At 40.3% G+C, this 144,179-nt stretch overlaps 6 protein-coding genes across 10 annotated transcripts; 4 read left to right on the top strand and 2 right to left on the bottom strand.

Moving 5' to 3' along the window:
* Positions 1–37,450: 37,450 nt before the first annotated feature.
* Positions 37,451–59,186, bottom strand: hscb (HscB mitochondrial iron-sulfur cluster cochaperone). 4 transcript variants are annotated; one of them, XM_061817118.1, is made up of 7 exons: positions 59,085–59,186; positions 45,157–45,383; positions 43,269–43,365; positions 38,860–38,949; positions 38,623–38,767; positions 37,860–37,907; positions 37,451–37,687 (listed from the first exon to the last, which is right to left on the bottom strand). In XM_061817118.1, exons 1-7 carry the CDS (start codon positions 59,109–59,111, stop codon positions 37,593–37,595), a joined length of 729 nt encoding a protein of 242 aa, XP_061673102.1. In that variant the 5' UTR covers positions 59,112–59,186; the 3' UTR covers positions 37,451–37,592. The 4 variants fall into 4 exon arrangements, with proteins under 4 accessions (XP_061673102.1, XP_061673103.1, XP_061673100.1 ...); XM_061817119.1 differs by lacking the exon at positions 59,085–59,186 and adding an exon at positions 46,206–46,349; XM_061817116.1 differs by lacking the exon at positions 59,085–59,186 and having other exon boundaries at positions 45,157–45,575.
* On the top strand, positions 46,274–55,440 carry lrrc8ab (leucine rich repeat containing 8 VRAC subunit Ab). The gene is made up of 3 exons (XM_061817115.1): positions 46,274–46,398; positions 50,675–52,793; positions 53,370–55,440. Exons 2-3 carry the CDS (start codon positions 50,682–50,684, stop codon positions 53,643–53,645), a joined length of 2,388 nt encoding a protein of 795 aa, XP_061673099.1. The 5' UTR covers positions 46,274–46,398; positions 50,675–50,681; the 3' UTR covers positions 53,646–55,440.
* ppil3 (peptidylprolyl isomerase (cyclophilin)-like 3) lies at positions 58,028–59,996 on the top strand. Of its 2 annotated transcripts, XM_061817121.1 has the most exons (6): positions 58,028–58,182; positions 58,335–58,409; positions 58,942–59,035; positions 59,137–59,204; positions 59,555–59,673; positions 59,755–59,996. In XM_061817121.1, exons 1-6 carry the CDS (start codon positions 58,090–58,092, stop codon positions 59,879–59,881), a joined length of 576 nt encoding a protein of 191 aa, XP_061673105.1. In that variant the 5' UTR covers positions 58,028–58,089; the 3' UTR covers positions 59,882–59,996. The 2 variants fall into 2 exon arrangements, with proteins under 2 accessions (XP_061673105.1, XP_061673106.1); XM_061817122.1 differs by lacking the exon at positions 58,335–58,409 and having other exon boundaries at positions 58,075–58,182.
* A 790-nt stretch (positions 59,997–60,786) lies between these two features.
* Positions 60,787–63,753, top strand: LOC133498848 (3-oxoacyl-[acyl-carrier-protein] reductase FabG-like). The gene is made up of 8 exons (XM_061816044.1): positions 60,787–60,897; positions 61,706–61,879; positions 61,953–62,131; positions 62,213–62,306; positions 63,162–63,231; positions 63,309–63,345; positions 63,412–63,475; positions 63,580–63,753. The coding sequence occupies exons 1-8, from the start codon at positions 60,871–60,873 to the stop codon at positions 63,751–63,753; spliced, it is 819 nt and encodes a 272-aa protein (XP_061672028.1). The 5' UTR covers positions 60,787–60,870.
* A 5,227-nt stretch (positions 63,754–68,980) lies between these two features.
* Positions 68,981–74,046, top strand: zgc:101858 (uncharacterized protein LOC449555 homolog). Its single transcript, XM_061817448.1, has 8 exons — positions 68,981–69,116; positions 69,821–69,994; positions 70,053–70,231; positions 70,303–70,396; positions 70,735–70,804; positions 70,897–70,933; positions 71,029–71,092; positions 73,844–74,046. Exons 1-8 carry the CDS (start codon positions 69,093–69,095, stop codon positions 74,000–74,002), a joined length of 801 nt encoding a protein of 266 aa, XP_061673432.1. The 5' UTR covers positions 68,981–69,092; the 3' UTR covers positions 74,003–74,046.
* Positions 74,047–74,056: 10 nt separating this feature from the next.
* Positions 74,057–142,162, bottom strand: LOC133499421 (collagen alpha-1(XXVII) chain B-like). The gene is made up of 61 exons (XM_061817447.1): positions 141,838–142,162; positions 140,142–140,221; positions 135,463–136,724; positions 130,658–130,711; positions 125,241–125,294; positions 123,304–123,357; positions 122,350–122,403; positions 116,798–116,842; positions 114,000–114,053; positions 110,892–110,936; positions 108,810–108,863; positions 107,880–107,924; positions 106,464–106,517; positions 104,841–104,885; positions 104,687–104,740; positions 104,550–104,594; positions 103,028–103,081; positions 102,911–102,964; positions 102,640–102,693; positions 102,478–102,531; positions 102,347–102,400; positions 102,219–102,263; positions 101,343–101,396; positions 101,155–101,199; positions 100,981–101,034; positions 100,045–100,098; positions 99,825–99,878; positions 99,054–99,107; positions 97,129–97,182; positions 96,696–96,740; positions 96,385–96,429; positions 96,254–96,307; positions 95,490–95,543; positions 95,363–95,416; positions 92,845–92,898; positions 92,713–92,766; positions 91,062–91,169; positions 90,933–90,986; positions 90,649–90,756; positions 90,501–90,554; positions 89,073–89,126; positions 88,219–88,275; positions 86,948–87,001; positions 86,777–86,830; positions 86,644–86,697; positions 86,509–86,562; positions 83,556–83,663; positions 83,380–83,487; positions 83,134–83,241; positions 82,985–83,038; positions 82,074–82,136; positions 81,713–81,766; positions 81,601–81,636; positions 81,211–81,228; positions 81,063–81,098; positions 80,945–80,971; positions 80,795–80,854; positions 77,387–77,558; positions 77,202–77,311; positions 76,814–77,032; positions 74,057–75,646 (listed from the first exon to the last, which is right to left on the bottom strand). The coding sequence occupies exons 1-61, from the start codon at positions 141,951–141,953 to the stop codon at positions 75,500–75,502; spliced, it is 5,130 nt and encodes a 1,709-aa protein (XP_061673431.1). The 5' UTR covers positions 141,954–142,162; the 3' UTR covers positions 74,057–75,499.
* Between the last annotated feature and the right edge of the window lie 2,017 nt (positions 142,163–144,179).

Genomic DNA, 144,179 nt, shown 5'->3' with positions numbered 1-144,179 from the left:
AGCCATCTGGTATTTGCATTTCAGTTGCGGGGGGGGGGGGGGGGGGGATCATTTGTTCCGCATTGCGATGGGCAGCATGATATTTCAAAAGGTTACGCTGCATCGTGTTCACGTGATTGTTTTCTACGGTTTTGTATGTTTAAAAAGGCCTTCATGGTTGCCGGCGATAAGAAATGCACTGACAAACAACTGGGCAGCGTGCCATTTGGAATTCATACAGCCAGACAACGTAGGAGATAAAGGCGGGGCCCTGATTACCCGCCGGGCGACGCTTCGTAAATCAGGCGACGGCGTGGATGAATTGAGCTGGGCGGGAAGAGTCTGGTCTGAAGGACACGTGCGGCGTGTCTATTTACAAGCACATACTTTGACGGCATGACTCTTCCTCTGCCGTATGTTTTCTGAAAATGTGACACGCAGATGAGATGCAGGGACACGTGCAGGGTGTCATTTCATCTGCATTGAAAACTTTTGTCTCGGTCCTATCACTCCGTGGGACAGATATCCTCGAAGTTTCTTCATCTACTTTTAATGGACAGCTGTCGCTTGATTGGAATCGCAGTATTAGTTAAGTTGTATTTCACTTTCAGTATATTGGCACTGAATTTAATTTCTTAACTGAATTTACATTTGACGTTTATGTGCAATATTTTTCCATCATTATTCATTATTATTATTATTGTATTATTGAATTATTATTGATTAAGTAATAATTAATTATTGGTCATTTGATTGATAGTTGTATTAGCAATTGGATTATTATTGTTATTTTCCCATACAGTGTAATGTTGAAGCTATTTTGTTGCAAATTTTAGTTTAAATAGCCATCCATTTTCTTTGCCGCTTATCCTGAGGAGGGTCACAGGGAATGCTGGAGTCTATCCCAGCTGTCAACGGGCAGGAGGCGGGGTACACCCTAAACTGGTCGCCAGCCAATCGCAGGTCACATAGAGACAAACAGCCGCACTCACAATCACACCAATTTAGAATGTCAAATTAATGTTGCATGTTTTTGGGATGTGGGAGGAAGCCGTAGTACCCGGAGAAAACCCACGCAGACACGGGGAGAACATGCTAACTCCACACAGGCGGGGCCAGGATCGAACCTGGGTCCTCAGCACGCTTTACCAGCTGATCCACCGTGCCACCCCCTAAATATATCATAAAAATTACATTTTATGTTGAGCTATAAACTATAAAACAATACATTGTAATGATATATGAAATGGAATAAATGAATGAAATGGAAGTTCTGCTGTACCTTTTAAGAATAACACCGAGTTTCAAAGAACATTCAAACCTGCTATGCTGCTGTATTTTCTTCTTGGTTGTAATGGTGGTACTTAAACAGCAGAAGCATTTTTAGGTGATACCTGCTTTACAACCTCTGCATGCATTCATTTCTAAATGACCATATCAGTAGGGCTAAACATGAAAACATGAAAATATAATGTGTGTTTACAAAGGCCATTGGGGCAAAATGGAATGACAAAAAGTCAAGGACTTGCTCATTTTTGCATCCAGCAAGTCTGAGTCTGGTGAGCAAACACAAAGCCTCTCTGAAAATAAATTTCCAGTAAGAATGACAGCCACTTCATCCAAATAGAAATATAACGGGGGCCCTGTTGGAGGCTTCAGGCGCAAGAAGCTCATCATCACACAGCAATGCACACAAATACAATATGAGGACTCATCATCTCGCTTAGGGTGTAAGAAGAAAAAGAAAGGGAAAAAAAGGCCCTTGGAAATATGCCGGCCTTTTTTTGCTAATGTGCTGGTCCCAGTGTTGTTCCAGCCAAATGGTCTGTAATGAACCCCATCGTGGCTTCTTTTAGTTTGTTTACATTGCAGATAACCAGCAGGGTGTGTTTGAAAAGTACTACTTTGTGCTGAAAGACAAACCTCTCATATTTTGGTTTGTTTTTTAAGCTGCATGAGAGACATTAGAACTGGCTTTCAGTGCGATGCAGCGCACTCTTACACCACATATTGTTAAATCAATGATTCTCCAACAGAAATGTCGTATTTTTTCTATTGTCTGTTAGCGGCCAAGAGGAGTTGCATGTCTCTGTGGGTACTTGTGCATCTCCTGGATTCCAAAAACATGTTGGGTTTACTGAAGACTCTAAATAAGGTGTGGATGTGAGTTTGCCTAAATGTGTCCTGCGATTGTCATTGGGCAAGAGGCGGGCGGACACATAGAGACAGACAATCAGTCACATTCACAATAACACCTAGGGGCAATTTAGAGTCTCCAATTAATGTTGCATGTTTTTGAAATGGGGGAGGAACTGGAGGAAACCCACGCGGACCCAGGGAGATCATGCAAACTCCACACAGGCAGGGGCAGGATTTGATCCCCGGACCTCCAAACTTACATATTTCTTCTAATAACTGATCCCGAGTGAAGTCACTGATATGCGATTTATTTTTCACAGATGTCCTCTTTGTGTCTTTCAACCACCACAAGCAAACAGACATGATTTGAACGGTATTATGAGATCTCACTACAGTTGCAAATAGCTATTTATCCATTTTGCTGTTACATTTTTCCATAGATAATTGTAATATGTGTCTTTTTTTGTCCTCATAGATTATTACTGGACCATGATTGTTTTGTTAAATGACTTTAAATGTACATAAACCAGGTGTATCATAGGAAAGTTAATTTGTTCCAGTAATTCAATTCAATACATACAAAATATGATTTCACTTTTTGAATGGAACACCTAAAAATCACATACAATATGCTTCTATGTATTAATATTCCCTCGTATACAGTAACAATGAGAGGATGCCCATAAATTATAGATGTCGATGACCATGTATTCCTAGTTTCTTGTGAGTCAAATATTTTTAAAAGGCACTTATGGCCTTAGTTTCATATGCACCTTTTCTTTTTTGGTGTGCAAAATTATAATTATTCATATTTGAAGAGTAATAAATATTAAGTCACTTTTTATTCTTTTAACCAAAGTTATTAATGTCCCACTGAGATTCATAAATAGTACACTATGGGGACATTACCTGTTTCCATTGTATTAAAAATACAAAGTATATTCAATTAGTATTTATATTTTCCCACAATAAACAAAACAAGTTGTGTCCCAGAACAACACAGGGTGTAAATGATCAATAGCATTACCTTTCACTGGTACATTTTATATTATTTGTTAAAAACGTGATTTTATTTTTCAAGCATCTTATCCTCACAAGGGAGTAGGAGTCTTCACATGTTTCCAAAAGACCCGGTTCGGACCACAGGAGTGCTGGAGCCTACCCCAGCTAACATTGGGCGAAAGGCAAATTCCACCCTGAACTGGTCGTCAGTCACGTATCAGTGCCATCACAGAGCGGGAATCGATCCCACGCTACCTGCACCAAAATCAGGTGTGTACACCACCACACCATCACCAACTGTGGTTAAGTACACTAAAATACAAAATAAATAAATCTAAATACATGGCAGGATGTAAATTGACAAAGAGAAAATGACCTTACATTGGATAAAGTGATAGTGTAGCTTTGTAGTAAAACACAGCATAGAGGAGACAAGAGCACAATCCACATGTGACACGTGTTTGCACGGCGGTCAACAGGGAATCACATTAATAGGATTTTTGAAGGTTACCCGAGTGAGCGTCAGGCCGGAAAGCGCACGGGATGATATATACCCTGAGCCGTGTGTCAGGTACACAGTATAATGCTCCACTGAACTCTCGGGATGCTACTCCACACCCAAGCATGTGGTCTTGATTTAGATGAATGAGCACCCCCTTCAACCTTCCCACACCCTTTTTTTTAATATTCATGAGGATGGAAATTGTGCGCAAAAAAGTCACTTTTGATTTCCGTCACCCGGAGAGGTACAGACTTGCATTTTTGTATAAAAAGCTTGTTGAGGGCATCTTCCACTTAGAATGCTAAAGCTACAGGTATAGCTAGCACTGAACTGTTAATTTCCAATGACAAATATCAACTTCTACACTCTCATTTTAGTTCAAACCACACCTAATATGCAATTGGGCTGTTGACCTGCCGTCTGGATTTTGGCCTGTTTTATTGCCACTCCCCCTCCATTCTCCAAAACCCTTCTCGGAGTGGGTGCTATTTGTGTGGCCTCTGATTGTGAGGTGGAATGTATGATGATGGTCACAGGCACAATAGGGCCATTTTGGCCATCTTATTGGTATTTGAGTGCCTGCCATTTAGGAGGTGGAGACTCGAGAGGAGAAACAACGCTTGAAACTGGAAGACTTCCTGAAATTAGTGAATATGCAACAATCTATTTAGATGCTCTCAGATCAATGCTTATTGCTTGACAGAAACTTTAGCAACGTTTCAAAGCTGTTTTGTCGTACTGCACTTCCCAGGGAATTGAACAACTATTTATATTTTGTCCCCATTGAGGATTGGTTTACCTCCAGCGCCATGACAAGAATATGTCATGGCATGTATGACGTTCTAGCTTCACACCGTCAGCAGAATGAAAGAAAGTTGTTGACTCGTCTCAAACTTCACAGTACTTCACATTCTAGGCTTCCCACTTTGGTTTGCAAATACAGCACAGATGTCCTTAACAAGCATGGTTGCTTGGCCCAGATGTTGGATTTACTTGGCTGGCACTACAGATGCTGCAAAACATATCTTTGATCCTGTGTAGTTGGACAAGTGTACAAAAAAAAAAGAAACAAAAGAGCACGGAATTAAAAAAAAAAAAATTGAATATAAACATAGTTACATATTTCACCCTAATGTAGCTACCGCTCCAATTAGTATCAGTTAAAACGGAGCATTATTTTCAAAAGGCTTTTTTTTTTTTTTTTTAATATAGTAGCTCATATCAATGTATTGTCCATTTGTCAATTTGTGTTTTACATGTTACTCTGGGCTCTCCCTCATTCTCCCCAAAATTCATGTTAGGTTAACTGAAAACTCTAAAAGCCCTTATGAATATGAATATGGGTCCTATACAGTGTGTGCCCTGCGATTGGCTCGTGCAACCTCTTCTCACTCAAAGTCAGCTGGGATAGGCTCCACCCATAAGCCTAATGAGAATCAGCATTATAGAAAATAGATGGATGAATGCTTCCCGGAGTTGTCACTCCAGATCCTAATCTAAATCATAAATATATACATGGGATCATTAAAGTTCTCCAGGTTTGTCATATTAAAAGCTTTACATGCAAGGTGGATCACAGCAATCACTGCAAGCACCGCAGCCAATGATCAATCAAATTATTCATTTGTCCACATAAACATTAAAACCAATCAAGTTGGAGATTTAATGTCATTCACTGACAACAACATTATGTTCTTGGTGCCATTAAAACATCGTACAAGTCCAAGAGATGAAAAACTGAGAACATAAAACTAGCTTGAAGTGTGGAAAAAAACTCTTTCAGCATTTAATTTGCATTAATCAGGTTTCTTTTATTTCTAACATCATTTAACACCAAGACAGCACTGTATGCTGTTTAATTGCACTTTTTTCCCCTTGTTTTAATGTTTTATGTCTTTGTACTAAGATGCTTTCAATCATCTAAAGCACATTGAGTTACCTTGTGTATGAAATGCACTCTACAATTAAATTAGCTTTGCTTTGCAATCCTCCTCTTTATTGTTGTTAATTTTGCAGATAAACATCTGAATGATCCCCAAGACTTTTGGGAGAATATTCTATGGAATGAATATTGTACTTTTTGGAAGGTGTGTGTCATCTTTCATCATCATTAAAGTAATTCAGGATTTCAGAAACAGAGCAGTCAAACATGGTGATGGTAGCGTGATGAGCTGGGCGTGCTTTTCTTCTTTATGGCCTGGATGTCTTGGTAGGATAGATGGAACCATGAATTCTCCTCAGACAATCCCAATGGCGAATGTTCCGCTATCATTTTGTGACCCCAAGCTGAAGCATAATTGGGTTTTGGAGCAGGGCAATGATCCCGAACACACCACCAAGTCACCTTATCGAGTATGGCATTGCTTAGTCAGTCTAGACTTGCATCTGATAAAAATGCATAAAAAGGCTCTTTGACCTCAAAAAAAAAAAAAAAAAACCTCCAGTCGTGGTGAATTAAAACAATTCTGCAAGGAAGAGTGGGCCAAAAATATCTCCAAAGAGATGTGAATGACTCATCGCTGGTTATAGAAAATGCTTGATTTCAGACTCGTGTCTCAAACCATTATTAAACGTAGGGGGCAATTAAAGTTTTCACAAAAGGCCAGGGAGCTTTGAATAGTTTGTTTTTTCCCCTCATCATTATCAGCTATTTACATTTGTTTGATTATCTCAAACATTTAGGTGGGGGAAATGAGAATTTCAGCAGGGGGTAAATGCTTTTCCTGCAGTATGTTCCACGATATAGTTATTTATTGAGATGCACCTGTATAGACAAATAACCACCTACACTAATATTCAAATCTACAGATAGTAATTTTGTGTCTACAGGTATCATGACCGGTATGCATTTGCAAAGTGGGAGATTCAGACCGTGGACCACTCCACCTTAAGGCAGATGTGTTAACACTTACTCCACTGCAATGCCCTTTTCTTGTTTTTACACAACCAAATTAAATGTCAAACTGAAGAGCTGTGGCATTTCTTTAAATAAAAAATGGTGGCGGCTCAAAATAAAGAAGTGAAGTGTTTTGGGGTTTTTTTGTCCACTGATTGCACACAACCACCCGACCTGTAGGCATTACATAAATAAATAACGGAAATTAGATGGAAACCTGGGAGGGATTTCAAGAATTGGACGTGATTACATTTGAGCTTTTCTTATTTCCAAGTACCTTGAGGTGCTGTTACCGGTGAGATGCTGCACAGAATGACCCTTAGCCGAATCGGCACCACATGGTGAGAAGCACGCATTGATCCAGCTGCACATCGGAGATATTGACTCAAAATGCCCCGAAATGATCATTTATGAAAATGCTCATTAATCTTTCAACACAGCAGGTGTAATCATCTGTGGAGGGAAAAAAATATATATCATACATTTCTCCCTTATTTTGGTCACTGCTGGGGTTCACAGAAACTCCCAGTGATGTGTGGAACCCCACAGAGGACACACAGGAGCAAATGACATTTTCCGTCAGAATTTTCTGTCCGCATACCTTTCATCAATATTAATATTATTGACACCCACTAAAAAAGGTTCCGCGATTAGCTGGCAACCAGTTCAGGGTGTACCCTGCCTCCTGCCTGGTGAAAGCTGGGATAGGCTCCAGCACTCCCGCAACCCTTGTGAGGATAAGTGGCAAAGAAAATAGATGGATGGATAAACATTTTTTTAAAGATTATAACTGCCTACAGATAGCACAAGATAGCGGAGATGTCTTCCATTAAGTGCCTCAACACATGTAAATGTAGTTCCAAGATGCCACAAGATGGCACCAAATATTATATTAAATTGGGGTTTACCACAAAACAGCAAATAGATTGATTTATTGGGGAATAATGGAGGATTGGCTCCTAAAAATTAAAATCTGTGAATGTGTGAACACCAGACAGACAAGAAATATTTTATTGTTATAATATAAACTATTACATTGGTCAAACCGAGACATAATTTAACTTGCAAAAATCAGTATGATGAAAATGAATGCATAGTACTCAGAGAAAAAGACCTAATCGCAATGGAATAATGTATAAAAACTCAAGAACCAAATTGTAATTTGTGAAAGCAAAATTTTAAGATAAAACATAATCCCTTAAATCTAATCTCCTAATCCTGAGAGAATACAATTGAAAGTCATGGATGACTTGCCTGATTTTTATTCAGCCACGTCACTGGTTAAATTTCCACTCAGTGATGATGTGAATCTGATTGGTCATCTGTCTCTTTATGATCTCTGTGATTGGTTGGTGGCCTGTCCAGTGAGTTCAAGACCCAAAATCAGTCGGGATAGGCTATAACTCACCTTGTGACCCTGACGAGGACAAACTGATGACAAGAAAATTCATAACTATAAAAATAAAGTTGAAATACTACTAGACTGAAGTCGTAAAAGGAATTGGGATAATGAGTTACTAAATTTACAGGAATGGAGCCAGAATGTTACTGTAAAGTTGTCATATAATGATAAAATTGTGTTTTTAAAAAAAAAAACTCTAAATTTAATGAGAAAAGTCAAATCTGTCCTTCTAGCAATGTGAGACTTAAAAAAAAATATTTAGACATTTAATACTCCATTTCAGAGGAAGGAAGTTGCGACACTTTCAGGTTTTTACTCCTCGCAGCAATTCTAAAGCGATAACATCCAAGCTACTACTTGAGATTTTCTAGCGTGATTGTTAAAGCGCAAAGTAAACGCTCCTGCCCAGAGAACCTCGCCGGCAGCTTATAGCGTCACATCTTGAGTCTAATCTTCACGGTGTGCTGTGGCTCTTTAGAGAGGATGACTCAGCGAGGCCACCTTTTGCTCAACTCTCAGCTTAAGTTGTCTCCTGTTTTTCTTGCGCCTGCTGTCATTCCACAAACTCAAAAGCGTTAGTCAGAGCCGCCTCTGAGAGAACGTTTTGGGAAAACGTCACTTTGCATCATGGGATATTGGTGCTGCCATCATTTTTGAATCTCCACCCCCATTTTTTTTTTTTTTTTTGGTCCAGGACTGCTTGCCTGGTGGTTACCACGTCTGCCGCAAAGGTTCGAATCTTGGCTCAGGACCTCCAGTCTGGAGTCTGCCTACTCTCCACATGCTCTCGTGGGTTTTTCTCCAGGTTATGCATGCATTGCATAGTCACTCAGCTCCAGTGAAAGTTGCTTCTCTCCAAATTGGAAGACATGACTGTGTTTCAACATGTTTGCAAGTAAATGAGTAGTTAAATCTCTCCTGCTTTGATTCTCTTCCTCATCTTCTATGTAAAGTATTTCTCTCTTCAAAAATCATCCTCCATCTGCTCCCTTCTTCCTCTCCAATCCGTCTCTCAGTCTCCATCCTACCTGGTGCTTATCTACAGCCTCCACATAGCGACAGCAAGACAGAACGCCATCCCACTGGATGCTGGCTAATCTCTCTTTTTTTTTCCTCCTCTCCTTCACAGCTTTGTATTATTTGGGTATTTACATGCTTGCAAGTGGGGGAGCTGTGACGAAGGACGGAGATTTTGGGCGATTAGCCAGGCTTATTTTTCTCAGTGGAGAACACCGCCAGGCTTGTTCGCGTTTTTTTGTTATTTGATGCGAGACAAAATGTGCATGCTGCGTTTGGATTTCAATGACCAATTAATTTTTTAGCTTAAGTATTTGCCGTGATTGCAGGCAACAAGGCTTCAAATTAATCACTGTTCTTCTTTGTTTCTATTTTCTGATGAATGCACAGTAATGATTTAATGAGAGACTGCAATGGATTGGAAACTCAGTACAGTACGATGTTGTACATTGTGTACTGCTACTTGCCATTCCAAGGTGTAATTGAATTTGAATCACTTGGACAAAGTCATGTGACTAAAGACAGATCTTTGACTGCCCACCAGTCAATTAACAGGACATGTCCAGTGGATATAAAAAGTCTACACACCCCTGTTCAAGCTTTTTGTGATATAACGTGAGACCAAGATACCAGGCCTTGACCTTTGCCTCGTGTACAAGTGAAAAAGTGTTATCCATAGAAGCATTTTATATTTCCTTGCCTTTAAAAAGCTTTGACCTGCAGTCGCGTCATTTAAAACAATAGCAGTCAGCATGTTTCATTAGCAGCCATCATGTCTGACATAAGATGTGGTATGCTTTGGATAGTGAAGTTCTCTCTTCACATCAGCCTTCCACAAATTGACCTTTGCTCCTTCGCGCTGAAGCAGTTGATTTCTGACAAAGCTTACTCAGGCTCCCTTTTTGCAGTGATGTTGCACCTTCTGTTGTACTGTAAACATTCTGCGTTACATTCACAAGTGTGAGTGTATGTTTTGGCCGTGATTTGCGCACCTTCTCCAAATTATTCTTGACTTCTCTTGATGAGATTTTGCTCTCACAGAGAAAAAAAAAAAAGAGGAAACTGTGTTCACCCATTTTCTTCCATTGAAAGAGTTTTTGAAGGCAAATGAATTCAGTTTTTCCTCAGTGTCAAGCCAATAGAGCATGCTTTTCAATTACTGAAGACAAAAGAAAAGGAAAAGCCACAAACAACCATGCCTGCGGGCTTCAGAATTCAGCCAGTCATGGATGGCGAGGGATTTTAATCCAACGATCAGAATGTTCTCAGTAATGGCGATACTGTAGTTTTTAATCAAGCTTTGAGCCCCTAAAGCAGTGTTTCTCTGCATACAGTGGATACCATTCTTGAATTATCAATGTCATATGGTTGTGGAATCCCTCAAAGTAGAGCAAAAAGTAAAACATTGTACCATCGTGTTGGTGAATAAAGAAAACTCTTACAAATTCCTTTTTTTTTTTTTTTTCATTATTATTGTCTGAGAACTTCTCGACTGAAATGTTTAAAAACCTGCCCGACACAGCAGGATTCTCTCAAACTACTCCTTGAATTTCAAATATTACAAATGCTAATTTATAACTCAACATTCCCAGACGAAGCCCTTCTGGGCTCTGAATTTTAGTGATAAAGAACACGTTCTGACTCCCCCTTGACTGACAGATTTAAGAATTATCAGAATTTCTCTTTCAAAAAAAAAAAAAAAAAAACAGCAGCTTAAAATTGGAATAGGCACATTATTATTTAAGATTTTCTTCTCCATTGGTCAATTACTCTTGCGTTAGACTTGAAGAGTGTGGGATGAAAAATAAGAATAAATCCCCCAAAAAAGACTAAAGGCGAGGACAAAGCCTCTTAGTGCTGAACAATGGCAGCGAAGGTGGAAAAACATTAAGCATGAAGGTGGGGGGGGGGCGATGACTTACTTAGGTACAGCGCTAGTTATGATGATTTTTCTCAAATGTTTCCAGGAAGCAGAGGTGACATAGGAAAACCTGGCAAAAACAGGAAGTTACAGTTACCTGCTAGTGTTACTTAGATTTAATATGGAAGTAATGAGGTCGCTTCTTGACTTCTTCTTTGACCGGAATGTAAGTAATTAATGATAGCAAGTTCATTGACAGGACATACTACATTTGCATCAACTGCAGTTTTTTTAACTAGCAGAAAAGCATTTTTTTTTAATTAGTAGACCCTTTTTTCTTTGATCTTTAGTTATTCCTGATACGTCACAAAAAATTCCAACCTAAAAATGTAAGATAAAATAGAAAACATGATTGTCTTTGAGAGCATAAAGACACATCTGCTACTAACAAATAATCCATCCATCCATTTTCTTAACCGCTTATCCTCACAAGGGTTGCCTAGCTGTCGATGGTCAGGAGACGGGGTACACCCTGAACTGGTTGCCAGCAAATCGCAGGGTACATCGAGACAAACAGCCGCACTCACAATCACACCGAGGGGCAATTTAGAGTGTCCAATTAATGTTGCATGTTTTTGGGATGTGGGAGGAAACTAGAGTGCCCCGAGGAAAGCCACACAGGCATGGAAAGAACCCGGGACTTCAGAACTGTGAGGCCAACGCTTTACCAGCTGAACCACCGTGCCACCCTTACGGCACCATGGTTATTGGTTAGCATATTTACCTCTCGAATCTGAGGTGCAAATTCCAACCACACCTGTGTGTAGTTTGCATGTTCTCCGGGCACTTCAGATCCCAAACGTGCACGGTAGGTTGATTAAAAAAATTCTAAATTGCCCGTAGATCTGAATGTGACAGTGGATGGTTATTGTTTTGATGTTCCCTACGATTGGCTGGCGAGCAATTCAGGGTGTACACCGCCTTTCGCTTGAAGATGGCTGGGATAGGGTCAAGCACAGCTGGGACTCTAGTGAGGGTAAGTGGAACAGAAGATGAATTATTTGTTATGAGTAGTCGTGAATTATTATAGTATTTCTTCTATTCTTCTATTATATTTGGAATACAATGCTCCATTATTCAATCAATATCCAAAAAAACTTAAATGTATTTATTTTTTTAAATATTCTGAAAATTAACCAATTTGCATGTTATTTTCCTCTTTTTTAATGCCCTAAAATATCAAAAGAAAGCAATCATGCCCTGTCTAATAGAAAGGTAGTACTGGTGTCAAGTAGGTATTGTTGAAGTGACACAGCTTGACTGAAAGATGAAGATCTTTGTACTGTATGTCAGGGAGGAGGTAAGTTTAGCCGGGGTTGTGAGTGGAAATTAGAGTCTTCACTGCAGGTGCATGTACGTGCTGTATTTCTTCACAATTAAATAACCTGTGCGCAGTGGGGGTGTTAGCTGATGAGAATCCTCAGTGGGGAAAACAAAACTGACAGAGCTATGAGGTTGCCGGCAGCAGCTGCTATCTTCACAAATGGATGTTAGGAACGTTACCTTCCGAATTGCAGAGATATGATAAAACATCCATCCAGCCATTCTCTGTACCGCTTATGCTCACTAGCATCAAAGGACTTTGTGCAAGCGGTGGAGTACACCTTGAACTGGCCACCAGCCAATCCCAGGGAAACAATAAGACGGCCATACATCCATTTTCCAAGCCACTTATCCTCACAAGGGTCGCGGGAGTGCTGGAGCCTATCCCAGCTGACTTCGGGGGAAAGGCACACTACACCCTGAACTGCTCACCAGTCAGTCACACAGAGCACATATTGACACAATCAGTGAGCGGGATTCGCCATACTCACTCAAAGTCACCTATTGTCACGATCCTCTGGTGCGGGGCTGAACCCAAATGCAGGACTTCAAGACGAGAGCATGATGTTAGGCGTGATTTATTCCAGGAACAGGGTCATACACGGTGTAAGGAGTCCGTGAAGGCAGAGGGACGAAACGCTAGGCAGAGGCAGGATCCGAAAACGTGAAGCGAGGTCTGATGACTAAGAGACAAACTAGGAAACATGAACAAGGACTTGACTATGACTATGAAACTAAGACAGGAATAAACTGTGGTGGCACAGAAACACTGTGACAAGGATAACTCAACACTACACTACACTACACTACACTACACTATTTCCAGTGGGGGAGATTCCTACTGTCAGTGAATACAACTCATGGCAACGAACTGGCAAATGCCAGTGACAAAAACTCCAACTTAAATGCCTGTCTGATTACATTCCCAATGTAAAACAGCTGTGAGCAGTGACAGGTGTCACCGCCCGGAGCTGTTGCGTGGCCATGCCTCTCTTGGCAGGGGCCAAGTCTTGCTCATGACACCTATTTGCTCCAGATCACTCATGACCCTAATCAGGATAAAGGAAATAGAAAATGACGGATAGATTAATGTATTTGCAACAGTACAGTGGAAAAGATTACAGGACAAATAAAGTGAATTGTGGTACAATTCCGCATTCAATCCAAGTCTTTAGGAAAAAAATATTCCTCTAAAATCTCACAAACCTCTAAATTCCAAGCATATGTCATTTGATCCTTCTGTGGCTATTAATGGCTTTTTCTTCTAAAAGGAGCAGCCTCAAGAAAGCATTTTAGAAGATGATTATACACCAGACATTACATGAGAAAGTGGACTCCAGTGTCATACATGTCCTCACTTATTAATGTTTAACACAAATAATTTTTGTTCACACCCGTATCATTGTCAATTACATTACAATGTCGTCATTTGGTCATTAAAAGTTAAGAACCATTTTTTTTTCACATATTTAATCATTTTTTAACCTTTCAAATGATCATGTTTATTTTCATGATGACCGACTGACCCTGTCCGAGATAAACATTTCTAAAATTGTGCATACAACCATCCATCCATCCATTTTCTTTGCCGCTTATCCTCATGAGGGTCCCAGCTGTCAACAGGCAGGAGGCAGGGTACACCCTGAACTGCTTGCCAGCCAATTGCAGGGCACATTGAAACAAACAACCATTCATACTCACAATCACACCGAGGGGCAATTTAGAGTGTCCAATTAATGTTGCATGTTTTTGACATGTGGGAGGAAAATGGAGTGCCCAAAGAAAACCTACACAGGAACTGGGAGAACTTGCAAACTCCACACAGGAGGGACCGGGATCAAACGCGGACCTCAGAACTGTGAGGCCAATGCTTTCCAGCTGACCCACCGTGCCACCCGCATACAACCAGCTGATCAATAAAAGTATTTGGTATAGACGACTTGTGAAAAAAAGGTGTCCATTTGTAATAACTGGGAATATAGAGTATATTATATATAGGATATATTCCAAGGAATGGGAGGAAACAGATGAAACATTTGAGATTTGTGTCAGTCGGAGGTGAAATACGCATAATAGCATCTGCGCAGCCTGACTATCACTGCGGAGACATAAGGTGGATACAAGCAAAGCCGCCACACACAACCAATACATTCGTCTGTGTTTTGGCATCGCGACATAATTACAACACCCACACAGTGACATGAGTCCACCCAAACATTGTGAGTCGCAGCACAATAAATAATAAACAAAACAGCAAAAAAATGGAAGAAGATGTTTAAAAAAAAAAAGCGCAACCATATTTGCACTGGAAATGATGAATAATTGAATCTGTGAGGCATCTCTCTCCGTCTCACACACACACACACACACACACACACAAGGGAAAAACTCCACCGGGTCTCCAGTGCCACCTAGGGATGGTCTGCAGAAACATGTACAACATCAGAATCAGAATCAGTTTTAATGGCCAAGTGAGTAGAAACACACGGAATTTTTCTGCCCTGGTATGACATTAAGAATAAAGAACAAGGAACGACATCGCAACAAGAACAAGAGACATTTCTGTTTATTCTTCTGTTTACATGCTAACATTTGTCAGTGTGGTAGCGTTTGCCTTTTCCAACTGTCCATTTTTCATATCACCTATCCCGTTCAGGGTCTATGCAAACCTGAATTCTGACCCAGCTGACGACAGGGAAAAAGCCGACTACACCGCGGATCGATGAACAGTTTATTGCATACTGTAGTGAGACAGACAAACTGCCCCACTCGCATGTATTTTGGGTTTAATTCTTCCTCCTTCATCGTATTGTTTTTGACATTTTTCTGGTGCTCAACTTGAGATAAGCTCGAACGTGCAGACATATTCCCATTTTCTCTTTTTGTCATTCTAGTAACAATGTCCCAAACTTTTATTCATATCGTTTATGCCATCCATTAGACTGCCTGCATAATAACAAAGCAAAACAAGTTGAGTGCTTAACCCTCTTTGCATTAGAGATGTTAAACAGTTTTGCTTTTTTTTTTTTTTGTCTGCAATTTATAGGACAACAAATGCCTCTGCTTATGTCCCTGTGGTGCATTTATTGTCTCACTTTAATTGTTGGGGAAGAAAAACATTGAACATAAAACTGTTCTTATTATACCCGATGTGCTCTCACACTTTATTTTAATGTCAAGTTTTATGGTGTTGGAAGTTCACTTGTCAAATATTTGCCTTGACTTTTTCATTCAATTGTATGAACAGCTGTAGTCTTTGAAGTTATTTTGAACTTATTGGCGTGTTATTCAGTGGACGCTTTTTTCACATTTGTATTATATGTAGGCAACTTATAACTTAGTGGTTTGTTTTGTCACGAGAAAAAAAATAATACATTTTTCCCGCAGGAGAGTAATACTATAAACTGTTCCAGGATTCAACTGAGGTAACTTATAACCTGTAATTGTGTGAGAGACAATATTTTAATTAACATTTCAAGAGTGTTTACCCATCATACAAGTATGAAAACAAGACAACCCATTTTGTGTATTGAAAAGGAATGTGCACTGTGAATATAATAAATGACAAAATTATGGTGCCATTTTTAACTCTCAGTTACTGACAGTAAATAAAGTTAACCAATGTAGGATATGAGGATTTTTTTCACTCACATTTTTAAAATTGGTTAATTGGGTCACCGAGCTGAATGGCACTGAAATGCATCACTCCAAAAAAAAAGTAAAAGCTGCACAGCTAGCAAATGAGTCTCCCACAGCTACCTACATACCACATTGAAAAAAAACAAACATGACCCTCTATTGGGTTTTGGGACTACACATTAAATATGTTGAACTGTATTATTTTTTAATCAAACCAAAAAAAAACATGGCGGGATTGTCAAGGAAGAAGCAGATGGCCACAATGAAGATGAAAAAGGGTGAGAAAGAGAGAGGTGCTGCCTGTGATCTCACCACTCACTAGCTGAATCCATGAATTTCTGCGACAGAGACTCTCCACACTTTGCTTTGTGCAGATAGCAGATAGCCATCCATTTTCTGTACCACTTATCCTCACTAGGACCCAATCTCACCTAACTGTGGGCTGGAGATGGGTAGACCCAGAACTATATACAATATACTATATATTTGGATGTGATTGGCGTAAGAGAAGTATCTTCATACATTTTTGCCGTTGACTGCAGCTTTGTGCTCTTGTATGTGTCAATTGGAGCTGACTCTTATGCCAACGGCGGCTTCCGCAAACCTACATCTTTTATTTCCCGTCGGGCACTGGCACTGGAACACGGCACACAGAGGCCAGCTGTTGTTCTTTCCGCCATTCTAATCGTTAATGTTGTTATTCCCACTGGCTGCTCTTCACTTGCCATTGGCAGAGCGCGGTGCCCTCACCGTGGCGACATTCCAGAACCGTTCCATCCCGTTGTTTGCCATTTGGAGACGGGGTCTGCGCACCAGGGTCAGGGTCGTCTTACCCCTACTGGGGATTGAATGTAATGGCCAAAAGAAGAAAAAGATGCTTTGCTTTTGATGTTCTTATCTAACTCTTCATTCATTATTTTTGCTGCAACGAAGATTAAAAACGGATAAAGGAGAGGCCGTCTTGAAAGGCGAAATATATGGAAGGGAAACTTTTAATTGGCTGAAGGGGGGAACAGATGTGTTTTGTAGTTCCATTACCAAATTTTGATTTTCCAGAGCACTGCAATTGAGAATATTTACAGTAAACACCGAGGGTAGCACAATGTACAAGTATGCCCTCCATTCCTTGTGTAATATAATTAATGCAGCCCCAGTGTTTGTACAACATGTAAATCATATTTCTGTAAATGAGGCGCGTGTGTTGCTGCCGAGTGTTTGAATGAGTCCGAGCCAAAGTGTCCCGATGCAGCATTTATTCTTAATATGTGTTATTCAATCACTGGAACCTAAACTGGCGAGTGGGCAGGACAATGTCGCGTTGCGGCAATAGGTTCGTCTCATCTCTCAGATCATTATTCAAATTAGATTGATTTGCCCCCCACCCCCTCATACTCAGTTGGACTGTCAAACAGATGCGACGCCTCCGCTACCTGTATCTCACACATTCATACCCAGACACACGCTTCAGAATTACACCGTAATTCTCCCCAAGTTCCTGACAATAAGCTCATGAATACCGAAGAAATGTTGTACTTTTCCCTTGCGAGCTCCATTCTCTTGACTTGTCAAGAAAGCAATGAAATGTGGAGGAGAAGGAACGCCTTTTGGCTTATTTCCATGGGAGCTTCGCAGAGTAACGGATTGAAATATGACACCCCCAAATTAATTACTGCATCAGGACCGTCTTGCGCCACTGTATAACTATCAATTTCGTTTGCTCTGGAACCACTCCTGTCTCTATCATTGCCTACACACAATTTTTTTCTGTAAGACTGCGGGACCCAAGTCCAATTAAATGCCTATATCTGACTTTCAGGTGGCGCTTATCTCCCATCACTTTGCTGACAAACCACAGGTCCACACAGACAAAACAAAGGCTCAAGTTTTTGGATACTCCTGGAACCCAACCGATCAGAAAGATTGGATTGACCCCTGATGCAGTGATTGTGGTCACCTTAGGTGACAGAGGCTTTGGGCAAAAGGCAGACTACACCATGAACTGGTCGCCTGTCAGTCGCAGGGCAGACCTTTCAAAGCATTTCAGCGTAAAAGATCAGTAGTTCTCCAAGAGCCTTAAAAAGAGTATCCTTAAAAGGTGGAGGCATTTTGTAAACAACACATTATTCCTCACAAGGTCGAAGTGTTTCTCTGAGCTCGTAACAGGCTGAAAGCCTAACAGCAATGTCCAAACAAGCGAAGCAGAATTGAATCTCTGTCAGAGGGTTTATCCATGTAAAGAGAACCATCAACAGCCTTGAAGCAGCTCGTGGTGTCTCATTTATTATAAATAAATATCTTGTTTATTTATTTCTTTAGTCACACAGGAGGCAAACTTTCCAGTTGAGAACGAGATTAAACTAAAGGAACGATCTTGCTGAGTGATATGTGTTCGACATCCACTGGGTGAGTGGACGGAAGACCACCTCGCAGGCCTCGCAGGAGCGTCGACTTTCAACCCATTCGCTCTTCAACTCGCAGGGGCACGAAACATCAATTTCCTAATGGCCCCCTCGTGTGAATCACCACCACACACGCTAAAGACATTTCGACAGCGCTGGCAGGGCTGCCCCATCGCTAACACAATAACACCACTTCCAACTTGAGAAAACACCGCACGGTAAGTGCCGATGTTCTTGCTGTTGTTTTGGCAGTGGATGTGGCAAAATTAGCTCACGCACACAACACACAAATGTGCCCAGAAAATGGTTTCTTCATTAAGTTCATCCATCCATCCATCCATCCATCCATCCATTTTCTCAGACGCTTATCCTCACGAGGGTTGCGGGAGTGCCGGTGCCTACATCAGCTGTCAACGGGCAAGAACTGGGGTAGACACTGAAATGGTTGTCAGCCAATTCCAGGGCACATGGACACAGACAACAGTCACAATTTAGAGTATCCAATTAATGTTGCATGTTTTTTGGGGATGTGAAACCCATGCAGGCACAGGGGAGAAATGCAAGCTCCAATCCTCAGAACTGTGAGGCCAACGCTCTACAGCTGAGCCACCGTGCTGCCGTTTTGGTTATTTGCCAGTTAAAAATTGAAGTGGAGGCAGATATGTGTCGACTCCCAGCTATTATTTTTCTTTTGATCTTCATGCTCTGTTTTTGAGGAGGGTTTTTTTTAAATTAACACTTTCTTGCCTTTATTCAAGTAAATATCTGAATTTATAGTTTTTATTTTTACTTGAGTCATATTGTCCAAAGAGTACTCTCACTTGAAAACAATATTTGGCTTCTCTACCAACCTCTGCTATTAATACATCTTTCGTTCTATAAAAGGACTTAATTTATGCAAGTGTGTCAGAGTTCCTTAATATGTCACATTCATAAAGAGTTAACTTATTCGATGATAATTTATTGCAAACTAATTTGGACACCAAAAAGTGATGGCCGGTGATGCATTTATTCATTCGGGTCGGTCAGTTACCACATCCGACTCACATTTCTGTGGACCTGAGTTAAAATCTGACCTCACCTGTGTAGTGTTTGCATGTTCTTGCCCGCGCATGCATGGGTTTTCTCTACGGTACGTTAGTGGCCTCCCCCATCTCAAAAACATGCATGGCAGGTAAAAGTGAAGAGTCTAAATCACCCAGAGGTGCAAAGGTGAATGCAAATGGTTGCTTATTTCTATGTGCCCTGCAATTGGCTGGCAACCAGTTCAGGGTGCAGCCCGCCTCTCACCTGAGATTAACTAGGATAGGCTCCAGCACACCTGTGAGCCCAGTGAGGATAAGCAGTACAGAAAATGAATGAATGATTCATTCATCCATTCAGCCATCCATTGTTTATACCACTTATCGTGTTTCAAGGTTATGAGGAGCTGTAACTTATCCTTCGAGTTTACAAAAACACATCATAGGAATGAACGGCTGAATTGATTTTGGACTTTCAATTGATTTATTTCACCTGGTCTTTTTATAAATTGCAATGATTTTACATTTTCAATCCGCATTCCAAGAATTGTTTGAATTTATCCTATTTTTTCTATTTTGTTAAACATAAACATACACAAAAGTGTACATAATGTACTTATATTTCCTTTACTACACACTAAAATGATCAGAGGACACTGATTTAATTAACTCAGTCATGTTGTAGTACCATGTAATTGTCTGTAAGAGAAACATGATACATTTGGGAGAGTTACTATAATACTATAACTATTTTGGAAAACAACTTGGAAATATACAAACATCTTGTGCTTCATGTGCAAGCCCAGCTGGAAGAAGATATTGACAAAATTCTGCTTTCACTCACGCTCATGAGTCAGTCAGTGCTTGAGAACCTTAAAATGTATTCCTGCCAGTGAACTGTGCAATAAACCATTTTTGTTTCGTCTTAAAAACAACCACATGGGTCTTGTAAAGAGGAGAGCGGCCATAAGTCAGACTAATGTTTGGGTACCTGTGCAGCAATTGTACTCGATTACGGAAGTAATTAGAGAATAGATTAAATGCAATTATGCGGTTTAAGTGGACATATATAATCAGGTAATAAGAGCAAGAGATCAGACTCATTTGAAATTTCACGTTAGTGTGCTTTCCAACTAGTACAAGTCACAAGACATCAAACAAATCGAAATATTCAGTCATCTATATTTTAATAAAGAGTTGATGTACAGCTCCCTCATTTTTTTTCAGTCCCACAACAACTGAAAAAGTAAGTGGACTTAAATATTTGAGTGCGTCAACTGGAACAAATTTATTTGTCTTTTGTTTGCACTTCAAAACAGGGCCAGTTAAAAACCTTGTTGAATATTTACACTCCGTTTAGTTATATCTTCAATTTGCATGTTCTTAAAAAATGCTAAATGCTCACTAATGGAGGGGGGGTGTAACTGAGGGGGGGGGCTAATTTACCACATTAATTCACACAAAGGGATTTGCAAGGAATGAGTTATTAAGGTCATTATTATGTAAAAGTTGTCCAATAAATTAAAAAATGGATCATAATCTTCCTCAGAATGGTTGATGGACGAGTACAACATGGGGGGAAAAAACATTAATAGATTGTTCTGTTCAATAAGGAACGAGATAGATGTGAAAATAGGGAAAAATGTTTATCTCACCTTCCAATTTTGATATTGATATTCAGACGAGGAACATTATGAGTAATCACTGGTACAGCAATTGACATGAGGAATGACCAAATGACTGCACAAACTAGGGACTGAAAACCTGGCAAGAGAAGGACTATGCAGGAGTGAAAGACTATTATGGGGGGGGGGGGGGGGTTAAACAGGTGGAAATGTTTTCTGTGTGTCTTTATGCTGACTCAGATTTTTCAGTTTTATTGCATCCTGTGCAGGTTTTTATTTCATTTTTTTTAAACCTTGTTTTGAGGAAAATATTTTCTATTTAAACTAAGTTGAGACCGAGTGTTCAGCCCATTTTGATGAGCTGACATCAGGCAGCCATTCCAGCGTTGCAGCTGTAAATACGTTTTTTTACACCTGGACAAACTCACTCGCTATGCACAAACCTTAAAAATATGTGTGGGCAGTCAGCGGAAAATACACTTTGGCAGTTCAAGGCAGTCCTTAATGAAGTGGGCAGCATCTTTAAGTCTCCCAGCCAGCAGGACACAGAAACGGCGAGTGGGTTTGAGGTGAGAAACATGATATCCCTCTCAGACTAATATCATCTAGGCTGTTACATTCATCCATCCATCCATTTTCTTTGCTGTTTATCCTCACGAGGGTCACGTGGAGTGCTGGAGCCTATTCCAGCTGTCAACGAGCAGGGGGCAGGGTACACACTGAACTGGTTCCTAGCCAATCGCAGGGCACATGGAGACAAACAGCCACACTCACCATCATACCTAGGGTCAATTTAGAGTGTCCAATTAATGTTGCATGTTTTTGGGATGTGGGAGGAAACCGGAGCCCGGAGAAAACCCATGCTGGCATGGGGAGAACATGCAAACTCCACACAGGCGAAGCTCGGATTAAACCCGGGTCCTCGGAACTGTGAGCCTAACGCTTTACAAGATGAGACCACCGTGCTGCCTTACAATCATCCATCTCATAATTCTAATATTCTGCTAGAAACTACATAATTTGATCCGGACAAATCTAGCCTCTTGAAATCCTTTCCACATTCTCAAAAAGTATTTGAGTGTTTTGATAGAGATGGGCGGGGCCAGCGGGGGGCATTTCGTGAGGTAAAGCAAGTAGAACACTTAGAGCTTTGACGGTAAGAGTAATGGTTGTAATGCCACGACTAATCCAATTACATCTATTCTGTTACAGAAATTGCTATATTTCCCTTTAGGTATTACAGGAATAGGGGGGGTCACGGTAAAATCCAGCGGGGCTTACCTTGGTTACAGTCAGAAACCCATCAATTAAATGGAAGTGACAAATAATATAAACTTGCAAGCCACACAAATTCAAGACTTGCTGAAAAATCCTCCTTCTCTTCGATCACCTGGGAAGTCGTCGTTGTGCATCGAAAACACGAATCACACAAGGCAAACTTCATTGATGGCGTGATGTTATTGATGGCTCATGCAGAACGATAGTGGTCTAAAAAGGCTGGAAATGAGCAATGGAGAAAAGACATTTACTCACATAGGGAAGACGGTGAAACAAGATAAGGAAAGTGAAGGGAGGGAACGCAGATAAGCCGACGAGACCATCTGCGAGAAAAATCATATTTCCCATGAGCATCTCTGTCAAAAACACTGTAGGATTCATCAGAAAAAGACTGAAAAACAGCCAGATGCTTGAATCTGAGAAGAAGAAAAAAATAAAACAACAGCTCAATTTCCAAACCAAAGATTCTCTTGCTTCTTATTTTATTTGCACAGAACAGTTATTGATCTGAACAATTTGGCTAAAATGTGAACATTCTGGAGCAGTTAATTGTGTAGTGCTTCACATAGTTGCCTTTCAGTTGTCCGTGGCTGGCTCGTATTAAGTAGAATGCCGGTCCCTTGTTCAAATCCGGTTCCAAACGATTCTCGTTTCTGATTCCATTGGGAGTCTGGCTCAAAAATGTTTGGATGGTTTAAATAAAGGGTGTCCAAATTGAAACATCTATTTTTTTTAGCAGCCAGCATCATAGACTAAAATAAACTAACCAAACTGATATTTTTTTCATTGAAGCCGGAAGTTTAATCCCTGTTCCAATCAATACTTGTTTCTTGATACCCATATCTAGTAATGAGTGAAGTACTACAATGACAAACCATCACCTGGGAAAACATTTTGGGAAAGCTCTGATTTTTGTGTTTTACATAAAAAAAATCTGCCTTCTTTCTCTGACGACCCCACACCAACAACGAGGCGCTCTGCAACAGCCGTGCCAACCCAAAATCCTGGTCAACATGATGGCTATCAAAAAAATTTTCATGGCCACAGGAGCAACTTCTCCATCGGGAAGATAAATTTCACGATGTAGGCATAGATAATGTGGCGAGCCATCTTACTGCATGCCGCAGTTGCACTGAAACCCCTGAAATTGGTCTCACTCTTGCCAGGGCCGAGGCAAGTCACCAGGCCCAATGTTAGCCAAAACAAAAATGAAATTGGGAATGGTGGGAAATGGTTAAGAAGTAAATCTCCAGAACTGAGCACGACATGTTTTTTTTCTTCACATTTTCATCAATTATCTCCAAACATGTATCAAGAATTTAGAAACAAATGTCAGAATTCCCTTTACAGGGTCTTTAAAGGTCTATTCCAGAGGAACTATATTTTATTTATATATCACACAAATGAAGGTAATTTTTTATTAAAAAAAAAAAAAAACATTTAAAAAATTCTCAACACATTAGCGCCAGAGTGCACATTTCTTTTGTAATCCGAATGCCTCCGATGGCTGTTTCAAACCGAGGCTCTGTAGAAGCTGCTGCTGTCCTGTGACGTCACATCCAGACAACCCCAGTAAAGAAAATGGCTCCCTATATAGACAATCATACACGCTGTGAGTGGGATCTCGACGAGATAGACAGCAGTGATGAAGACGTTTTTATGGAATGCTCTGTGGAAGAGATAGGAACTGAAGAGAAGGAATTTTCTTATTTTTCCCATGTTTGAAAAACATCCCATGCAGGTGTAATTCAACCATTTATGTTTGAATCTAAGTTGATGAATGCAACACAAGGACAGGATTCAGCGAGACCTGACGAAGTTGACGTGGAACTTTGCACCCAAAACACAGATTGGTAGGTGCCTCAAGAAATCTACCTATACCTTGTTGACAAAAGAATTTAATTCAAGCACGTTCAAACGCGCACAACAGTGAGTCTTTTGTTGTTGTTGTTTTTGTACCAGCGACTGAGTCAACATAAAAACAAAAATCAAAACCTTCGGTAATGTTCTGCGTTTAAAGAACACATCTATAGTACGCTCTGAGTTGGACAGTACAGTTCACTTGCATTTAACCAGTGATTATCGATATTTAAAATAAATGATCAGTAGTCGTAGCTAATAGCCATATACATAGAAATATGTTATTTGTATTTGTATCTGTATTGGAAGGAGGTAAGGGGCTAGTTATAAATGTAACGTCGTCCATTTCTTAATTGTTGTTGAATAACGCACCTAACACTGGAGAGCACACACTGCCGTAGTCGAATTTCAGGAAGACCCAAGAGTCAACAGTACACTAACTTTATACAGTGTCCAAATTTCATCACCTCCTAAACATCACGTGGATCCGGATATTAGCTGACATATATATCTGTATTGGTATTGTACTTACATTTAAAACAAGGTAGATACTTGTCAATAGTAAACAAATGAACATGTACATACTTACTTGCTACTGAAGCCAAGTGAACGCTGTGCTGGGTTTTCAAAGCAGTCCTCCGTGAAATGCTTGGAACATATTACAGTCCACTTTGATTTGTAAGTCCAATACGCATGCTTTGTCTTCACAAACCTGGTCAATAACCTGCCCATCTGTTCATTTTTCAGCCATTCATGTAAGCTGACTCCGTCGGCGTTTGACGCAAAACAACCATGTACAACACACTTCCTCACCATCTTTGCTAGCTTTTTCACTTCTTGGCTAAAGGTTGTCGTGACGTGATGTCACATTCCGTAGAGTACCGGAACTTGCCGAATCTAAGTGACATTTCGAACAAAATCTTGAGACTGACTTTGAGGCAAATTGATTTGTGTTGTGTTGAGAATTTTTTAAATATTTTTTGATTACATTTTAAGATACATTTGTATTACAGACAAATAAAACACATTTGCTCTGGATTAGACCTTTAAAGTCAGTGAATATTCACCCATCTAACAGTCATCAATCTGCCTGTTCAAAAAGTAGACATTACAAAACAGGCAGGGGCTGGGAAACACTCGTGTCAAATACAGAATATCAATTGAATAAGGTAACGGAGGTCATTTTTCATCTTGACGTTTCCGTGTATTGAAATGATAACACCGCCACGCCCATAAAAGGATTCCAATGTTTCGTGTCAGTCTAATAGATGGAACCGTGTGGAAAATAACAATCGTTAATGACTACTTGGTTCTTTGAGAGTGTGCAGAGCTGTCAAGTGAAAAGGAGACAAAGTAGTTTTATTTTCCTTCAAATATTACGGGTCTGTTAAAAAAAAGGTTTCTGGATATTTGCTGAGAAGAAATATGGTCGCTTGATCCCATAGATGTTATCGCTTGAATGTTCTGACTGTAGCAGACATGAGAAAAGGACCGCATCATCCTCAAACGACTAGACTTCTCCAAAAAATGTAAAAATAAAAACATTGAGGCTTTTATAACGAGTTTCAGTGCCACTGTCCAAACAATGATTCATTTACTGGATATCATTACATTTTGGAGAGCGCCATTCATCTGCAACGACTTTTGTCACGCATCCCTAATAATTGTGAAGTTTGAAGGCCACGGAATTACGGCATAGGAGCACCACCAATCTGTCAGTGTGTCGGAACCATGCCGCTCTCCTGGCAGACATGCAAGCAGTGAATTCATGAGAGCCAAATTGCAGACATGGGCTCAAAGACAAATGTCTCCTGCCTGATGCCAAACAGCGGAGTGATTAATTTCCAGCGGACGGAGCATCATCATCGTGGCATGCATTGCTGCGATTTGCTTATTCCCGAGAATTTGGATGAGCGAAACATTTCATTTCCAGAATGAGGCGCCGAGGGGGCTGGCTGACAGGATCTCGGTGAGGGCAGCCCGAGGGTCAGCGGCACCGCACTTTCTCGAGGGCCCCAATTTGATCTGCTGACAGGATTGAATTACGTGGTCACCATCCTGCCGACAGCAATAAGGAGAACGAGGTAGAGAATGGGCCAAGGTTTAGTTGATTCCAACCCAAGTTTCATAAAAGGCGCAGAGCCAATACCCGCCGCGGGCAATAAGGCATTTATGTTTTCATAAGCAAGTAAAGCAGGTTTGTATCCCTTCCTTGGATAAAGGATTTACATGTATATTGCTTTTGAATGTTGTACACACTTCCGTAATGGCAGTGGTGAAAAAAATACATGTAATAATATCATTTGGTCCATTTTCTATAGCACTTTCCCTCTACTTAACAGAGTTGTTTGTGAACTGGTTCCGATTCCAACGGACCTTTCCGACATGTCAATCACTCGTACAATAATAGCCAATCAGATAGCTGCAATGTCTTAACCCCCGGCTTGACACGCCCCTGCCGCCATGTTGTCCCACAAACAACACTCTTGTCAGTCGCATGCGTTTTGAAAAGTTCATGTTACGAAGTAAACGGTCCCCAGATGCTCTTGGGGAACGTGCAATTCTGATGAATGATATTCGGCTCGGTTACAAGGGGCCCAGTTGATTCATTTTCTTAAGCTTAAAATAACAGTTGAGGAAGTGTCTACGATGGCTTAAGGCTTGCGGAAGAGTGCATGTACACCTAAATGTGAACAAAATCAACAAACACCAGGCTGTATGTTCGAAGGTAAGTGAGGGAGAAGTAACTTCTCTGAGTTTGATTTCATTATTATCAGTGCTTTATACATTTCATAACTTTGACTTTGTTAGTGTATCACTGACCTGCTGAATAAAGTGTGTAATGTTTTATGCCGAAGAGTCGGGTTAGTGATACGTAAATGCGCTATGTCAAGCAAGAGAAATGTCTATTTGCCTATTTGTATCACATCGGACTTTTAAAACAGAAAACTGGGTTCCATTACGAGCCAAGTCAAATGAATACACCCACTCACTTATAAAGACTACAATGATATTACTCGTGATCTGCTTCGCCACTTGTACTTGGTGAATTTGTAACCTTGTAACCTTTTGACCTGAGAAAGCTATAAAAAGAGGCACAACGGTGAGGCTGACTCGGAACGTGGTTCGGAGATGTAGCTGGTCAGCCAAACCCATCCTCCTCATGAGTCAATTGAAGAGCTCTTCTGTCCCTGTTATTTGCATATTAGTCCAGCGGTTAGGTGATGAACCTGACAGACGTGGACAACAGCCAAGCTAAGTAAAGCTCCTCACACCTCAAAAGTCAACAACAAAAACAAGTCAACTCTCGAGAAATTAAGGCTGCAGAGCAATTAAGCAATTTTAACAACGTGAATTGTGTTATAAACTGTTTACTCCCTGTTCTTGAACCATCCAAAAGAGCTCCATGATCCACTTTGGGGCCCGACTCACCAGTCGATATTTACTGCTTTAGAGCAATTTTAGTCAATGCAAAAAGGAGAAGACTTCAATTGTACTGTAGAAGGTAGCATTGCTCATTAATTACATGTTTGAAACAGCATAAACATTTAATAAAAAAGGTTGAATGAAATTGATTCAGCGGTTATCTTTTTACCAATGTAGATATACTTCGTAATCTTGTCATCTTAAAGTGCCAAGGTTGACTCCTGATATGACTCCCGTGGAGCCAAGCCAGATCAATCAAATCCATTATCTGGCTTCTGTGTTTATCTCGCTTTGAAAGTTGCAACAGAAGCCAGGCCCACGTTGTCATAGAAACAGCTGCGGCAGAAGCGGAAAAAAATAAAATAAAATAAAAAACGGAAAGGGTTGGATTGTTGCTGAACTTGGGTGTGATGCACGGAGTAATGAGAGGGGTCGCGATGTGAGATGTGTGTGGTGCAAACGAGCCGACCGTTTGCTGATTTTGTTGGGTGAGCCAGACTCATTAGTGTGACTTGCAGGCTGCTGCAGGAAAAACACAAGGAAAAAAAAATCACAGGTAAGCAAAGTGGAGGTAATATACAGGCAGTCTTTTTTTTTTTTTTGCATTGGAGTATGGTAATAAAACTCAACCAAGAGATGTTGCTTTTTGTGTTGCTTGTTAGAGGCACTGCAGTCCAACCTCCTGATGTGGCTCTCCAGCAGGATCACATTAATATTCACACCAGGGTTTATTGAACATTGACAAGGTGGCTCACAGGATTGAGCGTAAAAGCTAGAATCCCGACCACCTCTCGATGCAGGATCATGCACAGGTCGTTGTACGTGAAGTTGTATTTTGACCATCTGTAAATGATTTCATCAGAAGAAATCTTTACAGTGATCTCAGAAATTCACCAAGACTAAACACTGAACAACTTGTGAGTTTAATTTGTTCTGGAACCATGTACATATCTCAAAACATATCGAAAAATGTATTTCTCCTTTTAATTAATTATCAATTAATTGGTTCCATTCCCCCCACAAAACACCTTTTTAAAAACATGACAAGCTCTGTGTTTCTCATTGGTGGTTGCATCAAGACTTTTAATAATAAACTGTAAAAAATAATTGCACACAACAGTATGGTTTTGTGTACAATGACATTTGTATCACCCGTTCACTTACAGTTCTTTTTAATCCTGTAAAACCAACCTCCTGTGTATTCCTCCACATCCATTAAGACGAATGCTTCACATCTTCTGCAGGCGTGCAGTATCTTCATAACGTCTAAAAAATTGATCACTTGTCCATCGATTAAAATTCTTTTAAACACCCTTGGCTCGTGCCTATTTATTTATTATTTTAATTGTCAGCCCGTGTGGTGGATATAAAATGTTTATACACCTATGTTCACATGCCATGTCTTTGTGATATTAAAAATTGAGACCAAGATAATCAGTCCAGAAATTTTTTACCACTGTGATCTATAACCTGTGGAACTCAGTTGAAAAAAAAATCAAAATTCAAATATGAATTGAAAAAATCACATTGAAACTCAGCAGAATCCAATATTATCCAGTTATTATTATTATTATTATTATTACAGTAGCATCAGTTTACTCAACTGCAGAAGGGGAAGGCATTTTTTAAGGAGAAGCCTTACAAACACATGTTAAAAATAATATTAAATAATGTTACACTGGTGTCTTATAAGAGTGACCCAACTTACAAGTTTTCCCAGGTGTTGTTTGGATGAATTCTTTGCTTATGATATGCGAGCACAAATTTGAGATGCACATGCTGTACGGTGGCAGTCAACTCAACAGACTTCACAACAGGCAGCTGTTTGGCAGATAGCCCACAATTGTTCAAAAGCGAGGCTTCAAATTGTTTATTGACTCTCTTGGTTGACGTTTAGTGCCACAATGAACAGAAAACAAAGATAACATATGGATTCGAAAGACCTACACCACTTTGCTTTGGCTTTATAGTAATGAGCATTGCAAAATGTGTTGGGCTGTGAAAAACCTCAAACAATGGAGCTACACATGGAGACAGATAATATAACAACCCTCACAGGCATCTATTCTTTATCCTCTGTGAAGAGAAATTATTACCACCTATTACTGCACCTTACTAAGGATTTTTGACTGGCTCCATATATGTCCGTAGGGTTGTATTAAACTCCCCTAGTGGCCATGGCATGCATGGTTAAAGGAACAGCAAAATATCCAGTGAAATATGGCAAAAACTAATTTATTCACCAAATTAGGCAGCACGGTGGGTCAGCTGGTAAAGAGTTGGCCTCACAGTTCTGAGGACCTGGGTTTGATACCGGCCCCACCTGTGTAGAGTTTTGCATGTACTCTTTGTGCCTGCGTGGGTTTTCTCTGGGTACTCCAGTTTCCTCCACATCCCAAACACATGCAACATTAATTGGACACTCTAAATTGCCCCTAGGTGTGATTGTGACTGCGGCTGTTTGTCTCTATATGCCGTGCGATTGGCTGGCAACCAGTTCAGGCTGTACCCTGCCTTCTGCCTGTTGACAGCTGGGATAGGCTCCAGCACTTGTGAGGATAAGCGGCTAAGAAAATGGATGGATAAATTAGATTAGAAAAAAGCAATTTGAGAAGAGTTTTGAGTCACATGGGTGGTCACTAAAAAGATAAAACACTCAAGCCACCACTGAGACGATTACAGAACATTAGGTATTTTAAGTGATTTTTTTAGGGGGGGGCAGCAAAAATATATATCTGTTGTGTGACCTATATGTACACTTACAGTATAACTTGAATAAATTGAAACATTTGAAAAGAGCTTTTAGGGTGACGCATTTTTGTTCTTGACACAAGTCTTGGTAGAATAAAAGATAAATATGCAACACATATTCTACAAGTGTTTACATATTCAAATCATCTCTTCCACTCCATTCCTAAAAAAAATCCCAATGTCCAACCAGTGGTGAGCTATTTTGAAAGCCTTGAGTCACAATGTTGGTGAACTCTACATTTAAGTGTGTCGTAATGTGATGCATTTAAGATTTTTCTTTTCAGTCCGCATCCATCACACCTGTAGTGATGTGATGCACCACACCTATTAATTATACAGTAGCCCTCATTGTCCCCTCTGCCCCGTTTATTCTTTCCATTACTTTTAAAGCACTCACCGGCCTCACTTGCAGCAAATGACTTCCGTGACTCTCTAACCCTCCCATGTGCCGCCAGTCTTCACCGAGGTAATCAGATAAAGTTTTTCTGTGGGTTTTTGTCTCTCAGCATGTGGTTCGTCTTAAAAGCTACAAACGATGGAACTGTTTGTTTTAGAGATCTCTTTTTAATTCTTGCTCTTCTGTCATTGGGGCAACTGTTACAGTGGCAAATGCAAGTGGGGGTGCAATTGCCCCAGATCAGTATCTTGAAAGCAAGTTTTAAGACAGTGGAATTTAAATCCTGAATTCATTTCAGATGGCTTTTTTTCAATGTGCTAATTGGGCTCAATAAACAATGATAAATACTTTCCTATCCCTTAACAAAAAATCTGTCATGCACAGTTTTAACTGTCACCTTCGGAATTACATCAATTTGACTATTTTATATTCAGAGGTGTTTTAAATACACTATTGAGGTGTTTGAGAGGACATCATAATGCACACTAAGAAATATACATTTAGATTAATACCACTCTGGGAGTGTCATGCTCTTGAATCGCATTTTGATCACTCAAGTGGTAGTAATGTGGCTGGTTGGTGTAATACAAAATGAGTTTACAAAATAGTGAAACTAAATTGCTTTACTGCCAGCACTTACCACTTCAAAATCAAATAGAACAAATAATAGCGCTAATTTTACAATATTAAAAAAGGGTTAGCATCACTTTGCATGATTTTATACGTGTTAAAAGTGCACTCCTAGGGTTAAGTAATATGTCTTTCTGTCCAGATAATGTTCTTCCATCTAGTTATGTCACGGTACCAAAATTCTGACTTTGACACAGCAGCTATCCAGCCATTTTCTGAGCCACTTATCCTCACAAGGGTCACAGCAGTGCTGCAGCACATTCCAGCAATCTTCGGCCAGGAGGCAGGCTACACCCTGAACTGGTTGCCAGCTAATCGTTGGGCACAGAGTGAGAGACAACAGTCACACCTAGGGGCAATTTAGAGTATCCAATTAATGGTGCATGTTTTTGGGATGTGGGAGGAAATCGGAGTCCCCAGAGAAAACCCACGTAGGCACAAAGAGTACATGCAAACGCCACACAGGCAGACCCAGGATGTGAACCCCAGTCCTCAGAACTAACCAGTCATCCCACCGTTCAGAAAAAAAAAGTTTGCGTCTGTCCTTTCCTGTTTGGCATTATTAAATTACACTGAAGTCTCAAACAATTTTAATACTTTAACAAATATTAACCATTTTAGATGTTTTGTTTGTTCAAAACCTTTGTTTTGATTCACTATGGCATTTCACACATACAGTATGCACTTTTAATAAGCGCATCCAATGAGAAGTTTCAATAAAAACGAGACTGTTCCATTTTAACCTTTTCTTCATATCAACTTGCACGCAGTTTCTATTTCTCTCCCCTGCTACGCTTCTTTTCGTCTCTGTTTGGGCTCCACCCAATCAGTGATTACAGCCTGATATGCAGATTTGAGTTAAGAGTGTGGCTGAACTCATGTGGTCGGTACAGTTTAACACTACCACAAAGTCTTTCATCTGTTGCGGCACTCCATATGTCATAACCTTCTTCATATTAATCTGTTTTGGCTATCATGTGGGTACATATGGGACTGCGATCCACCAGTTAAGGTCCTCCGTATGTCGCCATGATCGAGCAAGCCAGAGCGAACTGTTTAGCTCCATAGCTCGCCAGCTAGTTAGCTAAAGAGCTAGGAAATTTAATAGTTAACGTTCCTTGAGGTGTCCCAAGTGAGTGCACTTACGGAGCCAAAGCCTTTCCACTATGAACAGTGAAAAATGTAGCGAGTCTGGAATAAAATTCATTGTATTTTATGTAAGGATGGTACAGGTCCATTGGCTCTGATTGGCTAACACCAACAGATTTGTACCTTTTAACGCATAGTGATTGACTGAATTACTTCCGCCACACACTGCCGCTGCAGGTGGGTAACCAAAGCTGTTCCACTGTGGAATCAGTTTCACCATGTTTTATGCGTCCCCGATCATTTTTGTGCGTCTCAGACACAGGACATACATCAAGCAAGATCCCTGCAATATTCTTCCCAAACTTTACAGTGTGCAAAAAAAAAAAAAAAAAAAAAATTAAACTAACATCCAAATACACTGTATTATCTACAACAAAAAGCACTGTGTGTTTCAAAGTGCTATTTCTCCGGTACTAAATATGACCTAAATACTCAACAAAGCAAAAAAAAATAAAAAAATTAAATAAGAGAACCCGAGGCTTCATCAAAGTGCATGTGCTCAGAGTAATAAATATGATAACTGGCAGAGGGTGGATTAGTCACCCACGCAGCCACTCACTTCCTCGCCTCGCTTTGCATACAGTACACGAAGCCTTGAAGTCTGTCAATTGAACACTTTAAGTTTAGCCACTCTGATGAGACTTGACCACATACTTGTGTCCAAAAGGCTGCATATTTGGGATTCAAAAATGTTATATCAAGTGTGTTTTTGCATTCAAATAAAGTCAGCCAAGCTAAATGTCATTCCCTCCCTCAGATGCCTTGATTCAGCCTTGCGCGAACTTTACATGAAAAATTATGCAATACACTGCGTAAGGTTAAAGACCAGATTCTTGACTACCTGGTCATGTCACGTTCAATTTAACACCTGATTCCAAGCAGAATTAAAAAAAATAAAAAAGAATCTGCAATTAGAAAAATGGCCTGTTCAGTAAAAAAAAAAATAATGAAACTAGCAATATACAGTATTACTCACTTCAAGGAATATCTTCTGTAATTGACCGGGAAAATTTGCCTTGGAAAGATTTCTTAAAACAACTGCTGTTGGCCTCAACCCACCCCACCAAACTCTTAAAACTAAGGTACAATATTTACAACACCTATAAGTAGAGAATGATAGTATTTCTTATTTTGAAATAAATTTACAACCGATATTAAAATTTCAATAATGTTATAATTCACTATTGATTTTTAGAGGAAAACATTTTTATGTGCAGAGAAACAATAAGAACATTTTGCCTTGATTTGAGAGATTGAAGATGATTTAAGGCTATTTTGGAATTTAACTTTAAATTTTATTTCTGAAAATAACAAGACAAGTGGCACGGTGTCGCAGCTGTAGTGTGTTGGCCTCACAGTCCTGAGGACCCGGGTTCAAATCCCGGCACCGGAGTGGAGTTTACATGTTCTCCCCGTGCCTGTGTTGGTTTCCTCCCACATCGCAAAAACATGCAACATTAATTGGAGATCCTAAATTGTCCCTAGGTGTGATTGTGTTTTTTTTTTCATGCGAGTGCTTCCACTTTTGAGTGATATTTCTTGCACCAAAAGTTGCTTGAATTGTACTTTTTCTAAATGTTTTTGTGTATTTGAATGCTTTTAATCACGTAAAGCACATCGAGTTACCTTGTGTATGAAATGCGCTATACAAATAAATTTGCTTTGCTATGAGAAATCCCCCAAAGTGTTCCTTCTCCGTTAGGAATTAATGCACTCAGCCTTATCGCTCATAAAGTGGATGCTGTGTGTGAGGAGACACGTTTGCAAAGCCTTTAGCTTTTTGGTATTTGACAGCGCATGAAGCACATCCAATATCAAACTATATCAAAAGGACCAAAAGGAGTTAAAACATTCATCTCGGTGGAGCTCCAGCTTTCAGCTGAGGCTGCGGCTCTGTGGAGGGGCAAAGACCCCCCGGCCTTCTTAGGGATGAGAGGAACAGAAAAACATGGGATAAAAACTGGGAAGGAAAAGCCATAATGGCGGCTAGTGGAACATCACAGCACAAACGCAGGTAGTGTGTGCGGGGCAGGGTGGCTCTTAATGACCTTGATAGCATGTCACTCGGTGCAGTGTATCTACTGATGAAGGTCCTGATAGAATTCTAAGGGTTCCGCATAAAGTTGAATAATTGTTGCTGCAGTCTGCGAGTGGTTCACTTGCAAGCTTATTGTTATGTATTTTGTGAACATTACGGCCAGGCGGTTTGAGAAAAGAACACATTAGTCTCAATATGTTAAGTCCATATTGCTCACACTATTACTATGGCATGCACCATTAGTAAAAGTACTAGAGGCCAATCTAAGCACTTCAAAGAATGTGAACATTGCTGTAACGCAATTATCAAATGCATTGCTCCATTTAACGCAAATAAGTTCATTTCCTCACTCCGCTATGCATGTCCGGATTCAGTATTCACTTTTAAGTTATTGCTCTTTTTATTCAGACAATGGAGAAATGCTTCAATTGAAGATGATACCATTGTGGCCCGGGCTCTAAAAAAGAGAAACAATCCCACCAACGAGCATCTTTTAGAGACAAATAGCCAGCAGCTACTGGAGAAATTGATGCACCAAATACAAAATGGCTTTTAAGTGTTTGCAACTCTGAAAAATGATTACATTTATGTTGTAGGAGCAGCGGTTTCATCAGAGCTTCAGAATGGCACTGACCTGCTAGTTTACTGTCTAAAGATGATTAACCAAACCTCAAATAGGGAAAACTGAACTACCAATCACCATCACATCTGCGTCTGCAAAGTTGAGAAAAGTAACAGTGTTTATTATATTTGACTTTAATGTAAACACACTCGAAACATAAAGCATTAAGTTGCAAAACTGGACATTTGTGGTGATAGAAGGTAAGAATGCAACCATTCGGATGGTTCATTGGAGACACACATCAATGATGCGGGATCGTCTTTAGTGGACGTTGCCTTCAAATGGCGACACTGAGAAACAATTGTCTCATTTCTCCTCTCACCTCGCTCCTCTGTCAACCCCCTCATCTCCTTGATCGAATTTCTGGTGGGAGGAGCTGGCATATCAACGGAGGAGCGATATAGGCAGTCAAGGACATCTAGTCACATTTCCCACTTACACGCAATGGATGCCAATTGTTTTCATTTGGTTTCAAAGTGCCTTCTATTTTTCAAACTTTTTAAATCTCCTTCCCAGATGAATTTGTGACACAACGCATCTGGAGAGTCTGACTAGAATCAACGTAATTAATTTGACCAAAGGTGTGCTTGGTGCTGCATCCCTGTCACTTGTTTGTGAATTGTGAAGCACATTGATGTGCAGTGCATTTCTTGAGTTTGGTGTTTTTAATCACAAAAAAAAAAAAAAACATATCGTATTTGTCCGTGACGTGCTTTACTGAAAAACAAAAAACTTCAATTCTGGAGATACACAATTTCAATGATTTTCATTTTTTCCCATCCACTCATTTCACAGGTATCTTCATTTCAAAAAGCAGACTTTAAACCTCAAACTTCTCACCAGTCCAAAAGATTTCCACCGACAGTAACTGAGTTTTATAAATAATAATCAAATTAATTTTTAAAATATTTAGAGAAAGAATATTCTAGCTCTCCCAGAACTTTGAATCTAAATAAATAGACCAAAAAAAGAAGTAAACAGTGATACTGAGCCTTAAAGTTGTATGCTAATCATAAATATCCATATGACATTTGTGCCAAGCTCCTCATCCAAGTCAATTTCTTATCCTGTCTATGGAGTTACTTCTCCATTTATACACTATGTCTTTCAAAATCAATTTCAAAAGAGTTCTGGGACATGGCAGCTGCCTTAGTGTTGGTCAAACACATTTTCTCATTAATTGAAAGATGCCGGGGTTGACTTATGATTCCCACATAAATAGTAATGGCTCCTGGTGAATGAGTCTCCCTATTAAATTCTTGTCTGTGATGAGGGGGTCTCGCGAGTGAAGGAAGCTCAACACAATGTCGTTGTTGTTGCAGACTAAATCATCCAGTTAGGATGCGCACGGGACTGCATGGAAACATGAATGAAACCAAAACTGCGTGTAAAATGCTATGCTGCTCATGCTGGTGTGTCACAAACAGCATCTGAAATCACAGTTTGAGTTCCTTTATCAGATTTGGTGGAACCCCTTAGATCAGCCACTTTGAGGCAATCTGCAGCCCAATTTGCAAAGTAATTGCGGGTTTTGAACATTCGGCTGCAAAGCCTTATTCATTGTCATTATGATGCACATTTTATAAGGTGCAAATCACACAGATCACAGAACTTTGGCTCATCTGGTAATCGTCATTCAGCGCCTCTTCCCGATTATCATACTATTAATGCCACATACGAGGCCGCCATGAATTATTCAAGAGCTTGTCTGCCGCAATAACGGACTTCCTACTGGCCTCACATCAAGTCTGTACAACATGTACTGTCGTATGCCAGCGTTATGGCTGCCCAGGTGTTATGTCTCCACCTAAAGGAACCCTGAAGAACTGAATAAACTATAATGCTGTGGATAACCATCTGAAGACTCCAAGTAGCCGTACAGTAAGATATAATTATAAATGCCTTTCATACTTGATGAGAGATTAGATAGAAGTGAATTCTGAAATACATTGGGCATATGTATGGAATGTACAGTATCCAAATGTATCTATTGGAATTTCCTCAAGGAGCGCTGTAGAAGTCTAAATGGAATTTAAGTTCATTGGTGTTTGGATAAAAGGTGATTTACATTTATTCAGATTTTTTAAAAATAATTTAAAACCTTGATATTTACACAAAGTAATAAGATAACAGTAAAATGTATTGCACTTTAAATGTGTGTGTGTGTGTGTGTGTGTGTGTGTGTATTATCTAAAAGTTGCAAAATTTCTTAGAGTTTGTAATATTGGAGTGTATATGTTGTGGCTTTCTGATATTTACCTGTTCAATTCAATCCATTTTTTTAATTTGGGAATATACCGCAATAAAACCAAGAGGAGCTTCTTGTGTTTTTTTTTTGACGAAATTGTGGATTACCACGGAAGGATTAAGAACATCAACACTATAAACTAAATAAAGAAATGTAGTGATGATAATTTAAAAAGAAGTTCAGTGTAAGGTTCATCAGTATTTATAGATATACATGCACACATATGTCTAGCACTACATGTACAGCAATGCCTTGTCATCATGATGCTTCAATACAAAACTTTTTAAAAGTGTCACAATAATAAGAAAGTGTCGATGACAAGCAAAATTACATGAATCCAGAAAGTTTCTCCTTGACTTTCTCTTCAATGTTTGAGAAGTATTTCATTTGGGCAAGCAGTGCCTTGGCAGCTTGGAGCTCTCCTGCCAGGAAAATAAGTAAAAAAATAAATAAAGGCAAGAAGACAGAGCACAAACGGAGGTTCAACTGATGACTCATTCAGCAACGTAGAGCCTCAGCATAGATTACAAAACTAGCGCGCAATGAGTAGGAGGAATGTCGGAGACGTTTCAAAGGGACTTCTTGATGTCTCACCTGCATGCAGGGCGCTGTCTATCTGCGCTGTCAAGCCTTTCAGTTTCCCTGCAAGCGAGGAGGATGCGACAAGTTCAATGACTGCACACGTTCACAAAAGGACCAGTTCTTTCATTGGGAACCCAATATTGCATCAGTGGATGTCTCTGAATGAAGGTACCACAAAGTGAATTTTGACAAAAAAAAAAAGTTTATCGCTTCATAGGGAAATGCAATTTGTTGGGAATATTGTATCTGCAACCTTGTGCTCTAAATATCAGATCAGCATATTACCTAATTGTTCAAAGGTTATATAAAAAGGCAATGTTGACCAACATTTGAGTGTTAATGTAAATAAATAAATAAATATATATATATATATATATATATATATATAAATAATTTTTTTTGGGGGGGGGGATTCCAAAGTTTGCACCAATGTTGTGCATTATGTCACGAAAGACAGCTGCCTTGTAAGACCTCAGCAAATATTGCAACTTTACACTTTCAGAGGATGAACTCCACAAGTGCGTTTTGGTTTACTTGTACAAATATTTATTCACAGTATTTATTTTATGGGTGACACCAAGGTTTTATGAGAATGACTCAATCACCCACAAAGACAATGAACTGATGTCTTAAAAGGGCCAAACCACTGAAGAAGTTAACAAGGAAATGTACACAAGAATTACAGTCTTGACTTATTGTAGTGAAGTGTAGATATGTAATGCAGTATGTTTATGTGAGACACTCAAACTGAGCAGACATGAAGTCATTTGTGTACCTTTTGTGTCTTGGCTGATCCGATCTGCTTCTTCTGGAGTCTCTGCCTGTTCAAGGGCTTCATTGATCTCCATCAGCTCCATCAGAAACTCAGCATCCACCCCGGAATGTGTACCTTCATCAATACGCATTCCCTTCAGCTCCAGCTGCAACGCGAGATGACGAGGGTGCACCGTTACGAATGACATGGCGACGCGTCGCATCTTTCAGACAGAAAGTAGACTGAGTTTGAACTCACCATATAAAGGCCACGACTCAAAGGTTTCAGCAGAGTCTGGTAGGCTTTGTTGACAAGTGCTGACTGATGCGCTGAATACTCCTGTTCTTCCTGAAAAGAACATCTCCTTGAAGATTTTCCTCTTATTTTAGTTCATAACTATTTACATATACTGCATTAAAGCAACTTTGTAGATTAACTCCACAAGTGTCTTTTTCATGTCACCACACAAGGGTGCAAGTGATGGCAAAGTCTGATGATAAGCGGAGAACGAGAAGGGAGGGGCTCAGTGTCAAGCCGCTGCTCCTCCACATTGAGAGGAGCCAGATGAGGTGGATGGATGGATGGATGGATGGATGGATGGATGGATGGATGGATGGATGGATGGATGGATGGATGGATGGATGGATGGATGGATGGATGGAAATTATGGCAGGCAATATGGTGCTGGTGGTACAGCAAACTCATTTGAAAGGCATTTATAATATATAACATTATATATATAGTATATAATATATAAGCGGCGGCACGGTGGAGCAGCTGGTAAAGCGTTGGCCTCACAATTCTGAGGACCCGGGTAGAATCCCGGCCCAGCCTGCGTGGAGTTTTTCATGATCCCCCCGTGCCTGTGTGGGTTTTCTCCGGGCACTACGTTTTCCTCCCACATCCCAAAAACATGCAACATTAGTTGGACAATCAAAATTGCCCCTAAGTGTGTTTGTGAGTGCGACTGTTTGTCTCTATGTGCCCTGCGATTGGCTGGCAACCAGTTCAGGGTGTAGCCTGCCTCCTGCCTGTTGACAGCTGGGATACGCTCCAGCACTCCCCGTGACCCTCATGAGGATAAACGGCAAAGAAAATGGATGGATGAATGGATGGATAATATATAAGCTATTTGTAAAAAAAAATAATACATGCACATTATGTTCATTAATAACTAAAATGCCCGTAGATGAAAAATTTAATATGAATATGTGTATGCATGTCTAAATGGACCCTGCGATTGGCTGGCGACCAGTCCAGAATGTGCCCTGCTTCTCACCCAGTCAGCTGGGACAGGTTCTAGTTCATTCGTGACACTGACGAGGACAAATGCTGCAGAAAGCGGATGGACAGATTTTGGACTTTCAGTAAGTGGCTCCAGTCATTCGCTCACTTTTTATTATGCCTGACAATCTTTTCTAATGCACTGATAAGGCTATGCACAAGTGCTTCTAAAAATAAGATAGAATGGAAAATATGTTGTTGACAGGCGCAAGTGTATTTTCAAGGTATATCCACTCTGTCAGGTCTTTTGGAAATATTGTAGTCTCACCAATTGTGTTGAGTTGTGTTTATAATATTGTGCAGCGGAGTAGGTGGGCGCCTTGTACAAGTAATGGGTTTTCTATATGTGATGCAGACCCCCAAGGCTAGACAATATCTAATTAAAAAATTGGCCAGAGGGGCGTAAGAATAAAACAGCCTAAACACAGGCTTTGTGTCAGGAAACCATTGCTGCTTCTCGTCTTTTGCAGATTGTGACTTCGGGGTGTGTTGCACTTTTATATCAGAGCGTACACAATATCAATGATGTGCAAAGCAACACACTCCTCACACACTCCTTGCTTACAATGCCTCATCTCCAACAGTCCAGCAATTTTCTTTTAATGATCCACAAGGGCACATTTAGTTGTCTGTTTTCCATCTATCCATCCTTTTTTTTTTTTTAAATCCAGTTTATCCTCACTACAGTCACGAGTGAGCTGGAGGCTGGAGCCCTCCCAGCTGACTGTGAGCCATTTTATACAACAAAAAAAAAGAGAAAATAAATAAATAAGCCTAAAAACACATTTTAACATATTATGGTGATTGCTCAGTACTTTGGAGAAGACATTTTTTCTGTGATATTTTTACAGTAGATATTTGAGACTTTTTTTCTGGGACAACTCCAGTATGTATTATAAGCAGTGTTGGGCATCGTTTGAATTTGAGTGACCAGATTCCAAATCCTTCATTTCGATTCCGGTTCCAAATGATTCTCGATTCAGATTATATTCGGGGGCTGGCTCAAAAAAGCCTCCATGATTTAAATCAGGGATCACCAACGGCCGGGCCATGAATTGGTACCAGTCTGTGGCACATTTCCCACCGGGCCACACAGAAATAATATACAATTTATTCATGACCGCATTCTAGCCAAATTAACTTTGACATACCAATATGTCTGTCTACTCTATAGATGTAATAACAAAACTGAATAGTATGTTGTCATAGAAATCCATTGGGGCTAGCAGTACATCTTTTTTATTTTTTATATATATATGTGTGTGTGTGTGTGTGTGTGTGTGTGTGTGTGTGTGTGTGTGTGTGTTGTGTGTGTGTGTGTGTGTGTGTGTGTGTGTGTCTGACGTAGGCACATCAGATTTGTTCCCACAAATACTAGCGAAGATGACTGAAAAACCGACATCTTTGGGCAGCTTTTCTGAGGAGCCTATAAGCTTGAAGAAAACGTAAGGTTCTTTTGATAGACAATAGCAAAAATCTTAAGTAAAATATGGGTTTCTCGCAACAGGTGACTCTCAGGCGCCAAGTCCGCTCTGCATAATATCTGGCCAAAAGCTAGCAAACGAGGAAAGGAAGCCTTCAAAGCTGCTTCGGCACATAAAGCCGAAGCACCATGGAATAAAAAATGAGCCTAAATAAATAAAAAACGAAGGACAGAGAAAACTACTGAGGGCCACCACATCAACAAATGTGAATGCACTGAGAGCATCATACCTCGTGGCCAACTGTATTGCTAAGCCAACAGACCTTTCACGATTGGAGAACTTGTTATGCCTGCGACCAAGGATATTTCCCATGAAATTTTAGGAAAGGCCACTGTTAAAAATGTTGCACAGATGTCTCTTTCTGCTGGCACTGTTACAAGGCGACTGACATTGAGGAGCAATTCCTGGAGAGAATTAAAAGGTGGGGGCCCGATGGAGCAGCTGGAAAGCACTGGCCTCACAGTTCTAAGGTCCAGGGTTCAATCTCGGCCCCGACTATGTGGAGTTTGCATGTTCTCCCCGTGCATGTGTGGGTTTTCTCCGAGCACTCCAGTTTCCTCCCACATCCCAAAAACATCCACCATTAATTGGACACTCTAAATTGCCTGTAGGTGTGATGGTGAGTGCGACTGTTGTCTGTCTCCGTGTCCGCTGCAATTAGCTGGCAACCAGTTCAGGGTGCACCTTGCCTTCTGCCTGATGTGAGGATAAGCGGCTAAGAAAATGGATGGATGGAGTTAAAATGTTACAATGGTACACAATTTAGGTGGATGAGAGTACTGATATTGGTTACAGTACTTACTTTTGTGCGATATACTTATCAGGAGGACATGCATGAGGACATGTTATGTTGTTGCCAATAAACACAACAGCTGTGAATGATGATATAGCGACAAAACTGAAGTGTTCATTTTGTGTCGGTGTGTGCACGGACAGAGCTGCATCTATGACAGGACGGCCGTCTTGTTTAACCCCTCGGATTGAGGAGGTTGCACCCGAATGTGACTCCACACATAATGTCATCACTGAAAAATGCTGCCTATTCCAAAAATATCAGTTGAAATGAATGATGTTGTTAAAATTATCCGCTCAACTCCCGTGTGCTCGCGCAGCTTTGTGAGGAGATGGATGCTGCGCACAAAGGCCTTCTTTAGCACACAAAAGTTAAGATGGCTATCCAGAGGGAGATCACTGGCCAGAGTGTTTGAGTTATGAGAGCCGCTGCAGAGATTTCTCTCAGAAAAGAACTCACCACTGGCGGCTCATTTCAGCCTCCTTTGCGCAGTATAATCTTAATCCAAGTGTAGGACTGAGGTGACCGCTTATTTATTTTAATATAGCTAACACTTTTATCTGCTGTTGCCAATGAATGAAAACACAGATCTGTGCCCCACTCTTCTTCGTTAGGTTCATTGTCAATTAAAATTAAAATACTTTCAAGAATACATTCTAAATGTTAAATTTATGTTATCACAGTTTTTGTCACCTGTTGATTAGATTTAAGGGAACTTAATGGCATGGGCCATAGTTCATAGAATTAAACAAAATAATTTCATGGTGCATTTTTGTTGAATACTAAACACGCAGTGCTCAACACACTGCATATGATTGCACACGAACAGTTTTGCCAGAAAACCTCTAAATTTGTTTCTGAAGTAACATTTTCCATGGAATATGGGGAAAAATAATCTAATTTGAAAGAGTATACCTCATAATAATTTCGAAATTTGCTTTTGTGTTCACTGAGAAATGGATGAGGTTACTTTTCATTTGGGCATAGTCATCAATGCTGAGCACTATAAAATTAATAATAATAAAAAAAAAAAAATACAGATGAAGTGGCAGATCACTCACACACCACGCTCCTGGACTCTGTTCCACTTACAAAACCCAGCCTACCGCAGATTTCTGGCTGAAGTTGTCTGGATGTAGGGAGCGTTGGAGCTCCAAATATCTTTTCTGCAGTTTGTGCATGTCCAGCACAAATGTGTCTTCACTGTAAGGGGGAAAAATGTAATACATATTATTGCGTATTTATTTGCTTATGAGAATGTTTTTATTTTCTTAATTTTAAATCAGCCCTGTTCAGCTATTTGGTCCTCCGATATAGTGGATCTTTTTATCCTGGTAAGAGTTTTGCTCACTTGAAAAGTGGGTGGCTTCAAAGAAAAAAGGTGCTCGTTCCTGAGTCATTGAACACATATAGATTTACCGTAATTTCCGGCCTATAAGCCGCGACTTTAATCACACGCTTTCAACCCTGCGACTTATGCGGTGATGCAGCAAATTTGTGCATTTTTTCTAACGGCCGCAAGGGGGCAGTCGAACGGAAATAGTAAGAGTGAGGCTGGTGGAATATGTGTGCCAAGGAAGTGACTTTTAACGGTATGTTTTTTTTTAACCAGCCCAGTTAGCACTGCGCTAGCGTTAGCGCTATGCCAGCGTGTTGCTGCTGTGTTACTGCCGTGCCTCGGTGATTTTTACCACTATGTTTTTTTAACCGGCCCTGTTAGTACTGTGCTACCGTGTTGTTACTGTGTAGGTGCTGCGGCTGTTTTTTTTTTTTTAATTTTTTATTTTTTACTAGCCCTGTTCATGCTACTGTATTGTTGCTATGTTAAGCTAAGCTAAGGTATTAAAACTTTGAAAAAGCTTTTTGTGTACCGTCTTTGTAAATATCTCATGTTTCAATGTGGGCACATGTGGCTTTTACACAGGTGCTGCTTAAGTATGTACCAAATGGTACTTCCTTTACAAATATGCTCTATAAGCTGGAAATTACGGTAAATGCCATGAAATAAAAGCTGTAATTCTGAACTTCTGTGTCATATACATCATTTTATCTGAAACCCAAATAGGTATACAAAAAAACAAAGGAATTGACCTTGCTCTTCTAATGCTTTTGGAGGGGACTGCACTATTGTTATTTTATTCACATGCATATGTAGGTATTCACTTTTTATTCAGTGAAATCACTCATCCATCTTCTCTTACGCTTCACTAGGGTCATGGGCGCGCTGGAGCCTATCCCAGCTACCCTTGGGCAAAAAGCGGGGTACAGCCTTAACTGGTCACCACCCAATCGCAGGGCACATAGAAAAAAAACAAAGATTCACACTCACATAACACTTACAGGCATTTTAGAGACTCCCATTAATGCTTTTTGTGGGGAATCGGAGTGCCTGGAGGAAACCCATTCAGGCACAAGGAGAACATGTAAGGATGGCACTTGAACCCTGGATCTCAGAACTGTGAGGCAGGTGCGCTAACCAGTCCCCGTGCGGCATCAGTGAAGTCAGTTTTTTGTTTTTAATTCTTGCAAATTATCTGGTAGACCCACAGATTATTGCTTGTGGACTACCTGGTATCCTCGGACTTACTTTGTGTAACACTATTCTAAGGAGTTTGATTTAATAGTCAATGAATTATTTTGCGGGGCCCTGAAATAATAGCTGGTGGACTGCCAACTCTACACTGAGGAACATTGTTCTCATGAATTTAGTGTAGTGTTCCAAGACTGAATTTTGTGTAGGAAGTGTGGGATCAATTCCCGCTCAGTGGCGGTGTTGATATGTGCCCTTCGACTGACTGGCGACCAGCTCAGGGTGTAGTCCGCCTTTCGCCTGAAGTTAGCTGGGATAGGCTCCAGTGCTGCCGCAACCCTTGTGAGTGGCTTGGAAAATGGAATGGAATGCAATTTGAGTAAATCCGTTATCTTTGGTTGGACCTCGAGCCTGTAACTAAAGATGGCTGATTATGTTTGAGATGAAAATGGTCAGATGCTCACCAATCCATTATGTTGAAGAAGGATGCACCCTCATCAGGAGGCTGTAGTACTTTACAAGACGAGCAGAAGAATGTAGGGCTTTTGTTAAAAGGTTCTTTGCACTTCCAGCAATTCATTAGGACATTGTCTGTGCTGTAACTTCGGACTGATGAGTCGTTACTGAAGCAGCAACTCCAGTGTCTCCCCAATCCTGTGGTTCTGAGGGCCATCTTGCTGCTCCATGCGTCCTTTGACAAGCCCAAAACACAAAAAGCACAGTGTGCTGGACATGTAACAACTTTAAAAGTGACAGGTCGACTCGTCGCGAGCCGGCGTGTGTGCGGCAGTGTCCGGAATAAGCCCACCGTTCGCAAAAAAATCAGTGACGCCATTTGGGAATTTTAAAAACACGCTTTTTGAAGTTGTTTTGCAACCCAAAACAAATACTTATGCATCTCCAGGAAGTGGCGTCTTTTTCTACGTTTAGTAAAAAAAAAAAAGAAAAAGAAAACCACACTGCCGCCAACTGGTTGGCGGTGACGGCCGTTAGCTGAAGCGTCCCGATTGTGCTCGGAGAACAGCGGCTTTTGCTATTAGCTTTAGCCGCCTAGCCACGAAAAAGCAAATATACACTTCTTCCAGTGGCGCCGGATTTAAACACACGCATTCAAACACAGTAAGTCAACGCTTCAAGCTGTTTTCACACATATTGTCTTAGCTCGCTGACATATTCTCCGGGGCGTTTTTCCACAATTAAGTTGAACCCGTGATAACACAAAGAGCCGGATGGTAAACATGTAGCTTGTTAGCTCGCTGGCTAATAGCATCCAAGGCTAGTCTGTAAAGATGTTCGTGCTAAGTATATTAGATACTGTTCACGTGACGTGTACTCAGTAAAACAATTACACTGATTTTTTTTCCCCCCATACAAACGGGTTATTATATTTTTTCCAAGCCCATCTTTGCTAATATTACTGCAGTAGAATGACTGAATCCAACTTCTTATTTAGAGGTAAATCACAGTCTTTCACTAACACTATGCGAATATGACTTTTTGTACATATAGTTACCATATGTCCACAAATGTCAAATGAAGCAAACAGTCTAACTAATCATTTTCTTTTCTAAATAAATTCAGCTTTTCACATAAGCTCATGGCAATCAGAGGGGCGATGGTCCATGAACGCTCATGGACACACAGAAAGCGGCTCGTCCATCACCAACAGCAACAGGCACTGGAGCCAAGATAACACAGTGAAACCGGTAAGTTACATGATTGCAACACGGGCCATGTGATGTGGTTTAGGGGGGGGGGGGGGCCAAGGAGCTCTGAAGTTGAGCCAGTATAAATCTGCTTTTTGGCCCCTGGAGCAGACTTGGTGTCCCCGACTTTATCGTTTCCGAACAAAGTAGACGCCCGTGATGACTGCCAGCGCCTGCCTCTTATTGTCTAAGTGTAGGTGTGTTGGAGAGGTGAGGGAAAAGGTGACACTATAGTGTCCCGGAGAGGCAACTGGTCGGAGACAGCACTTTCTATAAGGTAAACAGGATCTCTCCTCCTGAAGGTCGAGGGAGGTGCTTCTCAAGGCCCCCACAGACAATACTCTGGGTATTATTAACGGAAATGGCTAAGAATAGAGAGCTAGAGAGCGAGGTGGCTCCTCTGGCCGTCGCGTTGTTTGGGTTAAACATGCCAAAACGGAACATCATCTTTAGAGGAGTCCCTTCTCGAGCTTACATGCTGGGTGTGCCGCACACACGCCAAGCAAGGGGCTGATTGGAGACGCTGATGGACAACATCAGTAAAAGAGCTGACCAGGAATGCTGTTCACTGCGCACGGGTGGACTTATTGCCCTTTACAGATGTGTAAGTAGAAGACATTTTCGGCTGGCAATGCTCGTGAATAACTGCATGTTAATATTTATTGCTGTGATTCTCAGTGTGGTAGAACTACCACTAGTGCTATATGAAAGAATAACTTAGATTAATAAGGATAAAATTGACAATTAAAACGTGGAATACAATCAAACATAGTGGAACGTGACTTGTAGCTATGCAGAGATTACGTCTTGTTCACTAATTTTTAATATAGTACAGAATTTTTACAGTACTTTTCTGGCATAAAATATCTTTTACTTTTCAACTTCAATTCAGCACAGTTTAGTTGTTTAACGTTTAAGTACATTATTGGTACAAAGCTGTCACAATATTGGTAATTTTTGTAACTTATATAATACATTGTGATTAATTGCACTGGTCAACGACTTTGTGTTTTTTTTTCAGCTATTTTGGGATGTGTTTTATGTACTGAATCCGAATATCACATGGGTTCTGCTCAATAAGGCCAACATTCTGAACTACGTTCGTTTTTTTTACATATACTGGTATTTCATTGATATGTTTTGCATTTTTACTATTGATTACATACTACCATTGACAGTTGTTGAATTCAAATATCCAGGTTAATATAGAGGCCTTGCAATGAATGTGTTAAATATACATTTCTGCAATAAAAAAAAACCCTGCTTTCTTTTTGAGGAACTCTTTAGCCTTCGTAGGCAGTTATTTTAGTTATATTGTAACAGATTTCCACAGTCATTTGTTAATAAAACACTCCTGACTTTCATCATGCATGACAATGGTGCAGTAGTCTCATTGTACATGCACACGTGTAAAGGTCAACCACTGTAAAGTCAAGAAAACATTACAGCTTCCCTTTGGTTGCCCCCCCCCCCCCCAAACGCATGTCTAGTGTAAAAAGATGACTCCTCGGGTGATGTCATCCACAATGACCATTTCTGTGTATCATTTGAGGCCTACTTTTCCCTGAAAACTTTGGTTGGATTCAAATTGCCTAACATTTAGTGTGTCTTTTTCTTAACCTGTGCATCCACCTGTGGTCAGTAATACAACAGAATATCAGCTTTAAGTTTAACTACTAATTAGATCCAGATTTCACACTAAGTTGTGAGTACAGGAAGATGGGATCATTATACAGTTGAAATCAGAAGTTTACATACACTGTGCAAAAACACACATTTCACGTTTTGTGTCGCTGTTTGACGTCAAATCAGACTAAACCTCTCCTGCTTCAGTTTAGACAGGGTCACCAAAATGATTTAATTTAATTCAATGCCACAATAATGAGAGAGAAGATTTCATAGAGAATTTTAAATTATTTTTCATGGGCGCAAAAGTTTACATACATGCAAAGCATAATTGTTTGAACAGAGGGCACCTTCAAGCATCTGGAAATTGCACCCAAGGATGAGCCAGACTTGTGGAGCTCCATGATGATGACGATTCCTTCTCTTATTTTCTGGCTGATATCTTTTAATTTTCTCATGATTTCAAACAAGGAACCAATTTTTGAGGTATCGCCTTAAATACATCCCCAGGTGTATTGTCAATTAACTCGGATGTTGTCAGTTTACCTATCAGGAACTTCCAATGCCATAATCTCATCATATGGGGTTCCCCATGGTCATTAAAGAAATAGTACTTTTTGTGTATGTAAACCTTTGACTTTAAAGAAAATAATATAAAATTATCCAATCAATTATCTCTCTTGTTTTTGTGGGATTTAATAAAATGAAATCATTTTGGTGATCCTACCTGGCCTGAAACAGGAGAGGTTTAGTCTGGCTTGACTTCAGACGGTGAAACAAAAAATGAGATGTGTAAAATGTGTATGTAAAGTTCTGGCTTCAACTGTACATACAGTTTTTGTGACTTTTTTTTTGGTGTGTGTGTGTGTGTGGGGGGGGGGGGCTTGTAAGATCGAAAATTTACATTCGCTACATAAAGTTTGAAAAACTGTTCTATGACACAATACCCACAGGCATAATTACATTTTCTTAAATTAGATTTTCTAAAATTTCTCATCATTTAAGGTCTCACATAATCCTTCAATTAGCCGTTTCAATTCTTAAAAATTGTCAGATTTCATAGATGACGCTGCCGAGTTTTCAGCAGAAATTTTGAACAAGAATATGATGCAAACTCATTTGCATTTCTAAATCTGGAAAAAAGTAGCCGGGTAGTTAGTTATTAACTTGGGCATGAATGAAAGACCGGTTTAAGTTTTAGCAAACATAAAAGCTCATTCTTATGCTGGCTAAAGTCCATTTTTAATTACATCTTGTCAAGTGTGAAGCTGTGGTATGTAACTTTCGCACCTCTATTACTCTGATGACAATAAGACTATAATACAGTACACTAATTGACTATCTTTCACGCACACCCAAAAATGTTCATAATTGCCTCTAAAGGTAATTTTCATCATAGATATTCCACTGACTATAATCTCAAAACACAATCATTTAAAAGTTCTCTTAATTTACCTTCAAAAATACATTTTTCGCAATGGATTAGGTTTTTGATACAGCGCAAACATACGCGCATACGGAGAAGACTAACTTTCATCAAACTAGGCTAAACTTAGTTCCTCCCAGACATACAAAAATGTTATAATAATCAACATGTATCACTTCAACATCCTTACTTGACTTCAATTGTAGTACTACATTCCGGTCAGCTAAGAATTTGGCATCATATTGTAGCATCCTTGAATAGATGAAATTTTGAATAGTAAACCACATGTAGGCAAGGCTTCGTTTTATTTCACGACAGCCAAACATTTTCATGTTTGCCTCTCAAGATACAATTTGAGTTGGACCAGCTGACTAGCAAAATATTGTTTTCTTGAATTTAGATTTTTTTGGGGGGAATCCTCCATCACTGTTAAATATTTCACACTTATGCATGTGTTGTATCAAAAATGTCTTTAAAATTACAAATGCTGTGGTGTTATATTGAGACAATTATTTAATTGATTGTTTTTCCTCCATAGTCAGTCAAGGAAAAGTATGTAATAGTTTTTATGTTGTGATTTTTGTGATTTTGTGTTATTGCAATGTGCCAACACCTCAACTGTAGGAAGAGGATAATTTTTTGTTGTTCCATGCAAATTTAAGTGATGGAAAGAATATGAGAAGATGCAGAAAATTCCGCTTCATATTTAATTGACTTGATTTATTTGCCTCGAAAGCCCGCATCCAATATGGCATCCCATTTCAGAGATTAATTGGACCTGTTAAAAGCATCACATTGATTACTTTAGTGTATGAGGGAACAACCCATAAAAATCCAGAAGCTCATTTTCATACAGCCTTCAAATCGAGCAATGGTTTAAATTGATATAATTTCGTGAAACCTTTTATCAAAGCTCTGTTGAAAAATAGACAGAATATAGATATATAAAAATATTGCATGACCTCTGTTCATTTCAGAGAACCTAAATACCGAAGTTATAGTGTGTAGAAACTATATATATATATATATATTTATGAAGTAAAATTATCAAAATCGCATCAAAAACAAGGCCCAGTTTATATTTTGTCATTGAACATATCACGACATATGACAGTTACTGATTGGGAGTACTTTGTGTTTGACCCTGTTAGGTCCGAAAGGAAGGTGTTTATGGCTTGGCATCTCATTGTACTTCTTTCCTCAATTTGTTCTTTTTCCTTACAGATAAACCATGATCCCCATCACTGAACTGCGGTACTTTGTGGACACTCAGCCAGCCTACCGCATCTTGAAACCGTGGTGGGACGTGTTCACGGACTATATCTCCATCGTTATGCTCATGATCTCGGTGTTTGGGGGGACTCTGCAGGTCACCCAAGACAAGATGATCTGCTTGCCCTGCAAGTGGGTGGTCGATCAGACCTGTAAGAAAAACTTAAATTCCACATTCACTACACCTTTGTCGTGGGAGCCCAAAGGAATCCAGTATGATTTGGACCGGCACCAGTACAACTATGTAGACGCCGTGTGCTATGAGACTAGATTGCACTGGTTTGCCAAGTATTTCCCGTACCTGGTGTTACTCCATACCCTTATTTTCCTGGCCTGTAGCAACTTTTGGTTCAAGTTCCCCCGCACTAGCTCCAAACTAGAGCATTTTGTTTCCATCTTACTGAAGTGCTTCGACTCACCGTGGACCACGAGGGCTCTGTCAGAAACGGTGGTTGAAGAAAGTGATCCGAAACCCATGAAAATGAACGGCTCAATGGAGCACAAGGAGTCTGTGATCAGCGAAGATGTGGAAGCCAGTGTTCCTATGCTCCAGAGGACAAAGACACGCCTTGAGCAGGGTATTGTTGACCGAACGGAGACGGGGGTTTTGGATAAGAAGGAAGGCGAACAGGCAAAAGCTCTGTTTGAAAAAGTCAAGAAGTTCCGAATACACGTGGAAGAAGGAGACATCGTGTACAGGCTGTACATTCGTCAGACTATTATCAAGGTCATCAAATTTATCTTGATAATCTGCTACACGGGGTATTATGTGAACGATATTAAGTTCAGCGTGGACTGCAATGTTGATATAGAGAGTCTGACTGGTTACAGCGTATATCGCTGTGCTCATCCATTGGCTACACTTTTTAAAATCTTGGCCTGTTTTTACATTAGCTTAGTGGTGGTGTACGGCTTCATCTGCATGTATACGCTTTGCTGGATGCTCCGACGCTCTCTCAAGAAGTATTCGTTTGAGTCGATACGAGAAGAGAGCAGCTACAGTGACATACCAGATGTTAAAAACGACTTTGCATTCATGTTGCATATGATAGATCAGTATGACCCACTGTACTCCAAGCGCTTTGCCGTGTTCCTCTCAGAAGTGAGCGAAAACAAACTGAGGCAGCTCAACCTCAACAATGAGTGGACGCTGGACAAGCTCAAGCAGAGGATAACTAAGAACTCTCAAGAGAAGTTGGAGCTGCACCTTTTCATGCTAAGTGGCATTCCAGACACAGTATTTGACCTGATGGAGCTGGAGGTTCTCAAATTGGAGCTTATACCGGATGTGACTATTCCGCCGATAATCGCTCAGCTCGTCAATCTGAGGGAGATGTGGCTTTACCACACCCCGGCCAAAATTGAAGCTCCGGCGTTGGCTTTTTTGCGGGAGAATTTGAAGTCACTCCACATCAAATTCACAGATATCAAAGAGATTCCTTTGTGGATTTACAGTTTGAAGAATCTCAGTGAGCTTCATCTGACCGGGAATCTGAGCGCTGAGAACAACCGCTACATTGTCATCGATGGGCTGAGGGAGCTCAAAAGGCTCAAAGTTCTCCGTCTAAAGAGCAATCTCACCAAGCTGCCTCAGGTGGTGACCGACGTAGGCATGCACCTCCAGAAGCTGTCAGTCAATAACGAAGGCACCAAGCTAATGGTGCTCAACAGCTTAAAGAAAATGGTCAATCTGACGGAACTAGAGCTGATCCGCTGTGATCTCGAGCGCATACCACACTCCATCTTCAGCTTGCACAACTTGCAGGAGATCGATTTGAAAGACAACAACCTGAAGACCATCGAGGAGATCATCAGTTTCCAGCACCTGCACAGGCTGGTCTGCCTTAAACTCTGGTATAATCAGATTGCCTATATCCCCATTCAGATTGGCACGCTGATCAACTTGGAGAAACTCTACCTGAACAGAAACAAGATTGAGAAGATTCCCAGCCAGTTGTTTTATTGTCGCAAGCTTCGCTTTCTGGACCTGAGCCATAACAACTTAACCAATATCCCACCTGACATTGGCTCCTTGCAGAACCTTCAGTACCTTGCTGTGACTGCCAATCGGGTGAGTAAATGAGCTGTCATTGAGCCTGCTCATTTCCACAATTCAATTCAGTATTTTAATTTTAATTGAAAAGGGTCCCAGAATAATGTGAACAGGTCAACCTTCCTGCCAGGCTGTTGTGGCTGTCTATGGTTCTTTCACATTCTACTGAGGCTCCTGATTGCTAAACAAATGCATTCTTTAATTGCCACTATGTCTTATTTCTTCAAATTTAAATAATCCAATTCACCAAACATACAACGAGAGTTATTGGCTTCTGCAAGATAAGTTTTTCCTTTCTCATCCCACAAATGCATCTTCCTTGCAGCTGTGGCACCATATAAAATGGTCATGAACTTTTCAACAGCAATCATTTTTAAACAAAGAACTGATCTACCAAACATATTTTTGTTCCAATTTTGAATTTCATAATCATTGTTAAAGTGATGCGATTCCACTGTTGAATGGCTTAATTTGCTCATCAACAACTGATGGGTTACATTGGCCATCTACAACCCTGTGTTTGTAGTTTTACTATCAAATTGTAACATTTCCCCTTTTTCCTCTCCCCACCCCATCAACCATCTTCTCATGAAGATCGAGAGCCTGCCCAATGAGCTCTTCCAGTGCAAGAAATTGCGTACTTTGAACCTGGGCAACAACTGCTTGCAGTCTCTGCCGTCACGCTTCGGCGAGCTGACCGGACTGACGCAACTTGAGCTGAGAGGCAACCGTCTGGAGTGTCTGCCCGTGGAGCTGGCCGAATGCCGGCAGCTAAAGAGAACTGGTCTTGTTGTGGAGGAAGACCTCTTTAACACGCTTCCAACAGAGGTCAAAGAACAGTTGTGGAGGACGGATAAGGAGCAGATCTGAACGTAGCGATTGGTTGATGGTTAATAATCTGGGAGGCCAGTCACTGAAGCGACTGCCCCAGTCCACAGACGGGATGGTGTCATGAAAAGCCAGTAAGAGAGGCGAAAGATTCACTGGTGTGGCACAGTTTTTGTTCTTTTAGTGCTTAGCTTCCCAGATGAATTTTGGACATAGACTGTTTCACTGATGATGGCTTTTTTTTTTTTTTTTTAGCAATGATAAGAGAATACATTATTGATCCCAAAGGGAAATTGGAGATGCAGTGCCATTGTGATGTTTGTTTACATTTTATGCATCTCAATGATGGCAGAGAATTTTAAGTATGCAAAGTGATAGGCCAACTAGACTAAGTGTTATTTAGTTTTTTTTTTTTTTTTTTTTTTTTTTTTTTTTTTTTTACAATTCACAAGAACTAAGGAGAACATTGTTCTGTATTCTTGGACATGTTACGTAAGGGAGCCACAGAGATGCCAAGGTGACCCTGCATGGTCTTTGTTTTGTATTCTTTCCTTGTATTCAGCGGACTTAGTTTTGGACTCCTGATGGACAATGAGTTGACTTATTTGAAGGACATTATTAAGCAGATCAAAGATGGGTGAACATTAAGCTCATTATATCATGTTACCTGTTGCATATGTATTTACAACCGTACAAAGTACAACTACGCTGTCAAGTTGACAATCAGTAAAGTTTAAATCAAAAATGATATGCCGGGTCCATATAACCTCCATTACCTTGGCCCCAACCCGTATTTGAGGAAACCTACCAGTATGGAATTCCAGGCCTACCTATAAGCATATACTGTAAAAATATTTTGGAAAAAAAGTGAGTGAAAGGTGTGATCCAAAGCTATTAATATATGAGTAAATGTGAGTGGGTGTGCCGTTCTAGGTTGTTGCTCGGTCTGGGTGGGTAACCTTGCCCATGATTTTGACAGTGCAATTCTAAAAACAAACCTCAGAGGAACACTAATAAAAAGATTCAACTGCTCATTTTGTTGCATTACATTTTCCCACAAAGGAAATGGCCAGTAAAATGAAAAGAAATAAAGGTTCCCCACTCTTGTAGAAGTACACAAGGTTTTTTTGGGGTTATGTTAATAATGTTACAAAGTAACGCAGAAAAAGCTCACTGACTTACCAAGCTAGGTCTAATTCAGCCAAATGAACACATTTTAGAGACATTTTGTTACTGACATGTATATTTGGTTGTCGTTTGTCCGATACGCACAATTACTTTGATAAAGTGGAGCAAGTAGAATTGGTCAATTATATCATAAAATAATAGTGATGTAAAAAAAAAAAAAACATTGTGGCATTGAGATCATGATAAATCATCTCCCAGAGACAGAAAAAAAAGATGAAGTTTGTCTGTATTATAAAAGCTCTGTGGCCACTTGCCTTAACTATAGTTCATGTTTCTTTTTATGTACTGTTGTTTTGTTTTTTGGGTGTGAGTCTGTTTGTACACTTGACCCATCGAAGCTCATGCAGAAGACTACTTGGCCCCGAATAATCATGGCTAAAACATTTGTATTTTATTTTATTTTGTTTTGTAATACATTAATCATTGATTAGTCAGAGCTAACTGGAAGGATTAGTTGAGAGAATCATCTTGTTGGCTATGCTCCTTTTTACAATTAAATAGTAGCATATAACTTATTACTTTGCAAAGTTCTGTTGAGATCATTCCTCATTGTTCTGGTGATGAAAGTGAGTCATGGGAGTGTGAAATGAAAAACCACTTCAATACAAATCTTTTCCAAATAAAAACAAAGTGTGACCTGTCTACTGAAATATTCAATTGGCTCGTTCTTAAATTGTTCTAAGGTGACAAATGTCACATGGTTAGGGCACATTTATCTAGAAACCAAATGTTCCACATTACAGTGTGGCCTAGTTATTGACAGTATTGTTATACAGCACTCAACTGCAACATTTTTTTATTATTCCTAGAATTAAGAAAAAAAAATGTGCGAACCCTAACGGGACAAGCCAAAAGAAACTTTTTTATTTTTTTTTTATTTTTTATCTGTGGCATCAAGAACAAGAGCTGGTACTCTACTTATGTTAAAAATAAAAATTGTAATGTTATTCTATTATTGTATTCTATTGGCATGAGATTTTTTTTTAATGTATGCCATTTGTACCCTTATTTTCAATATCCGAAAACACTGTCCCAACGAGATTTCCCAGGAACCCATACCGGTAGAGGTATGGAAGCAATTTGGAGAGATGGCTGTGGAGTTTTTGACCAACTTATTCAACAGAATACTAGCGGGCGAAAAGATGCCTGAAGAATGGAGGAAAAGTGTTCTAGTTCCCATTTTTAAGAACAAAGGGGATGTTCAGAGCTGTGGGAACTATAGAGGAATAAAGTTGATGAGCCACACAATGAAGTTATGGGAAAGAGTAGTGGAGGCTAGACTCAGGACAGAAGTAAGTATCTGCGAGCAACAGTATGGTTTCATGCCTAGAAAGAGTACCACAGATGCATTATTTGCCTTGAGGATGCTCGTGGAAAAGTACAGAGAAGGTCAGAAGGAGCTACATTGCGTCTTTGTGGATCTAGAGAAAGCCTATGACAGAGTACCAAGAGAGGAACTGTGGTACTGCATGCGTAAGTCTGGTGTGGCAGAGAAGTATGTTAAAATAGTACAGGACATGTATGATGGCAGCAGAACAATGGTGAGGTGTGCCTTAGGTGTGACAGAGGAATTTAAGGTGGAGGTGGGACTGCATCAGGGATCAGCTCTGAGCCCCTTCCTGTTTGCAGTGGTAATGGATAGGCTGACAGATGAGGTTAGACTGGAATCCCCTTGGACCATGATGTTCGCAGATGATATTGTCATATGCAGTGAAAGCAGGGAGCATGCAGAGGAACAATTGGAAAGATGGAGACATGCACTGGAAAGGAGAGGAATGAAGATTAGCCGAAGTAAAACAGAATATATGTGCGTGAATGAGAAAAGTGGAGGGGGAAGAGTGAGGCTACAGGGAGAAGAGATAGCGAGGGTCGACGACTTCAAATACTTGGGGTCAACAATACAGAGCAAGGGAGAGTGTGGTCAGGAAGTGAAGAAACGGGTCCAAGCAGGTTGGAACAGCTGGCGAAAGGTGTCTGGTGTGTTATGTGACAGAAGAGTGTCTGCTAGGATGAAGGGCAAAGTTTACAAAACAGTGGTGAGGCCGGCCATGATCTACGGATTAGAGACGGTGGCACTGAAGAGACAACAGGAAGCTGAACTGGAGGTGGCAGAAATGAAGATGTTGAGGTTCTCGCTCGGAGTGACCAGGTTGGATAGGATTAGAAATGAGCTCATTAGAGGGACAGCCAAAGGTGGATGTTTTGGAGACAAGATTCGAGAGAGCAGACTTCGATGGTTTGGACATGTTCAGAGGCGAGAGAGTGAGTATATTGGTAGAAGGGTGCTGAGGATGGAGCTCCCAGGCAAAAGAGCGAGAGGAAGACCAAAGAGAAGGTTTATGGATGTGGTGAGGGAAGACATGAGGGCAGTTCGGGTTAGAGAGGAAGATGCAGGAGATAGGCTAAGATGGCAAAAGATGACACGCTGTGGCGACCCCTAAAGGGATAAGCCGAAAGGAAAAGAAGAAGAAGAAGAAGATTTGAAGAGTTTGTTTTCAAAACGAGACATAGGCATTTTTTTCAGATTTACGAAACTCGCGCCAAAATTATACATTCTGAACTGGATAATTTTGGCGCGAGTTTCGTAAATCTGAAAAAAATGCCTATGTCTCGTTTTGAAAACAAACTTCATTTTTTCATCATCTTATTTACCATTGAGTTTACATTAGGTATTTAATACATTTTGATTAGTAGATGCTATGTAACAGCAAAATTTTAATATTGAGTAAAAGATGTTTTTGAGTCAGCCGCTGATGAAAATGTAGTTGATTTGTACGATATAAAGAAAACTGCGTATCATGTGAATAGTTTGTTTATGTTGATTTGTTTAGTTGTTAACAGGTTACATGTTGCATTTTTTTTCTTTTTTTTTTTTTAGTATCGGTAAAAAAAAATGAAACCTTTTGGTTAACAAAATACGATGAAATTTTGGATTTTGTCTAAGGTGTACCTGTTTAACATCAATTCTGACTCTGGACAGACTGTATGAGTTGCATATTTTTTATACCAAAATAAACGTTGAAATGTTACTACCACGGTCGTTAAGGTTCATTTTAAACCGTTAAAATCATTTCAGGGTGAAACATTTGACGTCGACAGTGGGTTCTCAATTTACGGCCATTTCCTTCATACATACGTAGATAGAAAGGCGCTGTAGTCTATCCCTTACTTATACTAGCCTAACTCTGAAGTATTGTTATAATCACAATAAATATTTGTACGAAACCCTCCAGGCCACAAATATTAAAAATACAAAACATTAACTATGCGTTCCATCTTTTGCAGTTTGTAACCGCGAATGTCCCCGGAATTAGTCATCCGAGTAGATGTATTCACACGGACCTTTTTGGGCGACACACCCCCTCTGTCGCCAATCGCAATATTTAAAATGGTAAATTGTTTTATATTTAGGAATCTGCAACCATAAATAACAAAGCGGCACAGAGGATATTTCCTAATTGTGTTTACAAAGGACTTTGGTTTGTTTAGAACTATTGCGCCCGAACTGACTATTTTGTCAAATGTTTTCTGTTGTGTGTACAGGCTGTTACTCTTCACACCGATTTAGGGGACATAAAAATTGAAATATTCTGTGAACGCGCTCCGAAAGCTTGCGAGGTCAGTCAAGTATGTTTTATACTCATAAATTTTGCTTCACGTCGCATTTTCCTTCAGTCTTTCAACGACGACGTCGAACCGTTTTTATTATGTTTTTAAAAGCAAATGTGACGTTGTGTTTCTCGTGGGGGGGGGGGCAGGAGATCCATTCAAACTACAGTTGTATACATTCGGGAAAAAATCTGGTTCGTTCGACCCTGTTATTTAGTATTGTGAGAGCATTAGCGTGGTTGTAGAGAACTGTGGGGACAGCACAATGAAGCAGCGGGTAGCGAGTCACGCAGTTTGTGGAGGGTCCAGTCTGTTGTGTGAATTGTGCATGTTTTCTTTGTGTACTCTTGACACCCACCCACATTCAAAAATCCTTCCATAGTCTCTAAATCGCCCATAGAATGTCTATGTGGCTTACAACACATTATTATTGAAAGTAAATGTTACTTTATTGTACAGTTTGGTCCCCAGTTACATCACGAACAATGTGACTACTTCGAAACTAGTGAATCTTTCTAACATTTACAGTGTTTATTTGCAGAACTTTCTCGCCCTGTGCGCCAGCGGCTTCTACAAAGGGTGTATCTTCCACCGAAACATTAAAGGCTTCATGGTGCAAACTGGGGACCCAACAGGTAGTAGAAGACTACATGAAACGATTATTTAAAATTCCAAACTTCTCACCCCACTTTGCGTGATTTGTTCCTTCATTCCATTTCGATGCAAATTCCCATAGGCACCGGCAAAGGAGGAACTAGCATATGGGGCCGTAAGTTTGAAGATGAGTTCAGTGAACATTTAAAAGTGAGTCGGCCTCTTTGCAATTTGTATTTAAAGTGTACCTTGTTTACATGTACCCTGCAATTGGCTGGCAACCAGTTTGGGGTGTACCCCGCCTCCTGCCCGAAGATAGCTGGGATAGGCTCCGGCACTCCCGCGAACCTCGTGAGGATAAGAGGCTCAGCTGCTGCAGTGCTACTGTTACACTATTTCAAACTGCTCAGAACTTCCTCCACCCTGACCAAGGCCCCAGTTCCAGCTAAAAAAAAAATAAAAAGACAAACAGCCCGAAAACATGATGCCGACAGCGGCATGTTTCACTGTCCTTTTGTTGATCAGCAGCACTGTGTAAAAATCCTCCTTTTTTGTTTCAGCATAATGTTAGAGGAGTGGTCTCCATGGCAAATAATGGTCCAAACACCAATGGCTCCCAGTTTTTCTTCACGTACGCCAAGCAGCCTCATCTGGACATGAAATATACTGTGTTTGGAAAGTATGTACAGTATCGTGACCTAATATGTCCAAAGTGACTTTTGTTTTCCAATTATGTTGATGGAAAATGTTATTTTTCTAGGATTATTGATGGCTTAGAAGCGCTGGATGAGCTGGAGAAACTCCCCGTGCATGAAAAAACTTTCCGACCGTTGACTGAAACTCGCATTAAGGATGTAACCATTCATGCCAACCCCTTTGCTGGGTAGAAAACTTCACATTTTGCCCAAAAAAACTGTTTTCAACGTATTCTTATGGGAAAAGTTTCCAGATGAATGATTTTATTTTTTTTTTGTAGTAAATAAAATGTGATCAAATGTATAAGTTTTTCTGTCATTATTACTCAGTGGTGGGAAGACATGAAGTACAAAAAACTTTGTTCCTGTACTTAGTAGTTGTTCAGATATCAGATGTCCGATGGCCAATTTATCATTTTACTTTTAAAGATGGAGAGTCTCGGGTTTTATGATTTGTTTGTTTATGGATCACACAAAGCCGAAGATGTCTTTGACAAAGATATATGGTTTATATAAAAACTGTCATCGTAAAAAGTGCAGACGGCGCTACAGACAGATACTCTTCAAGGTCTACCCGAACAACAGGTTTTAAACCCTCATCGACTATTGGGCGTCACCTTCGTCGTTACAAGTATGTCTGCATCACGGCTCTGAGGTTTGAGTTTTGAATCTTGGCTCGAGTTCCGTGAAAGTGGAGCACACGACGTCAGCATTCATCGAAACGTTCCCTAATCAACACTAAAGTACATCACAAAGACATATTTAAACAAACAAACTGCATTCAAACAAGTTATTTGGGAGTTTTCAGAAAGCCGTACTGGGCCTCGTCAGATCCCCAGAGGAAAATCCTTTTGGAATTCACAATAACGTGATATAAACTGGTGGAAAACAAAATACTTCATGATTTGCTCCGTTCCATTGATTCAGTTGTGCTGATATGTACATTTTTTTTGTAACCTGCCATAGTGGCCGATGTCTGTCAGTCAACGTGTTGATCAATGTTCCAAACAATAAAGGTGTGTGTTAGGGAAAAAAAAAAAAAAAAAGTGGACAAGCGCTTTGTACAGAGCTCCACCCAGCGCGTGCCTGTGTCCGTGCGCGTGCGTGTGTGTCGGGCTTATATGAGCGTTTGTCTGCGCTCGCACTGACAGACGGACACTTGACGCAAGTTCCAAACCAAAATGTCGGCCTCTGGTGACGCTTTTAAAGTAAGTTTCTTTTTTTTTTTTAATTCGATGGATGAGGTGTTTTTTTTTTCACCTTCATCTCCACTTTGCAGATATATTTTTTAATGTAATTGAGTATTAGGTGATGTACGATGATCACGTACGTGTTAGTTGAAGCTCTCAATGCCCTGAGGCACATTTAGACCGCAACTGCGGTTTCTGTAATTTTTTTTCTATTTTTATTTTATTTTTTTACGGAAGCAGGTGATTGGCCTACCGCCCAACACTGGAACCTGGTATTTCAGGTCTCCCATCCATGTACTAACCAAGGAAAAACCCTGTTTTGCTTCCGAAATCTCGCAGTATGTGGGAATTGGGGTGCTAATTGCTTAGAGTGAGGCAAGAACAAAGAAATAAATACATTTTACTTAATTCAAAAATTGCAACAGCATCAATAAACGGACCATTGGAAATGAGTGATTTCAAATAATTATATAAAATAATCCCTTTATTATCATAGAGTCATTTCACATCTTTGAAAAGCAGTCCATCCGAGGAAGGTAGTCTTTTTTGGATATTGGTCTGAATAATAAAAAAAATAGAATAAAGGTATTTTTTAAAATCTGCATCCTATTATAAACTTTTATTTTTTTATATTATTTACTTTTTATTATACTATACTGCATACTATTTATATACACATTTTTTAAGTGAAATAATGGATAAATGATCACGGTAAAAAAAAAAAAAAAAAACACCATCCCTGGCTTCCATCCTGGACGTTTCATGCAGATGTTCAAGTCGCAGTTTGAAATGTATATATTGCTTTCAAGTTTTACATTTGTTTCAGGTTTCTTCCCTGAAGGGAAAAGTGACGCTGATCACAGGCGCCAGCTCAGGTATCGGTGCAGGTACCTCGGTCCTGTTTGCCAAGCTGGGAGCTGTGCTGGCTCTCAATGGCAGAAATCTGGAAAGTTTGCAGAAGGTGGCCAAGGAGTGCAAAGAATGTAGTGGAGGAGTTGAGGTATACAACTGTGATGGCTGTTATTAAGGTCCTTAAGCGTAGTTACATTAATTCTGCTTGGCGTACACTGCAGCCCTTGCTTGTGGCTGGCGACCTGACAGACGAAGACACCGTGAAGAAGATCGTGTCAGAGGTCATGGTGCGTTTCGGCCGACTGGACGTCCTGGTGAACAACGCTGGAATCCTGGCCATGGGCGGCATCGAGACCTCAGACCTTGCAACGTACGACAGGGTCATGGACATCAATGTCAGGTGCGCGTCGTCGTCATCGTGGAGGTGTACTTTTGCTGGTTACGCTGTTTGAGTTAAATCAAACCAATAATTTCTAACTAGATCTGTGTACCACCTGACCCAACTCTGTGTGCCTCTCCTGATCAAGACGAAAGGCTCCATTGTCAATGTTTCCAGTATCACTGGAATGAGACCGGTAAGGAGATTACCAACGGTGGGAAGTTTATCTATCTCATGATTAGATTGGATTATGATTCATAGGGCTATGAATTTGATTTCCCATTACAGTAATTTCTCACTATTCAGGTAGGGCTCGGTCCCTACCTGCCACAAATAGTGAAAAAAACACCATAATTGATGGTCTCACTGCCTTACAGACATGCTAACTAAGCGGGTTCTCAACTGCTGTCATACTGGGATCTGCATTCCTCTATTCTGTCCTGACCCACATTTGCATTTTATGAACAGATGAAACAAAAATATAGCTTTATGGCAACGGACACAAACAGTACATTTACAGATGGCGCAAATGAAGCCTGAACACCCTGCCAATTGTCGAGCATGGTGGAGGAACCATCATGCTGCGGGGCTGCTTTTCTACATCTGGTACTGGAGGTCTTGATGGTATCACAGGTATCATGAAATGAAATGAAAATGAAAGTTATATAGAGAGTCTTGTCTGTCTTACCAGTGTAACGCTTGTCTTGAGGCCGAAATCGTGGGTCCTCCAGCAAAACAAAGACCCAAAAAATAGATCCAAAACCCACACAAGAATGCTTGATAGGAAAATTATTTTAACTGGAATTTTAAACTTTAAACTAACTTTTAAAATAGCCAATAGCAATGAGTCTCATTCCAAAATAAAATCTTGGGGGGTGCTATTGGGGTTAATCTCTCAGAGTTGTGTTCAAGAGCAAAATAACTCCAGATTAGCTTTGTTTGACATATAGCCTCAACCTATTTTAAGGTACAGGCCACAAATGATCCCTGGTTTGGACTTTGGGTGCCCCCCAGTGTACTTGAGAATTTTTACAGTCTGTTTTCATTGTAGGTCCCTGGCATCCTGGCCTACTGTATGTCCAAATCTGTCATTGACCAATTCACTCGCTGCGTCGCTCTGGGTGAGTCAGTAGTTTCACTTTCCCAAAAAAATCTCTTGAAGAATATTTCACTGTACAGTATGTGCTTTTCATTTCAGAATTGGCTTCGAAGCAAGTTAGAGTCAACTCTGTGAGGTATGTTTATTGGTCTTGTGCTCACCTAAATTGGTTTTTGATCCTCTGTGTGTTTGATTTTCGCAGTCCCGGTGTAGTCGCCACCAATGTGTTCAAGAGCGCAGGACTGGATGAGAAGCAGAATGCTAAGGTAAAGACACGGTACTGTACCGGTATGCTGTCTGGGCTCACTTGTTACATCATTTTAATATGCTATCTATTGTGTTTTGTTGTCTTATTTTTCTCTCCCTTCAGCTCCTTGAACAGTGCAAGCAGATTTATGCACTTGGGCGACCGGGCGAAGTGGATGAGGTGGCCCACACCATCGCCTTCCTGGCATCAGACGCCGCTAGTTTCATTACTGCAGTCAACCTCCCCGTTGATGGCGGCTACCATGCCATGAGTCCAAAAGAAACATTAACTGTGTAATAATTACATAATAAAGTGCATCTTGTGTTATGCAGTGTAAATGATCCAATAATAAAGCACATGGAATATGACACGAGTAAAATGTCAGAACTCCTTCTTTGACAATCTCAATCATTACTATCTATCTATCTATCTATCTATCTATCTATCTATCTATCTATCTATCTATCTAATCTATCTATCTATCTATCTATCTATCTATCTATCTATCTATCTATCTATCTATCTATCTATCTTGAGAGGTCATGGTTTCCACGGAACTCAGCAATTTTTTTGAAGATAACGCAGTCATTTTTTTTGCTTCTACTAATTCAAACTATACCAGTTATGCAGTTTCTAATACAGATTTTTTTTAAACATGTTTTGTGAATTATAGAAACAATTACATGAGATGAACTAGTGAGGAACAAGATGCTTGATATTTCATTACATTCTATTACAATGTTATGAACAGTATTTGTATTCTACCATTGTGGCCGATGCCTATTATAAAAAAAATTATATATATATATATATATATATATATATATATATATATATATATATATATATACTGAATATATAGATTATAGAAATATAAAAAAGTTTGGTTTTAAAAAATAGAACACTAAGCTTCACCCGGTGTGTGCGTGAGTGTGTGTGGTGTCTATCATTTTAGCATATTCAGAGTTTCTCCTGGCTGAGTGTATAACCGACTTGACACAAGTTGAAAATGCGATGTTTGCCTCAGGTGATGCTTTAAAAATTTGCTTCGATTGATTCAGTACATCACATTTTCCTCTGATCCTTGTTTCCACTTTGATTTTTTTTTTCTTCCTGAAAACTTTTTTTTTTCCAGTGCTGATCGAAAAGGGGACATGAAATTAAGCCTCTGGTAGCCTATGTGTATTGTGTGATGTAGCACGGGCACATGCTGGCTTGAATGGGAGGCGGGTTAAAAAAAAAAACTCAAAAGGTCACCATGGGCGCAAAATTAATTCCTATTGCCTGCTGCTTGGCAAAATTGGAGGCACGTGCATTATATCTCAAATGAAGCCACTTTGGTGTCACATAAAGGTAGGATATCCAACATGGCCCTTGAGGCAAGGAAATGCGGTCATGTTCAAATATTACGATGGGACATAGCTAAATCTGAAGCAGAATTGAAGCTTGCACTGTTGTTTGATTAAAAAAAATAGAGGAGCAATTCCTTCAACTAAGTACTGTCCATCCATCAACTTTCTTAGCTGCTTATCCTCATGAGTGGTGGAGCCTTTCCCAGCTGTCGGCGGGCAGGAGACAAGGTACACCGTAAACTGGTTGCCCGCCAATCTCAGGGCACATAGAGACAAACAGCCACACTCACAATCACACCTAGGGGCAATTTAGAGTGTCCAATTAATGTTGCATGTTTTTGGGATGTGGGAGAAAACCGGAGTACCCGGAGAAAACGTGGAGAACATGTAAATTCCACATAGGTGATTGGACCCTGGACCCCAGAACTGTGAGGCCAACACTTTACAGCTGATCCACCATGCCCCCCCCCCTCCCCTTGTGCTGAGTGTTTCCATCTTAAGATATTGATGGGGGAGTCAAAAGGAGCTAGCTTTGTAGTAAGATGGTTCTTGAGAAAATTCACCAGAGGGGTGGAAATGTCGATCTGTAGTTTTGAAGTCATGGATTGCTCTCTGAAATTCTATGTCTGTTTCACCGAAGGGAAAAGAGACCCTGATCACAGTTGCCAGCTCAGGTATCGGTCAGGTATACGTCAGCCATGTCTCCTAAGATGGGGGCTCTACTGGCTCTCAATAGCAGTGATGAGGAGGGAGGAAGTAGCCAAGGAATGCACAGTGCGGTGGAGGAGCTGAGGTATTAATGTTGTCAAGGACATGCTCTCACCACATGCCATCATGACACCCAATCTCAGATTGTTACATCCTTGTCCCTACACCACTGCCGAGACAGACGGTCACGGGGATCCCGGGTTTATCTCACACAGGTGCAAAATAAATGAGCAGCCAGTCTGAAAGAGATCATTAAAGCAGAGATCCGAGAAACTGTTTTTTCACAAGACCAGACAATCTGGTTTTTCTCCAGTAACCTGAGCTCCCAGTCATCACCCCTATGACCCCCTATGAGTGCAGGACTCAATCAGCCCATTCACCTACGCCCTCAAGGATGACACTTTAGATATCGAGCATTTCACCTGCCGCCTGGCACTTACCATCACTAAATTGTGATTTAAAAATTTTTCAAACAAAACAGATACTAATTTGACTCTAAAATTTTAAAATCAACTAAATATGAATGAACTATGGCAATTGATATCAACCACGCTATCCATTTACCCATCCATTTTCTTCCACTTATCCGAGGTCGGGTTGCGGGGGCAGCAACTTTACTTCCCTCTCCCAGCCACTTCCTCCAGCTCTTCTGAGGGGACCCCACGGGGTTCCCAAGCAAGCCAAGAGACATAGTCTCTCCAGCTTATCCTGATATATCCTCGGGTCTCCTCCTGGTGGGACATGCCCAGAACACATTTCCAGGGAGGCGTCCAGGAGGCATCCTAAACAGATGCCCGAGTCACCTCATGTGGACCCTCTCAATGCGGAGGAGCAGCAGCTCGACACTGAGCCCCTCCCGGATGACCGAGCTTTTCACCCTATTTGGACACCCTGCGGCGGAAACTCATTTTGACTGCTTGTGTCCAGGATCTTCTTCTTTCGGTCACGACACACAGCTCGTGACCATTAGTGAGGCTAGGAACATAGATCGACCGGTATAAAGAGATCTTCACCTTTCATCTTAGCTTCTTCTTTATCACAACGGACTGATACAAAGTCTGGATTCCTGCAGATGCTGCACCGATCCATCTGTCAATTTCCGGTTAAATTGTTCCCTCATTTGTGAACAACACCCCAAAATATTTGAACTCCTACACTTGCGGAAGGATCTCATTGCTGATCTGGAGAGCCCACCCTATCCTTATCTGACAGAGGACCAAGTTCACAAATCTAGAGGTGCTGATTCTCACGACAGCCAGTCCACACTCTCAGCTGTGGACTGCTCCAATGAGAGCTCGAGATCATGGCTGAATGAAGCCAACAGAATAACACTATTTGGAAAAAGCAACGATGCAATACTGAGGCCACCGAAGCGGACCCCCTCAACGCCTTGGTCATGAGTGCGACGTACTGCCGGCAATGAGTACCAAACTCTTGCACCGGTCATACAAGGATTCGGTATCCCATCCTCCCGATGCAGGCTTAGCTTGATGCTCTTAATGACTTCTCCAGTTCTATCTCTGTGGTTCCACAAACACATACTCCATGTGATTTAAAAGTTGTTTATTTGAAACTAGGATATTCAACTTTTCTTCCCGCAAAGTAATTCAAAGAACTGTGTGCTTACACACAAAACTAACTTTTCTTAACCTCACATGACTTACAGTACGTGAATGAGTGTAATAAGATAAACAGCTGTGGGCCACAAACGATCCGTGGGTTGAACTATGCATACCCGTACATGTGAATAGTTTTTGTCTGTTGTTATTGTAGGCAGCTGATGAGCTGGCTTGTTGTAAATCCAAGTCAGCTATAGACCAATTCACGTATTGTGTCACTTTGGGTGATTCGGCAGTTTTATCCAACAATGCTCTATGCATGAGCGCACCCCCAAAAAAGGCAACAATGTAAATGCTTTCCATTCGAGAGTTGGCTTCAAAGCAAGCTAGAATCACCTCTGCGTGTTACGTTATTTGACCTCGTGTTGACGCAAATTGCTGCAGAGGGCACTTTTATTTCCACTTTGTGTTTTAATCCTATAGATCTAGTGTGCTCGTCACAAAAGTGCACAAGAGAGCAGGAATGGGTGAACAGACATACAGTTGTATGATGCTTTTATCAGACCGACAGTTATATATTAATGAGTATAAAAGTCATTTTTTTCTTTCCTCCTTTCAGTTCCTTGAAAAGTGCAAGCAGAGTCGCTCAGCGAGGCTACAGCATCACTTTTCTGACATGGGAAGTCGCTCGTTTCAATTCAGCTGTCAATGATGGAGACCCCTCATGTTATGAGTTCACCTACACAGTAGAAATGATCAGTAATAAAGCACATGCAATAAAGCCCCTCAGACAATGTCAATAAAAACGGAGCATGGTTAAAGTTCTAAAGCTTTTTTTTTTTTTTTTTTTTTTGGGGGGGGGGATAAAGCTCTTGTACTGAGATTGTGTAGGTGTATCTAATGTTCTGGCCAGCGAATGTACTGTATTAAGATCAGTGTGAGTGATCAATGAGTTGTTGTGTACAATATCCCCACACTGCTTTTAATGGAGAGCTCAGCAGCATGTTTGAAAAGGACACATGAATCTATGTTTAATATTTGTGTATTTCGAGCAACAGTGCAATAGTCTTCCACCCAACTGACCTGGGTTTGATACCCTGAGAACAGAACTTCCCTCCTAATTATGACCATTAACTTACTTCTATTAATTCACACTTTTAAATCATGCAGTATTGTGCATTTCTCTTCAAATTTTAGATTATTTTTTTTAAATCTAAAAAATAAAACAAAAGGAAAACGGATTCCAATCGAATGTTTCTATATTGTAGACAATTTTGATTAATTTGTAGTACTTCTATATAATATACATTTACTGAAAATGTTTGTTTTGTTTTGTAAGCTTAAAATGTAAGTTTTGTTTTTCAGATTACAACGAAATCATATTAATTATAGCGGCAGGTTGATGGGTGTTGTGAGGGAAGAAAGGAGGTCAGTGAGTTTTAGAGAGGATGACGCAGGAGATAGGTTTTGATGGAAAAAAAAATGACGTGCTGTGGCGACCCCTAACGGGACAAATCGAAATGAAAAGAAGATTAATTGTCAAGCCATGTTCATATGATTATTGTATAACACGTTAAATATTATTAAGTGTTATTGAAAATTCAATTATTATGCAAGTTGGGTAGCGTTAGCATGTCTGCCTCACATTTAGCTTTAACCTCAAATGAACTAGTACTAGTAACTAAAGCCATTAATATATCTGCATTTTTAATCATCAAAAAGTATCATCTATTATAACATAATGAAAATATAAATGCCACAGTCTATGTATCTCCATATTGATTAAGTCATCTTTGTATTTCATTTTATTGTAATTATCACTCGACAGGCACGCACAATAATTGACAGTCACGAGAAGGAATTTCCGCATCATCGATTACGTCACTCCTCCTAAACCAATTATAGGTCGAGCATGAGCCGCTCCCGGAAGTGTTGGCGTGTGCCTCAAGTTGTTGAGTTAACGCGAGTCACGTCGGTAATTGCACCCGGTTGACTTTCTCATTGACGAAACACGCAAATGGCATCCGGCGACGCTTATAAAGTAAGTTTCTACTCGCTTGTTGTATCCAAGGGCCATGTTTTTTTTTTTTTTTTTTTTTTTTACTCATTGGCTGGGGACCTACACTTTAGCGTCGAATAAAACAAATGTTGCTGTCATTGTTGCAGAATAAAAACTGAAATGCAACTCATAATGAAATATTTAGTAGCGTGGTATAGTAGGAAAGTAATGCAAAATACTATATATTCGATGAAATATATGATGGTGTAATGTAATACGATTATTTTGTGAGGATGTAACTATGACGAAAAGTTTTGTGACTGAGTAATATGCAATTATAAAAAGCTCTCCTACAGCAAGCGCTGTGGTTTAAGTGAGTGGCTTTTTTTTTTCTTTCAGAATAATATACAATAGGTTTTACTAACATGTGAAAGTTAATAATTTTGTTCCTGTACAATACTGCCTCTGTGAACTGTTTCACTAATTTGTAAATCAATATGTAAACTTTGTAAAATATTTGCATTAGGGTCACTCTCCCAAAACTATAGACAAGTCAAAATATGTACAACAGGTATATTTAAAGAAGTCATTCTCCATTTATTTACTACTTAGAAAATGTAGTAAAACCTATTTGTACGCAGCAAACAACTTCAGAATCACCACGCATAACTTCTGTTCTTGGGGACTGCAAAAGAGATGCAATATCATTTTCACGTATGTCTCCAACTGTGTCTTGTCTGTTTTAGGTGTGTTCCCTGAAGGGAAAAGTGACGCTGATCACAGGCGCCAGCTCAGGTATCGGTGCAGGTACTGCGGTCCTGTTTGCCAAGCTGGGAGCTGTGCTGGCTCTCAATGGCAGAGATGTGGACAGTCTAAAGAAAGTGGCCAAGGAGTGCAAAGAGTGTGCCGGAGGATCTGAGGTATGATTGTCCACTGTTATCTTTTAGCGGAGTGGCTTATGCTTCGTGTACACGGCAGCCCTTGCTCGTGCCCGGCGACCTGACAGACGAGAGCACGGTGAGGAGTACGGTGGAGGCGGTCATCGCGCGCCTCGGCCGACTGGACGTCCTGGTGAACAGCGCCGGAATCCTGGCCATGGGCGGCATCGAGACGTCCGACCTGGCGACGTACGACAGGGTCATGAACATCAATGTCAGGTGAGTGTCGTCACGGAAACGTCTTCACGCTGTTCACGCCGAGATCCTTTTAACTGGTATGTGCTTTCTAGGTCTGTGTACCACCTGACCCAACTCTGCGTGCCCCATCTCGTGGAGACCAAAGGCTCCATCGTCAATGTATCCAGCGTCAATGGACAGAGATCGGTACAGATATTCACAAAGCGTCTTCTTTACGAACTCACTGGACACTTCATTAGAGACAATGCAGCTCTGCTTACTCCTCTCTTTGACACGGTCACGTTTCAGACAGTATGGTTCTACTTTGGCTTGAACTGTGGATCTTGGCTAATGTGGTTTACAGCGATAGAATTTTACTGCGTCCTAGATACTGTTAAATAAATAACTGTGGTGGTGTCAAGCAAAGCAATATTATCTTTTAAGAGAGAATTGTTGAACACAAAGCTTATGAGCTGGTGTTGCAGATGAAATTTGCCCTGAGGACGACAATAACTATTCAAATAATGAAGCTATTGTCATTATAGTTCCCTGGCGTCCTGGCCTATTGTATGTCCAAGTCTGCCATTGACCAATTCACTCGCTGTGTCGCTTTGGGTGAGTCAGCAGTTTTATCTAACAATGTTCTATTCACCCAAAAAAAAAAGAAAAAAAGAAGAGAGCAATCATGGAAATGCTTTACATTTCAGAACTGGCGGCGAAGCAAGTTCGAGTCAACTCCGTGTGGTATGTTGAATTACCTCGTGTTCCTTGTTTACCGCAAAGGACTTTTTTTTTTTTTTTGATCCACTGTTTTTTGTTTTTCTTTTTTCATTCTGCAGTCCTGGCGTGATCATCACCGAAGTGCACAAGAGAGCAGGACTGGATGAGGAGCAATATGCTAAGGTGCATTGCCACTTGTACAGTATGCCTATTTTAAAAATGGCATCCAGTCATATTGTAGTAAGCATGACTGACTAGTCTAGTCGTATTTTGCCTGATGGGATCAAGTTTAATTGAAAACTAAACATAAAACAAAAGAGGATTGGATGCTGTTTAAACACTTCATAACTATCCATCCATCTTCTTATCCGCTTATCCTCACAAGGGTCGCGGGGAGTGCTGGAGCCTATCCTATCTGTCAACGGGCAGGAGGCGGGGTACACCCTGAACAGTTTGCCAGCCAATCACAGGGCACATGGAGACAAACAGCCGCACTCACAATCACACCTAGGGGTAATTTAGAGTGTCCACTTAATGTTGCGTGTTTTTGGGATGTGGGAGGAAACCGAAGTGCTCAGAGAAAACCCACACGGGCACGAGAAGGACATGCAAACTCCACACAGGCAGGTCCGGGATCGAACCTGGGACCTTAGAACTGTGAGGCCAACGCTTTCCAGTTGATCCACCGTGCCTCCACTTCATAACTAACAAAAGTTTAAATGCTGACACACAATGCAATACACCATTAGCATTAATGTTGCTGTGTTATAGTCCTCAAGCCAGTGGTCCTCATTTTTTTTTTCTGCCACATACCAGTTCTTGCAATGACTACAGTACATATTTTTCGAGGAGAGAAAACCATACATCAGGGGTGTGGAGGAGGTGCTTAGATACATTGACAATCGGAAGCTAATCGCCGACAGTACGTGGCAGTTTCCCGATTTAAAGGCTAACTTTGTGTACAAGTGGCGGTTGTCTAAATATTTCAACACAAATAGTGTAGCAACTCAGGTAGATGGACAATAAAACAATACCCACAAGCAGGCAGTGTTGGGGAGATTACTTTGGAAATGTAGTTGGATACCTTGTTGAAAATGTAATCGTACTGTATAACTGTTTTAATTAATGTCTCAAAGTAATATAACCAAATACATTTGATTACATTTTGATTATTTTCAATAAGTGTGATTATGAAATGAATCAAACTCCCATGTCAAAAAACATGCAAAAGTTCAGAGGACATCTGGATTTCAATACCCCAAAAATAGAACATTTTGAACCAAATATTTGAGGGGGTGGGGACAATATGGGAGTTCAGAAAATCTTTAATTTAGTTGGATTACCCCCAAAATTAATTTCTCAAGTATGTTTTGATTTTGCTTTTTTTTTTTTTTTCTTCATTTTATGGGGTGGGTGCGAAGTGATGCCAGAATGTACCAACCATAAAAAACAGGAACTTATGGAACAGAAAAGCGTCTGATTCATTGTATAATATAAATTATATATAGTATGAAATACATATGATTACTCAGTACACAATTAATTACTGTACATACATAATAAGTTGACCCTAATCTATAAATCCACTTTTTGCGTCAGGTCTCTTCACAAGGTGAGGACTTTTACTAATTGTAGAAGAGCTTACTTGGCCTTAAAATGAAATCTCAGAGAGAGGAAGAGGCAAATGAAAAGGACCTGATTTTAAAACAATTTTTGCTTCTTGCTTTTTTTCCTTTCCCTTCGGGGATTTGCTTTATTTCTTCTTCTGATACCAAACAATCTTTGAAACAGTTTTTCCATAGCATTAAATTGCATCAACTTCCAGAGAAACCATGGGGGGAGAAACAGAAAAAAAAATTCAAATCCTCCCCAAACAAACAAACATCCTGCACAATATACTCGACGTCAACACCAAAATCATCCAGATTTATTTCGTTTGATTATATTGTGGTCAACGTATTCTTCCACTAATATGGGAGTTAAGACTCCCTACGATTGGTCACTCTTGGGTCAACCGGTGACCTCTCACCCAAAGTCAGCTGATTGAGGCTTCAACTGGCTTGTGACCCTGGTGAGGATGAGCAGTCTAGAAAATGGATGGACCGTTATTATTATTAACAGTTCACCAAAGGTTTATAATTGGAACAGTTAAAGTATTGATTCTTGAGGTGCCCTCTAGTGGCGTTGGAAAGAATAACTACCGGAGTACATCCTCTTTCTTCTTTTTCTTTTGGCTTGTGCCGTTAGGGATCACTACAGTGTGTCATCTTTTTCCAACCTGAGTACATCCATCCATCCCTTTTCTGTACTGCTTATCCTCACTAGGGTCGCAGGTGTGCTGGAGGCTATCCCAGCTATTTTTGGGCAGGAAGTGGTTTACACCCTGAACTGATCGCCAGCCAATAGCAGGGCACATACAAAATAAACATACAACCATTTGTACTTTTTTTTTTTTTTTTCGGGTGGGAAGAAACCAGAGTAGTCGGAGAAAACCCACACAAGGCACGGAGAACATGCAAACTCCACATCACCGGGGCTGGGATTTGAACCCCGGCCCTCAGAACTGTGAGGCAGGTGTGCTAACCAGTAATTCACTGTGCAGTCAATTTATTACCTTTTTAATACCGGTTTGTTTTTCAACATTTATTCCAGTAGTTTTTAACTTTTATGTGCGATACCGAGTAATCAAATCCTTATCCTTGTTTTTTTTTTTTTTTTTAAATGTTCCTATATTTAAACACATCATTGTTGTTCAAACTGTGCGCAATATTAAGAGTTCTATATTTTAATATCAGGTAATGGAGGTACTTTGAGAGCTAGGTTTGGTCTAGGGTTGAGAACTCCTATACAATGCGATATTCATTGTTCAAACAAAATCTCTAGCAATTATTGTTTTTTTTTTTTTTGTTTGTTTTTTTTTTCCAATTCTTTCAGTTCCTAGAAAAGTGCAAGCAGACTCACGCACTTGGGCGAGCGGGCGAAGTGGACGAGGTGGCCCAAAGCATTGCCTTCCTGGCATCGGACGCTGCCAGTTTCATCACCGGCGTCAACCTCCCCATCGACGGGGGGCGCCATGCTATGTGTCCACGATAAATCTTGACAGTATTATTACTAGATAATAAAGTACTTCAACAATATTTAACAAGCTTAAATGGCTGACTTATTCCATCGCTAAAAGAAGAATTTAAACTTACAAAATACAGAAATGATTACTGTTCTGTGGTTTTAAAAAAAATCATATTTATTGACGTGAGTGTGCCCAGTGTGAGTGTATATTGCGCAGTATTCCCACTGAGTACCGAACACTTGCAACACCAAGTTAGGCACACCTGCACAATCTCATGCAGGTCATAAATGAATTTCTTGTATTATTTAAAATCAATGTAATTGCCCATCCATCCATTTTCTTCGCCGCTTATCCTCACGAGGGTTGCGGGGCGTGCTGGAGCTTATCCCAGCTGTCAACGGGCAGGAGGTGGGGTACACCCTGAACTGGTTGTCAGCCAATCGCAGGGCACATGAAGACAAAACAGCCACCCTCACAATCAACCCTATGGGCAATTTAGAATGTCCAATTAATGTTGCATGTTATTTTGGGGAATGTGGGAGGAAACCGGAGTGCTTGGAGAAAACCCACGTGGGCATGGAGAGAACATGCAAACACCACACAGGCGGATCCGGGGTTGAACCCGTGACCTCAGAACTGTGAGGCCAACACTTTACCAGCTCATCCACCGTGCCGCCCAATGTAATTGTAATTAATTAATTATACAATTAAAAAATGTATGTAAAATTGTTCATTTTAAAGTGTACATTTTGATTTACCAGTCTAAAAAAATGAAACTAATTAATGGTAATTTGACAAACATTACAAGCGTTGATCAAATGAGAATACTGCATGAAACATTTTCCTTTTACAAAGATAATATTCAGCTTGAGCCCAACTGGAACAAAATGTTTATTATCGTGGTTGCAATTTTGCATTGATGTAGAACTTCAGTACAACGTCCCGAGAGCGGCATTCTAGAGGCGGAGTTTTGCTCACATAAGATTGTGCAAGTGTACCTCATGTTGTGACCAGTGAGTGTAGCCAATGTGTACCGCTCACAGGCGCTATACTGTATGTACGAGGTAGTATCTTCACACGTGCTTGTGCGAAGACATCTGAATGACTTTGCAATGGACTCGCATGACCTGAATGAGCGATGTGATGCACACGTTATTACACGGCTATTGCACTTTATATTACAATATACAGTACATATACAGTTATAAATAAGACATGATCACATATATAAATGTACCTTCATTATTTCTGTACAACCAGAGAGTTTGATCGAGCCAAAACAATGAAATGTTCATATGGTTTTCCCTCCATTTGGGCAATTCGAAGCTTGTTTCAAGTCACCGGAGAGGAAACGTAGTCATTTTATTCCAAAGGCGGATCAGTGCCAGAAGTCCTAAATGTTCCCGCCTCTGTTCCTGCAGTCCAAGCATAGTTTCTGGAGAGTAATTGGGGGGGTTCTCGCAGTCCAAGACTGTCCGTGAAGTTATCCCACTCTGGAGGTCAGGACTCCGCTTTACCGAGCTCTATAAGAAGCACACAGGTCCAACCTCGAGGTGATAACGTGATCCAGGTTCTTTGGTTGGGAGGTTGGATATATCCACGATGGGGAGTAAATTTGGCTCCTGAGTCTGAAACACAAACTTGGTCTGACGCCAGCGGCCATCTTTGATCTGGGAACATTGTGTCAAAAAATAGATAATGTCACTATCCACTAAATTTAAAAAAAAAAAAAAGCATTCAGCTTCACATTTCTACAATGTTTTCGGTTTGATCTAAAAAAAGCAATTTAACATTCAGATATATAAAAACCCTCTAATGTGAATTCAGAGATTCGTTTCTAAAAATATGTGTGAAGGTAATTGCTGTAAATGTGCAGAATGAGCACTGTGGAGTGATTTGTGGAGTTAGAGCTGAACACATTTTTTCACAATATAACAATAACTATGTCACGCCTTAAATAACAGGTAGCTTTACGGCGTAAAAGAGGAAGGGAAAAGTTCAATAAGAACTCGAGTGCCTGCAAAGGCAAAACAAGTCAATATAATACAATGATCCATCCATCTATTTTCTTCACCGCCTATCCTCACGAGGGTCGCGGGAAGTGCTGGTGCCTATCCCAGCTGTCAACGAGCAGGAGGCAGGAGGAACCCTGAACTTGTTGCTAGCCAATCGAAGGCCACATGGAGACAGACAACGGTCGCACTCACAATCGCACCGAGGGGCAATTGAGAGTGTCCAATTATTGTTGCATGTTTTTGGGATGTGGGAGGAAACCGAAGTGCCCGGAGAAAACCCACACAGGCACGGGGAGAACATGTAAACTCCATACAGGTGGGTCCAGGATTGAACCCGGGACCTCAGAACTGTGAGGCCAACGCTTTACCAGCTCATTCACCAATATAATACACTATATCGTAAATTGTGACAGTGCAGTGAGCTCGCAACTGTAGTTGTGCCTACGTCCCAAAAATGCATCTTCCCTTCCGCTAATGTGGCCACCTTAGAGTGCCTCGTTGTCGGCCGTGATCGCATACACATCACGGAGAAGATGCAGAAGAGCAAAAGGTGGGAAAATAAGCCTAATTTGATAGCTAGCGTGTGGACGATAGATTCGTGCTGGCATTGACGCTTTAGAACGGCTCGTTGTCGTTGCTTGAAAAAGTCCTTTGACCACCCAGTGGGATGTATTCCGGCAAACAGAGGCTTCAAGTGTATATATTTTCAATCTGAAGCCATAAGAAAGATGTAGACAATGTCGCATCAAATTTTCCGTAATCTTTTGTATGTTCGACCTCAACCGTTGCCGTGAGGACAGGAGCGGCGGTGTGTGCGCGTACCCAGCAGTCGTCTCTGGGCACAAGCGGTTCCAGGAGATCGCCTGCTCGTATCTTCTCCCCTGTCCAGGTCGTGAAGCTCACAGCCTGGCTATAGAACTCCAAAGAGGGTCCCGCCGCCCACACAAGCGTGTTGAGGCAGTGGACGGTGATGTGTTGCACGGCCTCAGTGCTCAAAAGGTGGAGGAAGTTCATCTGGATGCGACCGACGGCCATCTCCACCTGGAAGGTAAATTAATATTTCCTTGATTGATTTTCGTATATTCTTGCTTGTATGGTCACTGGCTACTCATTCGCATGTGAGAAAGATTCTGCGTCAGCCTCAATCTGAGGCAGAAAAAACCTTCCTACGCGTAGAGGCAAATTTGTACAGGATACAAGCAGATACAACCTTGGAGACGCTGACAGGTTTCAAGCATGTCTGTCCTCCGGCAGTGAAGTTGCATGTCACCTCGATGGTGTCAGCATCGCAACCCAGATTCGGGTCGATCCAGTAAGTGCCTGGGGAAGCAGCAACAGCATGTGATTAAGAAGAAATAGTTCAACACCAATCTTTCTAGGGACTTGTTAGCCTACCATCATGCATCCTTTGCTCACAGTTGTGGAGATCTCGGCAGATGCGGGCTGGATTGTTGCGCTTCCCCAGCGGGTTCTTGAGACTGTGGATTAGAGAGCTGAGACGCTCCAATGTCTTGAAGATCTCTGTGCCCTGGTCCAGCATGGGAAGGTCCACATCGTGGTAATTCGGCTTTGAACAGAAGACATTGTTATTTTAGTTCATCCTTTTACCGTGTAACAGCTTGGATTTGTTAACATTGAAACACATTTACAAAAGGACGCGATAGAAAATTGATTCAGATGTCACATCATGGGCCACTGGTTAGCACAGCTGCCTCACAGTTCTGAGGACCAGGGTTCAAATCCCGGCCCCACCTGTGTGGAGTTTTCATGTTATCATTGTGCCTGTGTGGGTTTCATCCCATGTCCCAAAAACAGGCGTGGGAGGTTGATTAAAAATTCAAAATTGCTCATAGGTGTGAATGTGAGTGCAACTGGGTTGGTTGTTATGATGTGCCCTGTGATTGGGTGGCGACTAGTTCAAGGGTGTACCCCGCCTCTCCCCTGCAGGTTGCAGAGATAGGCTCCAGCATACCCTAACCGTAGTGAGGATAAGCGGCATCACACTCAAAACAATCAAGTGTGGAGGTTCGAACATCGTACGCCAAGTGGCTCAACTGCCTCATTCCACACTCAAGAACATCGCCTCCTAAATGGAAATGAAATTGTTTGTAGTGCTTTATAGGGGAAGAAAGGTCACATGTGGCTAGGCAGGTAAAGCGATGGCCTCGCAGTTCTGAGGACCCGGGTTTAATCCCGGCCCCACCTGGACACTCTAAATTGCCCCTAGGTGTGATTGTGAGTGCGGCCGTTTGTCTCGATTTGTCCTGGGATTGGCTGGCAACCAGTTCAGGGTGTCCCCTGCCTCCTGCCCGTTGACAGCTGGGATAGGCTCCAGCACTCCCCGCGACCCTCGTGAGGATAAGCGGCAAAAGAAAATGGATGGATGGATGGATGGATGGAAAGGCACATATTTGGTAACTTGAGTTGAAATGAACCTCATGTGCGCGTACAAAATGAAATCCAAGCCGTGATGTGCGTGCATGAATAACCATGTAAAGTATTTCAGATGAAACACATGAAAACAACGTAATGTACTGCAACACTGATTGCGTTATTGGTCTGATTATTCATTTTTTTAGCCTTACAGTTTAGTGTTTCACTGTATCTTATCCAGCTTTGACAATGAAATGGTTTTTACAAGACCTGAGACAAATGGATTTGCAGCAATTGCAGATTTGTCTCAAAAACATGCTCGCCTCCGGGTTTGTCATCTAAATCAACGTTTCCCAACCTACTGTATTTCAGACAAGGGACCCAATTTATAGAATAAAACTCTAACAGCAGGCTGCCAAGCAAAAATGTCACAAAATGAACTAATGGAAATCCCGTCTCAATTAACTTACTGGCACTGTTTAATTGAGCTACAGTGAAGAAAATAAGTATTTGAACACCCTGCTTTATTGCAAGTTGTCCCACTTAAAAATCATGGAGGGGTCTGAAATTTTCATCGTTAGGTGCATGTCCACTGTGAGGGAGATAATCTAAAAAGAAAAATCCAGAAATCACAATGTATGATTTTTGTTTTAACGATGTATTTGTGTGATACAATTGCAAATAAGTATTTGAACACCTGTCTATTAGCTAGAATTCTGACCCTCAAAGACCTGTTAGTCCGCCTTTAAAATTTCACGTCCGCTCCATGTATTATCCTGAATCAGATGCACCTGTGAGAGGTTGTTAGCTGCATAAAGACACTTCTCCCACCCCCCATACAATCAGTAAGACTCAAACTTGAAACATGGCCAATACCAGAGAGCTGTCCAAACACACCAGAGACAAAATTGTACAACTCCACACGGCTGGAAAGGGCTACGGACAAATTGCCAAGCAGTCTGGTGAAAAAAGATCCACTGTTGGAGCAATCATTAGAAGATGGAAGAAGCTAAAGATGACGGTCAATCTCAATCGGAGCGGAGCCCCATGCAAGATATCAACTCGTGGGGTCTCAATGATCCTTAGAAAGGTAAGGAATCAGCCCAGGACGACACGACAGGACTTGGTCAATGACCTGAAAAGAGCTGGGACCACCGTTTCCAAGGCGACTTTAGCTAATACACTAAGACGACATGGTTTGAAATCATGCAGCCACGGAAGGTTCCCCTGCTTAAACCAGCACATGTCAAGGCCGGTCTTAAGTTTGACGATGACCAGTTGGAGTCATGGGAGAAAGTTTTGTGGTCAGATGAGACCAAAATATAACTTTTTGGTCATAATTCCGCTAACCGTGTTTCGAGAAAGACGAATGATGAGTTCCATCCCTAGAAAAGTATCCCTACTGTGAAGCATAGGGGTGGTCGCATCATGCATTGGGGGTGTTTTTCTGCACATGGGACAGGACAACTGCACTGTATTAAGGATTGGATGACTGCGGCCATGTATTGTGAGATTTTGGGGAATAACTTCTTTCCCTCAGTCAGTTGAAAATGGGTCGTGGGTGGGTCTTTCATCATGACAATGACCTGAAGCATAAAGCCAGGAAAACCAAGGAGTGGCTCCATAAGAAACATATCAAGGTTCTGGCGTGGCCTCGCCAATCTCTAGTCCTAAACCCAAAAGAAAATCTTTGGAGGGAGCTGAAACTCTGTGTTTCTCACCGACAGCCCAGAAACCTGTCTGGTCTGGAGAAGATCTGTGTGGAGGAGTGAGCCAAAATTTTTCCTGCAGTGTGTGCAAACCTGGTGAACAACTACAGGAAAGGTTTGACCTCTGTAATTGCAAACAAATTCTATTGTACCAAATATTAACATTGGTTTTCTCAGTTTTCAAATACTTATTTGCAGTTGTATCACACAAATAAATCGTTAAAAAAAATCATATGTTGTGATTTCTAAAGTTTTATTTTTAGATTATCTCTCTCAGAGTGGACATACACATACGATGAAAATTGCAGACCCCTCCATGATTGCTAAATGGGAGAACTTGCAATATAGCAGGGTGTTCAAGTACTTATTTTCTTCACTGTATATATCACTGGCATAGAGAGAAAAAAGATATACAGCATTTGTTATCAATAAATACTGTAAACAATGAAATACATTTTGGATACTTCAGTTTTGCTTGCATATGAGTAAAAATGTGGTAAACTGGTGTGATTTTTCCCTCTTTTCTTGATAATGATCAAATAATATGTGATCTCTAATCAAGTGTAGCAGACATAAATATTCGGGTTACGTCATTTCAAAAGATATTTTGGTATACAACTTGTGTACACTGCAATTTGGGTACACTCAACTACACTATTTTATGATATTCATTTCCAATGAGCGATCAATAAAAAGTTGAAACTTCACAGTAAGAATTCACCTGTGGTGGAGCATAAGAATCAACGGTGATTTGAAAAGAAGCACCGAGCGCCTCATTTTCCTAAATAAAGAAAAAATGAAACAGAGAAATCAGCACATTGTTTTGCACCACAACCAAATGTACTTAAAAAAAAATGTATACCGTACTTACATGAGAATGGGTGGAAGTGGTGTGACCCTGGGGAAAACAAATACATTGCTATCCTATTACTGAATTACATAACATTCAATAAGTTATGTATGTAAAGTGCACAAAAGGAAGAACATACTGGGGGTCCCGGTGGTCCACGTGGACCGGGAGATCCCTGAAAAAGTCCATGATCACATTAGATTTTCAAACATTCATGTTGACTACTTATTAATAAGAGATGATTCAGGTATTTGAATAAAACTAAGAGAATATACATTATTACTTACCCTTGGTCCTGGAAAGCCCTGTTAAGGATGAGAGAGATTAACGCTTGAAGGCAGAATATTACGGAGGAATACAATCACGATTGGAAGACGGAAACTTTTGGTGCTGCCAGTTAAATGAACATCTGCTCCACCTTTTTGCAAACCAGCTTGGTAATATTATTACTCCCTTATCAACATACAGCGAACGTGAAGCTCATCAATGAAGCCGTTCAGTGTATTGGTACGGAGACGAGAATACAATTGAATCCAAGTGTCACTGTGGCTACTGCAAAAGTCTTGTACAATAGGAAATTGGCAAACGGGCATGAGAGACAAATCCATTTGGAGCCTTCACACCAAGCGTGCTATCTAGCGCCCATAGTTGAGAAGGAAAAGGGATTTGTCACGCACCATGTTGCCCCGGCTTCCTTTGTCCCCTTGTAGTCCCTGACAAGAGAGAAGGCAGAAGGTCACTCCAAGGACCATAAAACTGTCGGACAGGATTTGTTATACAGGTACATACACGATGGCCACTGGGGCCGATGATGCCGACAGGGCCCAAAGCTCCATTCGTACCCTGGAAAGTAAGTTTTAGTGATTTAGAGCAGTGGTACCCAATTACCAAGCCGCAGACCAGTACTGATCATTTAGTACCGGGCCGCACTTAGACTGATTTAAAAAAAAAAAAAAACTGCAATTTTTTTGGTCTGTCTTTCTGGAGAATACTGTTGTATTTGGATTTCTTTGTGTGCCGGTTCTTTATAATATTGCTTTTCGTGAACCCAGTTTGTGGTGCAAAAACCGTGAGGACTTTAGATGGCACAGTTTATGTGCACCCAAAAACATGGCAAAAAAATTGAGTGAACCAAAGAACTGTTCCTTACCACCAATCCTCGTGGTCCTTTTGGTCCCTGTATCCCCGGGGGGCCCATGTCTCCTTGGGGTCCCTAGAAAGACCCATCTTTTACATTCACTGAATTAACTATTTATGATAAATAAAAGCAAAAAAGTCATTGAAAAAAACCCCACTACAGAACCTCTTTGGACAAAGAACACGATTCATTTGATTGTTTTATATTCATGGCCTAGATAGTTTTATTCAAATATTGATTTTATTTATGACTTGGCTCCCATGCTAGCAAATGTCACCAATAGACTACACCTTGCATACAAATTTCCGTTACATGGAATCAAACTCTATTGTAAACTGAGGGCCTTTCTTAACTGTGCAGCCAAAGCTTTGAGTACTGTAGCACGTTTTAACACTCATAGAAGCGTACAGAAAGTTATTGTTAAACCAAGTGATGAAATTGGTAATTCGTGGAATATAACGACTTGATGTAGCTCACCTTTCAGTGTACATACATATCGTTATTATTCTGTTATCACGATTGTTGATTTAGCCAGGACATAGACGTGTGCACTGCTTTTCTATGTTAACAATAAGTTCTATATCCAGTTTTGTGGTCGCCATCCTGTTTTTGCACATTTTTATAAGGAGTAAACGTCTGTAGTGTGGTGGCTCAATAAAAAGCCAAAGAAAAAGAAAAACGTGTGTTGTGGTACTCTGAAAACTTGGTACTCATTTTATTGTTTCTACTTTCTGCTATTACCAATCTTTTGGTTTTGTTGCACCAACGACCCAGTTAATGATCTTACAATGTTATTTAAGTCACGTTTGATGATGGTGAAGCAGATATTTTCCATGTATTAAAACTACTGTGGTTAAATGTTTGTCACATTTTCCAAAGACAACTGTGACGTCAAAAGCTGGATAGATGTGGTGTCATCCTACCTTTGGTCCAAAAAGACCTAAAAATCCTGGAAATCCTTGTTCACCAATGTCACCCTGAAATATTACAGGATGGATTTTACAAATAGTCAAAGACTATTTCAGTGAGCTTTATTGTTAAATGTTGTGTTAAAGGTTTTGTTTGTGCTTACTGGTTGCCCTTTGGAGCCCTTCACTCCTTGATTTCCCATCAACCCCGTGCCACCGAGGGTCCCTCTCATTCCTGTGGGTCCGGTTTGTCCCAAGAGACCTTTTTCACCCTTAAGTACACACAAATACATGTAAGCAGTTACTATTCTGTCACACAAGACTTGAAATACAATACACAGACGCAATGAGATATTAAATTTATAATCTAATAATCGTATAATCTATCTAATATTAAAAATCAGTCTTACTTTTGGTCCAAAAGAACCTTGAGATCCAGGGAGACCTGTCTCACCAGTTTTACCCTGCAGCCCATGTTTCCCCGTGAGGCCTGATTCTCCATCTTCTCCCTGCTCCCCCTGAGCGCAAAAATATTATTGAACGATTGTCAAAGTTATTGAGCTACTGATCAAACAATTGGACTTACCTTGGTGCCTTTGCCTCCATCTTTACCAGGCGGTCCATCCAATCCATCAAGACCCTCGAGACCCTCCCTTCCTGTTACACCTCGTAGGCCAGGGGGACCTTCTGGACCCTTGGCAAAAACAAGAAATATTCATTTGAGCACCACTGCAGTATTTCTTATGAAGTTCAACATAAATCCAGAACATTTTCATGGCGCCATATTGCCAGTCAAACAGAGCTGTTCGACATTGTGGGAGACATTGAACCGGAGTAGAATATTTATAATACCAAAGACCTGCTGTGCTGTTGGTTGTCACAACAGACGAGACAGATATTCAAAGAGATCTTTCTATGGAATACCATCTGAAAAGACCAGAAAAGATCGATGGATTTCGGGAATTAAATGTGATGGCTGGTGCCCGATCAAATACACACAACTGTGTAGTGATCACTTCACAATTATTCTTCATCTCAAATGACCAATTAGGATCTATAATGCAAAATTGACTCATTTGAGAACAATGTGTATTTAAAAAAAGAAAATAAACCATCTGTCGCAGACAGGTCTATGTATGGTAGCGATACGCTTCCGTGTACAGAGGAGCCGACTCACTGTCTTCTTTTTTTTTCCAATCATAGTTAATGAATGTGAGTTTGTGTAGAACCAGGGGTCATTTATTTAAATATTGGTATGTGTAGCGATCGCTTCATTTCAGGTAGGAATTATTCTGATCAATCTCAAATTACCAAGAAGTATTTATAATGCCAAATTGACTCATTTGAGAACAATGCGTATATAAAAAAAGAAAAATAAACCATCTGTCGCAAAGAAGGTTTAGGGAAGTTTACGTGTGGCAGCAATTTGCTTCTATGTATGGAGGAGCCGCCCCCCCCCCCCCCAATCATAGTTAATGAATGCGAGTGTGTGAAAACCAGTGGTCATTTATTTAAATATTGGTATTTGTATTGAAAAAATCTGAGTGGCTCCATCACCATGTGGGATTTATTCTTGATTGAGAACAGATCCAGCAACAAAGTATTTGTATGCCTCCAGACTTTTCTACGCTTTCAAACTCTTCCGTGTAAATATCGACAACTTACTCACCAGATACGTGTAGATCCAGTTGTCCAAGACAAGCGGAATCGAATTAACAGTCCAATTTCTTATCGGCAAAAACCTCGACTTTGGCATTAAATATGGGTCCTCTATGCCAACTCTCTCTCATTTTTCCTTGTACCTTTGTTTATTATCACCTTTTAAATGTTTTACGGTATCGGACAAAAGTCTGTGCGTCGTGCTATAAGATATGTGACTTAGCATTGAACAATGCTTTGCTTGACCAGCAAAATATGGCCAGTCACGTGATTTTGGTGACGTAGGTGCACGAGCTCTATAGGAGGGGAGTTGTTATTAAACATTACATCACAAGACTTATGCAAATCTCGTAAGACCTCCGAGTACTTTTGTGCAGTGCAGATATGATTGGTGTTAGCTGTGGGAAGGACTGAGCTGGCATATTACTTGTAGCGCTCTTACTAGATTCATTTTGGTGGGTTTGTACTACTTCTCTTCACCCCCCTATTCTTGTTGGCTTGCTTGGACTCAAATTCTGATTTCCTGTCACCAGTGATGTGCATTTGACTACCGCACTCGGGGTTGGCACTAGGTCAGGAAACCTCTTAGCCAATGTGTCCAACCCATATAAAAAATATCTCCTTGCTATACTTGGATGTACTTAGCCAAAGAATTACGTGTATTTATGAGGCGAAGCGTAGAGCCATCGTCCTCGTCATTGGGAGGGAAGCGGATAAACCTTAAGATGTGGGCCCAATTAAAACTACCAAATCATCACTCAGGACAGGGCCTGAAATGTTTCAAAAATACTCGTGATCATGAGATTTTGTTTGTTTTAAACAAAGATTACAATTGTGACTTAGCATAAGATTTTTCAGGATAAAGTTTATCTTCAGCATTATTCACTAAGGAAACAATAAGAACTAAATGATTGTATTTTATTTTAGTGCATTGGGTATAACCAACAAACGAACAACTCTTTCCTGCATTCCAAGGCTAAACATGAAGATGAAGTGATATGAAGAACAGATCTTTAATTTATTGAATTATGAAAATAAAAACCTTCAACCACAGGGGAATAATGACTTGTGTTTCACTTCACGCCTTGTAAAAATATAATACTGTGTAATGATGCCCTTGCCAGTAGGAGTAGCATTGCTACTCAACCGAGTCAAGAAATAAAGTGCAGAGTGACACGAGTGATGCTTTCATCACCGAGATGTGAGTATAAAATATTATCCTCTTTTCTGCTCCACGGGATAACTCCATTTCATTGTCCTGACAATGCTACAACTTTGTTGTTAGTCTTTCTGAGTCAAGTCTGCACATGGCCAGTAAGAAGATGAAATAGTCCATTGCATGAAAAGGAAGGGGGACAAATTGAAACGATCATAATCAATCAAGCATTTTCATTAGTTCCTAAGGGTGTGAATGAAAAATTACACAATGATAATTTATTTAAATTGAGGAAAATGTTGCTAATCAGTTTTTCTGAGACTTTTTGCCCAATACTTAGTCTGCCCCTGGGCACGTTCTATCAACACTGTAGCTAAATTTTTTCCCATGTAATGTCTGGAACTCCATAGATTCCATTTCATAAGTGTGTGATATTTATTACCCCTGCTCCGTCACCATTGGAGTTTATGTTTAAAGAGTGTTTTATTGTTTCTAATGGGCCAATATTTGACCGCTTCTAACTTAAATCATTGTACAGTTAATGAGGGTTTTGTTGCATGATATTGTCAGTTTGAGGTGTGGAACCAATATTAGGGGTACAAGGGATCTAAAAAAAAAAATTTTATTTTGACAGAAAACCAAATCCCATTTCGACCAGCGTTATGGAACGGATGGTGGTGGAACTTCACAATACCGCTGTCGTAAAAGCATTGGTGAAACTCACCGGTGGTCCTTTGGTCCCAGATGTTCCTCTCGCCCCAGATTTTCCTTTCTGACCCTGAAGCACAGAGAGTTAATGTTGCATAACTCAACCATGATTGCATTTTAAACTATTCACTACATTGAGTTGAGTCCTTACTTGTTCACCTTTGGATCCTTTTGGTCCTTGTTGTCCTCTGGGTCCAGGATTTCCCTTAAATAACCATTACAGTTTTGAAAAAGAATAGTCAAAACATTGCGTGGCTTTAAGTCGAAATCATTGGAATACTCACAGGAAGTCCTGTGGCACCGGCTTTGCCTCTCTCTCCGTCAAAACCTACTGGACCCTGCAAAATGTCATTTCTTAAATTACACAATACAGAACTTTGCAAAAAACAAACACAAAAAAAGGCTCTGTAACTGTTCAGGACCACAGGTAATTTCGTCATCCTGAAATCACTTACAATGTGTCCGGGGTCACCTGCTTCTCCTCTCCCACCTCTGTTACCAGGAGGACCCTGCCATGGAGCAACAAGATAAAACATCGTAAAAAAGCTGGACAGTGAGCTCCCCGTCGGAGAACATAAAACAGATGTGGCCTCCGCTACTCCCTAAACAAAGCACCAACATATCACAGTGGGTCTGACACTAAAATATTCATTGCTGCACATGGTCTGAAAATTTTATACTAACAACGGTATTCTCTGGTGTTTTCAACTCAACCCAGGCTTTATCACCTAGCTCAGTAAAAATGTATCCATTTTGTTTTTGACATGTTGCTGCAGTTATAATAGCATTTAAAACAAATTTTTCTTTTTTTTTTCTCAAGCAGTTTTTTTTAGGTTTGTGGACTGTGGGATGAACCTGGAATACCCAGAGAAAACCCATGCCAGCACATGGAGAACACAATTCACTCCACACAGCGAGATCAGCGCCCGGATTCGAACCCCCAACCTCCTGGCTAGTTTACTCTGCATGCTCCAAAATGCATTCTGATCAATTACAGTATAAATAGCATTTGATTGGATTGGATTAATGCCTGAAACACATTTTTCTATTTTAGTTATTTCTTTAAACACTATATGTACTATGTACACTAGTTTTTTTATATTGTGCTACATGTACTATATACTCTGCTGAATCTACTACTACTCAACGGTTAGGTTTTCTGGAAAAGACATGTTAAGCAATAGAACAAAAATCTGCTTTCATCCAAAAATGGAAATGGCATTTTCAGAAAACATGTTGCAAATCATGAAATTTTATTTGGGACACACAATGGTAAAGATATTTTGACATTAAAAGTCTGAAAATTTTTAATTTAGAATAATTTTTCCCTACAAAACAATATTATATTTTAATTGAAAACGACTGCCAGTTCGAGTACTCATCTAAATAATAAAGATTTATTTGTATAATGAAATTTACTGGGGTTTATCCTTCTTCATCAAATTAGATGAAAATGACCCCTACATTTGCAAAATTAGATACGAATGTATTGAGAAAACATGTAAACATTGCTATATAGTTGCTCATTGTTTAAAGATATTAAAAATAGCATTTTGTTTTGATTCATATTGCTTAATGTCTCATCCTCTTTCGCCGACTTGGACAAACATTCATCAAATACAGTATAAATGTACTTTTTTCTTATTATTATTTTATTTCCTGGGATCAACTCACAGTAGAGCAACTCACAGTAGAGCAGGAACAAAACCAAAGAATTAAAACTTACTCTGTCACCTTGGCGACCGGGTGGGCCTTCCACTTTACTGTCTTCCCCTTGTTCACCCTAAAAATTAACACGAAACAAGCAAGACATAAGCAAGGAATAAATGAAGAACTACCCCTTATGCTAACATCTGAAAGAGCAAGTTTATTCCAAAGAATGCAGTCAACATTATCCATTCCATGGAACGGGTTGTTCCATCCATCCAAGTGCTAAAATACACAGTCATGAGTCAATGTGTCTGTCTCTGTCTCTCTCTCTCTTTCTGTGGGACTTTATGACACAAATTGAACAATAGTAGACGTGTGAAGGATTTTAGCAGGCATGTGTTTTGCATGTGTAAAATGAAAGAATTCAACAACGCCAAGAACATGATTAGAGAATCAAGAACGTAATTCGGCACGGTGAGAGAGCTGTCGGGGAAAAGTGACATGGGCGAAAATTGAACGTGACATATCACGATACATGTATATATAAGATCTGCTGCATGTTTTAGTTTGCATGGACAAACCGTTCACATATGTGAGAGAATCATTGTGATTAGTAAACAAGCGCTGCTGTTATTTCAAACAATAATACAACTATGCACATCCAGATGGCTCAAACCATAATAATAATAATAATTTAAAAAATCTGATTCTTTTTATTGTATTGTGTTGCATCCTGTCCAAGAAACAAAACCGTTTGTATTCCATTAATCGCGACTAAAAGACTCTTAAAAGAAAAAGTTACTTGGCTGATTGCACAGTTAAACAGTTCAAAGTGAATCAACCATACTTCTTACCAATCATCTACAACAGCTTTCTTACCCAAAGATTTGGAACTTAAATGGGTGAGGAATTAATCGTGTCCCAAAGTACCTTTTCACCTTTTGGTCCAGGTGGTCCTTGGGAGCCTTGCAGTCCTTTGTGACCCTACAACAAGAGGAATACTTGATTACGCTGATGAAACTAACCTTTACTACCATTTAATTAATCCTCTATTGCCATGAAGTCAGTAAGTAAAAACTAGTCATGCAGATCTGGAATTTCCTCTCGTCCCGAAGGAAATTGGAGTCAAGTCCAACATAAACAGAACAAAGGAGATATGATAAGTAAATAGCTAAAAAATACACAGTACATATTTAGTCATTTCAATTTAGTTGCAATTGACAGCAAACACCAATCAAAAAGTCAGGCAATCAGCAAAGATTACAGTCTAGATCAGATTAAATGTTTCTCTCTTTTATTACAAACACAGCATTTTGTCCTAAAAAAAAAGTCTTTAAAAGTTTTAAATGGGATTTTCCAATCTGTCTTCAATCTTAATCAGTAAGCCTGCCATTCAAAGGTACTTAATATGTCGGGCACAATTAATAACATCACACTATCCATCCATCCATTTTCTTTGCAGCTTATCCTCACAAGGGTTGCGGGGCGTGCTAGAGCCTATCACAGCTGTCAACGGGCAGGAGGCAGGGTACACCCTGAACTGGTTACCAGCCAATCGCAGGACTCATAGAGACAAACAGTCACGCTCACAATCACAGGTCGGGGCAATTTAGAGTGTCCAATTAACGTTGCATGTTTTTTGGGTTGTGGGAGGAAACCGGAGTGCCCGGAGAAAACTCACGCAGGCACGGGGAGAACATGCAAACTCCACACAGGCGGGTCTGGGATTGAATTTGGGACCTCAGAACTGTAAGGCCAACGTTTTACCATCTGATCCACCGTACCGCCCACATCACAATATTCATATTTTATTTTGTTCATGATACACTATCTAGATTAAGATAATTTGCATTTATAAATGCTGCTACTTGCACGTTGTGATAACTATAACATTTTTCACATTGGTTTTATACAGTGTATCATCAATATGGTTTCATATTTATTATGAGTTGCCTTGGATGGAAGTGGCCTCGTCTTTAAATTGGATTCCTGCAATCTGCAGTTACTCTGCATAAATATTTCACTTATTCTCAACTGCTTTGGTAAAGATTTTCTTTTTTTTTTCATGATCATCAAACATGGGATTCCTTATCAAAATTTCAGAATACCCACAGGTTATCCAAAAAACGGGTCAATCTGTCAAAAGGAGTTTGGCATGGTAATAATAGGTAAAATGTAATTCTGTATGGTCACAAATGATTCTTCTATGAGAGTGTAGAGACTGTGACATTCACTCGGTACCAGCAATAATAGAAATGTGACACAATCCCACTCATGGGGTAAATATTTTTTTATCACCTTACTGGAGGAGCTTTCTGTGGAAAAAAGTGGGGAAAAAACAGCGCAATTATTCCACACCTCATAGCCTGGTATTCCCGGGTCTCCCAGCTGGCCCATTCTTCCAGGAGCTCCCTGGGGAAATAAATCCATATTTGGGCCACATTTACCGAATGCCAATTCAGTCCGTCAGTCCAAATGAAGCTGTAAAAAGTAACTGATGCTCTACCAGTGGGCCTATGGTTCCTCTGGCTCCTTTCAGCCCAACAAATCCTGGTGCTCCCTGCTCGCCTATTGGCCCGGACTCACCCAGGTGACCTTGGTGTCCTTTGGTCCCCTGGCAAGAGGCAGTCAATAAGCACGTACGTAGCGGGGGTGTAAACTGTAATGACTTTAAGGGCATTCTCCAATTTACTATCAGCGAGCATCTCCAGCAAGTCACCTCTTTTTGTGCTCAATCCCTCGACAGGGGAAGCAAATGGACTTGAATGGGAAAGTGATGGGTGAACAAACCTTTCCTCCTGCTTTTCCTCTTTCTCCAATTTTGCCCGGTTTACCCTCTTGACCCTTTTAAAGGAGAAAGAGTTTAAGTGGACCCAAACAAGACTTTTTTATTGATCAAGAGAATCCACGCACACTCACCGTCACGCCCGACAGCCCAGGAGGGCCACAGGGTCCTTCCTCTCCTTTCTGGCCCGTTTCACCTAGGTCTCCCTTAGCACCCTCAACGCCGGCATCCCCTTTCTCGCCCTGAAAAGACATCATCGTAGAAGTGGAGAAATTTATATAGATTTATGTGACAGAGGAGGAGAGGAACAGTTGATAATCTCAAAACAAGCAGAGGTGAAAATGTATTACCACAAACACAAATGACAATAAACAGCAAATAAATGTATTATTAAATTTTTAATACACACAGGGCCCTGAATTCTCCTGCCGATTATTGTTTACCTTCTTTTAATCTACCCAAATTTAATGAAGTAGAGTGAGCGTTCAAGTTAGCTAGCTATTTACTAACTTGATTACTTAATTTATTATTAGTTAGCAAGCTAGCTAGTCAGTTGGTTTGCAGGCTTTAAAAAATAATTATTAAATAATTCATATTAATTCATAATCGCTGGCCTATTTTAAACTGTATCTAACATCTGCAAATACTGTATATTAACTGAGTAAGATAGCCAGTCAGTTCAACTTGGTCGTTAGTTCCGACACAAGTCGCTAGATAAGTCACTTTTTTGAAAAAAAGTTTCAAGATAGGTTCATTAAAGACTAAATTATCTGTATTAGGTGTGAATGTGAGTGATTTTTTTTCTTCTTTTTTTCCGAGATTGGCAGGTGATGGCAGCCTTTTTGGGCTCCGGATCACCAGCAATGTTTTTCGATTTTGTCCGACGCGAAATTATAGAATGGTCAGTCCAGAACGGTCAAGTTACCTTCCATCGTCTCTGTCCTACACATTATCGTTTCCTTTATTGCTTGTTGTTTTATTTAAAAATCTTCAACATCCTGGATCATGCTTGATTCACTGCTGAATGCAGAAAGTGCTGCTCGCCCCAATGTGTTCAACAATTACATGATTATGTCCTAACCTTCTTAGTCTGCACAATTCAGAATATTCTAGTTACTTCATTAATTGTTTGAAACCTCTTTTAATACCTGTGGGAGGTGCTGATGGAGCTACACACGGCTGCAAAAAGACCATCAAAACTTTCACTTTGCATTTGTCTGTCTTTACAAAGAGGAAGAATGTAGTGATACAAGGACCTGATTTTATTCCACACAACAGTGATCAGCTAATGCGGCAAATCTCTGGTGAGCTGCTGTTTTCTATCTAAAAGCTACACAGGGGATTTAATGTACACTGTTTAACTTTCTTGGTTGACAAAAAACATGTTGTGTACACAATCCCGCCAAAAAGAAAATCTCTTAATTCTGTTTGTTTAACTTGGTTTGATTTGGAAATCTTTTATTATTATTATCTTAAGTGTTCCATCTTTTTTCCCCTTTTTTTTGTTGTTGTATTGGTTTCCAGCTATGATAGCTTCTAAAAGAATCTCATTGGCTGTTTCTGCCACAATCCAGTTCCAAATGCTCACACACACAGTCTGTCGCGCTCTAACGATAATAAGCTGTAAGATTCAACCGGATTTGGGTTCATTTAGTTCTTGATTCACATATATCTTGGACTGAATGAACCCATGATGAAACTGTTAAGTTAGCTTTCAGGAGGAATAGCATTATAGGAATCTTGTGTAAGTTAACTGTATGTTTCGTTATCCCCTTCATGTTTTACCTTAAGGCCATCCGGTCCATTTTGTCCAGCTTCACCATCGATGCCTTGCTCACCCTTATGAAATATTTATTCATGGAACAAGTTTAGTAATTAAGACTTTTATTTTCAATCAGTAGTGTGCACGATACTCACTCTCTGGCCAATCAAGCCTTGCTCTCCAATGTTGCCAGGTGGACCAATGTCGCCCTGTATGAATGAATGCCAACGTTTCAGCAACGTAACAACTTTTATTTAAACTTTGAATATAGGTTGTGAAACATTGCTATGCATTCTAATGCAATATGTTGCTGATAAACATTATTGAACTTTTTCACTGCCATGAAAAAGTAATAAGACAGACTGATCTCACAAGTAATCAAAAATCAGCATATAATTCGGGTTGTACTGACTAGTTGACTAGTCGATTTATTGACTTTGTTACTCCACAATGACGTTTTGAACATGGTCATATAGGGCCATAATGATTTACAAACAGCGCAAATGCCCACCATGGCAAAGGCGCTGCTGTTTACGTTGGTCTTAGAAGCAAGACGGGTTAATTAATTTATTTTACAATCAAGCAACAGTAGGCAAGACTTCACTTAGCCCACATTAATGCTTGTCTGTTCTGACACAGACGTATGTTCTGCACAAATTTGGTTTATCAGTTGTCCATTGTCAGTTACTACACTTTATATTTTTGAGAAGCATTGCCTCCTCTTGATTTTTTTTAGTTAGAGTAGGCTTTACAAGATCAAGATTTTGGAGACTGATCAGAGAGTTTGAACAAAAAACGATAACCGGTCACCGATCTGATCACAAGATTGAAAAATGTGTCTCTTTGAATGACTGTTCCAATTATTGTATATATTTGTATACTTAATACTATATACTGTGAGTATCTTCAAAAATATTCTCATCAGGTCATACATTCTCAGGTGAAACCAACATTACAACATGACAGCGATAATGGGTGCTATCTTACCGTAATTAATTAACTTCACACACGCTGAAACTTTAGAGCACCATTCGACAGAATACCGGCAGGTTTACGTACAACTGCTAGTACTAGAACTAGCTTTCTAGCCTACAAAACGTTTCTCGTATTAAAAGTACGAGAATATACTTCAAGCAATCCTGAAAACAACGTCCTCTCCCGACTACCATTTTGTCTTTTTTTTTTTTTTTTACCAACACAATACATATGCAAGGCATTGTTGCTGTTGTGGTCATGGTAACGAGTGTATCCGGGGTTATGTCTGACTTGACAAGATAAAGCCTGGTGATAGTAAAAGATGTCATACAGTTGTACCGGAATACAAGGTTTAATTGCAGCAGTGTGACATCGTGCAACCGTGAAAGACCAAATTTCTCTTGTCGTCTGATCTAGGAATTACGTGTTGTCTGTCTCAGACGTTTTCCGTCCCACACAGCAAGCATGCTGTTTTTAAATAACTTTATTGGCTGTCAGATATTTATAGTACTACATCAAAAGACACACATACACGCTAAAAATAATGGCTTTTGAATTCAAATATACTGTACATGATGGTGATGCCGAGTTTATGTCTTTTGCGAATGGATTGGATCGGTGAATTATAACATTAAAGCCGATCAGCATAAAATGTTACTTAGCAACCAATACCGATCAACACGATCAGATCGGTGTAATGTCTAAACGGTATTACTGTACTGTAAAAATAATTACGTTATTCGTTATCAGTCTTCACTGACTGAACTTTCGTCACATTTGTGTCAACCTAAAAACAATCTGGAGTCATGCAACCCAAACTCTCACCGAGGTGTTTAACCAACTAGTCAACGAATTGACAGAGCCTGAAATCGACTAATTTGCAATAATGTGTTTTAGCATGAACAACATGGAAGCCAACAACAGGTGCTGGGTCCTCGCAGTGGTGCCTAAGATGTGTGGAAATAGTTGACTAAAACTGAGAGCAGTAGCACAGTCACTTACAAAATATCCAAGTCTAACAAAAGCACAAGTGCTCTGCAGGCCCATATGAAAAGACAGCTGTTAATATTTATAGAACTCTTGCAACAAAAGAGAGAACATAACTGCAGGGTTGCTACAATACATCGTGAAGCACTTCCTCCTCCTGTGACTTTTATAAATGATGGTAGCGAGTAGCGACCCTGGAGTTATGTTTCATAAATTGCTGTTAAAAGTTACAAAAATTCCATCTGCCCGCAAGGTTGTGAAGGTGTCTGGCTGTAATTAAATTAGCGAATCGTAGCGCGGGGTGGTGAGTGCACCCTGGGATGGCAGGGCAGTGAACTTGTATTTGAAGACACAAGGCAAACAGTTGCGCTGGCAGTTAGTGGACAGCTGAAAAAAAAATCAATTATCGATCGTTATCACTGTAATGTTTACTAAAAAAAAACCTCTAAAGACCCAAGCGTACTCAGCCAAAACAAGAAAACTCCACAGAGGACGTGTGTGGCTGACATTAGAACCCCAAACCTTACAACCACCAACCACAAGAACACTGTTCTGCTTTCACTGCAAACTACAACCACAATACTAAACTGTTATTTTAACACCTCTCTAGAATCGTTTTATGCAAAAAGCACTACGTTTTATATGGCTTTTGCATTTGGATGTCTTCATACTGTGAAGGTGTAACTAGTAAAGTGGGCTGGCTCGATGTACCTTTTCTCCAGGCTCACCAGACAGTCCTCCATCCCCAGCTTTCCCAGGGGGGCCCTGTACAGAAACACAGACCACCTTCAATCATGAGCACTATGTCGTTCTCCAAACAGTTGGCAATCAGACTCACCAAGGGTCCCATCTCGCCGATCGGCCCGCCCAATCCTAGAGGCCCCGCAGCTCCCTACATACACAAAGGTAGGCCACAAATATGAAAGTTTTATAACCTCTAAAAGTGACAACGAAGGAAGGAAATAAATAAGATGACGTGTGTGTGGGCTTGATGTGCCAAATTAATCTGCCAAGAGAAGTGCTTTCAAAACCATGCATTGAGCTTTTGTAAGTGGTGGAGATGAGCCTGTTGCTATGGGAACACAGGCAGGCCCACTGGAAAGCTGCATCTCCGGGTATAAGATGTCGTGAATCATTGTCTCGCTATTTGTCTTAATGGGGTCTATGAGATTTAGGTAGGAAGAAATGGATTCTTCTGCTCAGTGTTTTTTTTTTTTCATTACAACACTATACAGTATGATTCCAGAGGGGAAAAGGTATCATTGCAAAATTTTATGTCAGCGGTAGAGAGTTTTTGTCCATATTTAAAACGACTTAAACATCTTTAAAACGCAACACATTTTTGGGCAAACTCACCATTAGTTAAATGACAAAACATTCAGTTCGATAACTGATTTCTCCAATTGTGTGTCTCCTAAAAATTGACTTATTTTGGCTTACATAATGTCTTTACACTTAATGGTTTTGACGACAACAGAAAGACTATGACCAGCTACCCTCAGTCAAATTTGTACAATATGAAAATCCATCCAAAATCTGTAAGATTCTTACTTCATAATGGAGAAATTTAGACTGACTACAATTTAAGAAAATGTGACTCACCGTGTCCCCAGCAAGTCCTTTGTCCCCTGGAGGGCCAGAGTGTCCTTGTACCCCCTACAATGAGATGACAAATTGTTAATAAGATTATTAGATCTTATATCAAATATAACTAGGTAAAAATGGCCACTTACTGGAAATCCATTCATGCCAGCTTCACCAGACTCACCAAGCTTTCCCTGCAACAGAATGAGGCAAATAAGTGCTACGTTTCCAGTTTTTAGTCATGTATGTCTTTGTTGTATGTATACTATAGTAATAAAATATATGTTTGCTGATATTAAGTTTGCATAAATGACTGTATTTGGAAAATGCCTAATTCCCGTGTGTGTGTTGTGTACTATAAAAATGGAACCATATTTGTTTTGTTTTGCTTTTTTTAGGTTGCATACAAAATAGAAGTATCAACAGCACCTTTTATGTATCTTTTTTTAGTTTTATGTACCTCATCACCAGGGAGGCCTGACTTTCCTGGCGGGCCATCAGGGCCCTGCAAAGAACAGATTCAAGTGAGTTCCTCAAATCCCCCCACAGTTAAAATGTTGCAGACAGCCAAGCTTTAACTAACAACTTGCGTTTCATTCATCGAACAAAGAGCATCCTCAAATAAAGTCCTTCAGATGTTAAAAATAATCTCTGGCAGAACAAACTTATGAAATGAGCTATTCATTATTACTTTTGCAATAGTTACTTTGTTTTTATTGACAAGATGTTTTTCCAAGCTTTCCACAGCGGGGCAGATCTGATGTGTCAAATTAGAGTGCTGCACTCCCCAAAGGGAGTTTGAAATGTGGAATAATAGCATCAGCAAATGATCAAACACTTGACTTAACATAGGAGAAGATTTTAAGAATGTCAACAACATTTATGGTGCTCACCTTAAGTCCTTCAGCGCCATCTTCCCCCACTGTACCATCTGGACCTCTCGGACCCTCAAGAAAATAGAATTAAAAAAACCCATAAATAAAACTTTCATTGATACTTTATGAAGATAATGAGGACTTTCACATTCACTGACTGATGTGGTTTCAAACATTAAGTCATGGAGTAAGACCAATTTATCTTTGGTTTTGGACATCCCCATTAAGTTGAGTCCAGGAGTTTCTATTTTTATTTATTATCATTTGTTCCACATTGGGGACACTCAATTACAGAATGTGGTTATTCTGTAAATATACAATATACTGTATAACGTCATCTTTCCATGATGGGGATTTGTTGTACATTGGAACCCCACAAGTTCACCCCAATTCATTTCAGGATGTTATGAAACGTCAGTCCAATCACATCTATAAGCATGCAATGGAGATATTCAATTCAAGACTGTGATTATTTTCCAAATATACAGGGTGTATAAAAAGTTACTGTCCGCTTCCTTTTTCTCTATTGTGTTTCAGGTATCAACTAGACAGACGTCAGGCCATCTCTATTTGACAGCTTAGGCTTTTGGCTTTGGCACATGGCTCGCCTATTGAAATTGACGCAGCATTATAAAACTACCGCCTGACAAGAAGTATTTCTGTCCCCGATTGTAGTTCAGTACCGGTTTTTAGAATCTTTATACCAGTCAAACTGCTCAGTACAACTTACCCTCACCCTGGCAAGTATGTCAGAGAAGCTGTTCTTGATAACCATGAAATAATAAGGCCTGCTAGTATCAACATTGATGATGATAATGAACTCCTAGAGCAGACATTGCTGCAAAATAGAGGAAAGTTTATCTGGGGCACTGCACTGGAACTAATGTTACCAAAGTTTGATTCAGCGGAAGCTTTGATGAGTGATAACAACCTGAACTGACTTGAATTTGTTCGGGATCATAATCTTCCGCTAGAACGGAGAAACTTTTATACCACGTGTTGGAGGTGTGTGACTGCCATAAAGATTCTAAAACTGGTGCTGAAAAGTACGTGAGGACAGAAAACCTCTCGCCAGGCAGCTATTTAACAACACTGCTCCAATGTCAATTGGTCAGCCATGGGGGACTTAAAAAAAACAAAGTCTAAGCTATCTAATGCTGATGGCCCTCATCTGTCCAAATGACACCTGAGACAAAATAGAAATGAAAAAAAGAAGTGTACACCCTTTGTATACTGTAGAAATCTATATTTCCTAATGAGGATCATTGTACATTGGAACCTCTGAAGTTGAATACAATCCATTCCAGGATACTATGTAAAAGTCACTGTCCATATCCACCTATAAGTATTAATGGACTGCAGAGGTACGACAGCTAAAAATCAAAGAAACAAGGCTCATACAGATAATCATTGGCCTGTTTAAATCCCCCTTCTAGAAGCTTCCAACAGAGCTGATAAGCCCTTGCAGCAGTGAAACTGTTAACGAGGATTTTCATCATGCGGTGTATTAAGGAGATGTGTGTTTTAATTCTATTTTCCAAGGACTGCATGTAATTTTCAGATATTATGGTTATTAGCTATTACATTTGTGATATCAAGGGAGGCTTGTTAAACTCATTTATTAAATGAAATGCTTTCAATATGTGTGTCTGTGTTCAATTGTTCATTCAATCCACCCTCCTCTTTGTGTGCCATCTCAATTAGATCAGCTGAATTCTGGCAACTTTGCTCTCACCTTCTCTCCTTTACGCATCCTATATTTTTTCCTCCAGTGTATTAATGACACAGTTTCATAAAGGAGATTGAGTGGTAAATTTTAGCAGGTACATGATGTCAATGTCCAATGCAACGTATCATTGAAATCACTAAGAATTTGCATTTTCTGCAAAAAGAAAAACAAAACTCAAATTCATTTATTTTCAAGCCAAATTTAAGTTACTTACCTTCACGCCTTTAGGTCCTCTCATGCCACCTGATCCCCTCAATCCAGGAGGACCCTTAAATTACAAATATATGCAATAAATACTGCATATTCCAGTCCAGGGTTCATCCCATACCCAAAGTCAGCTGGGATCGGACCCAGCTCAAAATATGGCATATGCTGGTCTCTAATGGGAAACATACATATACTGCAAAATCTCTTAAAGCCGTTAATTTGTTTGAGGGTTAAGTATTTAAGATCTGGGATATTTTGTGATTTTCTCTAGTCTGCTATCCTCCACATACATGGCTGTATAAAAAAAAAAAAAAAAAAAAAAAAACCCAAGTTTACAATGTGTCGGAAAAGACTCGGATTGGTGTCACAATATACAGTATATTTTTTCAAACCCAAACAACAATCTATGAATTTTCATTTTCATTGGGAGTCAGACGATCAGCCAGCATGCCTAAGAGATCGCATGGCGTTTGCTTCATTCAATTGGCAAGACTTCTTTTTTTTTTCCCCATCTTTCCCAAGCTCAAAGGGATCATAATGGTGACACGTTGTGAAGACTTGGACGACATCAAAATGGCCTTGATGACGAAGCTGCAGAGGATCCCAGAGGAGTCTTTACAGGAGTACATACAGGCAAGGAGAAATCTAAGTGCATTAAACTTAGTGGGGTTTCTTCAAGATGGAAAACGTGCAGTTTGGATGCGTTGACACAAGTCCTGGATTTTTTCTGACACAGCTCATATTTTTGCTTGCACTTGTAGGGTTTATGTAAACTTACTGGAATTCCTTCGGTCCCAGGAAGTCCTGTCTCTCCAGGTATTCCGGTGTGACCCTGAAAAAAACAAACAAAACTGTCGAGATTCAGTAACAACATGTTGGACATCAGTATTAGAGTGGCTCAATTTGCTGAGCTGAATGAACATCATCACATTCCCTTCATCCTCCATGCAATGAACGAAGTACTGAGTGCCCTCGCTGTCTCCAGAGTTACTCCTTACCATGGGCCCCGATTCCCCTGGAGGTCCGGGAGTGCCCGTTTTCCCACGATCTCCCTGTGGAAGCACAGGTCATGATTACAGCATATATATAGTACTGTATTCTTTAAAGACAAATACTTTGCGACTCATTTTAAAACATCACCCAAAAAGTCAATGCAAATGCTTGTACATTCACAGCAAATTTGGAAAAATTGTAATTCATAGTCACTTGTTCCATGGCAGAATTGAATGTGTAAAACACAACAGAGGAAAGAACAGTGAGCGTTGGCAATGGCACCAAGCACAAATCCATCCATTGTGTTCATCACTTAACCTCATGATGGTCACTGACTTTGGACGAGAAGTTGGCTACAACTGCCAGCCAATCGCAGGGCAGATACGGTATTCTGTATTACATACAGTAAACTCCCACTTTACTGCAGTTCACCCATCGATGTCTTGCTGTATCCCAGACTTTTTTTGGGTGTAATTACAGCAGTTACTCCATTGTTTCCGTTTGCTCTCTCTCAATATATTATATATGATTGAATGGGTTTCTGGTGTTTTAAAGGTGTGTTTAAATACCTTTAAAAAAAAGGTTTGAAAATCTCGTACTCTCACAAGACCCCAAGGAGTGCTCAATATGATCTCAATATTAAAAATCATGTTTGGAAATGTTCAGAAAATGTTGCCCTTTTATTTTTCGAAACACTAATTCTATATAATTTTTGGTGTACCTGCTAATTCTGATCACTGTTATGCGCAAAGTCAAAATGCAAATTACAAATTTGTTATTTTTAAAACCTTTGAATATCTGAATGAGAGATTTTGCATAATTTTTAAGGATTGTACACTTAAACCTGAAACTTAAAAAAAATAACAATGGTGGGAAAATCACAAACAGAAAACTGAGCAACATTAACATTGGCCAGCAAAATGATACGTAAAAGTAGTAACCATTTCTCCTGCAAGTCCCGTCTCTCCAGCAGTCCCGACGAAGCCGGGCAAACCCTGACGGATTAAGAAAAAAAGAGCACTTTGTATTGCCTCTTTTGTTTCTCACAAGAATCTCACTGCCTTGCAAACTAAACAGAGACGTGCTGTGATTCACAAGGAGAAAAGCGTTTTTACCCTCTCGCCAACATTCCCGACCTCTCCGGTTAGCCCAGTCTCACCCTACAGAGAAGGAAGCACATCTCATTTGTGTACGCGTAAAAGAACAATGAACATCTAATCTAGACATATTATAATGACGAGACATTACTGTAAAAGAAACCCAGGAGAAAATGTTAGGTTAGAGTACGCTCTGTCCCTCTGACCTTGAGTCCCTCCAGGCCAGTAAGTCCAGGGAATCCTTGCCTCCCAGGCCTACCCTGAACACAAAGTCAAAGTGACATAGAGAATGTGCTGCGGAATGAGAAACAATCAACACGTCCTGTTTCAAGTGAAAAATAAAAGGGATTGGTTGCGGCTATCATTGAGCGGCAAAATAAATCAATGTCTTGACTATAAAACAGAACTTCAGAGCCTTGGCCATCTGTGTCTGCTTCAAGTAAATGTGAAGACCATATTTGTACGTTATCTTATCTCAACGACGCTGGACTTTGTCACCCCTGCCCGTTTTGGTGCAACTATATAGACAGCACAGTTAGTTTGTATTGCAGTTTTGGGTGTATGTTAAAATGTTTACTTATGTGTCCAGTGTGCATGTTTTCCCAGTCAAAAAAAAACGTTTTCACCTAGCAGTCAAGTTTGGTTCAGTTCAGCAGAGCCAACGATTTTCAGCGCTATCATCGTAAAACGTCCAAAAAAATCTGACTCATACCAACAAACTTTCACAGACACGCTTTTGAAGAGGTTAGCAGGTGTAGAAGTAGTACAGTTCTCTAATAGACTATTGTCGACTGATTGGTCAACAGAAAATGTCACTGGCGTATTACTGTAATATCGTAAGAGGAAAATGGTTATAACCCAGCAAGAGACATTTACAAAATACACGGAATTATGACTGAGAGAAGAATTTATAGTGTTCTCTATCACTTGTTTGTGCACATTTTCAGTAAACAGACGCATTTTGGCTGTATCTGTCTGTGTCGATGTGAGTCTGATCAGGCTTTATAAGCTCCTTAAGAGGATCATCAATAAAAAAAAGTGGATAAATGGATTGTTATTGTTTTTGCCCAATCAACACTCACCTCAATTCCTGCTGGCCCAGCTGGCCCGACCGGCCCCTCATCACCCTATTGACAATAAAGTTTCAAAACCGAGTGGCAGACACAATCATCTATTCTTGCTCAATAGAATAAGGAGGGTGCTTTCTCACATTGGGTCCAGGTGCTCCCTGTGGACCAGGAAACCCTCGTGTGCCATGTCTCCCCTGGGAATGACAACACTGAAAATCAATTTTTTACCACAGTTCATCCACCATTTCTTTATATTTTGCAGACTCTCAACCTTTGGTCCCTCTGGCCCGTTTTGACCCGGCGTGCCAATGTCACCTGGGAAACCCTGTAAAGATCAAGAAGGTTTTCTGTATAACCATACTGGTATTCATGTTTTTTTTCCAATCTTACATTAATGTTGTTTTGTTCCAAAAATGGTAGGAACATGTCCTACCTCTAAGCCAGGAGGGCCGGATGAACCATCGAGGCCTTTATCACCAGTTTGACCCTAAAAAGTATGATGATCACTAAACCACATTTATAGCTAAAGACAAATGTGCCATAGACTCCAAAACAATTGGATCTGACTCCTAAAACTGTTTAAACTGTACTTCAATAAAAGTGCACAGTATGCAGTCACTGCACTCTTTTGCTTCAAAGACTTTTTTTGGGAGCAGCTGGTTGAATAAGGGTGAAGAAAAATATCAAACTATGGAGGGATTCACCTGTAGTCCGGTACTTCCAGTTGGTCCTGGCACACCAGGTGACCCCTGGATGCCCTGTGAAAGTACAACTTTAGTGTGCATGGGTCACTAACAAAAGTTTGCATTTGGTAAATTTACCTTGTCCCCTTTGAAGCCCCCCTCTCCTGGTTCTCCTGGCAAGCCAACGTCCCCCTGAGAGGCGGAATATACACGACATACACAACAGCTACAATTAAACAAGCTTTATATTATTAATCAAACTAATGATAAGTGCAGGGTTTGATTAAGACTAAGGTTTCAATGTGTGATTATACAGTTTACATTTCTTTATAGCCTGCCAAAATATCCAATGGGAAGCATGCTTTAAGTTCAGTGCTTGCCAGAATCCGTCAAAGTGACCTTAGATGACAGCTTACCACAACTACCGCATCAAGTGCAGTCTGACCACTGCATACCCTCATAATACATCACTGTCAAATATATTCAGTATACCGTAAATTCTAACCACTGTAAAACTAGTTGCAAACAGTTAGAATAGCAGTGATTCAACTACACCTCATATACCACATAATAATTTTGTGGCTGAAAAGCAATAGGAGTGACACATTGTACTAAAAGTCTGCGCAAGTCATCAAAAGTGTCAAATAAAATATCCATCAAACAGTTTTGCTTATAAAAAAAATACACTTTTAAATACAACAGCTAAATTTAATATTTTATACCTGTTAAAAATATTAGCTGTGGCATGGAAGACTATTATGACAAAAATCATTTTTATGCCACAAGAGATACAATAGGATGTCCACCACACCAAATAATACTATTTTTCCCCCTCTCCCGTTGGGCTCTTAGTTCAAATTGAGAGGCTGATCTGTATCCCTTTTATGCCTCAACAATTTTATTGTGTCCCAGTGGACTTTTTAAGCTGACGCTCTACTTTCCGAGTATTTTAATGGATATTTATTGAAAATAATCAAAAACAGTCAATCAGTTCAACAGAACAAGGTTTCTAGAGGTGAGGAAAATAAACCTTTATATACCTAGAACAATGATTCATTAGGTATGTATTGTATGTAGCAGTAGTGCTACACCCTGTGAGGGAAGGACAGGACATGATATAACAGGATAAAAACAGGAGATGAAGCATGTATTGCAAGTGTCATGAAAACTGGAAAACTGAAATGTGGTGGGAGTGGCTATGTAAATCATAAACGTCTGTAGGACCAGTATGTGCGTGAGTTCGCATATTCTTAAATTCATTGTCGCAACAAGTGGCCCCACACCCACCGAGAAAGTCCCAGAGCTGTGTGTCTACGGACACATGCAAGTGAACTGACACTGTTTCACATGCACGATGAATGCCTGCACCGCGGAGGCTGAGGACGAGACCCGATCTATCAAGAGGTGTTTGTTTGGACCCAGGAGTCCACATGGCCTGGTGGATGGGACACATCACACAATGAGGGACCAAGGGTAGTCCACCGGCCCCACTGAGGCACCCCAAACACCGGCTACCCGGAGAAGGCCGCAAGAACCCAGTGCCCTCGGGTCCCAAATAATACAGACAGTAAATAATTACTGAATAGCTGATGGTCAGTTTGGGAGACTAATCTAAAAGTGTTTAAGGACTAATAATCTGAGAAATACATGTGCAGATCACCTTATCACCTTTCAGTCCTGGTTCACCGGTGTTTCCTGACACACCCTTGGAAACAAAAAGACAAATGTCTGAGCAATAACAGGCTAAAGTGTGCTGTTTTTATATCATTCACCATTGAAAATAGTTCCAGTGTTTACCTTGAGTCCTGGAGGTCCTGGTAAACCCATAATGCCAGCAGGACCCATTTCGCCCTTTATGAACAACACATAGAAAAGACAGATGAGGAAATCATCCATGTGAAGTTAAAAAATCTAGTGTTAAACCAGCTGATGGACTAATTGCAATACTTACAAAAACACCATGAACTCCGTGTGGACCAGCAGCTCCAAGGTCACCCTTAGAGAGAAAAGGGAGTGAAGAAATTAGACCCAAGGCTATGTCAGTTAATCCAGTGTATTTCTGTGCAGGTTTTTTGTTTCAGTTTAGCCCAAAAGCCAGAGTACTTGGCGCTTAACACACAGAGACTTCTGTTGTCCAGGTTATCAACCCGGCAGCCTCATGCCATGTCCACATCCTTTCCCAGCAGAGGGATAGATGACAAGAAGCCCAGCATGGCCTTCCTGTCACCTCCTATGGTTCTTCACAGGATGACAGGAGACGAAGGCAGCCAAATGTGACAGGAAATGTGGCCTTGGGGGCAGACATCAGAGGTCAGACGATAGCAGTCCATCATGGGAACTGGAACTCATGATGATGTCTTCCATTTGGGATCAACGAGAGAGGTGTTGTGTCTACATTACATTAGAACAGCTGGAGGAAATTGGGTCCAGGTCTGATCCACCATGTCCTTTACCACTTGTGAAATGCAAATGTTGTCCCCTCTACTGAGGTCTTTTGGGTTGGAAAATCAGACTCATTGACTATGACACTTAACAACAAACTCTTTGACATTTTACTGGATTGCATAGTCAGGTAACTCCCCTTTCCAGAGTAAAACCCAAACCCTAGACAGATGGTCCATTCCAAAATCGTTATGCCTTATTCATCTCTGGGGTCAGATGGTCTAACCAAGAATATAATCCCACCAACACAAATTTCAAACAAAATGGTGTCACCCACTATGCTGCGACTGGCTGGCAACCAGTTCTGGGTGTACCCCGCCTCCTGCCCGAAGATGGCTGGGATTGACCCCAGAACTCACGCAACCCTTCTGAGGATAAGCAGCTCGGAAAATGGATGGATTGTGTCAACCATTGAGTAGAACACCAAAGACTCCTGTAGGAGCCAAATCAAATACACAACCCAAGTGATATTAAAGGACTACTTCAGGTAGACAATCCATAGACCCTTCATGGAGGTCATTGGTCTAAATGGATAAACAATTCTTCTGATTAGTGTGTTACATTTTCATTGGCCTGAGCAGGAACCCTGTCTGTTGGGACTTATATCAACACAACAGTGTTGTCCTTTCTAACTTACAAAGATTATTGCTTTGTGTCAAAACAAGGTCAGTGCTGTTTTTCAAGTACAGCGGCATCTCTAACATATAAATCCCCTGAGATCATACAAGATTCCTCTTAACTCGCACAAAAATTCAGCTATCAGCATATTTCAGAAGATCTCAGATCAGCGAGCATCAAAGAATTAGCTCTGCATGTGTTTTGTATTTATCTCCGGTTATTTGTGGTTTTATTACACTACTTATTCCAGAAAAGAAAGCCTCAAAAAGGAATGTCAAGAGAAGACAAAAAAAAGAAGAGTAAAATACACTGGAAAGGACTGGCTTTGTAAGTTTTCAGAGGCATTATATGCAATGAAGGTACATTTGGGGTTGTTATTTGGTTACTTTTTTTGCCATGTTAGTAGGTCAGAACATCTGCTTTGCAATTGAGAGATTCTAGGTTGGAATATCTGCTCTGTGTTTACATGTTCTCCTTGTATGTATAGTCTATGGGTACCGCATCATGTACTCACAGGGTTTCCATCAGGGCCAGGGGGTCCTCTCTCTCCAAAATCGCCAGGAAATCCCTAAACAGATAGACAAGGTAGTTATGTAAGTAGAGGGGAACTGAGTGGCTTTTTCGCGGTCTTATTATTTCATTCAACTGCAAGCTAAGTGTTAAAAAGAAATTTCAGCAGTTCCCATCAGATGTGCTCCCCCATACGCTAATTCCTTAGTGACTGGCAGGAAATTCCAATGGCGTGAGCGTCAGAAACCGCCAGGGTTTGCCCACATGGTTGAATAAAGCTGCTTGGAACATAAACCCAAGAAATGCTTACTGCAGGCTTTTTTTTTTAATTGCGACTGGTGTATGGAATCCTGCTTATTCCATTATGAAGATCCAACAAAAATGTGACACAGCCGCGAGGCACCACATATGTCATGTACACTGGATAACACTGCACTAACGTAAGGAAGGTGAACATGATGGGTAAAAAAAAAAACGTTTTTCTGTTTGAGGACTGAAGTTCAATTAATATGATAATACCAAAAGAAATGCTTTTTTAAAAAGTTTGCATCTGATCTGGAACATTTGGCCGATGTGGATAAAGCAATAAGCAGTAATTGGTGCAACTTGAAGCCCACAGGAAATGTGGAAAATGTTGCTTCTTTCCAGAAATGCCAATAAATGTCTTGGTTTGATCAGAAGCACATGCAAGTCTTTAACAAATTGGCGAGACTTTTTTTTTTATGAGGATCAGTCTAAGAACCTTCAGCCAGTGTCTTATTCATAAAGTGAATTCAATTAACTGCAGGCATTTCAGCATAAAACACTTCTGATTGTTTTAGAATGGTACATCTTCAGTATGTACTGTATACTCTCACATCTGTGCGGGCCATTCACTTCTGCTGACTCAGAGAAGAAAACAAAATACATTACGCAAAGCAAATGAGCTCACTGAGAGAGAAATAACTCGTGACAAGGCTACGATGAAGCCTACTTTTGGCTGCTTTGGCTCATGTCAAAATGTACGACCTGACTGACTCCCCTGCTGGGACCCATCACATCGACATGAGTGCTCTTGAGCAGTTTCACCATTTTCCATGTAAGCCCTCACGGATGGAAGGCTGACTTCCAGGCGCCATTGACGAGAGACTTTGCCTTGTGTGTGGCTCACTACGTCATAGAGCTAAAACCACAACTGACACTTTGTGTTAGCAAAGTATGCTAATGAAAAACAAGCATGACGTATTGTGTTTCCTTAAGTGCCTTCATATTGCAGGAGCAGCATGTTAGAACTTAAAACAAAATAATGAACAATACATTAAAATACAATCACATTCATTGTCTTTTTATGAATTAAATGTTTATTGTTTTTGCATGGAATGTTCATGTGCTGTCTTATTAAGATGAGGATGATGAAAAGTGTGTTGAGAGAAAACTTTACCGGCCTACCCATCTCGCCCTTCTTCCCATGAACGCCCGGAATTCCCTGCAGAAAAAAAAAGTGATCAGAATAACATTTCAGGTTTAACATACAATTTTTAAATTAAGAAAGGTTACAGTATATATTACATAATTACAGCTGTATTATAGTAATTATAAAAGTCTGGTGCAGTGGTCCACAGACTCCCTCTCGTGGTGCATGAAAGAATCTCCGAATTAAAATTTGAAATGTTTAAATGATCACATCTGCAGTATCTCCAAGTGTCCTATTCTGTATACGTACTTCGACTTCAAACTACGGCAGTCTGATGAAAGCAAGAGACAATTGGCGTTATTTCATGACAAATCGAGTGCAGACGACCTTGGGTAACAACTGTAATATTTTCTGAGCAAATAAACAGATTTAAAATGATGCCAATATCACTACAATTAATGTTCAAACACATGGTGAGATTTCAGTAAAGTTTTCGTTTTATCTTACTACCATCCTAAAAAACTGAACACATGAACACGAGATCCAGCTCTCATAGTAAGCCACAATAAAATTGTCTGATACACTCTACTACCTCATTGTTTACATATGATGTTCTTGCAACGCCACATAGAAATGAAAAAACAGTAGACATACAGTTCAACAATTTAGCTTTACAATTACAAATATGTCAAAAAAAAAGTTCTATAGGCTGTTTTCATCATAACATGTTTCACTGTAAAACTGTTTTTAGGGTTGTTATGAAATATCCACCCACACACACACACTAGACTCGAGAGAACGTTTAAAACTTTTAGATCACAGTAATTCCAATATGCCACCAGGGACTGTGCTAATTTGCACCATTGGACCTTGCCTTTACAGTTTAATGAATTTGAAATGTGCGAATGTGTGAATTTAATCACTTGGATGATTTATTGCAACACCACTGACACTCACTCTCTCGCCATCAGGACCGGGTAGGCCAAATAGCCCGGGGATGCCGATGAGCCCCTAAAGAGATTAGGAGAGGATGGTAGATGAAGACAGCGACATCACAAGTCAGGAAAAACATCTTAACGAAGATGCCAGATGTGATTCTTAGACTTTGGAGGAGCCAGGCCTTGAGGCCAGTGTATATGCCCATGGACTGCATGGTGCTGGCTTCCACGATGTAGTCCAAGGGCACATACCCTTGCGTCAAGAGTTTCTGAAGACCTTTCTGCTTGACCTGCTCAGTGGAAAAACATAAATTACAAGAGAATTCAAGGGTACAGCTAAATGATGCCGGCGTAACATCGTAGTGAACAAATTCATGAAAAAGTAAACTACTGCTGTCAAAGTGGTGACTGAAGAATCCAGAAATTCAATTCTACACTGGCATGAGCTGTTAAAAAAATGCCACAGTTCAAAGAAATTCAAAAACAAATGAGAAATAAAGTTACTGGCATCTATCAGTCTGGAAAGAGTCATTAAGACATTTCAAAGCTTTAGGATGCCAGTAAATCACAGTGCAAGCCATTCTCCTCACAAGGAACAGTGGTGAACCTTCCCAGGAGTGGCCAGCCTACAATAATCACCCCAAGAGTGCAGCAGTGATTCATCCAGAAGTTCACAAAAGAACTCTGGACAACATTTAAAGAACTGAATAGCTCCCTTGCCTCAAATAAAGTCAGTGTTCATGACTTAGCAATAAGGACGAGACTGGGCAAAAATGGCATCCATGGCAGAGTTCCAATGTGAAAACCATAGCTGACCAAAATGAACATAAAGGATCGTCTTACGTTTGCAAAAACAGAACAAAACAAAGAAAAGACAACTAAATGACACCCAAAACCTTGAGGAAAATATTGTATGGACTGACAAGACAAAAGTTAAACTTTTTGGAAGGCATGTGTTTCATTACTTCTGGGATAATTGTAACACAGAATTTCAGAAAAAGAACATCACACCCTGAGTCAAAAATTGTGGCGGTGGTCTGTTCCCCACCAGACCACCGCCACAATTTGCCTATTCAGGACCTTGATGGCTTGCTGTGACTGATGGAAACAAGAATACTGCTCTCAGAAAATAGTGAAGGAGAATGTTTGGCCCTCAGTCAATGATCTCAAGCTGAAGTACACTTCGGTTCTGGACCAGGACAAAGACCCCAAAGACTCCAGAAAGTCCATTTCTAAATGCTTCTAAAAACAAAATCAAGGCTCTGGAGTGGCCTTGTCAAAAATAAATACTTGAAGCATGACCTTAATGCGTGAAATCCCTCAGTTGTTGTTGAATTATAACAATTCTGCAAGGAAGAGATATGGTAGACTCATTGCCAATAACTAATAGTTGTTGCTGCTGAGGGTGGCCTCACCAGTTAGTTAGTTTAGGGCTTTTACTATTTCACACATGGTCAGGTAGATTTGAATAGTTTTCCTTTCCTTGATAAATAAAATCATCATTTAAAAACTGCATTTAATGTTTACCGTAATTTCCAGCCTACAAGCCGTGACTTTCTTCACACACTTTCCACCCTGCGGTTTATGCTGTGATTCAGCGAATTGTTGCATTTTTTCTAACTGCCGCATGGGGGCACTCGAGTGGAAAATGTAAGAATGAGAATTGCGGAATATATGTTCCGAGGAAGTGACTTTTACCGGCCCTGTTAGCGATGGGCTAGCGTTAGCGCTGTGCTAGCGTGTTGCTGCCGTGTTACTGGCGTGTCTCAGTGATATTTACCAGTAAATTTTATTTTAACCGACCCTGTTAGCACTAGTGTTAAACTCTTTCTGTGTACAGTCTTTCTTTGTAAATATCTCGTGTTTGAATGTGGGTTTCAATGTGGGCACGTGCAGCTTTTACACAGCTGCGGTACCAAGTACCAAATGGTATTTCCTTTACAAATGAGGTGAGGCTTATAACCCGGTGCGCTCTGTAGGGTGGGAATTACGGTACTTGGATTATCTTTGTCAGATATTAGAGTTGTTTAATGATTTTACAGTTTTTTCATCGCATTGTATATGGAAACAAAAGGGGTCTTAATGTTGACATTTAACTCACCTTGACTCCCATTGGCCCTACATCACCTATAGGTCCAGGTAAACCCTGAATGGAAAAAGATATATAATGTGTATTTGTGATTACAATCAGCAACATTCATCCTAAAATAATACCAAGTGTATCAGACCAGTTATCCTCAGAAATTTCTCAAGGAATCCAATATTTAAGTGGACGAAAGGGGCCACACTTCACTCAACGTGGCCACAGACACCTCTGGCTTCCCCCTGGCACCGCCCCTGATTGCGAATGTATTTGAACACAAAAACTAATTGCAAATATGAAATGTATAAAAACTGTTGTGTATATTGTAACGTCTGTATACTTGTATGTGCCTTTAAGAGGTGTGGCAAGGTGGGGTGGGATGTGATGTCGGTGAGTCTGAGTGTGGGTTTCTTGGCATGAGCTGTGGTCAAAAGCAGCTCCTGTCTGAGTTGTAGTTTTTTCAATTGAATATCTGTGAAAAGGTGACATCCCAACAACAAAATCGGTTTGTAATTGACACCACTAGATTTAGGTAAAGTGCTTGAAAGAATATGTACCATAAACCACCAACACCATGCATCTTGCATGTACTCAAATGTGAGGCCATGTTACATAAACAGTTATATTGAGTAGTATTACAAGTGTGATGGTATAACACATTGGCGAACAAATATGCACTGCAGCAGTTTACAAGAATGGTATTAAGTCAGTAGCCTCACATTTTGGCATTTACACACAATAATAAATGTAAGGGAATAAAGATATACTTTAATGGTAAAGTTGTTTGATTATACCGGCTATTTTTGGATGCAGCAAGAGACGAGGATTACCATTCTGTAAGTTTTACGTAGGATGCCGCAAGAACCCCCAACAATATTGTACATTTCAAACATAAAAAACACTAACAAAATAACATTAAGACAATTTCACCAGATGGCGCCAAAGAAATACATTTGCTGGTTTGGGCTCAGCAAAAAAACAGCTAATAAATGAGATTTTCAGCAAATAGCAGAGGTACAGGAGATGACATTCTCTAATTCACCCATTTGTGGAGTTTACTCCGGAACTGAATTCATTCATTTGGTGTTACCGATCGGCTGTTTTTCTGTGCTTTGGTCAAAGCAATAACGATATTGCCATCTCGTGGCCCTCGGGTGCCAATAAAACAACTGGAAGTGAGTTGAGAGACTCAGTAATTTATTTTGCATTATCTTGCACCATCTATTAGAAATAAGAAACCCTTTACAAACCCAATTAGTTGTGGATTTACACTATTTGTGTTCGCTGTATACTGTAAATTCCAATTAAAAGCGATTTCCTAGCAAAGGATCCGAATGATGAACTGTGATATAGTGGGTGAACACTCGATTGGAACTTCTTTTTAGTAGCAAATTCATCCATGGCAACCACATTGTGGTTTTTAAAAGAGACACTGGGTAAAAAGTAATACTGTTGTGTTCGTGATTGATCTTTGGGGAATCAACTTTATTAGAAGTTTGTCTTGGAAGCATAGACGTAGAAATCGCTGCTGGTCATGCTCCCAAATTGTGACATTATTGTCATAAATGTGTCAAACCCGAAGGAACAACAACACTTTTTTTTGGGCACGTTGTGATCTCAAGTACTTTTTGGCCACACATAACATGCATGTGACATGTATTCTCCACATAAAATTCCTCGCAGACTGCAAATCTACTTTATCCTGATGTAAGTAGGATAAAGGATTAAGGAGCGTGATTAAATTGTATGAGTATTTTCTTGGCATTCAGCAGGCTTTACGTTCAGTTTTTAGACTCAACGCCAGCAGATGCGTCAGTGTGACAATAAAGCTCAATTGCTATTTCAAAAGACGTGGCCACTTCATTGTGCAGATTGGCCCATTCCCAGCCTGCACATGGTAGGAGGTGCTCGAACCTCATCCATCACCACACAGTAAGCAACCACCCGCAAGCATCAGACTTTTGACATAATAAATGCTCTTCAGGAGGCGAACGGCGAGACCCATGCACGAACCTGAAGATATCCTAAAGATACGGACGGGAGAAGCAGTCGTCTGTGTTTTGCAAAAGGTTAAATCAAATTTAAAAGGCTACACTGACTTCCACGTTTGACTTTTGGTTAGTCTGGACTCTTTGACCTATTGATTTTGAAATTCCTCATCAGACAGACACCTTCTCAGCTACTTCTTTGTTACTTTACTTTCTTGGGTGTTTTATTTTTATTCAGTGTTTACAAAAATATGTTTTCATTGTATACATTTACTAGTATATGCTTCTTTCTAATGATAAATGTATGCATTGTTTTGATTAGTCACTGTATCACAACCTACATCATTTTTAGTCATACTGTATTTATTAGATGTCCTGACTGTAGTGTGACTAAAGCGATCTGTAAGACAAAAAAATGAACTGCTCAATTTGTCCCAATGTTGTACCTCTAATTACGAACTAATTAAATAGTTAACTAAGTCACACTTTTACAAATCAGTCATGCCATCAATGTAAGCACCACCACCATGGCTATCGTTGCCTTGTTTACAGTGCTAATGCTAGCTTCATATGGCTAGCGCAGCAATTTTTGGGAGGCAGGATACAGGTTCAAATAAATACTTTTCGCATTCATAAGTGTATGTGGTGCCAGTATGAATGGCCATGTTTAAGAAGTTTAGAAGTGTATTTGTGAGCACACAGCTTTGGTCAGACTCGCGGGAAGAGCGGGGGATTAGTGATGTCAGGCTACATTCAAATCTTGCTAACAATTTCAACACCACAAACTTGCCCTTCAATAGACGTCAAAGGAGGGAGCAACAAAGTAACTAAAACTAACCCAGAACATGTTTCCAAACCGCTTTTAGGGAGCCACGCACCAGTTGTGAAAGACTGACGTTTATGTTCAGTGTGCGTTGGGATTTGTTTCATTTTTTTGTGTTTTATGACTGCCTTATAATAAAGAGAGAAAATAGAAATAGTAACATATGGTCTTTATAGCATTGCTACATGAAGACATATGGCTATTAAATTCCGCAAAGGCTCAAACGTTCTTTGAGTGTGTGCCTGCGCATGTATGTGCTTCTGTATTTGTGTGTGGCCCTGCTCAACTAACACCGCAAGACTTGATTTACTGCACCTGCCTGCCAGGATAACCTTTGACCCCGGGACTTCCGTCTGCTCCCCGTTGGCCCTTTCGGAGAGAAGGAATGAAACAGATCAGCACAAAAGGGAGACACTAAAACACCGAAACAGGCGAGGAAAGAGGCAAAACAGCAAGGGAGGAAGTCAAATCTTATTTAATGCACATGTGTTTTTATGTCGGAGGCGCAATCCTTGGGAGTAATGGGATGGAAAAAGTCTTATAATAATAAAAGAAATGCAGCAGTTATGGATAAACAAGCAAATAGCATCATGAAAGAAGCGGTGGTTAGTCGAGTGAGTATCGCTCGAGGCAAGCGAGCAGCATCGCACTTTAAACACTCAGTGGAGAGCTACTGCGCTATAATTTGACATTTGCTCTTGATCACAGCGCATAAAAGTAACATACTCTGTTTCTCGCAACGGAGCAAGATATACTCACCTGATATCTCATGCGGTACGCATAACGAGATCCTTTTCAAATATTCCGCCTTGACAAAGATAATCACGCTACTTTTTTATTCCTAGTGGATACGTCTTCTATCTTTGGAAATTATATAAACTGTCATGAGGAGGAAAAATGTGTTTCTGTGCCTTCCTCCAGTAGCTTCATTCTTATGAGATTGTGTGTAATATCATTTTCAATACAAATTGGAATTAGCATCGTTTGCCCATGAAGATGTCACGAATCATTAACATTTTTTTCCCCCAAATATTAGCTTTGTCTCCTTTCTATTTTCTTCTTTTTGGGGGGACGACACAGATATAGACCCAGATACATCATGGGAAGACACATTCAAATGTGCTGCAGACATAAAATATTGGATCTTTAAGATGAGCTATATCTTGGAATCCATCAACATTCTGCATGATGAGCAATAAAAGTTCAAATATGTAGCATAAATTACTTTTGCTCTCTAGTATATCAGTAAGAATCCCAATAGATCCACTCACTGGGAGTCTTTTTAAAGTAGATAAAATGAAGAATGCATTACAGGGTGTTTGTACTGTTTACTAAATTCACAACATGAACGATCTTATTAAATGGCCGCTACTGCAGTAAGAACGCAATGAGTGATGCACAATAAAAAGAGACAAATGCTAATATAATACAGTATATTAATTGAATATACAAATTCAATGAATTTGTGGAGACCAGATCAAACAGTAGTCAAAGTATCAGCACTGTTAATTGTTACAGAAGCTGTAATAGAAGTAAGGAATGTTATAACTGGTGTTCAGTAGAGTCCAACAATTTCAAATTTATGATACAAACATGCTGACATCAAATGAAATATTATAGTGTGGTTTGTGGAAGGCAAAGATGTAATTTTGGTACCGAATATGATTTGTTTCAAAGGGTTTGTGAGGAAAGGATGGATTTTAAAGCAGCACTGCAGCTTTTCTCATTACTTGGCTACGCTTGAATGGGATTTTAACTTTTACTCAATATTGTTACTATACTTGAGAACTAGTAGATAAACAGAAAAAGTGTGATATGCACTTAATAAATATAAATGCGTGTGGTATGTGATATTTGCATCTGAACGTGGGTGAGACAGGAAGTTAATTAGCAGAGAGAGCGCTCGAGATCTGGGAGTAGGGGGGAGTGCTTCAAATAGCCTCTGGTGTCAAAAGCATTTAGCCCACTTGTGCGCCTGCCAGTAGGATCTCGGTTTCACGCCAAGATTCCTGAACAACTGATAGCTGATGTTTCTAGGTTAAAATCCTCTCCTAGCTGGGTTAGGCTCCAGCACTTTCACGACCCTTGTGAGGATAAGCGGCTTGTAAAATGGAAAATGGATGGATGGATTTAGCAAATTGTGAGTTATATCAGACAACATGAGTGTCTTGTTCTGTACATATAAATAAAAGATGTAGTCTTCTTTAAAGACAAACAGTGCAGGTGCTCCATGATTGCAACCAAAAGATTCGGGTATATCACACACAATGGACCTGAGTTATACTGTGATCCCAAATTTTTACTCACTCCAAAAGATTGTGTGCCACCAACAAAACCAACATACAGTTTTTAAAAGAGTGCTTCGAGCTTTCAGTAGCTGTGATGGTTTTCACCGTGAAACATTTGGGAATGTGCCAAAAGCGCAAAATGAAGTTTGAAGTGATAGAATTTAAAGCATTACAGCTACAGAAGATAAATAAATCACTGCATTAAATTTGGGGAACCCAGCAATCTCCTAAAATCCGATCTTTGTTTGACTTAGTTTGCCCTGAGGCCGTTGGATTTAAATTTACTTTTTTGTATCCGTCATGCATAACAGTGAATATAAAACCTCTGTGAGACGCCAGCACCAATTGTCACAGTGAATTTTACTGGAGGTGAGATGGCATGACTCCTTCTGGTGACTGGCTTCAAACCAGCTTTTAGGTCATTTGGATCATTTCTGAAAAGTTTTGTTTCTGGCATTTCGGAAATGTTTACACAAGCATAAAAGTCCACCCCCGCCAACTCTCATATTGCTTGCGCTCACATTGGCATCACTTTTCCCGCTGGTTTGCACCGACTTGACAGACATGTTGTCAATGGCGCAAAATCAGCCAGCACGATTTGTTTTATGTTTCACATCTCCCCCAATGCAAGGAATGAAGTTGATGGCAGTTTAGTACGCTTGGCAGATTTGATTCTGGTTGTGCCTGTTTAGCAGATCAGCTTCCATATCTGTTCCATATCTTAATCAAATTAGTTCTTTGTCACATGTGGCATTGCTCGCATTCTTAAAACAGTTGTTGCAAATACTTATTTCCGTTCCCTTCATTTAAGAATTAAATACTCACAGGTTCACCAGGCAGACCAGCGGGACCAGGGTGACCTCTTTGTCCCTGTTGACCAAATAAAACAACCATTTAGAATTTGGTGAGAAATGTAGTCCGACACTCTGTACAGTACAGTATGTGACCTAAGCTCTTTGGAATTTACTAATGTTGCTATTTTCTGATAAAATGAGCAGAGCACTGACAAAAAAATATGCACTGATATGATTTTGACCCTTGGTTAAGTCAGCCTTCTAGGAGTTGGAGAGGCTTTAAAACCAGTAGGCTTCTAGCTTTGTTACAGAACAGCCATTCCCCAAAATTCTGAGTAAGAGCAGCCTTGTCTGGTCGCGAGGGTTGTCACAACTGTGTAAAGTTATGTATTTGTGCCCTCTTATCTGCCGACTTGTAATGGCCTCTGCTTCGATCTGTCTTAGGCCCAAACCGGCCAAGCACAAGTGAAGTAGACCATGTAAACCAATTAAGGAGTAACCAATCACTCTTCACAAACATCATTCTTAAAGTATTCCTAGTTCACAATCAAGACTTTCAAAGTCATTGGGGGCGATGTTTTTTGGACAAGTGCTTTGAGTTTGAAAGAAGTTGCATAGAAATCAGGGAAAGAATGAGTCGTCAGAAGAAGCTAAATAACCACAATTAAGATGAGTCAGCAGACTACAGTGCAAGTTGAATAAGAAGCCTTTGAAAAAAAAAGCTTGGTTTGTCCGTTCAAAAGAGATACAGACCGCACAACTGGGCCACAACAAGTAACATAGTTTGCTAGGCACACCAAAAAAAAAAAGTTCTTTCCATGGATTTTTCACCCCCACCATTCAACAAGAATGTATTCCCTCTTGGTGAAGCACTTCCCCTTTCACAGGGAAAGCATACTCAGCAAATAAAATTGTGAGCATGTTATTTCACCACAATGAAAAAAACCCTCAAGACCTTCTTTTCCAGTGCTTCACCATCTTTAGGGCTGGCTGTAGAAAGAAAAACTGCAACAGTCCAGAGCTGCGAGTAGTCTACTCAAGTGTCACTTAACAGGGCTGAGCGACTCCCGGGCAACCTTTGCATTCTGTGGAGAAACTGAGGGGCTTTCCCTGGCACTGAGACAGCCAGTCGGGCCACAGTTTAAGAAAAAATAATAATAAAAGTTTATTTAAAAAAAAAAAAGAGATGGGCAAAAAAAGTGTCAGGCAAAATGCAGTAGGTCGTCATTTTACAAAGCCCGACCCTGGCCAAGTGTTTGGAATTTGACTGTCATTTGTGTTGCATAAGGAGTTTGGGGGATTTCCCAATTCAAAGTTACACAAACTACATTGTATTTGAGTCTAATAACACGTACGGTAATGCAATACAGTCTACTAATGCACGCTTGTTTGGGATCTATGAATAAGAAAAAAAAACAAATAAATTCTTAGCATTTTAAATTATCACCAATCCAGTCAAAATTCTCGATTACTTATATTATGGCCTTTTTCGTGCAAAAATGCAAACATGAGAAAAAAACTGTAAAACTAGGATGCATACAGGAAATAAATGTCATTGTATATGTATATAGTGACAGTAAAGAATATTGTATTCTATTCGGTGTTTGCAAAAACACAAGGGAAAGAGTAATTGCATTGATCATTGCTGGTTCAGTCACTATTGCGTTAGTTAGTTCAGCAAAAAGTAGAAACTAAAAAAAAGAATGCCTATAAAAAATTAAATAACTAAATACTGACCCCCCCAAAAAAATATTAAAACACAGCAAACAACCATTTGATTGAATGATTATCTCTTTTTGTCTCAGACTGCAGATCTTAGCTATACATAAACTCTGTTGCAGTTTTTATATTCCAGAGCAATACATTTTTTTACTTTTAATGCACACAAAAAAAAATTAAGTACATTGGTATTTTTGAAACAGAAAGTTTGTCAAAAAATAGAGAGTGCATACAGCTGCCCAGTCATTTGAGTAAGAAAAAGACATTTTCGCAACTTGAAAGCAGGCACTTGATGGATTTCATCGTGGTCTCGAAACCAATTGGCGGTCATGAAGAGCAGGGACCCTTCGTCTGATTGGTCATGTACGTAAGCACTGGCGCATTAAATGCGAGCACTGGCGTACACAAAGGTAGATTGTGTGACGGCGAGCCGGGAGCTGCAGTTACAGAAAATTAAGCGGCATAAATATAATCAGTTCCAAAGCCTAATGCCACCGCAACAATATGGGAACATTTTGGAGTCAACCCAGATGAACCCACTAACACCAATAAGCTGGTACGTCCAATTTGTATGGAGCCACAACAAAGACAATTCAAGTTAATACCTCAATGTTACAAAATCCGTTTTAAATACAACCATCCCACCCAATTTCTTCAGTTGGGCGGAAAAAAAAAACACAGTGGGACATCTCTTGTTTCCCTTCAACTTGCGATATGGATCTTTTTACACAACAATGAAAACACGAATGTGAAGATGGCCCACATATGCTGACATTATTTACAGTATAATGTTACTATTGTAACTTAATGTACCGGTAGCTGTTGATCATGTTGACAAAACAGCATTTAAAGAAGACTTTTAGTACACAACTTCAGTCAAAGCAGGTTGCTTTTATTTACTTGTGTTGTCATTTATGTTGCAATTTAAGCTTTTTCTAATCAACTGTAAACTTGACAGGCAATATATTGCCTGTTAGGTATTTCTGTTTATATTTTTAGTTTTAGGGCTTTGAGATTTTTAAATACTGTTGCTCCATGAATTCTTGTCAAAAAAAAAACCATCAAATTCATTCATTATTATTATTATTTGTATTATTTTAGTCTTCGGGCTACATGAAACTTGTGCTGCCGGCTGGCTGGCTCCCCGCGGTGCGCATTAACTGGGCCAGTCTGTCCACGATTCCCGGGCTGCTTTTTCCTCACAGTCCGCCCCTGGCAGGTGATGGAATTTTTGTGACATTTGAATAAAAAGTGCTGAGTAATGTTGTCTTTTTGGCAACCGGGGCAGGAATATGACCCAGATGATTTGTAGAGGAGTTAGTTGCGTGCAGCTGTGTGAGATGAAGTGTCGAGTGGCCTTGAGCTGGGCCAAGGTGATCGCATCTCTTTAATTCACTGGATGCAAAAGTGAATTTTAATACACTATTTGCAGTCGCAGCATTAGTGCGCGTGAAAAAGTTTAACCCAGATGTGTCCGGACTTGAGCCAGACTGTCAGACAACGCCCAGCGAGAGATTACCATTAATGATCAGGAAGTAGATCAGTGTTTTCCCATGACTACATGTTCTATGACTCATGAGGAAAGACGCTGACAGATGAGATTTCAGTCTGCATTATATGGTTGCATAACACATTATTTGAGATATACACTTTTTTTGATTAATGCTATGTGAGTGTGTGTGCCTTTGCCTCAGACTCCCTCACCTAGCTGTGACCTGGTATATGAATAAAGAATCTTTATCCCCAAGGAGAATGAAGCTGTGCACGTAAGAGCAAATCAAAGGAAAAATAATAGTGTCCCTCGTTTGCTGGAGATCTCAGGAGATACTCTTGCTCCCCGACTAAGTAAATTTAGGGTGGGTTCCTCCTTGGAAAGCGGATCCCGCCAGATGAATGTCAACAATTTTGGCATACAGCATCACAATATGGTTTTCTTGCTGTTTTTAAGAATCTTTATTAAAAGCATCTGTGAAAGTTTTTTTTTTTTTTAATGCAATTTATTTGGAGGTGAAATTTAACCTGGAGCCTGTGGGGTTCAAATGGGACTCTTGGGGCCAAAAGCTAAAAGGCTTTTTTTTTTAGATGGCCACCAATGGATCCAGGGGTAATTTGAAAATATTGACCAGTTGTGGGTGGACACTTGTGTGGTTTTGTCTCTCTTGCACCATAGAAGGGTTCTATTGGTATTTCAAGCTGTTTATCAAAGCACATTTGCCTCAGAGTTTTGAGGTTCTGGGTTTGAATCTGGGCTCCGGCCATCCTACGTTCTCCCTGTGCCGTTGTGGGTTTTCTTCGAGTGCTCTGGCTTCCCTTCCAAATTCCAAAAACATGCGTTAGTTTCATTGAAGCAGCTAAATGTTAATGTAATACACAGAGTCCTGTATTATGTCTGCAATAGAAATGACCTAGAACAAACAACTGCATGTGATCAGATAAAGTCATAAAGCAGTTTGCTTGAGACTTGGTGAATCAGCATGTAGTCCGTTGGCCAATGTTGTTTTTGTTTGGTACTTTCTGTTTAATGTAACTGGCTACAATCATCAGATTTTTGTTCTCATGTTTATTGTGACGCTAGCTTTGATGCTCCATTCTGTGTGCAGTCTTCCCGCAGACACTGTAGAACAAAAAAGAAGACTCCTCGTGTTTCCCAATTGTTATTCCGTTAATAATATAAATATAATTAAATAATATATAAATATATATAGGCGGCACGGTGGATCAGATGGTAAAGAGTTGGCCTCACAGTTCTGAGTACCCAGGTTTGATACCAGCCCCACCTGTGTGGAGTTTGCATGTTCTCCTCATGCCTGCGTGGTTTTTCAATCCGGTTTCCTCCCACATCCCAAAAACATGCAACATTAATTGGACACTCTAAATTGCCCCTAGGTGTGATTGTGAGTGTGGCTGTTTGTCTCGATGGGGCCTGCGATTGGCTGGCAACCAGTTCAGGATGTACACCACCTTCTGCCCGTTGACAGTTGGGATTGGCTCCAGCACTGCCCGCGACCCTCGTGGGGATAAGCGGCAAAAGAAAATGGATGGATGGATTGATGGATAAATATATATATGTAAATAAATATAATTCGCACAACACAATGAGACCTTTTATAGTATGTTACTGTAGCTTAGGTCAATCCTTTGTGATGTACAGTATGTTGCATATTGCGCGAAGAAGAGTGCAAGTATGCAAGTCCCTCGAAGGAGGTGTCAGTGTTTACAACTTCCTTTGCTATCCATTTGGGAAACAAATGAATGGATAACCAGTGGGAAACGTTAGTGCTGGAAATCGCTTGGGCCGTGTGATTCCAGAAAAGCGGAATAGCAGAGTTTAGGGGAGAGGGCCAAGGCTTTAATGCAAAGAACAAGGTCGTGAGGAGAAGCGTTTGCTGCTCATCATCATCACTCTGACAAGTTGACATGTAGCACGTAAAGAATCACACGCATGAGAAAACGCGTGCAGGACGGCACTAAAACCGGACTGAGAAACTCGTTTGAGGGAGCGTACGCTACTCTCACCAATTCAAATGGACCGCTTACAGCATAGGCTTCACTCTGTCACCTTCAAATCTGACTTGCAGATGTACAAACTAGTCAACCCAGAACACAGGTGCGCTCCTGTTATCCCTCCGTTCCATTCCAAGCAACAGCCTAACATCCACTTACTGATTTCACATCATGGATGAGGAGGAGGGGGAAACAGGAGGAGGAGGAGGAGAAGGGAGAAGGTTTGATATTCGGGTGTCTGCTCAAAAGATGCACAATATCACACATATGGCCCTGTAACATGTTGCAGATGCCTTCGTGCCAGACTTAACTACATGTACAAACATAAACAGATCGTGAAACAAAACAGATGCATCCTACCTTTCGGCCATGTTGTCCAGGTGGTCCAGCAGGGCCTTTGACACCAAGTTCTCCCTAGAAGGACAAAGTGGGTCACATTCAACATAAAATGGATTACGCAGAAGTATTGGGCACTGTACCATCAGGAATTGAAAACTGTATAAGTATGTATTGAGAATAGTTATACAGCGGTGCCTTTTGATACAACTTTAATTGGTTCCAAAATCATCCTCATAACACAAAACACTTGTATCACAAGCCATCTGTCCCCAATGCAATGAGTAGAAATTGTATTAATCTGTTCCAGCCTCTTGGGAAAAAAAGTTTTGGAATGCGATTTTTAAGACGAGAAATTGCACACAATAATATTGTACTTTATAAATACACAGTAAAGAGTAAAGACAAATAAATGTATAAGACTGTAAAGTACATTTTTTGCTTCAATTTAATTGATGTTGTGCTGCTCCTACTAGGGTGAATGCCTGGACCACCTGGTGCAGTATTATGCAAAAATACAGATATACGTGGAGGTGGTCACAGCTTCTCAGTTAGCTGCAGTAATTTTAGTCATTCTTCACTGAGGATAAGGAATATATGCCTGTCGGTATTGCATTCTGCTCCATGGTTTCACGCATTACAAAACCATGATGTGATCTTAACTGAATATTGTACATTGTCCATAGGGCTTCATGTCAGTGTGAATGCTTGTTTGTCTATATGTGCACAGCTGTTGGATGGCAACAAGTCCAGTCCATTCAACTCCAAGCTGTTTGATGGGGTTTAGTGAAAGTTCTGCACACACCAAACTCATCTAAGCACGTCTTGATTTGAGTCATGCTTGTTACAGAAAAGGGTCTGTTGCAAGCATGCAATTTTCCCAAATTTCTTGGTAAGATGCAAAATTATGATGACAGAGTCAATGAGTCAGTGAGTGTATCAAAAAGTCAGCAAATGACTTTCAAAACGGATACATACTTTTTGTCCTTTTGGGGCTTGGCCAAGAGTCAGACCAGGATCACCTTTTTCTCCCTGAAAGAGAACAAAATTGAGTCATTTTATGCACTGCATTGCGACTTCTCTGCATCTGGAAAGCACTCACTCACTATAAGGCCCAGAGTCACTTTGTTTGCATTTACACTATCATCAAGTAATGAGATCATTCTTCTTGTTGGTGTATTTATATGAACGTGTGAGCCATTTATGCCCTCCAGGAACTTGGTTTACACCAGCCCAGCAAGGAGTGACAGCAGAACATTCTTCTCCCTTTTCGGGCAGTGGGACTACTTGGTGCATTCTGGGTCAGCATGCAATGTCTCATCGCACCAGCAAGAAAACAGCCTGCACATTTTTACAGCAAAAGAGCCATGGGGAAATAGTGACATCACTGGCTTGGTTGGGGGGGAGATTGCATTTCGTGAACTTCTCTTTCAGGAGTACGTGTGGCATATTTGTCCCGAGCAGTTCACTCAAAGGTGGAACAATTTGACCCCGGCACCACATCACCCCCCCCCCCCCTTTTACATTTCTGTGTCAGCGAAGACTTGGCCATGAAAAGTCTTTGTGGGAATTTTCTCCAGCCTGATTATTGCTTAACAGTTTGGGGAGCAGATCTTGAGCCAAGAGAAACATCATCCATTTATTTCCACTGAATAATCGAAGATTTAAGCGCAAAATGTAGTGACTTCTTTTTAAACACTCAATACAGTTGTACCCTCCAGGCATTATTTATCTCAATTTTGTTCTCCATGTCATATGAAATGGTCAGACAGATCTCAGTGGTGAGTGACTGAACACGGTCTTGTCATTATTCATCATCATTAAAACCAGATCAGATAACATACAAAACAAACATCAGCTAACTCACAATCCCCTTTTTGGTTGGACGTAAGCGGGTTTGGTTCTACTGGCCGATGAGTTATGGCGTGATAGCAAGCGCTGATGAACATGGTGCAATATGTGGTGGAAAATGAATACATTTTAATGGATTTACCTGACACACAAACACCTCTCAATCCAGGAAAGTATAACATACACAAGTCTCCCGTGACATCAGCTTGACGTATTATTCTTAGCAAGCGCTCTCTTAGCATATCAAAGCTGGAACACATGCTGATGTCAAGCAATTGTAAATTAGTCTGGGCACAATTGACAGTGCTCACTTCAGCCGAAAGGAAACAAGAGGCTTTTTAAGAGATGAGAAGAGTTGAGGATTTAACCTCAGTAAGAATAAGTGAACAAAAGCACAGTACTGTAAAAAAAAAATCTTACTCTCACCAAAACAGTCCCAATAAGTGATTGTGAGGTATCTTTTTGGTTCACATCTGCAAAGGTAATTCCTGTCAATGCTGAAAGGCTTTGCTCTACTGTAAAATTAGGGTGTTATCAAATGTACTAGAATGTGCTACATTAGCATACACACAATCAACAGCTGAGCTTCCAAATCTTTGCTTAAAGATCCCATGGCCAACATGCATCAAATAGCTTGTTCCCGTTGTTGTTTTGCTGTGCTGCGGTGGGGAATAACGAGAGGAAAATGCACATTACAAACAGGCACGAGTCGATAAAGTCAATGTTTACTTTTAGCTGTTTACCCACCTTCGCTTATAGACACAGGGAACAAGGTCATAATGTATTGCTTAGAATCCTGAAGTGACAGTATTAATTAGTACCCGAAGCACCATCCATCCAATTCCTATACTGACTTTGCTGTTCATCGTTATGGGAAATCTGGGGTCCATTCCAGTTGACTGGACTGTCCAATTCCCAAACATTTACGAAGAAACTGAGAAGAATCTAACCTACGCCGGCTGCATGAAAATCAGCCATACGAACCACAGTGCAATATTACCTATGAGCTTTTACTTTTGCTCTTTGCCCTTTATTAGTAAAATATGTAAGACACGATGCTATACCTTAAATCCTGGTGGTCCTGGTTGACCAGGGTTTCCGTGTGAGCCGATGGGTCCCTGAAACCAGAAACATGTAATTAGAAACAACGAGTAGAGGTCATAATTCATAAATGAACATGACTTTTCTCTTTGAGGGGGGAAGGTGGATGATGCTGGATACAGGGGCCACGCAGGTTTACAATGGTCCTGACATACATGGTTTTGAGGTTATGGACACTGCACAATATTTGTGAACAAGTCTAAGAGGCGTTAACACCAAATTTTAACTAATGTACAAATTCAAGTTGGGTCTCCAGTGTCGTAACGGAACTTAGACATAAACTGAGGACCTACTATCACCCACTGGAATCTCGCAATTCCAATGCTTGGAGACTTGGACACAGCACCCTTCTTCATTTCACTTCCCCAGCCCCTCGCACTGGAAGTACTTTTTGACGTGACCGCGACGGCACTCCGAAATAGTACATGTTTCGATTCTGGGGCGGGTCACGTTGCATCAGATGCCCTCTGCACTTGCTGTGCCAAGCCACGAGACGGCATTGCGTGGTCCGTCCCCTAAGCCCATACGCAATGAGTGGGAAAGTGGACGATTCGCTGTAAGTTGCCAAGTGCTTTGTGAAAAGGCTTTAAGAATGGACAACTACAGTCAAGGCCACCAGTCACTGTGATTTGTCGGGCGCGTATGCACCTGCACGCCATCGCACTCGCAAAACTTCACAGTCGAGGACGAAAAATCACGCGCGTAAAATTTGTTACGAATAGAAATACATAGATAATGAAAGACGTCACTTATTTTGTGTAGTCTTGACTAATGTTCCCTCTGAGCTGCGCCACTGCGCAATTGTGCACTTGTCGCACACTCTCAGCGCGCATGAAAACTGATCCAGCGCAGTGAACCACAGCCTGATGTCTTTTTGTTTCTTTTTTTTTAAACACGGAAGCACACGAGGTGCTGCTCAGCCTACTTCTACTTCCTAGCTTACCTGACACCGCCCGCCTCTGCTCTTAAAGGGGTACACTCATAATTACAAACAAGGGTATACTCATAAATACAAACAGAACACAAACCCGCAACTTTATATCTGCAGGCGTGACTGACCACATCTGTACATTTTTCAAATATGAGTGACTGAGGCCACTGTTATTATCACAGTCTATTATTTTAGCAAACAGATAAAGAATGTTACAAAAACAGAGGTTAACGTATTTTATCAACTGTATGACAATGCCAAATTTTACATAATGAATTCCCTTTATAATTAGTAAAGGTTTGATGATCCACAATAGTTTGACTGTTTCTATTCACCTCTATAGGTAAAATGTTTATAATAAATCATAAGTTGTCCAGTATCCCACAGTGGTACTTAAAGTTCCCCTATATACAGTCTGACTGTTAACACATGTGCATACATATTCCTTCCTTTCCACCGGTTGTCTAAGGTCCCGGGGCACGGCCCCTGGGTCCCTCTGTTTGTGTTTAGGTGCTCTGCGAGCCCTCGTTGTCTCCAACATGTGTCTCCTGCCTCCGCACATAATATCGGTTATTTTCCTTTCCCCCCACAATTTTCCACTGGTAAATGGGGTCTCCCAATGTGAAGGCTGCTCATCCATCACATTGTATCGCCCCCCTCCTCCAGTTTTTTTTTTTTTTTTTACACAAAAGCAATTTGGACCAGGTGGGCAGAAGTGCAAATATGTAAATATATCTTACCGTTGATGGCATCATAAATGAATGCAAACTACAAAGACGGGCTGCTGGTAAAAGTGAAGCTCCATAAGGGATCCTAGAGTTCAAGAAGTGCTGAGAAGGCATAATCTTGAGCATTAAAATATGTTCAAACGCCTCAACAGGAAGCCACTGTATCTTCTGCCCATTCTTTGACTTATTCAGGACTTCCAGAGGTTGTGAAGCGTGTCATGCCAGAGGTGAAAGAAAAAGATCAGATTCCACCTGGACAATCTTTTCCACATCTCTGTTTTTTTTATCTGACTTCTCGTGTCAGCTTGTGGGGGAGAAGTCAAAGAGCCTCAGAACCCCCCGCCCACCTGAAAAACGGACCCGCACCCTTCTTCCCCTTGCAGGCGGTAGACATATGGAGACACTTAACAGGAGCTCATCCGCAGATTTTCATTTCAGTGAATTCCCCCTTTTTTATGCTCCAGATTAAAATGTATGGAAGTCATTTTTGGCAGGTAAGGAGTATGGAAAAGGGGGTAGAAATTAATGATTGTGCAGCAGCCTTCTGTAATTAATAAATCCTGATTTTGCAATGGTGAGACATTAAGCACACGTCCGCAGGTAACCCAACACGCACACACACACAAAGCTGACACTGCCTTCATATGGAAGGCACCTGCAAGTTAAAACTGCAAGCATATTTACTGTGTGTCCCAATGACTTTTACAGGTGAAGCTACTGTTTTTATGAGCCGTTAGGACTAAACAGACCCACTAAGACCTTCACTGTGCTTTTGCACTGCTGATTGTAATTCATGTAAAAGGAAAAAAAAATATTTCCACAAACCTATGCTTCTAATTTAGTGGTAATTACTTCATATAGAGCTGTTTTTTTTCCTGGCAATAAAATACTGTGTAATTTACAACGTACGGTTATCAGTTATTTTCCTTCTGCGGAGAATTGTAATCCCCATGGTAAGTAAATATTTTGCAATGAACCGAATAAACATTTAACACGTTAAATGTTCAACGCTAGCTATTATTTCGAGCAAGCGCCATTGAATGTGATGTTTTTAAGTCTTTTATTGGTACATTGCAAACGTCTTGAGTATTTGTATATGTTCCAAATGTAATTTCCAAAGATGGTTGAAAAGTTTCGAGTGTCACGGTAGGAAATGTTAATGTTGGCTTTCCTTACTTCAAACTTGGGTCCATTCAATTCCATTTCCAATGAAGTTGCGGCTTTGTGTTAAACAAATAAAAATAGAACACAATACTTTGCAAATCATATTCAACCTATACTTAATTGAATACACTACAAAGATAAGCTATTTAATGTTCAAACTGATAAACTATTGTTTTGAGCAAATAATCATTTACTTGGAATTTCATGGCCGCAACACATTCCAAAAAAGATGGGACAGGGTCATGATTATCAGTTACATCACATTTTCTTTTAACAACATTTTATTGTTTGGGACCTGAGGAGAAAAAATGTTGAAGCTTTGTAAGTGGAATTATTTCCCGTTCTTGCTTGATGTACCACTTCTGTTGTTCAATGGTCTGGGGTCTCCAATGTCATATTTTACACTCCATAATGAGCCACACATTTTCAATGGGTGACACATCCACTCTGCAGGTAGGCCAGTCTAGTAGCAGCACTCTTTTAGCACAAAGCCACGCTGTTGTAATGCATGCAGAATGTGGTTTGGTATTGTCTTAGTGAAATAAGCAGGGGTGTCTATGAAAGAAAAAAACATCGCTTGGATGGCAGCATATGTTTCTCCAAAACCTGTGTATGCCTTGACAGATGTGTTACCCATGGCACTGGTACTAACACAGCCCCATACCATCACAGATGCTGGCTTTTGAACTTTGCATCCATAATACTCTGGATGGTTCTTTTCCTCTTTTCTTCTTTCTTTTGGCCTGGAGGACATGACGCCTAATTTCAAAATACAATTTGAGATGTGGACTTGTCAGACCACAGAACACTTTTCCACTTTGCATGGGTCCATCTTAGATGAGCCCGGGCCCAGAGAGGCCGGTGGCATTTCTGGATTTTGTTGATAAATGGCGTTTACTTTGCATAGCAGAGTTTTAAGTTGTGGTGATTGCATTTATGCTTATGCCGCAATGAGAATTTGCATTCATCCATTTATTTTTTGTAGCTTGTTTCCTCATTAGAGTAACAGGTGACATGGAGCTACTCCGAGTTGACTTTCAGTGAGAGGTGGAGTACATAGGCCATCTTACAATCATATATTAAAAACATATTGAAGGTAAACAAAGTGGCTATAGGATAACAATAGTTTTTTTTTCTTTTCCTCATTTTGATATTTTCAAACATGCCCTGTAATTGACTGCCGACCATAGCACGGTTTAATCCGCCTTTCACTCAAAGTCTGCCGGGATAGGTTAAACCAGCTATCGTCAATCAAAATTTGGAGCCGTCCAATTGCAAGGGATTTCCTGATCTCAACCTTAAGTGGTAAATGGGATGAAAAATGGTTGGATGGATTTTTACAAATATGTTAAATGTAATTATATCACAGTTTCCATTCCAATAAATGTGTAATTTTAGTGTTACTGATGTTTTTTTTTTCCCACAAGTAGACTTACTGTGTTACTGCAAGGTAATTATTTCTAATCTTACCCAGTTCTCTCTAATCCTGCAAAGTATCTGTGGAAATTTCTGCCAGTTCATGAAAACAGTCAGTAATACTCCCAAGTGTCAGTGGCCTACATTTGGGTCTCCAGTGCTGACTGATGAATGAACCTCAAAGCGTTTGGTGTGCCACTGCAAAGACCCGCTGAGCTCCAGACGGGGTCTTGAAACGCTTTTAATATGATGGGGACAAAGACTTCTTTCTTTGCTGTTTAAAGGGATTGGGCTGCAACAAGCCAGCTCCACTGATGTCCAACATAGCACACAGTCTCATGGGCAGGTGGAGTAAACCCCACAACCCCCCCAGCCCTTATCCAATACCACAAGAAAGACTCAAAGGTTATACAGGAGCTCTGTAAAAGACGTTGCGCCATTTTTTTCTGGTATAATGAGATCGGATTTAGTTACTCATGGGCCCATTGGTTTGTTCGTTAGCAGGCTGTGAAGAGACAGTCGCCAGTTTGTTTTATCCAAACTGGTGTGCTTCCATTTATAACAAACTGTCGTGACTCAACTATAAGTAGAGTACCAGCATTTCTCTGGGGTTCCCAGCCAAATATTAATGTTCTTTCCATACCTCTTTGATGTTGACTAGGGAATTTAACGATACAGATTCCATTATTGATACTGCACATCGGTAAGATTTCTTTTTGATTTGATTAATTCTTATAATTTCATTGTATCATATGATGACACAAAATATATAACTGTAATGAGCTATGTGATATGGATATAAGTTTAGAAACTGTTTAAGTCATTTTATATCCAGCTAATGATACACTGTATATCAGTATTTTCACCTAAATGTACATGATATTAATGGCAATCTTCTCAGGTATTTTCTTAATGTATTTATAAACTACACATTATATGTAGAAAATCAATTACTGTACAAGGATAATTGATGAATCAAAAATACTGGGTAATTGAGCAATTAAAAATACTAATAATTAATTTTATTTTGCAGAACAACATCCAGTGTTCTCCTACTGTTTAGAGCCCGGAACCAGCTTCTACTAGTCTACTACTAGTCTTGAGACAAAAGAGGAAACGTTATGGAGGACACTTCACTTACCCGTGGACCTCGCTTCCCTGGTTTTCCTGGTAATCCTGGAAGTCCTTGAAAGCCCTGGAAAGAATGATCTCAGATTAAATACAATAGATTTAATCTTTATGAGTCTATAAATGCACATGTAAAATGATGTAAGAACAGGTGTATATTCATGTCGGATTTTAATGAATGGCACATTAGATATTAACAGCTATTTAAATGCTATAAAGAACCAGACGGTAAAACCTTGGGAGAGTGAAATACCGGCAGGCCAGAAAATGTCTTATTAAGGGTGCAAGTGACCCTTGCAAAGCCAATATTCTTCAAGCCCGTAAAGTCACTTGTGACATCGAGAACGGGCAAGGCAACTCACTTTAATGAAGGCCATTGCCAAGTTTTGAAACAATTTCATACATGGATTAGCAAGGCTCGGAAAGGTCAAAACTAATGAGCGATCTGAGGAACATGAGTTCATTTGAGGTGCTGGCAGTGTTGGTTAGTTTCCCCACAGCTTCAGCAAAAAACAAGATCAAGCTTGTTCTCATGAGAATATACAGTAGTAGGAATTTGTACAAAAAGTAATAATACACTTAGTGGAAAACCAGAAACATTTACTGTGTTGTTAAAAAGTACTGATTTGGGAAAAGGGATTTTCTGAAAATAATATTATCTTAATAACCACCCACTAGGAAATGAGTGTATTTAAGAACAACTTAGTGCTTAATTTCATCCATTAATTTTTTACACTATTTCGCTTGTCCTCATTTGGTCACGAGAGAGCTGGAGCTTATCCTAGCTGACTTTTAGTCTGATGACACTGCGCTGGTCACCATTCAGTCACAAGATACATAATCTACACACAAACAACCATTTACTCTCACATTCATATCTTTGGACTATTCAGTCTTCAATTAACCTCAAATGGATGCTTTTGGAATGCCGGAATACCCACAGAAAACCCACGCAACCACGGGGGAACATGAAAATTCCAAACAAGAAGAAGCCCTAGAATTGTAAATTGGACATGCTAACCACTCACATAGATTGACATGCCAACTACTAGCTAAAATGGACATGCTAACCACTCTCTAAATTGGACATGCTAACCACTCGCTTCCCGTGCTGTCCAACCAGAGAACCAATTGACAAAAATTAGTACTACAGTAAAAAGTAAAGAGTAACTTGTGAGTAACTTCTCATTAAAAATAATAATAATAATAATAATAATGAGAATAATAAATGGGAATCCGCACACACCACCTATTCTGTTTTTATCTGCCCAAAAACCAACAACAGATGCATTGGGCCCAACAGAAACATTATTTGCTCTATATACTTAAATGACTTCATGAAGAAGCTTTTTGCTTACCAGTGCGTATGTGTGTGCGTGCTTTAAAAACATCTGCAACTTAACTCTAAGGTGTAAGAGCTGCATGATAAAACTGTTGCTTCCCAGAGTCTGTAAAGTAAACACTGGAGCGGCTTCTCTCTCTCTCTCTCTCTCTCTCTCTTCTCTCTCTCTCTCTCCTCTCTCTCTCTCTCTCTCTCCTCTCTCTCTCTCTCTCTCTCTCTCAGGGAGAGAGATAAAATCTAAACTTAATCGCATATGTTATAATAGACAAAAAAAATTACTGTACTGAGCGGCATGTTGATCATTCTAATGGAGTAAATGTATCAATACTGCGACAAATAAATTACAGTAAAAAGTATGGTTAATTCAAACTATTCTCATGAGTGGAATTTATCCAAAATGTTACTTCAGTAATAGTAACAAAGAAAATGTAGTGCATTAATACTCATCTCTGGCTTTTTCCATCTGAAAGCTACTGTAAAGGCCTCCAGCAATCACCATCGTAGCCCAATTGGTTTAATATTATTAAAATTATAGTCAAGTGTTTAATTTGTGTGCAAGAAATACTGCAAAATATAAAGACTGACTTCTAAGAGTCCTGGCTCATGTTCTTCTGAAAACTCAGAATAAAGTTACATGGCAACTGTAAAGACAGATTTTTTTCTTTCCGTTTTTGCTAAGTTTCGCAACAACCAACAAAAACCCTGTTATATGGATGCCAGGTTATAAACTGCAATCACATCGTCAATTAAAAACTACCCATAGCATGTGTTTGACATCTTTTAATTTTAAATACAATTTTCTGCAAAGATTTTTGTTGGAAATGTAATTCCACTCCGTGGTCGATGCGTTGTTTTTAAAAAATTCCACTTTGAACCCCATATTTATATGGATGTATTTTCAGGCTCTAAAAAGAATTTTCTTCATGTAAACCTTTGGGAAAAATGACGCCTTCCTTGTTCCTTTTCAATAAGAACAGTCAGACTACCGAACACACTTCTTTTATTTTCAGCTAATGTTTCAGAGTCCTCAATCTGGTCTTGGTTAAGATGAAGTGTATCCTAGCTGTCTGGGTAAGAGCCAAGTACGCTCTGGACTTGTCACCAGTCAATCACTGAGCACATCCAGATAAGCCCCGGGAAAATCCGTGTAAACCTAGGGGGAGAACTCGCAAACTGATTCTAACCCAACTTCAACTGTGAGGCAGACATGCTAACCACTAGGTGCTGATTATGTAATCACGGTTCTCCATCCATCTATTTTCTGAACCGCTTCTCCTCACAAGAATCGAAAATCAAAATTGGATAAGAGTTACTTTCCAAATTTTAGTCACACTGTGTGACGTCTTCACTTAGTAATCTTGAAGTCGTCCTCTGGTGAGCTAAACAGGATTGCAACTACTTACTGTGGAATATTGATAACTAAAAATGAATGATAGGAACATAGCAGTGCAACTCCGGCTAGATTGCTGAAAGTTGAAGGATTAGTGGAAAAGCTGAAACTCATCGAAATTATTTTCTTTTTGTTCAATTTACAACCTGTGAAATAGATACCGTGTCATTAATCGACTTAGTGGAACAAAATAGTACAGTTTCCATGGAAATCCGTGTAAACGATGTAAAAGCAGACATCAGCAAGTTATGCTGTCATGCGAATTATCGGGATGATGACCTTCGCCACCCAAGTGATTGGCAGCGATTTCTGCTCTCATAGGAATCGTCTGAGTGGCTCACAAAGTTGCGGTTTCCTTCATAACCACAGCAGGAAAGATTTATTTCAAAACTTTTTTTTGTTGTGTTGGTTCACATCTGCTAATGCATGGTAAGTCTTTTCAACAATGGAAAATGTGTGTAAGCATTTTGTGTTCAGCGGAGAGACAGCGAACAGGACTCCTGTGATATTATTAGCATCGAGAGGGAACATGCTGATGCAGCTAACTGCTAACACTGCAAAACTATGCATAAAGGAAGGTCATTATTAAAGGATACTGATACAGTTATTCAAATTAATATGCAAAGTAACATTGTTTGATATAAAATGTATGGCTGAAAAGTGTCCATATGGCGATAGTTACAAAAATGTGAGCACTGGAGGCTAAATCAATGTTTTACGTATATGCTAAAGCTAGCTAAACATGAATCAAGGCCCGCATAGAACTAAAAACCTACCAACTTTTTGGTCAATAAATGTTTATAAAACAGATAAATATCAGTTAGAATAAATAACACAGCACTACATTATGACCATTTCTTACCACCTATATGCGAATTCACCACTGTTTTCAAAACTCATTATAACTTCACTTATATTCTGATATTTTTAGCTAGCATCTATCATTTATTATTGATCATACCATTTCCTGGCACTAATCTTTAATCAACAACTTCTTTCCATTCAACGTCTTTCCATTTGATAATATCATAATTTTTTCAGCAATTAGATAGACTATACTGAAATACAGTTGAGTTTCAATCTTAGTTTGAAAGTTTCTGTATGAAAGAAAGGTTGATTGATGAAGCAAGGAGAGCTAAGGGTCTGTGATGCAGATGTTCTGACCACATCTTGCTGTACTACTGTAACCTATTTTTCTGCTAACAGAGCAAACAAATGGTCTTATGTTGGTTTGCTGTAATAGATACACATTACATGTCACAACACTTTGTGTTCTTTAGTGTATATGTATACATTGTTAAGAGTCGAGAGAAAACCCACATAGGCATGAGCAGAACATGCCAACTCCATACAGGTGAGGCAGGATTTTAACTCGAGCCCTCAGAACTGCGAGGCGTGTGTGCTAACCAATCAATCACTGTTCCACCCGTTAAAATAATAGTTGAGGTTTTTGTAGAGAAGTCCAAATTCTTTATTTCTAGACTGCGCCAACTTTCGTGCCTAGAGCAATGCTGCCAGTGTGGTTGAAGGGAATTAATTTCTCTCTGCCCCTCCTCGAAATTGACTAAAATCAAAATGTAAGGTGTTTTTCAGTTTAACTGGTTAATTGTGCCTCCTGATAGTGCGCTTTCATCGTGGAGTCAGTCAGACGAATAGTGCCTGTAACTGACTAAGGTAAAGGGCCAAGGCTGTTTATAAGAGTGTCTATTTCTAGCACAGCTAAAAGGGAGATTTTCACTCTGGTATGACAAGTTTAGATGCAATTTAAGAACAATAAACTTTAGTCAGGGAAAGCAGACCTTCTAATTTGGACACATCAATACAGAGTGCTGCAGGTTTACAAAAGCTCAGACCTTAGCAAAGTGTTTGATATCCACGTCAGCAGGGTTGAACCAGCTCGATCTTGCATATGAATGTGAATAAAAAGTCATATCAGGGATTAGCCCGCATGCATACAGTGGCCAAGTGTTGGGAAATGGTCTGATTAATCATAAGCATTTGTAAAATAAACACTATGCTGACAGAACTGGAAAATGAACTCTTACGGACAGGTTTGAAAGAAGTGATTTATTGTCTACACACTCACCGGAGGTCCTGGTTCTCCCTTAAGTCCGGGTGGTCCTGCCAACAGTGAAAAGAGGGTCGGTTCCAGGTCGAATGTTTGGAAGTCATCTAAAGCAGCAGGTGTGACAGGAATAACTGCCATGGTTTTGACATCCTGCACATGGGTTACTTTGAACTCGGGTTTCCTTGGTGCAACGGTGGACAGTTGCTCGTTCTGTAGAAAAAATGATGTTGAGGGGGATGCCTGTATGTAATCGATCGTGGTCTGAAGTCGAGTCCCTAGGGGTCTTGCAGAGGTTGGTAAATCCGTAATTCCATGTCCAACACGGGAGTTGACATCACTTTGCTTTGTGTTGTCACCTGTTTGCAAAATTGGTGGCGTCGCACTGGTCCAGAAGGATGTGGTCACAGTTCGAATTGGTGTCTCCAACACTGGATGGTCCGCTTCACTGACAAATGCAGCAGCAACAGTTGGTTTAGGAGTCCAATACATAAACGGGCCTTTCTCAATCAGCAAATGATCACTTGGAACAAAAAAAGATTCCACTGCTGAGAATGAAGTAGGTTTTGGGGTCTCCTGGGATAACGGAGTTAATGCCAGTGCCGTTGTATGAGTCATGTTTGGATCGATGGAAATTAGAGGTAGCAAGGGTGCAAAAACGGACCGATATGTGTCGGCTTCTCTGCAATGTTTCTTAATGTAATTACAATAGTTATGAGCTGCCACTGATGATGGGTAGATGTCGAACTGGCAGATGGCGCCTTCAAATGGCACCGCGTTGCGGTTCGTATTCCCGAGAAGGAACGAGCCCTCCGGATCAAACATGTTCATTTTTTTGGCACGCAAATCTGCATGCTGGGTATTGTTCCCGCACAATGTGTGCAAGAACACCCGGTGGCCTCGGATTTCCAAGGCCAGACTGTGCCACTGCCCATCATAAAGATCATAGTCAAATGCAACAGAGTTTCTGTGGCCCGCGTAAACATGGACCTTGCCCGGTGTAAACTGGACACCGAGCTGCCCTTTGCCCCTCTTGGAGACAATCGAGAAAAGAAAGGCATTGTTGACGCGGTGAACGGACAGGCTGAGGATAAGGGAGAGATTGGTGGTGGTGTAGGAAGCCGGGATGACAGGGCCCAGAGGCACCTGGATGCGGGCTCTCGGAGTGAGAATAACACCAGACTTGAATGGGATGACGCCATCTGGGATGGGTCCAGCGCTCCAAGATGCTGAGGTGCCTGCCCTTTGCCCAGAGAGACCCAAATGCTGCAGAATGTCTACATCTTCAAAAGATACAGAGAAGAGAAGTCAGCATGAAGCAAGTAAGATCACGTTTTCCGTATCGTATGCTGAATACATTCAAGATTCTGCAAATCCAGAAGCAATAAATTAAATTTTTATTCAATTCTGACAATTCTGCGTGGGCTATCGATTTGCATCTTTCCTCTTCAGACACTCAGCTTCCCTAACACAAACCGATGTCATCAGATAATCTAAAAGTCACAGGCCAAAACTTTAATCTGATTTGGATTAAATATCTGAAAATAAAGCAAAATATGCTCGAGTTTTGTCTGACATGATATTTCTTTTCACAGTTTGGCGGGAGAGCATTTGCCTTGGTATATTTTCCTAAAAAAATTGTAATCCCAAATTATAACTCGTTAACTGGTTATGAGTTTGATTTAAATTAAGAAATGTTGGGATTCTGTGGGCGCAACTATTATAACTACAAACTATTATAGTTGTCTATATATGGGGGGTGAGTTGTGCTATGCTAGTTACGGATTAGAGACGGTGGCACTGAAGAAACAACAGGAAGCAGAACTGGAGGTAGCAAAAATGAAGTGGTGGAAGCTGTCTGGTGTTCTGTGTGACAGGAGAGTATCCGCCAGGATGAAGGGCAAAGTTTATAAAATAGTGGTGATGTCCGGATTAGTGTTGATGGCGCTGAAGAGACAAGAGGAAGCAGAATTTGAGGTAGTACAAATGAAGATGTTGAGGTTCTTGCTTGGAGTGAGCAGGTTGGATAGGATTAGAAATGAGCTCCTTAGAAGGACAGCCAAAGTTTGATGTTTTGGAGACAAGGTTAGAGAGAACAGGCCTAGATGGTTTGGACATGTTCAGAGGCAAGAGAGTGAGTATATGTTGATAGAAGGGTGCTGAGGATGGAACTGCCAGGCAAAAAGAGTGAGAGAAAGACCAAACAAAAGGTTGATGGATGTTGTGAGGGAGGACATGAGGACAGTGGCTGTTAGAGTGGAAGATGCACGAGATAGGCTTAGATGGAAAAAGATGACATGCTGTGGCGACCCTTAACGGGACAAGCCGAAAGGAAAAGAAGAAGAAGAGTTATGCTATGCTAGTATAGCTAAAGATAGCCCGTAGTTATGTTTTACCTGTTTTAAAGTAATCTAAATTTGCTCATATTAGCTAAAAATTCTAATTCTTTGGTTTTTTCATTCAAGCTCAGGTGGCTGAGACACTTGACACACATTTCCCTAAGTCTCAATACGCAGCAGTACTGTGTGATGTCATGCATGACAGCAGTTATTAGAAGCGTACTTTCACTAAATCCTGTATTGTATGTCATTACCACTGTGTTTCCATCAGTTTCATTCAATGTTATGAAAGACGCGCAGTCCGTCACAAGAAGGCAAGCTCACGTCGCACCGCAGAGACTGTTTTTCCTTAGTTTATTAGTATTAGTATTTTTTCGTAGTTTCTTTTATATTTATGGCCTCAAATTATTTTTGCATTCAAATGTTCCCTGCAATTATGACTTGCTTACTGCACAACTCATGTTATTGATAACACCATGTTCCTATTTCCGAAGTCCAAACTTAGGTTACCTCCCCGCCATAAAAATGGAACTCCATTGTAAACCTCATTGGCATTCAACTTCAATTTTCCACTGTACATTTACTTGTGCAGTGACCTTCTCCTCTACATGTCGGGATAAATAGCTTGTTTTTCACAAATGTCATAAGTAAACAAATGGAACACAGTCATGAAAGAAAATAAAGAATTAGATTTGCAGTACACGGCTACAGATCAAACACAATGTGTAGTTGTTACATCAGTCACCATTAAAACCATAGCTGAAATTGTTGCTGCACACGTCCCCAAAAGGGGACAGCTGTGGTATTTTAGGAGATGCATTTGTATGGAGATAAATAAAGATGATAGCCACAATAAGAATCCCATGAGAATACTGCAGGCCATTTTTTGGTTTTAGTACCACTTGCGTCTCATGGGAAGAACATTGAAGTAGTTGTGACATATTTTGGCATTTTCTCGGCTGTATAGCACTCCACAGCTTTGTAGAACTGGATCAAATCCATATTTCATCACAGAGAAACACGCCTTGTAGATTGTGTTTGGCTCCGGTTGAATGAATCTCGAGTGAGTTTCATTTCCAACATCTCAATGTTCACTTTAAACGATTATTAGTGTAAATACCATTCACACTGTAATGAGAAAAACTGAAAATTTTATTTCACTTTCAAAGCTGAAGCATCAATCATTACTGTATTCAAAAATCTGACATAAAAAAAGTTGGAAAGACTCCATTATGGAACTGCAGCCCCTGGTGGGGCACTGTCAAACAAAGGCGCTGTGTTTAGCTTCAAGTGGTCGGAAAATCAACCAGGGCCAATCAGCTCTTCTTGGATACTGTACGCTAATCCGCTAAGTACGTGCGGTGGCGAAATTCCCAGGTTATATAAAGATTTCAAATATGCACGTGTTTTCTGTACAGAAAGTGCAAGGGGGGAGGCTACTTTCAACAATAAATTCGGAGTTGAGCAGAGGAGAAATAAATGTAGACACAGGAGGAGACGGGAAACCCGCTACAGTCACTGTGTGGTGACAGCAAAGGGGCCAGCCTCCCTAAGAAGAATCATCCCCCATTAAAAATTCAGTAACTTTCAGAATCTGAGAAGAAAAGTCTTGAATATTTCCCACAAAGTCCGAATTTTGATATTTTGTTAATATTCAAGTAAATTTGCTCTTTTATCTAAGGATCCCTGATCTACTTTCAGTTTTTCTTGCTTACTGAAAGGGTTTGCCCGAGGCTTTCTTCCACCTCCTGCTGAAGCACAACAAATGAAAATGCACTTATAAAAAAAAAAATCAAGTAAGAACCCAATTTGACTAAAAACTATCTACCACAGCGTCTCTTTCTGGCATTGTTATTTTTATAACTACTATAGGCTCATTGCCCTCGCCCTATGTTTTGCTTTAACCTTACCTGTTTAATTTACATATAATGAATTTTGAGTAAATATTTTAGCAGATGAACTGTATTTCCCCAGATGGCGACCAGTCCAGGGTGTACCCCGCCACTCGCACAAAGTCCACCGAGTTAGACTCCAGCTCATCTGGGACCACTGCTAAATTGACGTATTCCTTATAAAGTCATCTGGAGCCGCAATTGGGATCAAAGTAGTCAAAAAATTCTGCCTCCAATCCCACAATACATTATCTGTACCGCTTATGTTGTGCAGGTCTATCCCAGTTGACTTTGGGCAGAAGGCATACTACACGTTGGACTGCTCGCCACTCAGTCTCAGTGTAGATTTAAAGAAAATCTGTAAATCTAGTGGAATATATTAATTCCCCCGAGTAGACGTAGCATCTGGTGTGTTGCCGCCACGTGTCTGTATGTTTTTTCCATTCCGAAAAGCAAAGGTAAAGCATACTTGTCTTTGTGCTGGAAATGCTTTGAGCCAGTGTGAGAGAGCAGGTACACCAGAGAATGGTCCAAAGAATCAGGACTCTCCTAGGACACATTAAAAAAAAGACATTTTAAATACAAAACATCCGGGATTCTAGCTATTCAAAACTGCTCACTTTCAAACACACGGCTCAAACGCGTATGCATATACGATGGAAAATTTACAGGCTTTGGGAGGATATAGAAGGATAAGAGAATAGAATATACATAAACTCCACATGGTAAGGACCGAGCTGATGCGCTTTTTAAACGCCCAACACATACAATCAGACCTAAAGCACTTGAAAGTGTGGAACTGATTCTTGGAGCAGATCTGGTGAATACAAACTGAACGCTGCATGGACAAAAGATGTAGACCAATGGGGAAAAAAAGCATGGGGACTTTTTGAACATTTAGCACAGTCTTCAGAACCACCAGCTCTTTGTGGCATAGGCAACTATCTGTGTGAAGAACAGAGGAATTCCTGGTCCTTTTCAAAAACTGAAACACTTGGTGAGATTTCAGTTGGGAAGCCCACCACCATCTAAATAGAAATGCTACCCAGCATAAGAACTATTTGTTTCTTCACGAAATCCACCAGAGGCACTGTCCCAAAACCAGAAGGGAACAAGTCCCGTTCAGTTCAGTGCCCAAGGGAATACAAAGACCTGGATCACGAGAATATTGTATTCGCAGGCATCCACGTGTTTTGTAATGTCTAATTTTTGGTTCAATATTAAAGCTGTCACCAGTCAGTGACAGAGAGTCTTAGGGGGTACACTTCGATGCCAACTTAGAGAATGCAACAGTTTCTGATTGAGGTTTAGCTATAAGAATCCAATTGTGGAGTAATATGAACTGTCATCTTGCTTAGTCCAAGCAATATGTGTGCTCCCACTGACAGAATGCAACCTCCAAACGAACATTTATGTTTTATGCTGAAGTAGCTCCGTCATGTTTTATTATTGTTGTATGCTGTTTCACTGAGTTATTTTTTTTTGTTATTGTTTTTATAAAAGGCTTCTTTTACACTCCCGTAGCTGATAATGTGGTTTGTGTGTGGCTTCGTAACAGCACTTGTAATGCAGGAAGTTTATTACATTTGTGGTTTTTCCCAGAGAGCTGCTGAAAACCGGCGGTCAAACCACTCCACTGACATTAAATCCCTTTCAGGACTCTCTCTCTCTCTCTCTTAGATGTTAAACCAAAAAGAAAAGTGGGTGTGCGCTCCACTCACATTGTATGCACAGTACTGTACACTACCAATGAGAGATATGATGCAACTGTTTTTTTTTTCTTCTTTTTTCCCCCTCCTCCTTTTTGGGATTGTGCAGCCAATAAACAGATGATGCACAGCGTGGGAGGAGAGGACTTGTCTCCTCCTCACATACATCTTTTTTTTTTTTGGGTTGGAAGGAAGGGGGGCTGGTGTGGGGGGCACACAGAAAATCCTAGTTCAGACGCCAAAACGGGACGGTGAAAACTGCACTGCAAGTTCTAAAGAAACTTTCTCACATTCGTCGTGTATGTGAGGAGTTTGTGTGGGTCCACGTGCTTGCATAAGTTTGAAAGTTTATACAATTGATGATGCATGAGTGAATGCACATTCGTATTTATCCTTGCACGCAGAAATATGATGCAAAATTGATGAAAAAAGAAGGGTAAAAAAAAGCCGACTCACCCCCCGGCTCCTTTGAGTTCGGAGTGCGGGGCATTGTCTGGCTCCATAGCGGTTACTTCATTCTTTCTTGGGGGGGCTTCACTCCTGTCCGGAAGAGGCAGTGGAGCTCTTTCCATCCCGGTTTGCCATTGTGGTTATTTAAAAATAAAAATAATAAAAAAATAAATAAAAAGCACAGGAAAAAAAACTTAGTAAAGTTTGCAAGACAAAGGAGCGCAATAGTTGCCGTCTGTCATGCCGTCTTCCACCTGCGCGCGTGATCCGTGCGCCACTCTTGGATCACGTTTATGCCGGCATTGCGCGCGTTTGTGTGTGTTGCGAGCGTGCAGACTTCCCGAAAATGAAAGTTTCATGTGTGAGCAGTGAGGAGGGGGCGAAGGAGGACTGGGGGTGGAGGGTGGGGGGAAGCCTCCCCCTGTCGCGCTGTGGAACTGCAGCAGCAAGGACTTGAAGGTGTGTCCTCCTCCCTCATGCAGGCTGTGTGCAGCCCCCAAGAACTCTTTCTGGAAGCTGCTTTGCCGAGCTCCTCTTGCATGAGTGAGTGGAGATCGGAGATTTAAGTTCCTCTGGAGACCTCCCAAGATCTCAACAAAGATTAAAGGATTATGGCAATGAATCGAAAACCCCTAAACGCCACACCATTTGTGGCAACACATCTTCATCAAGTTAGTGAGGGTAAACATTAGTTTTAAAATGAAATAAACCCAACTGATTTCAGGGATTCCAGAATTTCAGAATTGGAGGGCATCTAGGCACAAAAAAGAAACATCCACTCGTGTAATTTATATCTAGTTGTCGTTTTGAAAATAAACAATATTTTTTTTTAGCACCAAATAGCTCTTGAACAAACCCAAAAATAGCTTCCTCCTCCCCTTTGCTATAAGTCTGCTTCCCTCTTGATGACCAACTTGCATTTCAAATATAATGATGAGTTTTAAATCAGCTTTTATGGATGAGTTTGTTGATGTCTTCCGTTTGATTCTAAAAGCAATACTACAGGAAATGCAGTGCTATAAATAGTAGGAATTATGCTCTGTGGTGGCCTGATGGCGGTGACTGGTTAAAGTTAGCCACACAGTTCTGAAGACTGGAGTTCGTATCCCGGCCCCGCCTGCGTGGAGTTTGCATGTTTTCGCTGTGCCTACATAGATTTTCTGCGGCCACTCCGGTTTCCTCCCACATCCCAAAAACATGCATTAATTGGAGATTCTAAATTGCCCCAAGGTGTGATTGTGAATGCCCTGCGATTGGCTGGCAACCGGTTCAGGGTGTACCAGACCTCCTTCCCGAAGGTGGCTGGGATAGCCTCCAGCAACTCAAAAAATGGATCGATGGATGCTCTGAAGTTGTGTCCCTCAACATACAAACAACCTTGTTGGAGAAGAGGAAGAAGGAAAAAAAAATGTGATCTCCATGACACAGCATAAATGACATCAAGCTAATTGGTCTGACCATGGATAAACCCAAGTTAATTTTATTTTAATTTAAAGCTCAGATTGCCCGTTGGTGTGGATGTCAGTGAAAGGGTTGTTTGTTAATGAGACCTGCGATTGATTGAGTGGCGACCAGTTCAGAGTGTACCCATCCTTTCGCCCAGGGTCAGGTGAGAGAATAAGGGGTATGGAAAATTAGTGATTAATTCATGAATATAGCTTCATGGATGTTGGACAATGGGGTATCTTACGTGGCCTCAGTTCAGTAAACATTACAGTTACAGTATAGTTTGCCATTTAATTTTTCTTCTGTTTTTGGTGATTTACACCAAACAAATGACCAGCCTCAACCAGTAGTGTTCAAAGAAGAAGGTCACGTCATGTCATGTCATAAGCCGCTTATCCTCACAAGGGTTGCGGGAAGGCTGGAGCCTAGCCCAGCTAGCTTCGGGCGAAAGGTGGACTACACCATGAACTGGTCGCCAGTCAGTCACAGGGCAGATATCGATACCATCACTGAGCAGGAATCAATCCCATGCTGCCCGCACCAAAGGCAGGCATGTGTACAGCTACACCATCAGTGACACAAAGAAGAACGTGATAAAACAAATCATTTTCAACTTAGCTAACTTCTTTTCAGACTTGTATGACAATTAAGACTACACAGAAGGTTCAGTCAAAGTTCGGTCTTCTGGGTACACACGACAAGTGATTGTCAGCAATGTGTTCCGAAGGGCCAAATACACATACAGTACAATATTACGGTATATATTACATCTGTCATATGTTGTCATAACTTTTCCGAGCAATGTTAGCGGTTGAGGTTAAGAGCAATTCTTCCAAGTGTAGAGTGAGTTGACCGCGGCTGTATTTGCTGTATAAACCTCCTTTACACATTCTACATCCTGT

Source organism: Syngnathoides biaculeatus, chromosome 4, assembly GCF_019802595.1.
Source record: "Syngnathoides biaculeatus isolate LvHL_M chromosome 4, ASM1980259v1, whole genome shotgun sequence".
In the NCBI taxonomy this organism is placed as follows: domain Eukaryota; kingdom Metazoa; phylum Chordata; class Actinopteri; order Syngnathiformes; family Syngnathidae; genus Syngnathoides; species Syngnathoides biaculeatus.
The sequence above is the reverse complement of the archived record's forward strand: the minus strand, read 5'-3'. Positions and strand labels throughout refer to the sequence as shown.

Bases quoted from the DNA above. Each gene is read 5' to 3' on its own strand.
- hscb (XM_061817116.1), bottom strand. From the start codon at position 45,527: ATGGCGTCACTGATTTTTTTGCGAACGGTGGGCTTATTCCGGACACTG. The intron at 43,366-45,156 runs GTGAGCATCTGA...TCCCCCTTACAG, and splicing joins TTCTTCAACATAATGGATTG to TGAAGACACATTTGTGCTGG. The intron at 38,950-43,268 runs GTAGGCTGGGTT...TGTTCTTTTCAG, and splicing joins ACTTCAGCCAGAAATCTGCG to GAAGAACAGGAGTATTCAGC.
- lrrc8ab (XM_061817115.1), top strand. From the start codon at position 50,682: ATGATCCCCATCACTGAACTGCGGTACTTTGTGGACACTCAGCCAGCC. The intron at 52,794-53,369 runs GTGAGTAAATGA...CTTCTCATGAAG, and splicing joins TTGCTGTGACTGCCAATCGG to ATCGAGAGCCTGCCCAATGA.
- ppil3 (XM_061817121.1), top strand. From the start codon at position 58,090: ATGTCCCCGGAATTAGTCATCCGAGTAGATGTATTCACACGGACCTTT. The intron at 58,410-58,941 runs GTCAGTCAAGTA...GTTTATTTGCAG, and splicing joins GCGCTCCGAAAGCTTGCGAG to AACTTTCTCGCCCTGTGCGC. The intron at 59,205-59,554 runs GTGAGTCGGCCT...TTTTTGTTTCAG, and splicing joins AGTTCAGTGAACATTTAAAA to CATAATGTTAGAGGAGTGGT.
- LOC133498848 (XM_061816044.1), top strand. From the start codon at position 60,871: ATGTCGGCCTCTGGTGACGCTTTTAAA. The intron at 60,898-61,705 runs GTAAGTTTCTTT...CATTTGTTTCAG, and splicing joins CCTCTGGTGACGCTTTTAAA to GTTTCTTCCCTGAAGGGAAA. The intron at 63,232-63,308 runs GTGAGTCAGTAG...TTTTCATTTCAG, and splicing joins CACTCGCTGCGTCGCTCTGG to AATTGGCTTCGAAGCAAGTT.
- zgc:101858 (XM_061817448.1), top strand. From the start codon at position 69,093: ATGGCATCCGGCGACGCTTATAAA. The intron at 69,995-70,052 runs GTATGATTGTCC...TGTACACGGCAG, and splicing joins AGTGTGCCGGAGGATCTGAG to CCCTTGCTCGTGCCCGGCGA. The intron at 70,934-71,028 runs GTATGTTGAATT...TTCATTCTGCAG, and splicing joins GTTCGAGTCAACTCCGTGTG to TCCTGGCGTGATCATCACCG.
- LOC133499421 (XM_061817447.1), bottom strand. From the start codon at position 141,953: ATGGAAAGAGCTCCACTGCCTCTTCCGGACAGGAGTGAAGCCCCCCCA. The intron at 103,082-104,549 runs GTGATCTGCACA...TCCGCCTCTCAG, and splicing joins CAGGACTGAAAGGTGATAAG to GGGGACGTTGGCTTGCCAGG. The intron at 87,002-88,218 runs GTAAGTTTTAAT...GCTCCATGGCAG, and splicing joins CCGGTCGCCAAGGTGACAGA to GGTCCTCCTGGTAACAGAGG.